We start from the raw sequence: 144,179 nt of genomic DNA, 5'->3' as shown, positions 1-144,179 counted from the left end.
CACAGGCAACCAGCCTTGCAACCTCAGAGGAGGGATGAGAGTGATGGTGAGGAAGAAGAGGGGGAAGATTTCAACTCCAGGACCCATTTAATCTGGCTCTACTTCCAGTGACTCTCAGGTACTGTTCAATGATGCTGATGTCTTCACTACATAGTTTCATTCTGACTCCTGTAATAAGTACTATGGTGTCCTTTGTCAGTGACAATGCTAAATCATGATTGAAGTGGCAGGTGCCAAGGAACACAATTTTATGTACAGTGTGACATAGTTCAGACACTTCAGTGTGTTGGGTCCCCCCCTGCAATAAAAGTAGGATTATGATGGTAACTGGCTAATGCATTCACATTCACAATTGATCTCTCATATTGATTAAGGAAATATCATTTGAGTGCACAGGTATATTTATTCAATGGCAATATATACACAAGTGTTGGGACAGTGAAAGTGAGTGTGCACATGTTGAACACCATACTCAGGTACATATGCTCAGCTGTTGGTTGCACTGGGGTATAGTCCATGGGGCCATTGGAAGATGGTGTGATGGCAGTGGCATGTCAACAAGGTAGCTCTGTGGCGCACAAGGGAGACAGTTCAGGGCAGAGTCACTTCCTGGCGCTGGGCTTGGTCTTGGCTGGTGTCTCAGTGGCATATCTGGGTCTGAGGGCATGTTTGCGAAGGTGCAGCTGGGATGCATGGGTAGGGGTGCTGATGTCCCGTGAATCTTCTGGCATTGCCACCAGTCCAGTGGATGCTGCAGATGTAGATGACAGGGAGGTGTCCTGGCTCGTGGTAGGGGCCTGCAGGTGGGTGGGGGACTCAGGCTAGCTTTGGTACTGGTGCTGCAGCACCACTGCAATAGAGGACATGGTGGCATTGGGCATCCTGGTGGTGTCCTATCTGCAGCCTCTGATTCTGCTCCAAGGTGGCCAGGATCTGGCCCATCCTGTCCTGGGAATGGTGTTTTGGTCCCAGGACCTCCGACATTACCTCCTGGGCTGCTGCATCCAGCCTTTGCCCAGCCCCCTGGACCACTGATGCCCTCCCGCTCGCCCTAGCCCCTGTGCCTGTGTCCCCTGCACAGGTCTGGCAATCCCACTTGTACTGGGCCATTCATCATCCTGCCTATTGGTGGGTGGAGACTCTGGCCTCTGTACATGTGGGCAGCCAGTCCGTGGCCTAGTGACACTGGTGTGGGGTCATTTGGCCAGAGCTGATGATGAGTGGTAGGGGTGTCAGTGGTGTCCTGGGTGGGGCTTCTGTAGGGTGACAGTCCAGGACTGTGGGATAGGCCAGGGATTTCCTCTGTGTCCAGACATCCCTCTGAACTCTCCTGAGTGGGACCTCCGTCTTCAGGTGAAAGACTGGCACTCCTTGATGTCTCTGACCGGGTGGCATGGGTGGTGGTGCCTGTGTGTGAGAGAATAGAGATGTGGGTGTCCTGTACTTTTTTCCCAATTGCAGCACTGGTCTGCACTAATTGATGGTTTGATTCCCCTGCAGTGGCATGCAAGGTCCCTTTGTGTACAGTTAGGTGTATTTTTTGTGGGGGTGGAGGTGCATTGTTGGTGCTGTAGTGCCACTGGTATTCCATGCAGGGGTAGGTGAGTGTGCACAGGGGACTAGATGGTGATTTGTTTGGGGGATTGTGGGCATACAGGGGACTTGGTTGTGGGTGTAAGGGTGTTGTAGACTGGGTAGGGGATGGGGTCCTGGTGGTAGTGAGAGGGATGGGGTGATACATGCATAACAGGTGTGGTGACTGTTAAGGGACTGTAGTTGACTTTCCCGAGTCCAGTCCTCCAGTGAGTCCGGTGAGGCACTCCGGGTGCAGGATAGCAAGGACCTTCTCCTCCCAGTCGATGTATTCAGGGGGAGGTGGTGGGGTATCACCACCAGTCTTCTGTACCGCAGTGTTGTGCCTGGATGCCGTGGACCAAACCTTTCTGCACAGGTCGTTCCATCTCTTCCTGATGTCCTCCCTTGTGCGTGAATGGTTTCACACTGTGTTGACCTTGTTGACTATTGGCTGCCATAGCACCATCTTTCTGGCCATGGGAGTCTGCTGCACCTGTGCCTGAATAGTTGTGGCTCAACCCTATGTATTTAGTCCACCATGGTCCTTAGCTCCCTGTCTGTGAAGTGGGGGTGCTTGGGGGTGCCATGGTATGTGCTGTGGGTGGTGTGTTGTAGGTGTATTGGTTAGGGTACTGTTGTGTGGTTGGGTGTGTGGCTTGTGATGGTGTTTGGGGAATGTTTGGTGGTGTTTTTGTGTGTGTGACTTGTGTGATGTTGAGTTCAGTATATGTGTGTTTTGTTGTCAATATCTGTTGTGCCTAATGGCATTGTAAAGGATTGTGGAGTGTGTATGTGTGTGTTTTATAGTGTTGTGGATGTGTGTCAGGTGTGTGGGTTTCAAACTTGCCAAAGAGCAGGTATAATCATTTTTTGGCTTGGCAGAATTTTGTTCAAAATGTATCCAAAATGTTGCTAGTGTTTTTCAACCATTGAGGTTGCTGCTAAAGAAGGGTGCCCAATTCAACTGGACTGAAAAATGTGATCAGTCTTTCGACGTTATTAAATGCAGCATTGGAAGATGACCACCTTTGGGACATTTTGATGCTCACAGGAAAACAATTTTACAGTCTGAAGGGTTAGGGTGCAGTTTTAGCCAAATGGTGAAATGAAAGTGATAGCTGTTGCTTCTCGCTCATTAAAAGGTGCTGAAGAGCGTTATTCGGTTATTGAACGAGAGGCCTTATTTGTATATTGGGCAACTATCCACTTTAATTTTTTTTATGAGGAATACCATTTGTGGTCAGATTGGATCCTCAACCACTTACTTGTATGTTCTTATGTAAGGAGATGAAGATGAGGATGTGGTCATATGGATTGACCAGTTATAATTTTACAGTTGAGTATATACCTGGAGCAGGAAATACAATGGCAGATTTTCTATCTAGACTGCCGATCAACCAGAGTGTAGATGCATGTGAAGAACTAGCTGTAGATTGGGTATGTGAGTCAGCCCTGGAGGAGAGTGAGTGTGATAATGCTATTTTAAACGACTAAATTAAAAGAACTCATTGTAAATGATTGGTCAAACAACCAAGATATACCAACTAATGTGGAGGGATTTCTTTGTGTAAAAGATAAACTTGGCATTAGTGATGGGAAAGTATTAAGGAGTGAATGGGTGGTATCTCCTGATGTTTTGAGACAGAAGTTAATTATCTTGGCTCATGAAGGACAGAGAGAAATGTGACCAAGGCTCATTTGCGTGAATGGTACTGGTTGTCAAGAATGGATCAAGCGGTTGAAGTGGTGGTAAAGGATTATTAGCATTTTGCAAATAATGACAAAACAAAGAAAACTCACACATTTCCTCTGTCACCTGTTGAGGTTCTAGGGGAGCCATGGACTACGCTATGTCTAATTATAGCAGGGCCATTTGATCTTCTAGACAATGATGAATAATATGTTATGCTGCTAGTAGACTATAGGTCTAAGTGGGTGGTCACAAAGTGTGTGGCTACGGTAAACACTAAAATAGTAATCAAATTTTTAAAAGAAGAATTTTCTAGCGAGGGTGTTCTGAAAACTCTTAGAACTGATCATGGGGTACAGTTTGTATCCCAAGAAATTAAACATTTTCTTAAAGAATTGTCAATAACTCATTTCAAGACAGCCCTCTATTCACCTCAAGCCAATGGTTTAGCAGAGAGTATGAACAAGTTAATAAAAAAATTGTGCACAGCATGCGCTTTTGAATAAGGCATCCCTGAAAGAAATGTTGAGAGAAACCTGGTGGGCATACCATGTTACCCCTAATAGTGTAACATCTATCTCCATTTGTTTTACTTAAAGGCAGGATACCACATTGCAAACTCAAACCTGTGTAGTTAAAAATAAGTGGGGAACAAAATGTGGACTTTCCAAATGATGAGCTTGTACTGCATAGGAGGGAACAGCAAAATAAACATAAAACTCACTGTGGTGCTCAGAATTGTGCACATGAATCAAAGTTTCATGGCAGTGACAGAGTTTTAGTGAAAAGCCATAATGTAATAAGATATGGGTGTTAAAAATTCCTAGGTCCTTTTGTGAAACTTGTCTTAAAAGGAATGTCTCAATTTTAGACTCGGGGGATGTCTGGAGTATATCTAGATTAACAAAACTAAATGAGATTGGTTCAGAAACTAGTCTAAAAGAGAGCCATGGGGAGTAGGATTTGAACGATGAAAAAGAGTTTTTGTTAAGAAGAGCGAGAAATAAACCTACGTGGCACAAGGACTACATAATGGTGAAAGTTACAAACTACGGACTTAATTAAGTAATAAAACCGAAGAATCTTAATAAATAGGGGAATCTTCTACTGTTATACATAAAGTGAGTGTATGTATATGTTTATAATATGTTTAATTTTCTGTACACATATGATTTCCATGATGTAATTTGTTTTATTAGAAGCTTATTATTTTAATATTGATTTTTAACTGTTGTATTCCGATATGATATTATAAAGGAGGGAGATGTGTTGTGGTTTGCAGTAGATTACTTGGCTGGAATGCAGTAACAATCACTTTGAGGTCGCAGCATTCCAGGCAGCGTCAAGCTTCTGGGGTAGATTTTAATGTGGTCTGTACAATCGAGTCACTGCCTGAGGAGGTTGGATAAACATGCTACGAACCAAATAAAGGTTTATGAAGAATCTTTGAAGTGAAAAGCATATTCTTAACAAATACTTATAGGTAGTTCACCCCAGCTGGAGGTAAGTACACACTAATTATATTCATAATAGTAATCAGTAGGTAGCATAGAAACAACAAGCATTGGCAATACTTGGTAAAAATAGCAAGGGCCCTAGGGGAGTGCCAAACCATATACTAAGAAAGTGGAATGCGAGATACAGTCCCCCACCCAAGGATGTGGAGTTATTAGAGGAGAGCTGGGGGAACTAAGAATCCTAAGAGCTGAGTACCAGAGCGACCCCCAACGACCAGGAGAGCAGAGTTCAGTACCTGTCTTCCCAAGAACTAACAAGAGGACTTGGGAAAAGGATTGTACGAGGACAGACCCAGACAAGAAAAAAACAAAGGTGGATTTCGGTAGAAGAGGACCATCAAAAGAAGGGGACAGAGTCCAGTCCACGATGGAGTGTCCATGGGGGCAGGAGCCACTGCCCACCCTTCTGTGGCTGCAGAACCAGGCCGACAAGGGAAGAAGGTCAGCTGTTGAGCCCAGGAGCTGAAGAGGGGTTCTTGGAGAAGTGCAGATGGTGTCCCACATCCGTTGTCGGGTTGCAGATGGTCAGTGGTGCAGGAGGACCACCAACAATCCTTGGCAAATGTAAGAAAACCAAAAGAAGTCTTGCAAGGCTGAAGAGGACCAGCAAGACCCAGGGAACTAGAGCCAGGGAGGGGGGTATGGGGTGACCCTCAGCAGTCGGGAGAGCCAACAGAAGCAATCAGCCCCCAGAGGCAACTCACTGGCTGGAGGCACAGTAAGTGGCAGTGAGGCCCACTCAGCACACCTGAAGAGGAGTCCCATGTCACTGGTGCAGCAGAGAGGAGACTGTGCTTTGCAGGCAAGAAGTGCTGGGGGCAGAGGCTACATGGAGCCTCCAGATTCCTTGAAGCAGGAGCAAATAAGCCTTGGTAGCTGCAAGAGTTGTGGTGCACAGGGGTACTGTCCTGCAAGGAGAGGCAAGATTGAACCGTCTCCCAAGTTGGACAGCTGGCAGAGAGGACCAAGGGGACCACTCCAGATTACTGCCTGTGATGCAGGATCCACACAGTTCCAGAGGAGAGCAGATCCACACAGCCGGTCGTCATTGCAGTTGGTGCCTGCAGATGCAGGGGAGTGACTCCTTCACTCCAAGAGTGCTTTCTTCTTGCTTCTTGGTGCTGGCTCAAGTCTTGCCGACCTCAGATGATGCACAGTCGGGAAAATCTTGCAATTGCTGGAAGGAGCTGGAGAAACAATGTTGCAAAGTGGAGTCATCCCTGAAGCTGCAGATTGTCGGTTCCTGAAGAGTCCAGTTGTGGTTGCAGTGGCCAGAAGATGAAGTAAACGATGCAGAGGAGTCCTGGTGGAATCTAGCACTCCAAATCTGCATGGAATCATACAACCAATACTAGCAACAGTATTGGGGTATGATTCCAGCATGTTTGATACCAAGCATGCCCAGGTTCGGAGTTATCATTATGTAGCTGGACACAGTACACGGATAAAATGGCTTCCCCGCACTTGTGAAGTTCATTACAATGGGACAGGAATACGTAGAGGCACTTCTGCTCATGTAGGGGTGCCCTCACATACAGGGACCTGCACCCTGCCCTCTGGGCTGGGAGGGCCTACCATAGAGGTGACTTACAGTGACCTGGTGCAGTGACCTGTGGTAAAAGGGTCTATGCACCTTTTCACGCAGGCTGCAATGGCAGGCCTGCAGACACATTTTGCATGGGATCCCATGGGTGTCATAATACATGCTGCATCCCATGGGGGAACCTCTGGTGCCCCATTGCCCTGGGTACCTAAGTACCATATACTAGGGTTTATAAAGGGGCACCAGTATGCCAATTGTGAGCTATACAAAGTCCTAGGCAACCAAATTTAGATGGAGAGAGCCCCATCACTGGGGTCCTGATTAGCAGGATCCCAGTGAAAACAGTCTAAGCATACTGATAGGAGGCAAAAAGCAAGGGTAACCATGCCAAACATAGGGTACTCTCCTATACAACTCCCTCAATGAAGGACAACAAGACTAATCAGCCTAGTTGAGTCTTCATTGTCTAAGAGGAAATATCTGGAGAGTCCATCTGCATTGGAGTGGTTACTTCCAGGTCTATGTTCCACTGTATAGTCCATTTCCTGTAGGGATTTGGACCACCTCAACAATTTGGGACTCTCACCTTTCATTTGCTTAAGCCATAAGAGGGGATTGTGGTCTGTCTGAACAAAGAAGTGAGTGCCAAACAAGGATGGCCTCAGGTTCTTCAAGGCCCAGACCACAGCAAAGGCCTCCCTCTCTGTGGCTGACCAAACCTTTTCCCAGGGGGTCAAACTTCTGATAATGAAAGCTGCAGGTTCATCCTGGCCCTCATCATTTAGTTGAGATAGTACTTCCCCTATCCCTACCTCAGGAGCATCTCCCTGCATAATAAATTGCTTGGAAAAATCAGGACTTCTTAGTATAGGAGCAGAGCACATGGTCTGTTTCAGGTCATCAAAAGCGTTTTGGCAGTTAACTGTCCATAAAACGTTCCTTTCTTGGGCATCATTTAGGATGTGAGGTCATTTAAAGGGGCTACAATGGAGCCATACTTCTTAATGAACCCCCCTGCAGTACCCTATCGGGCCTAGGAAGGCTCTGACTTGGGTTTTAGTTTTAGGGGAAGGCCAATCCAGAATTGTCTGGATTTTGCCCTGGAGTGGCTGGATCTGGCCCAGATAAACCACCTTTCCCTTCCCTATCTGGCACTTTGATGCCTTAATAGTGAGGCCTGTTTTTTGCAGAGCCTCCAGACCATTCCCAAGGTGGATCAGTTGATCCGACCAGGTGGAGCTAAAGGCAGCTATGTTGTCAAGATAAGCTGCAGTGAAGCTTTCCAGGCCTTGGAGAACTTTATTCACCAACTACTGGAATGTGTCAGTGGCATTCTTTACTACAAAGGGCATCACTGTAAAGTGAAAGTGCCCATTAGGCGCGGAGAATCTATCTTGGGTTTAGCATCCTCTGATAGCTTGATCTGCCAGTAGCCAGCAGTGAGATCAAAAGTGCTAAGATACTTGGCAGAAGCCAGGGAATCTATTAGCCCATCTGCCCTAGGGATAGGATGAGCATATGTTTTTGTAACTGTATTGAGGCCTCTATAGTCCACACAGAACGTCATCTCTCTTTTGCCATTTTGAGAGTGTGGTTTGTGGACAAGGTCTACAAGACTAGCTCAAGGGCTGTCTGAATGCTCAATAACTCCAAGGTCTAGTATCTTCTGCACCTCAACTTCGATGCATTCCCCAACATGGTCATGCTGCCTGTATATTTTACTTTTGACAGGCAGGCTGTCGCTTGTGTCAATGGTGTGTTTGGCCAGGAGTCAAGAAAACATTTCAGAGAACTGACCCAGGAGAGTTCTGAAATCTTCACTTTGTGGCTCAGAGAGGCAGTCTGCAAGTACAACCCTATCTACTGATCCATCCACAGTATTGTGAGAAAAGCGGTCAGGGAGAGGGGCACTCTCTTCTTCCTGATTTCCATCAGTTGCATGAGCAAAGTCATGTCAGCCCTATCATAATAGGGTTTCAGGTGGTTCACATGAAGCACCCTGTGGGGGCTTCTAGGAGTGCCTAGGTCAACCAGATAAGTGATCTCACCCTTTCTCTCTAGAATAGTATATGGACCACTCCAATTGTCTTGGAGCGTCCTCAGAGCCACAGGCTCCCGGACACACACCTTCTGTCCTGCTGGTAAACAGTAAGCACAGCCCTCTGGTCATGCCACTGCTTCTGCAGTTCTTGGCTGGGCTGAAGATGTTTGGATGCCCTCTATATGTACTCGGCCATTCTAGATCTGAGGCCCAATACATAATCCACAATGTCCTGCTTTGGAAGCTTGAGAGGTTGTTCCCAGCCTTCTTTCACAAGGGCAAGTGGACCCATCACAGGATGTCCAAACAAAAGTTCAAATGGGCTGTAGCCCACTGCCTTTTGAGGAACCTCCCTGTATGCAAAGAGAAGGCAAGGCAACAGGACATCCCACCTCCTTCTGAGTTTCTCTGAGAGTCCCATTATCATGCCAGTGAGGGTTTGTTGAACCTTTCAACTGGCTCATTTGTTTGTGGATGATAAGGAGTGGTGAATTTACAAGTGACACCATACTCCTTCTACATGACTTTTAGGTAAGCAGACATGAAGTTTGCATATCTGTCTGATACCATCTCTTTAGGAAAACCCGCCATGGAGAAGTACCCAGGAGGGCCTTGGCCACGTCAGGGGCTGTAGTGGTCCTAAAAGGAATGGCCTCTGGATTCCTGGTGGCATGGTCCACCACCACCAGTATGAATCTGTTTCCAGAGGCTGTTGGAGGGTCCACGGGGACAACAATATCCACCTCAACCCTCTCAAATGATACTCCAACCACCGGTAGTAGAATTAAGGGGGGCTTTAGGGTGCCACCTGTCTTGCCACTGGCTTGACAGGTGACACAGGAGCAACAAAACTCCTTGGTATCTTCAGACATGTGGGGCCAGTGAAAGTGAAGGACAAGCTTGTCCAAAGTCTTGCTTTGCCCCAAGTGGCCTGCAAGCGGTATGTGCTAAGGGTAACAGGCACTCTCTAAATTTCAGTGGGATGACCAGTCTCTTGATAGTACCAGGTTTAGGGTCTCCTGCTTCTGAATAAAGAAAGATACTATCCCAGTATGCCCTATGGATACCACTGCCATTCCTTGTCTCTTGTGCTGCAGCTTGCTGCCTTAATCTTACCAGTGTGGGACAAGTTTGCTGTTCCAAACTGAGTTCCTTCCTGGTGGCCTCCTGCACCCATGAGCTCAGCTATGTCACCTTTGAGCTCCTCTGATGTAAGTTCCACCCAAGGAGTAGATTCTACTCCCTCAGGCGAAGAATCTTCACTGGAAGCTTGAGCAGGGGTAACTTTCTACTCTGCCTGCCTTTCTTTTTAGGAGCCTTCTGGGCCATTGTCACAGGTTCCAGGGCATCCAGTTCTCTTTTCTTTTTGGCCTGTACTCTGGCCAGGGTGAAGATATGCCCACGGATGCCAGCATTGCTGAATGGGCCTCCAACTCCCTTTCAGCCCAAGCTGAAGTCTCCAAGTCATTACCTAGCAGACACTCTACATGTAGATCAGAGGACACTCAATCCTGTCTAGGGCCAGTTGCCTCCCCCGCCAGCTAAAGTCAATAACTGACATGAGGTGGAACACAGTATTATTTTGAGCATCAGTCACTTGGTACGTGTGGCCAAGTAGGTGTTGTTCAGGTAACAACGGTTTTTCAGTCACTATAGTGACACTGGCACCTGTGTCCCTGTAGGCCTCAGCCTCAACACCATTTATCAAGGGATTCTGCCTGTACTTACATATTAAGGGGACAGGTAGCTAGGGTGGCTAGGTCAGTGCCTAGGCCAGAGACCACTATAGGCCCCAAGGTGAACCCAGCTGTACTTTTGGACTGACTACTACCACCACTATTATTGCTACTGCTATGGGCACCAGGGGTAGATGTGATACTAGTAGTAGAAGGAGGCTTGGTGCTTTTCTTTGATACAGGTGCTGTCACCTGCCCTATGGCCTTGTTATCTACAGATATAGCACCAAGGCTTTTTGTGGGAAGGGGAAGAGGACGTAGACTCACCCCCAGAAGAGTTTTGTGGGTCTGATGAATACTCTTTTTCTTTAGGTTTGTCCCCACTCTTGTCCTGGTACTTGAATCCTTTTTATTGTCACCACAAGTGTGAGCTTTCCTACCCACCCTAGTGCTGACCGATTTGTCTGCCTTCTTTCACAATTCTTGGGGAGAGGTCAGATGAGAGTCTACCAGGTAATGATGCAGCTGATCAGAAATGCAATTATTAAGAATGTGCTCTCTTAGAATTAGGTTATACAAGCCCTGTTAGTCATCTTCTTTGCTCCCATGCAACCAGCCTTCTAGAGCTTTAACAGAGCAGTCCACAAAATCTATCCAATCCTGGGAGGACTCCTTTTTAGTCTCCCTGAATGTGATCCTATATTGTTCAGTGGTTAGCCCAAACCTATCTCAGAATGTATTCTTGAGTGCTGAGTAATCATCTGCATTGTTCTCTCTGACAGTGAGGAGTTTGTCTCTGCCTTTGTCAGAGGAGGTGAGCCACAAGATTGCTGCCCACTGTCTTTGAGGGACCCTTTGTACTTTACAGGCCCTCTCTGAGGCAGCAAACCACTTGTGGATGTCATCTTCCACCTTGAAAGGTGGGACTATCTTGCTCAGGTTCCTAGAGTCATAGGAGTCCTCCTTGACCTTGGTGTCCCTGGGGTTGATATTGCTACCACCATGGGAAGGTAGCCCCAGATTCTGTCTTTCCTTGTCCACTGCTAAGGCCCCCTATATAGGGCTAACTGCTGCTGCTGAAGTCTCAGCCTGGCCTCCTCCAATCTCAGCTTCCTAACTTCCCTATCTAGGGAACCTTCCCCTGAGTTTGAGCAGTGGGGCCCATCAGATACTGATGAGACATGGGTGTTGACAGAGGAGGACCTATCCCTCCTTCTTGGGACTCTCTGAACCAACCTCTGGGACTAAAAGTGGGCCTAACTGAGTGACACACTCTTTTCACTGCCTGTAGTGCTCCTAACACGGCAGTGGTGTACTCCAAATTCCTCCTGACCCTTCCCAGTGAAGCCTAAGTCTACCCTGTCTAAGATTGGAGGGTCATCTTCTACTTCCTTTTCCTCCTGGCTACCTGTTTTGTCTTGATCAGCCTGGAGTAGTAACCCCAGGAGTAGATTCTTATTTGTATTTCTCCCTGTCTTCAGCTTCCTGGAAGCACACATCTCCCTCAACTCTTGGAAAGTACAGCTCTCATATTGAGAGTCTGGGGACTGAGTTGTGTTTTTCACTGAAGACATCTTGCTAATGAAGTGTGGGTGTACCTGACTACTCTAACAACTAGGCTCCCTGAAAGTTTGGAGAAAGGGAAGGGCTATGCAAGAGCCACAAGGTACCAACACTAAGAGACTAGTGATCCTGACCACTGAGTGCAGTGTATTCCTAACAATTAGTCGTGAGCTTTCCTGTGGAAAGTCACAAAAGTGGTAAGGCAATTGCAAGTATCTTATTCCACCTCCGCACCACCATTGTAGGAAGCTGGCCTGGTGTGTGGTGAGCACCTATGGTGTTCTCACATCATACACACTAATTATACACACAATAGTTATCAGTAGATAGCATAGACACAACAAGCATTGGCAATACTTAGTAAAAACAGAACCGGTAGTGAATGGCAAACAATCGCACTTTCAAGTGGTGTCCGTATTAGTAAGAATGCAACGTAGTAAAGTCCGAATAGGTGCACGTGGTCAAGTGCCCTACTATCGGAAGGCACAGTATAGTGTATAAAAATATACACAGCATATAATGAACAAAAGTGACCACAGCAGCTGCGTATAAAATGTGTGCCTGTTTGACTGTACTTCTGCTTTTACGAAAATCATTTCCATTAAATGACTTTCTGGAACACCAAGAAGGATACCAAACACTTTTTTTCAATGCAGCTGCTACATATAAGCTTTTACCTGTACTTTCGTTAACCTATACAGTGTTTGTGAGTGCTGTGGTCACTTTTGTTCATTACTTAGTAAAAACAGCAAGGGCCCTATGGGAGGGCCAAACCATATACTAAGAAAGTGGAATGTGAGATGCAGTCCTCCTGCTAAGGATGTGGGGTTGCTAGAGGGGAGCTGGAGGAACTAGGAACCCCAAGAGGTGAGTACCAGAGTGACCGCAGCGACCAGGAGAGCAGAGGTAAATACCTGGTCTTCCCAAGGACTAAAAGGAGGACTTGGAAAAAAGATTGTATGAGAACAGAACCAGACAAGAAGAAACCAAAGGTGGATTCCAGTAGAAGAGGACCTGCAAAAGAAGGGAACAGAGTCCAGTCCACGATTGAGTGTCCAGTGGGGGCAGGAGCCACTACCCACCCTTCTGTGGATGCAGAATCAGGTCGAAGAGGGAAGAAAAAGACCAGCTGTGGAGCCCAGGAACTGAAGAGGAGTTCTTGGAACAATGCCCCATGTCTGTTGTCGGGTCACGGGTGGTCAGAGGTGTGGGAGGACCACCAACAATCCTTACCAAATACAAGAGAAGAAAAAGTAGAGTTGCAAGGCTGAAGAGGACTATCAAGGCCCAGGGGACTCGGCTCAGGGAGGGGAGTCTGAGGTGACCATCAGCCATCAGGAGAGCCAACAGAAGCAATTTCAGCGGCAACCCACAGGCAGCGGGCACAGTAAGTCACAGGTAGGCCCAGTCAGCACACATGAAGAAGAGTTCCACGTCGCTGGAGCAGCAGAAAGGAGACTGTGCTTTGCATGAAGAAGTGCTGGGGACCAGGGCTACATGGAGCCTGAAGATCCCTTGGAGCAGGAGCAAACAAGCCTTCGTAGCTGCAAGAGTCATGGTGCACAGGGATACTGTCCTGCAATAATAGGCAAGGGCTAACCATCACCCAAGTTGGAAAGTTGGCAGAGAGGACCAAGGGGACCACTCCAGACCACCACCTGTGATGCAAGAGCCATGTGGTTTGAAAGGAGAGAAGTTGGTGCCTGCGGATGCAGGGGAGTGACTCCTTCATTCCAAGGGAGATTCCTTCTTGCTTCTTGGTGCAGGCTGAAGTCTTGCCAACCTCAGGGGATGCACAGACGGGGAAATGTTGCAGTTGCTGGAAGGAGCCGGAAAAACAATGTTGCCAGACAGAGTCGTAATTGAAGTTGCAGATTGTCGGTTCCCAAAGAGTCCAATTGTCGTTCCAATGGCCAGAAGATAAAGTAAACAATTCAGGGAAGTCCTGGTGTAATTTTGCATGTTGAATCTGGAGACCCAGGAAAACTCCTAAATAACTCTAAAAGGGCGTTTGGTCACCTAGTAGGGTGACCACCTATCAGGAGGGGACTGTGATGTCACCTGCCTGACCTGGCCACTCAAATGCTCCCAGGGGCCTCTGCACATCTTGGTTTCAAGATGGCAGGATCAAGTAGCCACCTGAAGGAGCTCTTGGCACAACAATGGGGTTTGCCTTGTTGTGTCAGGGGATGCATGAGTATGTGCCTGAGTATGTCAGTGTTTGTATCATTGTGTGCTTGGGTGTTCAGAGGATGTATCGGTGTGTACCCTAGTGTATCACTGGCTATATCGCTATGTGGCTGAGTGGTTACTGGCTGTATCGGTACGTGCTTGGGTGTGTACTATAAGAGCGTAATGTTATGGAAAACTGAAAGATCTAATTACTTAAGTACATTACTCCAATAGATGGTGCCATTGATCTTTATAAAAAGAAGAAAACTAAGTTAGTATTACTGTTAGAAATTGGATTTTTGGTTTGCAGTCAGGTTACCCCCTGTCCAAGCGAGGACCCTCACTCTAGTCAGGGTAAGTCACACACAATCCAAATTATCCTGTGCCCACCCTCTGGTAGCTTGGCACTGAGCATGCAGACTTAGCTTAGAAGGCAACGTGTGAAGTATTTGTGTAATAAATCTTACAATACCACAATAGAACACCACAAAATAAAATCACACAGTGTTTAGAAAAATATAATATATATCTAAATAGATGCAGGTCAAAACGATTAAAGATGAAATAAGCAAATGTAGGGCTATCACTGAAAGTGATCTCAAGTGTCTTTAGGTTAAAAGATTACTGGAAAAGCAATAAAAAGTGCCTCAAGTTCTCCTAGAAACAACAAGTGTCTCTTGCAGGGCAAAGTACCTGGTTTGCATTGAAAAATCCTCGCAAGGGGCCGCAGAGAAGGAGATGCGTGGAAAACAGTGAGTGTGCGTCGGATTCGCCCCTTCGCACACAGACTTGCATTGTTATTTTCCACGCAGGGAAGACGTTGTTTCGTTTTCCGGCATGCAGACTTGGATACTCTTCGGGTTGTGGCATTTTCAGACGCCCCGGGGACTATGCAGGGAATCCTGGGTTTGCAGAGCGAAGTCACAGCGGCTGCGTCGATTCCGTTAGGCGATGTGAGGAATTTTCTTCCGCACGGCAGACGCTGCTCCGATTCCTCTCAGGAAGTCATGCGTCATCGTTTTGAGTCGGCTTGCGTTGATCCAGGGGGCTGTGCGTTGAAGTTCCGGTTGCGTCGCTGGTGCTGCGTTGATCATCTGTTGCGAAGTCAGGTTGTGTCGTTCCGTACTCGGCGTGCAGTGAAATTTTCACTGTGAGCAGGCTGTGCGTCGTTCTTGGCAGGCGGTGCATCGAATTTTCACCACGCAGGGATTTCAGCTGCAGGAGAGAAGTGTTCTTGGCCTGAGACTTCAGGGAACAGGTGGCAAGCTCTATCCAATCCCTTGGAGAGCACTTCTGCAGCAAAGCAAGAGAGCTGCAAGACAGCAGGGCAACAGCAAGGCTGAAGTCCTCTTCAGAAAGCATTCAGGTGAGTCCTTTGGGCAGCCAGCAGTTCTTCTTGTCAGGGTGCAGGTTCTGGTTTCTTCTCCAGGAAGTGTCTGAGGTGGTAGGGCAGAGGCCCTGTTTTTATACCCACATGTGCCTTTGAAGTGGGGGAGACTTCAAAGAGTGGCTTAGTAGTGCACCAGGTCCCCTTTCAGTTCAATCCTGTCTGCCAGGGTCCCAGTAGGGGGTGTGGCAGTCCTTTGTGTGAGAGCAGGCCCTCCACCCTCCCAGGAAGACCCATTCAAAATGCTGATGTATGCAAGTGAGGCTGAGTATCCTGTTTTTGGGGTGTGTCTAAGTGAATGCACAAGGAGCTGTCAACTAAACCCAGCCAGACGTGGATTGTAAGGCACAGAAAGTTTTAAGTGCAGAGAAATGCTCACTTTCTAAAAGTTTAATTTCTAATATAGTAATATTAAATCCAACTTCACCAGTCAGCAGGATTTTGTATTACCATTCTGGCCGTACTAAATATGACCTTCCTACTCCTTTCTGATCAGCAACTACCACTCAAACAATGTATGAGGGCAGCCCCAATGTTAGCCTATGAAGGGAGCAGGCCTCACAGTAGTGTAAAAACGAATTTAGGAGTTTTACACTACCAGGACATGTAAACTACACAAGGTACATGTCCTGCCTTTTACCTACACATCACCCTGCTCTAGGGGTTACCTAGGGCACACCTTAGGGGTGACTTATATGTAGAAAAAGGGGAGTTTTAGGCTTGGCAAGTACTTTTAAATGCCAAGTCGAATTGGCAGTGAACTGCACACACAGGCCTTGCAATGGCAGGCCTGAGACAAAATTAGGGGCTACTGAAGTGGGTGGCACAATCAGTGCTGCAGGCACACTAGTAGCTTTTTAATCTACAGGGCTTGGGCACATATAGTGCACTCTAATAGGGACTTATAAGTAAATTAAATAGCCCAATTGGGTGTGATCCAATGTTACCATGTTTAAAGGGAGAGAGCATTTGCACTTTAACACTGGTTAGCAGTGGTAAAGTGCACAGAGTCTAAAAACCAGCAAAAACAGTATCTCAAAAGTGGAGGGAGGCAGGCAGAAAGTTAGGGGTGACCGCCCCAAGGCTGTCAGGTCTAACAATTACATTTTAGAACATTACACAATAAAATAAAACACTATACATTTCTTATGCCGAAATGCTATATTATTACAATAAATGTAAGCATTTAATTTTCCATTTTTTACTGTTCTCAGGTTCTATACTTTTACACCATAAACAATGTACTGTATAAAGAATCATCCTCGAACAGTGAGGAAAAACAATCCAATACATTGTAGAAAAACCCATGGAGCTTTATAGTATGTCACTGTAAATAGGCAGCACTATGCACTGCACTCATTACACTTCTTCAAAGAAGTGATTTACCTATGCTTACTGAACTAATCTAAAGAAACGTGCTAAAAATAAATCCTTTATCATTAGAACTGCTACAGTGTTACTGATAAATATAAAATACATTAGGATATGGAAAGCCTTATATAGACATCACCCTGGTAGGCTGCATGATGTCATAAATGACAAAAAACAACATGACTACAATCCTTTAAAAGTTTTTGGTTTCGGACAGGTGGTATGTTTTTCAAATACTGGATACTGTCCTAAAGGAGGAGCATAAACACTTCTTAATCAGTTGTACTCTTTGACACAGCTTGGAAAGGCATTTACTTGGCTGTGATCAAATTCAGCAAGATACAATCCAGACAATGTCCTAACTCGAGATAGGGCTACATATGACATACTTTTCTAAAACAATGTACTATTAATATTAATAAATGAATTAATCTAAAGTTAATCCTTGAGAGTATGCTACAGAAACTGGAAACTGTTTCTGTCAAACATATGTCTTTCACATGCACAAAAATGTACAAAGGACCTTCCAATGTGTTTTACACCATCAATCTGATTACATTTTACCACTAGGTATTTGTTCTACTTTGCTTCAAACTAAGAGGAAAGCGATGCCAAAGAATGCAGTACTCCTAGTTTGAATGATGAATTTATTAAGGTACTTCCCAGATATCAAATAAAAGTGCCCAAAAATATGAACATGATTATTTAAGTTGAATGCAGTAAAACAGGTGTAAATGCCAAAATAATCACAGCAGTTAAACAATATCATACATAGAAATTGCAATATATCAACAATGAATATATGCAGTGAATATATATATATATATATATATATATATATATATATATATATATATATATATATATACACACAGCAAAGCTCTATAATCAAGAATAAAAATGCATTACCATGCGGGTTAGATCCATAATCATCCTTGCCAACATCAAGCCGGGGAACCTTGAACGACTGAGACAGAACTTTACCCGATGGGATCCGATTGGACAGTGTGTTCACTCCCAAAATGAGCTCCTCTCTGTCAGTGTTAAGTTTTCCCTGCTTTATATTCCTTAAAGTAACTTAAGAGGAAGATTCTAGCAATCGACCCCTCCCTTCCGTTATTGACTTCAAATGCTTGCTTTACTTGGTGTATGTCGATAACAAGCAAAAGAACTGGCCAGGCCCCAATGCACATTTCCGATACAGAGCTGTATTTTCTCTGCTGAAAACATTCTCACCCTGGTACACTCTGCATCCACCACAATATGTTCCCTTCTCTGGTGAGAAGAGTGAAAACACGTTCAGTGTAGAAAACCAGCTTTGTGGAAAAATACCAGCACCACCAATGTGACAGCACCTGAAGCTAAGCACAAAATGGAGTCAGTGGCCAAGATAGAATCAGTGATTAAACACAGATAGCATTACACTCCACCCTTTGATCAATGACTCTCTTAGCATACTGGTCTAAAAATAATCCTTTTTGGTCTAAACATTGCAGCCAGGTTAGTTATACATTGTATACAGCACCTTAGCATTATTATATTACAAATCACTATGAGTATTCCAGCTAAAGTAGTGTGCAAATGGCCAAAATCAGGCAACCAGCTAAATTGCCAGTCCCACCACCCTTTATCTACATCTTGTTTTACTCTCTTCACCAATTCTTGTAAAGCTTCAATATGGTACTGGATGGATTTGGAATGATCTGACATGTTAAAGCAGCACATGCCCTCAAATTCTGAGCAGCCATGATCGTGCTTTAACAGCAAGTTGTCAATGGTGTCCCTGTTTTGCAATGCAGCTTTTCTCGTACCTCTTATATCTAGCCATAACTCAGTTAAAGCGATAGATGTGTGATTGATGTTCTTGACTGTCAAACATGCTAATTTGTTAATAACTTGAGTATTATGAACACCTAACCCTGGAACTCCTACTATAGAATAGACGCTGGTACTTTAACATGTTTGATGTGACTGGCGGCAGTCACAATATGTTCAAAGGACATGCTGTTGGTGAACTTTTTACACATTTTATTGCTCCTCTGCTGACATAACAGCTGTTGTTCCCATGGGATCTCTTGCGGGGACTCCGTTGTCGCCTCAAGGCACATTTGAGCACACTTTCCAATTTTGTGTGTCACAAGTTACGTTATAGCAGACATCTCCGGCAATAATATTGTAAGTGATCACATGTGTGAGATTTTTCAATTTTTCGTTTGTTATCTCTTGGCAAAACCTAAAGTACTCATAGGACATGAAGTGTGTCAAGACGTCACTTTCTTGCATGACTCCATCTTTATTGGTGGCATTAAAGATTTGCAGCAAAACGCTGGCAGGAGTTGGTATGGCAACTAAACATGTTGAGATAACATCAACAGTACTTTTCATATTCATCATTCAGAAATCAGTTCTGTTGAGCACAGTGCGCGGCAATAAATCCAAACATTCTCATTTTGGTGCAGTAAAGGTGTCGATCGGTGCGGTCGGTAAATCACTTTGGAGCTAGGGCATTTGCTCCCTCGCGACCCCACATGGACACACCCAAACACCGACCAGATGGCGCAGTGAACACAAAGACAAAGGCCCATATTTATACTCTGGTTGCGTGGAATTTGCGTCAAAATTTTTGATGCAAGTTCGGCGCAAACCTAACACCAGATGTATACTTTGGCGCCCGACTCCGCGAACGTCAAAATTCAGCCGTGTGCATCATTTTCTGGATGCGGGAAACCGCCTTGCGTTAATAACATGCAAGGTAGGCGTTCCCGTTCAAAAAATGACTTTAAGGCATGTGTGCCTTATTTATACTCCCGCGTCATTTTGACGTACAGGAGGGGGTGGGCCTTAAAAAATGGTGCACAGCCTGATTTGCGCTGTTTTTTAACTCCTGGGTGAGGGCAGGCGTTAAGGGACTAGTGGACTCCTTTCCATGGTCTCTGACCATGGAAGCAGTCCACAGGTGCCGTTCCCTGCCCCCAGGGACACCCCCTGCCACCCTTGCCCACCCCTGGAGGACACCCATGGATGGGGTGACCCATCCCAGGTAAGTAGAGGTAAGTAGAGGTAAGTACATTTTTTTTTTTTAAAGTGGCATTGAGTGGCCTAACTTGAGCCCCCCTACATGCCACTGTGCCGAAGTACCCTGGGCATGGCCATTGGGCAGGGGGGCATGACTCCTGTTTTTCCCTAAGACAAGAGTAATTTCAATGGGGGTTGTGCGTCAAAAAAGGGCGCAAGTCTGGTTAGAGCCATGATTTTTTACTCTAACCTGACTTGTACTGTTTTTTGACTCACAACCCCCATTCTTCCCTACACCTGCGCTGGCCGGTTAGAGTCATTTTTTTTTTACTCTAACCAGCCCGCAGCACCGACTAATGTCAATCCACTGGTTTGCGTCAAAAAGTATAAAGATGGGCCAAAGTATGATCTGTAAAAGAGACAAGTATGATCATTCTCGCAAACAACATTTATCAGCTGGTAAGTGTTCCTACTTTTCCTGTCCTGGTTTCATGACTAATAACATATTGTTACTGCCTTTGTCTATAATTTCTGCTAGTTCAGGAGAACGAATTGGGGGTTCTACCCACAGCTTGGCACCAGGATGTTTGTCAGTTGAACTAAAACGTCCCTTCCCACGTACTGTAAGAAGGGCTGGGGAACTCCTCTTTTTAACTATTCCTCCATACACTGGAATAATAATGATCTGAGCAATTCTGTCTCCAGGTTGTATCAAATCAGCATCTCTACTGTTTAATAGGATGACATTAAGTTCTCCTTGGCAGTCTGCATCGATCACTCCCCCCAAAACCTGAATACTTTTGAGTGCCAACCCAGATGGAGGAACAATCAATTCAAAGTGCTCCGTGCGAAACTGTATTCCAACATCTGTTTCAAGAAGCGCCATGTTTCTTGGTTTCAATTTGTACGTGTTCAAAGCATGCAAATCAAGACCTGCAGATTCTGTTGTTACTCAGTATGGAGCTAAGGCTCCTGTTTTAGTCTCCCAATACATGATGGCATTTGTTGCTGTATGGGGTTGTATCTGTAACGCTGGGGTCAACATTCGCACTAGAGGGGTCCCTGCTCTTGTCCAAGGTCTGTTATTTAAAATTTCGAGGCCTCATTTAAATGCTCTGTCCAGTGCCTCAAAGTTCTATCAGATAATTTTCGTAATTGGGCTTTTTGTAAGCCGTTCATTCTCTCAATCAGTCCTGCAGCTTGTGGGTAATATGGAATATGATAAATGCAATCAATATTGTGTTGTGAACAATAATCTTGCACCAATTTACCTTTAAAATGTGCCTAGTGTCACTTTGGACTTGCAGTACAACATTAACAAGTCCAATGTTTTTATGGTGTTAAACTGGGTAGCATGTTTACATAAGAACGCGATGAAATATCCAGAATAAGTATCCACCACCGTGCAAGCGTATTGACATCCACCAGTATTCAGTAGTGACCCAGTGTAACCAATCCGTGATATCTGCCCCGGCAACTTCCCTCTCCCCAAATGACCTCTGACAGTTTGCAAGACAGATCTCTATTGTGTGTGTTGACAAATAGGACACTGCATGATCACTGTTATTATCAAGTCTAGGGGAATGTGCATCCCTCTAATCTCTGCCCACCTGTTAGTGGTCTTCTCTCCCAGATGTCCACATTTTTGGTGTGCCCATTTACCCATCCCAACCAAACCAGAATCCTGCATTGCCACTTCTGCCTCTGAGATTTTGGCTTTATCATCTGAAAGGAATTGAACCATCATTCTAGTGAATCAGTGGGACAGTGGACATCTACATGATACACAGTAATGGTAAATTTCCAGCCACTATTCTTTGCGCCCACTAAATACACCTCCTTGGAATATATTTGCCAGTTATGTGCAAGCCATATGAGAAGCCAGGTGGCTAATCCATTGGCGGTGGACCAAGAATCAGTATAGATGTGACATGTGTCGGAGGCTGGCCCTCTATGTAGTGTGCAAAGCTAGGCACACTGTGCAGGGGGTCCAAGCAACCACATGTTGTGTTACAAGGGTAAAAACTAGATCACTTAATGCTCTAATTTTGAAGGTAGCTTGGACGAGCAGTTAGGCTAATCTTGGAGAAGTGCAAAGCATTTGTTGTACTCACAGTATCAATCTTGCGACTCACATACTCAAAAGAATAACTCAAGACAAATTTTTAAAATAATACACGAGTATCAAAATTGTTTAAGTACTTTTCAAGATTGGAATTTTTGAAGTTTCAATAAAAATAGTCTTTTTGTGCTTAATTACACAGTGTAGGAATCAATGGATGGTTATCGGTGGGCAGACTGTGCCAGCTGGAGAAATTTGGGCAACTTCCGGTTCCAGCAGGAGCGCTGGTAGAAGGTCTCTGGAGCTGGTGCAGGGCCAGTGCGGGGGACCACTTAGAAAAGCACTCCACAGGTAAGTTTAAAGATGGTTCCTTGGGGTCCCCTTGGAGTGTCGAGGTCGCAAGAGATGGGAGACCCTCAGGGCACAGCAGGTTCTTCGATGCAGGGCACAGGGCCGCTGGGTGTAGAGCGAATCTGTGAGCCAGGAGCTGTGGGCAAGGATCCCCTAAGGAGTAGGAGGTAAGTTGGTTCAAGGGTCGATTGCAGGACAACGACGGCACTTTGGCGGGAGGTATAGTGTGTTTCTCAAGTCCCTTAACTTGGGCTTTGTTCTGATCCTTTTTCAGCCCCAGGTGGGCTGGTTGCCTGAGTTTTGGATGTTAGCTGACCAATGCCCAGGGTATTGGCATGATTTGACCACTGTAGGGCGCAGTGCCACCAAATCTGGCATACTAACAGGGTTTGTCCTCACAGTTTTCCCTGTATTGTTTGGTCCAGCTGCGTTGTCCGGTTTGGGAGTTAGCAGCTGGTCAGTTAAGTGACTCTCCCTGGCTTGTTGGTTTCTTGTTGTTTTAGAGAGGTACCTCCAATCTGGAGGGAGTTCTATGGCGATTTTTGAAGCCTCAAGGTCCTCTGGGGTTCTTTAGTTTCTCCAGTTGTCCAGCAGCTCCTCAGCGGCGATTGTGGGGTCCTGGGTGCAGCAGGCAAGGTTTGGTGCCTTTTCTTTGTTGTGGCAGGTCCACAGTTCTCGTGCCTTGGATCTTCTTGGTGCTGGTCTTCTTTTGTCCATTGAATCTGTATTTAGTGGGCGCTTTAGGGGGAACCTGGTAGTGACCAATTGGTCATCTACCTTAGGGTGGCTACACCCACTAAGTGACTACTTCTTGTGGGGAGGGGCCACTTCCGTGTACCAGGTTGGCTATTTTTTCTCCATCCAAGATGGAATAAAGTGAAATGGAATGCCCACCTCGCAGGCAACACCTTAGGGGTGGTGCATGCCAGGCGGGCCATTCCTCCTACCCTTTGTGTATTTTCCAGCTGCTGTTCCCACCAAAAATGGGGCTTTGCATTGGGGGGTGACCATCTGCTGCTACCAGCAGGCCTGGGGTTCAAGTTTCAAAGATGATAAGCCCCTTGAAGCTTGTGTCCAGAGCAGTGCTCATTCCTGGGGGAGGGGGTGTTAGCACCTCGACCCAGGAAGGGCATTGTTCTACAATCCAGAGAGACAGATCTCTCCCCCAAGGTTGTAGATTGGATGTCTGGCAGTGGCAGGGTAGTTAGCTTTTGCAGGGGGCACCTCTAAGGTGACCCCTGGGTACATTTAGGAATAAATCCAATACTGGTACCAGTTTGGATTTCTCATTCTGAGTTTGATACCAAACAACCCAATATTCAGAGTGGCCATCATATAGCTGGGAAACTAGTATTGACCAGTGTCCAGCACATGTATTAAAATGGCTGCTCCGTTCGCTCACTACGTCCCAGGTTTGGCAAGGACACACTGGGGGCATATTGCTCATGCAGCTATGTCCTCAAATATAATATGGTGCACCCTGCCTTATGGCTGGGAGGTCTGCCAGAGGGGCGTCTTATCCATAGTGTATGCACTGTATGGTGGATAGGGCACACAGGCAGTGTTCCATGTTGGGTTTGTGTTTTAGGTTTGCGCCGGAGTACACAGCCTACAATGGTAGGACTGGGTGTATCTGGGTGCATAGCCCTAGAGGGCAGAACAATTTGTGCTGCTGTTCTTAGGGACCTACCCTTAGTACCCCATGCCCTGGGTACCTAAATACCTTTTACTAGGGATTTATAGTGGTAGCTAAAGGTGTGTCCAATTGTGCCAATGCATCACAACAGTTTTAGGGAAAGTGCTCTGGCCCAGGGAACTTGGTTATCAGGTGCCCTGGGCACTAAAATGTCTAGGCTACGTCATACATCAGGCAAAAAGTGGGAGCTAACCATGTCAGAAAGACACAACATGTCCCAGGAAGTTCCAGTTTTAAAGCTTGATATACAGTGTACAACTCTGCGCATTGACTACTCTTCTCCTCTCTGGTAGTGGAAAGCAGCTTCTTGGTGACTCGGTTATTTGACACTGTCTTCCAATGACTTTTGGCCCCCACATACTTGGCTCAACCATCGGTGAATCATACATGCTTCCTATCCTCAGGGGACAAGGATTCAAATGACTCACCCCAACTAATGGGTGACTCTTTTATCTCTAGTACCTTCTGCACCCTCTCATCATCCATCCTGCACAGGGAGCCCTGCCACCTGTTCATGCAGGGACACTGTCCCTGCTGGTCCCACTCGGGCCCTGTCCTGTATATACCACTTCCATTTGATCACACTGGCTTCTTGGGCATGTCCTATCCGATATATTTTAGGTGAACTCATCATCTACTGCATGATTAGAATCTCGGGTCTCAGAATTACATTATGACCTAGGGTAATTTGCTCCATGTCCACTATAGCCCAGTAAAATGCTAGTAACTGTTTCTCATAGGGAGTATATCACTCTTTAGCATCTGGTAACTTTTTGATCCAAAAGCCCAGGGGCACCGTTTGTCTTCCCTGTTTTTGCCACATGCTTCAATTTGCATATTGCCCCTGAACAGTTGCATGTAACTCAATGTCTCCTTCCTGTACTGGCCTTACTTCTAACGCCTGTTGAATTGCCTCCTTTACCAATTAAAGCGCACACTGTTCTAGTTGTTCTTGGGCTCCCAATTTCATCTCGCCTTCTAATACCTCCTCCCATCAATTAGGTAAGCTATTACTGCTTAACTGCCGCTCCCTAGTGGCTCACTCCTTACATATTCACATGCTCCTTGAAGAGCTATCACCAGATGCCTTGTTTCTCACTGAAACCTGGCTGAATGGAGATTCTTCAGCAGATTTATGCAGTACCTTACCCCATAACTATTCTATAGTTCATTTAGACAGACTTCATATGAGAGGTGGCGGTATAGCTATTATTCACAAAATCTCCATTAAATGCTCAACATTCCCACTGGAAATTCCAGGATGTGAAAGTATGTTCTTCTCTCTGCGCTTGTCGTCTACTTATACTTTCTCAGGAATCCTTCTCTATCGCCCCCCCGGCCCGTGTGGAGTCTTTTTAGAAGCTATCCCGGAGGCAGTGGCCAGTTCTATTGGGAAGGCCTCTAACTTAACCGTCCTCGGCGATTTTAATATCCACCTAGACAATCCTAACTGTCCATCTGCTAAATCATTATTAGCCTCTTTTACCTCTATGGGTATGGACCAGCATATTACTGGTCCAACTCACACGAAAGGCCATACTTTAGACTTTTTTTTTTAGTAATATCCCTAATCTTACCTTCTCCTCCTCTCTACCTCTACCCTGGACCGATCACTATTTAGTGTCACTTACGTTTCCCTATGATGCTCCTAGAGAGACACAGCCCAGGTGCACCACAATGGGTCGTGCTTGGTCGAAGTTGGTACCTAGCACTTGGCATATGGCACTCTGTGCTTCTCCTTTAGCCAGTGACCATGCCTCCATTAATACGGTGGACCTGTTTAACAAATGGATTTCTACCTCTTTAAACTCAGTTTTGCCTTGCAAACTGAGGGTGAAAAAACCTGCTCATAAGTCTAGTCCCTGGTTTTCGTCTTCTCTATTGTACCTTAGAAAGAACTGTAAAAAATTGGAGAGAATTTGGAGAAAATATTATAATCCATCTGCTAAGGAAGCCTATAGATCAGCTATTAGATCTTACCATCATAATATTAGGACAACACAAGCTCTATATTACAGCAGTAGAATAGAGAACTCGTCCACTTCTCAGAAATAAATCTTTCAGATCTTCAAGGAGCTCACTTTACCCCCTATGCCGCCCTCCCCGGTGGAAGCTTCTATTATGCATAGTAATGTATTAGCGGCTCACTTTCAAGACAAGATTAACAAGATATACTCCGGTTTTCCTCCATCTCCCTCTCAGAATAATCTCATGGGGCAGGAGATGAATTCTCCTACGGGTATGACCCAGTTAACCAATTTTTCCCCCCTCACAGGTACTCTGATTGGGAATTTTCTTGCCAATATCAAATCGGGTTCTCCCTTGGATCCGGCCCCTCCTTCTATTCTTTTGAAGGCAGCAGATATTGTTGTTGGTCCTTTGACAGAAATACTTAATAATTCCTTGTCCGCTGGTATTCTTCCCAGTTCCCTCAAACATGCAATCATAAAGCCTCTCTTAAAAAACCCTAGGATGGATCCCTCTGTCTTGGACAATGATCGACCCATTGCCCTTCTTCCTATATTGGCAAAAATTCTGGAGAAGCATGTGAACCTGCAATTGACCGGGCATCTTGAGAGCCACGATCATTTACATCCTTCTCAAATGGGTTTCAGAACCCATCACAGTACAGAATCGGCACTCCTTACTGTAACTGAATCTGCTCGACAACTTCTAGATCAAGGTGGTCATGCTGCTATTATCCTCCTTGATCTTAGTGCAGCATTTGACACTGTCGATCATACTCTTCTCCTTGATAGACTTTCCAAGATAGGGTTAGGAGGTCCAGCCCTTGCCTGGCTCTCCTCCTTCCTCACGGGAAGATACTTTCAAGTTTTGGATCGCTCTTTTTTGTCTGACGTCAGGTCTCTATCTTGTGGAGTCCCGCAGGGTTCATCTTTAAGCCCCACCTTGTTTAACATCTATCTGTCATCCTTGGCCACAGTAGTCGCTCCTTATAACCTCTCTATGGTCACTTATGCTGATGACACGCAATTGGTGGTTTCCCTCTCTAGTAGTAGGGACTCCCCCTCTGCCAACCTGGCCGACTGCATGAAAGATATTGGGGACTGGATGACCCTGTCGAAACTGAAATTTAATGACAGCAAATCAGAGGTAATGATTATAGGTAATGGCGCCCCTACCGCCCCTCTGGCTATGTACTCTGAGGCTTTTAACAGCCTGCCTCCTCCAATAACACAAGTAAAAAGCCTCGGCTTTCTGCTTGACCCACGCTTAACTATGGAGCCACAAGCTAAAAGAATCTCCTCGATCTGCTTCGGCTTAATTAGAAGTGTCAGGAAGATTCTTGGACTTCTGCCATTCGCTGCCAGAAGAATTCTTGTACAAGCCCTAGTTCTCTCCCGCCTGGACTACGGGAACTCCCTATATCTTAGTTCTCCAGATTATGTAATAAAGAGGCTGCAGGTTACGCAGAACGCGGCAGCTAGACTTCTCATGAATACCCCAAGGCATCTTTCCGCTAAACCAGCACTTGCAGCTCTTCATTGGCTCCCGATTAAGCAGCGCATTCAGTTTAAAGCTCTGTGTCTTGTTCACAGAGCCTTACACAATAAGGGTCCCCTTTCCCTTAGAAAACGTATCTTTCTTTACTCGCCCCTTAGATCTCTTAGATCTCGTTCTTCTCGACAGGTTTACATCCCTTCGGTCAAGAGATCATGGGGAGGTAATTCGTTCTCCATCAGGGCTGCTCGACTCTGGAATGCCCTGCCCTTTGAATGCCATCAGGAATCCTCTGAACTTCTCTTTAGGAAGAAGTTGAAAACCATTCTCTTTCCCAGTTAATCTGCTTCCCCTGGCTCTTCCGACATTCATGGTGTACTTTAGCGCTGGGATGCCCCCGGGTAGCCATGCGCTCTACAAATCTATAAACTAAACTAAACTAAACTAAACACTGCTCTCCCCATTCAAACTCATGCTTCTTTCTTGTCACTTTGTACAAAGGAGCCAAAATCTGACTGAAGTGAGGGATATGCTGTCTCCAAAAACCAAACAATCAACGAATCGCTGAGTTTTCTGCTTATTACGGGGTGTGGCAAATTCTACAATCTTTTGTTTTTCCTGCGGCAACTCCTCCCTATGTCCCTCATTCCACTGAATTCCTAGAAACTTCACATTTTGAGAGGGTCCTTGCGTCTTTTCTGGATTGATCATCCACCCTTTACTCTGCAAACGTTCCACAACCCTGTCTAACTGAGTCTGCAACTGTTTTGGGTTTTTCCCTGATCATCACATTATCGATATAATGAGATATCTGCACCCATGGAATGACAGACACTTCATCTAGGTGTTCTGCCACCAGCCGGTGACAGATAGTGGGGCTGTGTACAAACCCCATAGGGAACCTTAATATCTTGAATTATCTTTCACCGTGTGAAAAGCTAAATTGCTCCTGATTGTCAGGCGCCAATGGTATGGAAAAGAAAGCATTGGCAATATCAATAGTTGCATACCAGGTCCCTTTATGTTTTTGTATCCTCTCAATCAAGGTGATGGTGTCAGGGACTGCAGCCGTCAACGGTGGTGTATGTTTATTCAATTAGTGATAATTCATCGTCATTCTATAGCGCACATCTGCTAGGCGCATGGGCCACAAAGGATTGTTCCACTCAGTGATGACTGGTGCCACAACACCTTTCTCTATCAAATCCTGTACTTCTCTCCTAATGCCCTCCTGGAAATCCATACTGTTTAAAACAAACCACCTTGGTTGCTGAGGGCACCTTTATTGGGGGTATTTTCAAATGACCCACCCTCATGCCTGTCACCAAAGTTTATTGCTTTGATCCAAATTGATAACAACCATCATCCAAGTATAGAGTCATCCCCTTTTAAAATGTCAATTTCTAATATATACTCTGAGAGGGACACAATCAAAACAGTGTATTCTCTTTTAGGTGTTCTCCCTATTTTCATTTGAACATTAGTCTGCACTGTGGGGGTTTGCTTTCCACTCAACCCTGTGATGGTATAGTGCTGACCTGTGATCTTATTCAAATTTCCATATATTAAAGAGGCCTCCACTCCAGTGTCCACCAAGGCGTGAACATTTTCATCATGTTTGTGTTTATATTGAATTTCAAAATCAGCATGGGGTCTGTTATCCTCATGAGCACATCCCTGTACCAGAGCTTGGCCTGTTTCCTAATCTGATTTAAACCTGTCAACTTTTGCCCAAGTCAAGTCTTTATATATGCTCTCATATCTGTGAGGAGATTCCTTTCCTTCCCTGGTCTCAGCAGTTAACCAATCCATGTCTAAATCTTCCTCCTCCTTTCCCTTTGGAGAAACATTTTTCTCTCCTTCTTTTCCTTCCTCCTGTGTCTGTGACTTGCCCTTGATTCACTTGTTTGTTCTCCTGCTTCTTCACCTTTCTGCTATGTTCCTTTCTGTCCAGCCCTTGCTTGCAATACATCTCCCACAGACTTTTGGTATCTATCCCATTAATCTGGTCTTTGTTGACACCATCCTTCAGCGATGCCATAAACATATCTCTCCTAGATACTCTGTTATTATCTGTGTGACCTTCAGACCTCAAGGGTCTCTCAGGTTTCATCCAGTCTCCAATCTCTCCTAACTCACAAACTGCCTCCAGCACATCCTTTAAAGGAATACCTGTCTTATGGATTAATAGGGTCATTATGACATGTTTGTAGGCTGAAGGAGCAAAGCAAATTACCTTGTTTTGCTCTGATAACGAGAGCGGTACGTCTAACAGACTGTCAGCATCAACCAGAAAAATTGCCCTTTTCATTCCCTCCTCCTTAATTTTCTGCATTGCATCTCTCAATGTATAGCAAGGCTTATCATTTTGCAGGCCAGTCTGGCTCTGTAGGATACTTATGAATCTGCTGGTTACCCTGCTAGCCCCTAAATCGCTCCTGTAAAGTGGGATCAAAGCTAAGTATGAAAAACTTATGAACATCTCCTACATTTAGCATTACTCCAGAGGCTCCTGTGCCAAATATTCACACCCTCCAGGGAAGTAAGGTTTCCCAAGATAAATCTGTCTATTATGTCATTGATTTCCTGTTGTGTATAATCCTCAAAAGAATCCATAGCGTACCACCCCACAGAATACTGCAGTCCATGCTGCAACGTTTGTCTGTGTATGGCTGCGCCTGGATTATTTCCTGTTCATCTGACTCGCTCTGAACAGCATTATTTTTACAAAGCTCCTCCCCAGAATTGGAAAAATCTGTGGAGTCCCAAATATTTGCATTCCAGGCATCAGGATTCTAGTCCAGCTGTGCTTTTGCAATGGCTAAATGAACCTTCCTTTGATTCACCCTCTCCCTGCGTTTCTTATATTTTTATTGTGCGACATGGACGGCTGCCTTCTCTGCCAAAGACTAAAGCCCTCATTACAACCCTAACGGTAAACGCCACCTACCGCTGTGCTGACGGCCGCCAACATACCGTGACCGCAGAGGTAATCCGCCACAGGTATTATGACCCACACTGAGAAATCCACCACAATACAGAAACCCACACAAGTCTGCCAGACCGAAGATCAGTGATAAACTGGCAATAGCAAAACCCACACCGTTACGCCAACAGGAATACACCCACAGTATCACGACCCACGAATCAACGCGGCGGTCTTTCAACCGCGGTAAACCATTGGCGGAACACACCGCTGCGCTCAAAATACACACACACTTACAAGACACCACCACATTGGACAATTCAAACTACACACACCTGACACACATACACACACCTCACCCACACATCCACACCAATATAAAACACACACCCACATTATCCACAACCCTTTGCGAGAAAAAAAAAGGTTGCAAACAATGAGAGAGAGAGAGACAAGGGAGGAGCACCCACTTAATCTGAGCCACACAGAACACCAGCACACAACACAGCACCTCACACATCACCCCACACATCCTCAAACACATCACTCACACCACATCCATGGCACCCCAAAGACACCCCGGGTTTTCTGAGGAGGAACTAAGGGTCATGGTGGAGGAAATCATCCGGGTAGAGCCACAGCTATTCCCCCCCTTTTTGTTTTGTCACCCTGCCCTTGTATGCATTAGCATCTCCAGCAGAGGGGCAGAGGCACCGGCGATGGAGGGAGCTGCATCCCACATGGCCCATGAGGCCGAATCCACTGAGGGTGAGGGGACCAGTGGGACGGAGGGTGAGGGGAACACCACGACGGGGACAGGAGGGGAGACCAGTGACAGCGACTCCTCCTCCGACGGAAGCACCCTGGCGGTGGCGGACACCTCTGTGCCCACCCCAACAACAGGTACAGCCGCCGCCACCCCCCCAGCATCACCGCCCTCCCAGCAGTCCCTCAGCGTGTTTCCCGTGCCCGCTCACCCAGGAGAATGGGCATCTCCTTCGCCCCAGGCACCTCAGGCCCTGCCCCAGTCAGCCCTGCTGCCCTCAGTGAGGAGGCTATTGACCTCCTGAGATCCCTCACTGTTGGGCAGTCAATCATTCTGAATGCCATCCAGGGTGTCAAGAGGCATTTGCAACAAACAAATGCATACCTGGAGGGCATTCGTTCTGGTGTGACGGCCCAACAGAGAGCATTTCAGGCTCTGGCTTCAGCACTGATGGCAGCCATTGTCCCTGTGTCTAGCCTCCCCCCTCCAACTTCCTCTACCCAGTCCCAATCCCCTCAACCCCAGCCTATCCCAAGCACACCTTCAGACCAACAATCACCCACATCAACACACAGAAGGGCCATATTTATACTTTTTGATGCAAAACTGCGCCAACGCAGTTTTGCGCCAAAAAAATTTGCGCCGTCTAACGCCATTTTGAAGCGCCGTGTGGGCGTCAAATTTATACTTTGACGTACGGCGGCGCAACCAACAGGTGGGAGTCATTATTTCGTGACGCACACAGCGTCGGTCTGTCGTAAAGGAAACCAACGTAAAGGCGACGCACATCACTGTGGGTCGATTTACGACAGCGCAATCCGGAAAGCGCTGCTTTTCTTCACGCAATTGCGTTAAATTTTTGCGCAAAAACTGCCCTGTCAGCAGAGGAGACCCAAAATGGATCCCAGATGCCACAACAGACCCCAGGAGGATGAGAGCAGACCAGGAACCAGCCAGGAGGATCCATACAGGAACCAGGACATTTAAAAAAAAAAAAGAAAGTGTCGCTTCAGTGAAGAGGAGCAGGAAATCCTGGTGAAAGAGGTGACGGAACACCAGCACCAACTTTTCATCTCCTCTAAATTGCCACTCAGTAGGAGAGAGGCCATATGGAAACAAATAGTGGACAAGATTAACAGTGTGGCTGAAGAACGCCGCACAGTAACTGAGTGTAAGAAACGCTGGCATGACTGCAAACGTAGGACAAAAGAGAAAATGGCCAGGAACAGGAAGGCAGCAATGCAGACTGGAGGGGGGAGTCCAGCACAACAGGAGGCCCTGGACCACATGGAGGAGATGGTCGCAGCCGTCATCCCGGAGGAGATCGTCACAGGGATTCAAGGACTGGACAGCGCAGACTACCACGACACAACGCACATGCAGGGTAAGTCGCATGGGGAATTCAAATGCAATAATGGGGACTGTAAGCAGGGGGGGGGATACCTACTACACAATGCATGTAAGTCAGCACATATATGAAGTGGCATGGGTAAAGGGGCACGGCAGGGGGCATGCTCAGCACAGACTGAAGCTGGGGCACGACAAAATACAGCAACAACAACAGTCCCATGGGGACATCCTGTAATGACAACAATAGAGCCAAGGGAAAGCAGCGACAGGTGGGAAGGCCACTACCTCAAATCCACAGCCAGGCACTTGTATTGCAAAATCTATCCTACATCAACTAGGTCCCTATCAGTAATGCAGTAGCCAAAACAACAACTGCAATGTAACTGCCACAACAGTTGACAATAACACCTCTCATCTCTGTGCAGCTATAGTACCAAATGGCAGGAACCTCCCCATGGAACATACATACCTAAATTAGGGGGTGAGGATGACATCCGCAACTATTCAGAGAAATAAGACAAAGGCACCAGTACACTCAAATGCCGAATGTCCATACCTGACACATACATAAGCCTAAGTAAACAGCAATAGGAGCCACACAGCACTAACAACACACACATGCTGCATACGTCACGGTCCCTCGCGTGCCTGGCTAACAAGGCTACATCACTAATGTCATACTGCTCAGACCACAACATTGAGGAGGGGACACAGGCAACTGGTCACTGAAACACACCTGCAAAGTCTGACAAACAAATAGGACATTCATACGATAAACAGGCCTATCCAGTAAGACACACATGACCCAACATCATCTGCAAACATCAACAATGTTTACATCCATACCACATCCTAACATTGACATGCATAGGTAAAGCCACGTAACATGTACAGTTCATGCAATGTGAATAAAAGGTGTATGGGGCAGGGCCTGAGAGGCAAGTGTGCTGGCAGGGTAGTCACAACACCCACAGTCAGTCAAAGTGTATTGTGGCAAGTGTAACGTATACTTTGCGCATTAGCCTCAGGCTGGAGGCCTTTGTGCATCTCACCCTGAATGTACTTATACTCATTTGCTCACATCTAAGAGCCTCAGAGCACTTTGCACTAAATGATTCTCATTGCCCTTCCTATCAGTTAATTTAGCAAATAGCCAGTCCTAAGGTGTTGTCAATTAGTCAAATCACACTGTTTTGCCTACTTCTGCACTGGAGTTTGCCAGAACATATTCACTCTGTGCCCCAGTCAAGGATACAGTCTGGTATGTTGCTGATAGATGTGGTAGGGGTTAAGGTTTGGCATTCCTGCGTAGGGAAACTTTGTCATCACGATGACATATGACTTATAAAATCACTTCCTTGTCCCAAGATATGCAAGAGGGAGTTTCCAAACAGAGAAACACAACTAGATGCTGCCTGCCTTGCTGCTGATGCACAACCAGATCACAGCCCATTCCTCTGATATGAGGAATGATGTCTCCCCTGTGATTCAGACAGGCAAGCTCCAAAATTAACATGCTGTGCTATACATAGAACAAGCAGAGGGAGAGTAGAAACTGTTAGGCACCATGATAGCTGTGTACTGATGTATTACTCTCCTGCTGACTATTTCAATTCTAACAGTGTGTATTGTTTGGGTTATTGTGGCTCACACCTAAATTTCTACAAGTCAGTTGTACAATGAAACCTCATATTAAACAAATACTGTCTTTGTCATTTGTGTATGGTAACATACCGGAAAAGACATAATAGTGTAGGATCTGAGTGACCACGACTTGCCTGAGAAGTTCCAAAGATGTCATGCGCTCGGATGTCTAAACATTCCTTTGATGTGGGAGACCAGAGGCACTGCTAGTTAGTCTGAGCAAAATGAAATATCAGGGTGACAGAGTTATTTACAAGTGGGTCAGACTTAGTCCCCCACACCATTAGCTATCCTGCTGCCTAGAAAGCCAGTAATCACATGTAGGATAATGAGAGCCCACCCAACAAAATGTCCCTCCATAACAATAGTTAAACACCGAGGGAGGAGTAGGACCAAAATACGCCTATTCCTAAATAATTACAAAGCAACACCTAGAGGCGATCTGGCAGACATGTCTGATAGCTCCATATCATACATGTGACACACAGGTGGGCCATAGGCCTACAACAATGCCCTATGACGGACAGCAGATACCAAGACAAACACAGAGCACAAAGTTAAGGCATACCAAGGCTTCTATCTTAGTGCAAAATGGTCACAACACAGACACACTAATTGTACCCTGTTTCATTGCAGAGGAACACGGATCTCCTGCCGATATGCCTGTCCAGGAGTTCCCTGATGACATGGATGACGAGCCCATAAACCTCACACAAGAGACCATTCAAATGGTCCTTGAAAGCCTCCAAACCCCACCTTCAGTCACAAGGAGGAGCACAGAAGAAGCAGCCACCACCGGAGAACCACCCGCCACCCCAATTGTAAGACCTGCCAGCTCCAACGCAGCTGAGGACTCTGACGACACTGGCACCAGCTTTGAAAGAACTGTCGTTGGGGTCCAGTGGGAGCTGGCCAAGGAGGTGCGGGTGGGGATGCAAACTATGGCAGCCAGCCTTGAGGGGGTGCGTTCGTGCATGTTGTCAACTGCTGATCAGGCAGCTGCAATGCAAGCCCGAACATCGCTCTTGGAGGAACTTTTAAAAACACAGAAGGAAATCTGCACAGCTGTCATCCAGTTGACACAACAACTCCAACTGCAAGCCAGTCAACGTGTGCACGAATGCAACATAGAACCCCTCAGGGCCGACCTGGCTGCCTACCATCGTGATGTGGCTGCCATTCTGAAAAAACAGCAGACCCTCCTTGCTGCAGTACTGCCCTTCATAACTCAACAGGGAGCAGCCCCCGGGATGTCTGCCTCCATGTTTTCTAACACTGAGGTGTGTGTTGCCCCTTCACAACCAACAACAACAAGGACACACCAGGCAACACACACATCAGAAGAAGAAGACATGGAACAGATAACATTCACACGCAAGAGTACCCGGAAGCCCTAGTCCCTGCACCATGGCCTACTCTGACCAAGGTCCTACGTTTTGACAAATGCCAGTCTCACTACAACTACACTCAATGACTGTTTGGCAATCCACTGTATGACTTGTCCCCATTGCCAGTGAACGTCTCTCTCCTACTATTTGGCAATTCCTGTTCCTCTGCACTGTCTGTGACATCACCCCAGCATGTCAGGAGCATCATCCACACCCCGTTCGTAGGATCACCATGTAAGAATGCACCTGCACGGACTCAGCTAACATAGTGAATGGACATTTTGCACTACAGCACCGATAAATAAATATCACTTGCACACCTATTGTGTCTCTGTGTTATTTCACACTCCAACTGTGCAGTACATAACTCCAAATTGGCTGTGTGGCAACCATGTCGATTCTCTATACTACTGTCCTGATTTCATGTATACAGAAACATCTGTGCAGTGGCCAGGAATGCATCATAGCCTTACTATACTGAGGAAAATAACTGATGAAGGGACTAAGCACACACAATCATGCTGTGTTGGACAGAATGATGCACCATCTATAGCTATTCTAGACAACCAATGGTGGCTGAGAAATGTAGGCACCATGCAATACTTAAATAAGAAATAATGCTGTAAAATGTAAGGAATCATTAACAAATTACACTGCATCAATCACCCTTACGGAGTATACTTCCATGAAGGAAAGTCATGCTGAATCAGTACACACATGATGTAGGTCAGCAATGACAGCAACAAGACAAGAGTGTGAACAATTTCTCATCTACAAAGATCTCCCTGAACTTCACACTGCTGTCCGACCTATCTATTTACCCACAATAACAAGTCTGGAAGCACTCTTTGTGAAGTAGGATACATGCCAACCCAAAACCTTGATGATCAATGCACACTACCAATGGTGGGTCTCCCACATGGTGGATACTTACCAAGTTAGCACAAGGGTAGCTGGCATGTTAAACCTCAATATCCTGGGGATAGCGAGCATAGGACACAAATGTCATACTAAAACATTCTGCTACACTGATGTCAAGGCCATGATTATGTAGCACCTAACGCATCATGTAAAGGGTTAACAAAATTTTTATTTCAAAGAAGTAATAAAAGAGGCAACTAAGGGAAAGGTAAACCTACACTAATCTAACCTGACTACTACTAACCCACAACTGTCCCTAACTAACCTAAGCTAAATTTACTCTACACATGTAACGAAACGATCGAAACATCAACCCCCCACCCACCATTATGAGACAAGACACATGCAGGACAACACTTACTAACCTACACACATGCTATACTATCCTAAACAAAACATATATTTTTTTGGTAATATTTTTTTAATAAGTTTTTTTTTTTTTATTTATTTTTTTTAAACAGGAATCACAACATTGCCCCCCACCCACCCACCCACACAAAAATATAAGATAGAAAGAATAAGGACCCCCCACCCTCTTCCCTAATACTAACTAAGCTAATTACCTATACTTATCCTATATCTAACCCCCAAAACCCAACTAACAGTATAAAATAGGAAAGAGGTGAGAGGGGAGGGGTAAAAGTTCAGGAGGGCAAAAGTACTACAGATTTGCCCTCCGTAGTGTGCGCCTGATGGAGTGGACCTTCTTTTTCACATAAGTCATGTCCTCCCTCAGGTTGTCCACCTTTTTAACCAACTTGTCCAATTTTCGGGACAATGCCAGGAAGGCAGCTGGGTCGACAGGAGGGTCTGTGCTGGCTTGCGGGCCGCCGGAGGTGGATGTTGTGGCAGGAGTTGTGTGGCCACGGGACAGTCCTGCTACCACCACACGGCTGGGTCCAGGTCTGGAGGAAGATGCTTGGTCCGTTGCTGGGTCCACTTGGGCAGACCTGGTGGATGTGGTGTCGGTGGTTGTTGGTGGCACTGTAGGGGGAGCCTGTGGTGTGGCCCACCACGCCCCGGAGGCCCGATCTGAATGGTACTTGCGGGCCATCCTCCGATACCCACACTGCACCTGCAGGATGTGCCTGTATCTCATCGCATGGCGCTCAAAATGGTTGCGATCTGCGGCACTCAGGTTTGCAGCTGTGAAGAGAAGAGGCAAATATTTAGCTTTGGATTTGCATTGGGTGGAATACCACAATGGGTCATTTGTCCATTACTAGAAATGTATTGGTTGCAGCAATTGTCACAACATAGTTCACGGAAAGGCTCAGAGGAAGTACATGTGAAACATGCATACATAAGGGCATATCACACCTAGCACATCCATGTCTCTACATGATGGATGGCATCACCCTAAACTACTCATCCAAATCATACCTAAGGCATTTGACATCATGGCAGCACCTCTTCTGCATACTGACTTCACTACATATGTCATTCTATGTGATAACAATCACACTCCTCACTCAATGGCATTTGGAATTAGTTGTGTGCTAAGATTGAACCCATGGGCCAGATTCAAATGTCCACACTAGGGGTCAGATGTCGGAATTTGGAAAATGCAACTAGCAATTTGCAATGCCTAACGGTGTCTCTGACACCGTCTGCGAGTTGCTATGGGGTCGCTAAGACCCACCTCATGAACATCAATGATGTGGGTTCCAAGTTGAGCCACCTTAGCGACTATGGGCACTCACGGGGATGGAGGCCTGCTGGGAACAGCCGACCTCCATGGACGTGACTGCTTTTAAATAAAGCAGGTTATTTATCCCCAAGTGTAGGCCGTTTACCTGAAAGGAAAATGAGCTGCAATGAGTAAAAAATCACAACAACTTAAATCTTGGAAAATTTCACGGTAATTAGTGGTCCCTTAGACCACTGCCTGTTTTGTACAGGATTATTTCGGTCCACTCACAAAGGTGAAGGGTTACAATGGGGACCCCTTCCAGTTAGCAAGTGGGTTACCATCCACTTCAAGTGGATGATAACTGCGACTCACTTTGCAACCACGTACTCGGTTGCAAATGGGATTGCCTACCACTGTGAGTTGCAAGTAGGTCTGGAAAACCCCTTTATATTTTGCATTTTGAAAAGCATTTAGCTAATATGTTCATGACCACCAAATACATTTCGGAATAGGAAACAGACGTTTGCAACTCACAAACAGAAATTTATGCCATTTGCAACGTGTACACACTTTGCTACATCTGGCCCTAGGTACTAACTCAAGTCACAAAAGGTGTCAAGTACGTGTAACATAATGGTTGCTACAGTCCTAGGTACCCTGTCTCACAGTAACATCCCAGTCTTTGTGGGTGGTGTGGGAAGAACAACCAACAATCCCATGTTCAATGCACACCCAGGAGTGTATAGAAAGTTCAACAAGTATGTGCCTTCACACACAACACCAATGAAGGGCTAGCAACACGTTGTAGTCAGCCAAACATTGTCACATCCCAGGTCCACACATGTCAAAATGATATGACTTAGGCCAACATGACATACTATCAGTGAGGCATGTTTTACAACACACACAGAGGAGGTAGAACACCCATTCTCATGATTCGACAGAACACCTAGGCCATTGCACTCAAGTCACACACACTTCTAGTTCACCTTGTGGAAGTACATGCCCCCAGAAGATCCGACCTACAGTGTACACAGTCCATCCTCAACTAGGAAGAAGCACTTGTCATCAGAGCCATGTGCCTAAGCTATCTGGGAGACTGTCAGTCTGATATGCAGACTCAGTTCATGGCAAGTCCCCGACCAAGTCTTACATTGACCAGTGTATTCCAAATGACTCATCCCATTCCCCATTGCGGCCCAACTGGAATGACCTACAGCCCCTAAATCTGAGAGATGGCTAGGTATTGCTTTACAGAAACATAAGTCCTATTTGATATCACACTAAAACAACAATGCCAATGAACGGCGAGCCCATCAAATCATGAATTCTCTTGAACACACAGTAATCCATCATGCTTCATTACCAAACAATGAAAATAGCACTCAGGCGACACTCACTGTAGGTATCGGGGTCGTCAAAATGTGCCACCTCTACCACGGTGTACGGGGCTGGTCCACCTGTAAAGCATGAAAGGAAGAATATACTCAGACTGGGTGAACTGACAATTAATTTCAGTTACAATGACACTGTGTGAATATGACATGGTGATGATAGACTTTCCCACATGCTCATACTGCATGGATGACTCTGTATTCAACATTATCATTGGATGAGTCTCCTGCTACAGTGACACACCCTACTACACACATGCAGTGGCCAGGACAGTCATGTGTCCTCCAAGTTAACCCTCCATTAGTATGCCCCAACAATAATGTTATCCATACATCTCAGCATGTGCATCCCGGAGAGACATTCCAAAACTGGTTCCATGAGGACTGCATGACCACTCACAATCAAACAGGCTAGGTGGACATGTTCAACACACAGCCACTACACACACATGTGACATATGTGTGGACAACATAACTAACTTCATGTGACGTGAAGGCAACACACATGTATAGCATCATCATGTGTTTATAATTTTCTGTCTAGCAATGGCGTCTACATATGTAGGTATGTTGTTTCTACATGACTTACTCACTGGCCATTATGACCACTAGAGTACAAATAGAGCCGTTCACGTGTTGCTTGTCTGACACAAATGCAACACTACATTACATACAGCTATAGCCATCTGGTATGTGTTGCAAAAATGAGCCATCGGACTGGTAGCATTGGTCTTCCTACACATTCTGCAACAAATACACATTAGGGCACATATGGATACCTTTGTAGCGCATCATTTACATCATTTTGTGACGCAGAGAGGGGGCTAATTAGCAAAATACAGATAGATGTTGCAATTTGCTGCTGTTATTGGGTGAAAATGTGTTGCAAAAATGGGGATATATGTGTATAAACATGGGCCTAGGTTTCCCTAGCATTACACACAGTCAGCTACTTATTTAGCAGATTGGCTAACAATCATCACATGTTCCCACACAGATTTCAATTATTCCCATGTAAATGATTTGTACTCACCAACATGGCCACCAATCCTGAGTCCCAGGTGGTCCAGCAGGTCCTGTTCTTGTCGCTGGCGATCAGATCTGCCCTGCGGTGCTTCAATTGATGGACATTTCGCATGCTCCCGTAGACCCGGACCAGGTGATGGCGCACCTTCTCCCACCGGATTTTCCTAGCCTCTGTGTGATACCCCTGTATCACACGGCCCCCAGCCTCCAGCATCAGTGGGAGGAAATGGCTAACTAGCCATATGAACCCCCCCAATTCATCTTCACCCATCCTGGACAGGCGAGGCCTACCTGACATATTGACAGCTAGAAAAATGGACAAATGAAATAAGAAAGTAAAAGTGGGAAATGGGGAAAGGTAGAGGTGTGAAAGAAAATGAAAAAGGAGAAAAATACCCCAACTAACCCCCCAAACTATGCTACCCACAACAGACTCCCACTGACAATACAAACAATCACAGGAATAGACAAAACAAGACTAAACAGACTGAGACAATGTTATACAACAAGAATAGATTGACAAAAAGACAAAATACAAGGGACACAGGACACTAAAGCAGTAAAACACAGGACAACACCTTTCACACAACCACACAGTCTAGATAAATCTGAGACTGCAAAGTGAAAGTGAAAGTTAACTCCCAGTACAGATTTTGTAAACAGGATATCCTATTACATCACTTCCTGCATAAAATGGCCGCCGTTTTTATTTTCCCGTTTTGCGTCATATTTTCACGCATACACAATTGTGCGTCTTTTTTTTTTGACGCATTACATTGCACATGATGCCGAGTCAAAAATTATGATATAAATATTAATAATTTTTAATGTACATGAGATGACCAACATATTGTCCATGTAGCGTCAATTTTACCACGCATACATCATGGGCGTCATTTTTTTCCACGTACAGTAGTGCACATGATGCTGAGTCAAAAACAATTATGATGTAAATTATACTTTGATGGCTAAATATGTGACACTTTTGGATACATTTCTATTTGACTCTGCATTCTGTGCACTCATGTACGTGAACAAATTATGACGCCCATGCTGTATGCGTAGGATTTGGAGAAAATGTATCCTTATGTCTTCATGTTTTAAACTGGAAAGGTGATTTGGCATGGTCAAACGGTGCTATGTGATACACATTTGTGTTTGTATATGACACATGTCCGTTGTTGTATGTATAGAAGGCATTCACACTGTCATGTTTTGGATACGTGAACTAATGTATTGACCATATTTGTCAACATATTTGGGGTAATTGCTGATGGCTATTTTGAAATGATGGATGGGATACCATGATGTGTTCCTTCTCCAAAATGTGTCCACAATTATGATGGTGATGCTTTTATCTGTAGTCCTAACAGGGAGTGCAATAGTCACTTACAGTTGTTATGGGGGTAACCATGTCCCATTATGATTTTGTGTTTCAGATTTGTGTTGGACTTTTGACATGTAGCCCACACATGTGCCTTATGCATATGTTTAGTTCACAAGTACAAGATTCTTGTATGTTTTCGGGGCCGTAGAGGTGGACTTACGCCCCCAGCACCCTAGGATTTGACCATCCAGAATAGCTACTGTATCCATGGAGTACATTGATTATATCATGGCAAACCTGCAGCAGCAGGCTACAGTAAGGCCATATGGTATGAATGACTGTTGACCATTCATTCATCTCATTAGCCCATTTGACGTTTGCTGGAATGATGAATTGGAGCAAACTTGCATACCATTTTCCAATGACTATGTTTGCAAGACTCTCAGCGTTCCCGATGTGATAATGAGAATAATTTTGTTGTTGTCTGTGTCCCTTTCTGCATAAACTGGTTTTGTGGTGTGTGAAAGTAGCCTCTTTCTAGCCTTGTTACCCCCACTTTGGGCCTGTTTGTGAGTGTATGTCAGGGTGTTTTCACTGTCTCACTGGTATCCTGCTTGCCAGGGCCCAGTGCTCATAGTGAAAACCCTATGTTTTCTGTATGTTTGTTATGTGTCACTGGGACCCTGCTAGTCAGGACCCCAGTGCTCATAAGTTTGTTACCTATAGGTATGTGTTCCCTGTGTGATGCCTAACTGTCTCACTGAGGCTCTGCTAATCAGAACCTCAGTGGTTATGCTCTCTCATTTCTTTCAAAGTGTCACTAACAGGCTAGTGACTAATTTTACCAATTTACATTGGCTTACTGGAACACCCTTATAATTCCATAGTATATGGTACTGAGGTACCCAGGGTATTGGGGTTCCAGGAGATCCCTATGGGCTGCAGCATTTATTTTGCCACCCATAGGGAGCTCTGACAATTCTTACACAGGCCTGCCACTGCAGCCTGAGTGAAATAACGTCCACGTTATTTCACAGCCATTTTACACTGCACTTAAGTGACTTATAAGTCACCTATATGTCTAACCTTTACCTGGTAAAGGTTGTGTGCTAAGTTACTTAGTGTGTGGGCACCCTGGCACTAGCCAAGGTGCCCCCACATTGTTCAGGGCCAATTCCCCGGACTTTGTGAGTGCGGGGACACCATTACACACGTGCACTACATATAGGTCACTACCTATATGTAGCTTCACAATGGTAACTCCGAATATGGCCATGTAACATGTCTATGATCATGGAATTGCCCCCTCTATACCATCCTGGCATAGTTGGCACAATCCCATAATCTCAGTGGTCTGTAGCACAGACCCTGGTACTGCCAAACTGCCTTTCCCGGGGTTTCACTGCAGCTGCTGCTGCTGCCAACCCCTCAGACAGGCATCTGCTCTCCTGGGGTCCAGCCAGGCCTGGCCCAGGATGGCAGAACAAAGGACTTCCTCTGAGAGAGGGTGTTACACCCTCTCCCTTTGGAAAATGGTGTGAAGGCAGGGGAGGAGTAGCCTCCCCCAGCCTCTGGAAATGCTTTCATGGGCACATTTGGTGCCCATTTCTGCATAAGCCAGTCTACACCGGTTCAGGGACCCCTTAGCCCTGCTCTGGCGCGAAACTGGACAAAGGAAAGGGGAGTGACCACTCCCCTGACCTGTACCTCCCCTGGGAGGTGCCCAGAGCTCCTCCAGTGTGCTCCAGACCTCTGCCATCTTGGAAACAGAGGTGCTGCTGGCACACTGGACTGCTCTGAGTGGCCAGTGCCACCAGGTGACGTCAGAGACTCCTCGTGATAGGCTCCTTCAGGTGTTGGTAGCCTATCCTCTCTCCTAGGTAGCCAAACCCTCTTTTCTGGCTATTTAGGGTCTCTGTCTCTTGGGATTCTTTAGATAACGAATGCAAGAGCTCATCCGAGTTCCTCTGCATCTCTCTCTTCACCTTCTGCCAAGGAATCGACTGCTGACCGCGCATGAAGCCAGCAAAAATGCAACATAGTAGCAAAGACGACTACTGCAACTCTGTAACGCTGATCCTGCCGCCTTCTCGACTGTTTTCCTGGTGGTGCATGCTGTGGGGGTAGTCTGCCTCCTCTCTGCACTAGAAGCTCCAAAGAAATCTCCCGTGGGTCGACGGAATCGTCCCCCTGCAACCGGAGGCACCAAAAAGCTGCATTACCGGTCCCTTGGGTCTCCTCTCAGCACGACGAGCGAGGTCCCTCGAATCCAGCAACTCTGTCCAAGTGACTCCCACAGTCCAGTGACTCTTCAGTCCAGGTTTGGTGGAGGTAAGTCCTTGCCTCACCTCGCTAGACTGCATTGGTGGGAACCACGACTTTTGCAGCTACTCCGGCCCCTGTGCACTTCCGGCGGAAATCCTTTGTGCACAGCCAAGCCTGGGTCCACGGCACTCTAACCTGCATTGCACGACTTTCTAAGTTGGTCTCCGGCGACGTGGGACTCCTTTGTGCGACTTCTGGTGAGCACCGTTTCACGCATCCTCGTAGTGCCTGTTTCTGGCACTTCTTCAGGGGCTACCTGTTGCTAAGAGGGCTCCTTGTCTTGCTCGACATCCCCTCTACCTCCTGGTCCAATTTGCGACCGCCTGGTCCCTCCTGGGCCACAGCAGCGTCCAAAAACGCTAACCGCACGATTTGCAGCTAGCAAGGCTTTTTGGCGTTCTTTCGGCAGGAAAACACTTCTGCACAACTCTACAAGGCAAGAGGGATACGTCCTCCAAAGGGGAAGTCTCTAACCCTTTGCGTTCCTGCAGAAACTGCAGCTTCTTCTGTCCAGTAGAAGCTTCTTTGCACCCGCAGCTGCCATTTCCTGGGCATCTGCCCATCTCCGACTTGCTTGTGACTATTGGACTTGGTCCCCTTGTTCCACAGGTACCCCAGATTGGAAATCCATCGTTGTTGCATTGTTGGTTTGTGTCTTTCCTGCCTTATTCCTCTATCACGACTTCTTTGTCCTTTGGGGAACTTTAGTTTACTTTGCACTCACTTTTCAGGGTCTTGGGGTGGGCTATTTTTCTAACCCTCACTATTTTCTAATAGTCCCAGCGACCCTCTACAAGGTCACATAGGTTTGGGGTCCATTCGTGGTTCGCATTCCACTTTTGGAGTATATGGTTTGTGTTGCCCCTATCCCTATGTTTCCCCATTGCATCCTATTGTAACTATACATTGTTTGCACTGTTTACTAAGACTATACTGCATATTTCGGGTATTGTGTATATATATCTTGTGTATATTTCCTATCCTCTCACTGAGGGTACACTCTGAGATACTTTGGCATATTGTCATAAAAATAAAGTACCTTTATTTTTAGTATAACTGTGTATTGTGTTTTCTTATGATATTGTGCATATGACACTAAGTGGTACTGTAGTAGCTTCACACCTCTCCTAGTTCAGCCTAAGCTGCTCTGCTAAGCTACCATTATCTATCAGCCTAAGCTGCTAGACACCCTATACACTAATAAGGGATAACTGGGCCTGGTGCAAGGTGCAAGTACCCCTTGGTACTCACTACAAGCCAGTCCAGCCTCCTACAAGTGGCATGTTACATTCTTCCTGCTAGGTTCAAACTGGGACACAACTGTGATGGTCTACTTTCAAATATTAGGTTGATTGTATGACATATGTGTACATGTGTGTTGGAATGTGGATCCACTACCACCTGTCTGGGTGTATGTTGTCACTGTGACTTCAAGGTCTCCTCCTGAGATAGTGGCAGCTGATGTTGTTCCAATTGTGTATTTCTCATATCACACACTTGAGAGAAGCCATTGATGACATGGTCACGTACACATGGATGGTCCCACCCTGTCTCTGAACACGTGTGATGTGACTTACAAATGATCTCCAATTTGGGCCTGGATGAGAGACTGTTTCAGGTGTTTGGATCCAGCATGTGTAATTGCCACATTTGTACTCCTGTTGGGCTCTGTGTATGGTAATGTATCATGTCACATCCTACCCTCTGTGCATACATTTGTGATGTTAATTTTTGGTGTGATGACTGTTATAGCATTCTTGCTCAATGAGACGACATTCTTCTTCAGCAATTTCAAACTAAAGGTGGTCAGAAATGCATAGGCAAAGGCATGATGTGGTGTTGGTTATCTGTGTTTATTTACAAGTGTGTAATACAAGTTATTATATTAAATTAAGAAAAAAAATTATTGACGAGCTGTTGGTGCCTACGCACTCCTGCTGCCGTGTTAGGTTGTTCCCCCTCCTGTTGCAGGCCAGCATCCTCCTCTTCGTCATCCTCAGGCATGTCTGGGTCCAGGTCAAGAAGGGGAATATTCCTTTTAACACAAATATTGTGTAATATGGCACAAGTGAGTATGATCTTACAGACCATCTCTGGGGAATAGAGTAGAGCACCGCCAGTTATGTCAAGGCAGCGGAACCTTGACTTTAGGATCCCAAAGTTCCGCTCCACAATGCTGCGTGTCCTCTTGTGGGCATCATTGTATGCCCGCTCAGCAGCAGTATTTGGGTTCCCATATGGTGTCATTATCCAAGGCTGGATGCCATACCCCTGATCAGCTGAAAGAGAAACACAGAATGGTATCAATTTGATGTAGGAGGCACTGTTGTACGTATCTTTGATGGCAGTAGTTGTGTTGTGTTGTCTGTGACTATATTGTGTACTAATGTGACAACCTATGGTTGTTGGTGAAAACTTTTGCATTGATTTTTTTTCCTTGGCTGAGCAAGTGTTTGTTGGCTAACTGTTTGTCAGCAGGATGTATTGGTTTCTCCAGTACAGTGTGCCCTCCCTTGCATTGTGACTTGTGATACAGGTGTCCGTGTGTCCTCACTGGGGGTGTGATGATAGTTCCATGTAGAGTTGAAACATGAAAGTGTATTAGAAACGTTCATATGAACATACCCAGGCCATCCCATACCTTTAAACTTATGCATTGTATTAGTGTACAGGTTATTGTGAGACTTCCAATTTGCAAGGTGACATTTAGGCAACCACAGTCATTAATGTGTTCACACTAAGCTGTAGAGTGAATTCCAAAGTGTGAGAGGTTCAATGGTGACTTGTGATACATGGCTAGTGATGTGAGTAGCTCAGTGTGTTCCTGGCTAGGTGTTGCTATTGTGGTGTATGTGTTGTTTATCCTAGAGGGTTTCTGAGCAGTGTGTATATGACTTTGTTTTTTGTCCTTACCAACAAGTAGTCCATTGCCATACCGTCCATCCTGGAAGTGTTGGTTGATGGTGGAGTGACGGAAGATGAAAGCGTCATGTACACTCCCAGGATATTTAGCCACAATGTTGCTGATCAGTCCTTGGTGATCGACTATGGCCTGCACGTTGATTGAATGTGTGTGCTTCCTGTTGCGGTAGAGGTGTTCACTCGCAGCAGGTGGCACAAGGCGTACGTGTGCAGTCGATTGCACCAAGGACGTGCGGGAAGCCACTGATGGCGTAGAACCCCTGTTTAGTTTCCTGCTGCATCTGTAGTGTGTTAGGGAAGCAGATGTGGCGGGGTGTCAGGCGAATGATGGCATCCAGGACTTTAGGCAGGAATGCGGAGAAAGATGGTTGTGATATTCCACCAACCAGGGCACCAGTTGTCTGAAACGAGCCACTTGCCAGCAGGTGAAGTACGGCAAGCAGCTTTGTTTCGGTTGGGATAGTGCGGGGAGTCACTAAAGTGGGGGCCAACTGCTGTTCAATATTTGTCAGCAGCTGCTGAATGGCCTGCCAGTTCAACCGGTACCACTGGATGATGTCTCGTTCCCTGAGGCCATGCAGGGTTGTTCTTGGGCGGAATATCCTCTCCTGCCTTCTGCGCTGTCTTTGGGGTCCCTGCTGTTGTTGTTGTGGCTGCTGTTGTTGCTGCTGGGCTCTGCGTCTACGTGCACGCTGAAGGAAAAGCACCTCCATGTCTCGCTGTTGCTGCTCTGCTGCTCTGCTGCTCTGTTGTTTGTTCTGTGTGTTCTGATTAAATACAGGTGTGTTTGCCCCATTTTAACGCCTGCCCTGACCCAGGCGTTAAAATTTCACGATATTCGTGCTTTGCGTCATTTTTTTGCACCGCCTGCCGCGCGGGAGACAGTTTTGCACGGAAGCATAAATACGACGCACCGCTGTGTGCGTCTGTTTTTGGACGGGAACGCCTACCCTGCATGTCATTAACGCAGGGCGGGGTGCCGCTTCCAGAAACTGACACAGATAGCGCCATTTCCCTTGTGCGCCGGCTCGGGCGTCAGGGTTTAAATATGGGGCAACGTTTGTGCTGAATGTGCGTCAAGATTTTTGACGCAAATTCGGCACAAACGGAGTATAAATATGCCCCAGAAGTATCTCAGGAAATAACAAGCACCACACTTCATCATACAGTCACTCACACAAGCCCCATCCCCATGCAGACACACCAACATCCACGGCCTCCACTGTGTCCCCCTCCTCCTCCTCGTCCACCCCCCTCCCAGTAGCGTCTCTGCTTATACCTGCATGCACTACATCCTCATCCACTACATCCATCACCAGCACACCCATCACAACACAGCCCTCACGAGCAGTCACCACCCCCACAACCATGCACATGTCCCCTATGTCCTCTCCCAGTGTGTCTGTGACCCCTCCTCCCAAAGTACACAAATGCAAGCACCCACCCACCCAACAGCCATCCACCTCACAACAGCATCCAGCCCATGCACCTTCACCCAAACTCAGCAGAAATACACTTCCTACAACCACTCCCACTTCCTCCACTCCCAAACCCTCTCCATCTTCCCATCCCAGTGTGCCTACAAAAATGTTTCCTTGCTAACTTTGACCTCTTCCCTACGCCTCCCCACCTCCCCCGTCCTTCCCCTCGGGCCAGGGTGTCAAGGTCCCAGGCCAGCACCTCCGCCACCTAGTCGGCGTCCGCTGTGGTACCTGCAAGTCCCAGGGGATCAAAAGGGGCACCCGTCAGGGCTACCAGTGTGCCACCGACCCCTGCAAAGGACCAACCCATTCCGCCACCTACCAAGGTGAAGAAGGTGCCAGCATTCAGCACGGCCAAGAAGCACGACCCACCCTGCAGGGCCTCCTCCAAAACTGCATCTGCCAGTGGCAAGGTTCCAGCACTGTCTGCCAAGGTGGGGAAGGGAAAGAAAACCCAAGGCAAGGCACTTCAGGCCTCGGAGCCTCCAGATGAGGTACTGGTACCCACCATCAGTACCGACAGCCCAGCAACCTGTACCACGGAAAGCACCGCCGCAGGCACTGCTACCTGCACCGCCATCTGCACCACCACCTGCACCGCCCCCTGCACCGCCACCTGCACCGCCGCTGCCATAACAACAGTCAGCAGCATCACCCCCAGTGGGCAGCCGTCCGAGGCTGCAGGAGACGGCCTGGTGTCTCCCTCCACTACTACCACCACCTGCACCACTGCCAGCACTGGCAGCATCTCCGCCGCAGACACCGCCGCAAGCACCGCCGCAAGCACCGCCACCCGCACCGCCATCTGCACCGCCATATGACCAGCCGGTGCCACTACATCTGTCATCAGCAGCATCCCCAGTAGCCAGCCGTCTGGGGATACAGGAGCCGGCCTAGACCCTCCACCCACCACTTGAAGCACCACCACCAGCACCGGCACTACCAGCAGTTTGAGCTTAAGTCGCCACAGGATGGAGTCTGGCTCTGCCTCCATGGAGTATCATGCTACCTATTCCCTGCACATCTCGTACCTCGGACAGCCAGGTGTGGGAATGGGAACTAATACACCCCAGGTGCAGCATCACTGGGCACACGGCCCCCTCCAGAACCAGTGGAGAAATGCATCCACTATCATTTTCCTTGGAAGGATGAAGCAGACTGGCCACAAGGTCCCCTCCAGAATCAGTGGAGATATGCATCCACTATCACTTTCCTTGGCAGGATGAAGTAGACTGGGCACAAGGCCCCCTCCAGAACCAGTGGAAGAAGGCATCCATTTGAGAGACTGTGGCTTTGCACTCCCCAGGACCAAGCAGCGGGCAAACCACCCACTTAAGAGACTGTGACCTTGCACTTCCTAGGACCAAGCAGTGGGCAAACCACCCACTTGAGAGACTGTGGCTTTGCACTCCCCAGCACCAAGCAGTGGGCGAACCACCCACTTGAGAGACTGTGGCCTTGCACTCCCAAGCACCAAGCTGTGGGCAAACCACCCACTTGAGAGACTGTGGCTTTGTACTCCCCAGGACCAAGCAGTGGGCAAACCACCCACTTGAGAGACTGTGGCTTTGCACTCCCCAGGACATCGCTGTGGGCATGTTGCCCCCCTCCAGGAGCAGTGGCATAGTACCATCTTCCGGCTGAGGTGCCCCCTCCCCTTCCTCCTGAGGTGCCTGTGTATTTTCGACCTGATGCCCCTGCAGTGTTCTCTCCGTTTTGAGGCAGGAGTCAAATGTGGGCTTTGCCCATGTTTTTTGCCCACTGGACCATAAACATTTGCAAAGGACAGTGTATACCCTTCTGTACGTTTTGTAAATATTTGTGTATACTGTCATTTACAATCGTTATCTTCATCTGCATATTTCAAAATATCACTAATTGCACTCAATTCCTTTTGTCCTTGCGTTCTTCCAGGGGTTACGTGGTGTAAATGTACTGTTGCTGCATGTGTTTGTGTGCATGGTGTTTTGGGTGAGGGTGGGGGTGTTGCTTGTTGCATGTGTGTGTCACTCATTTTTATCTCCCCCCCTCCCCTGTGTGCTAGGTGCAGTACTCATTGTGGTCGTCGCCACCACCATCTTTGGTGTTCCTGGTGTATTAGCAGATACACTAGCATCAGCAGGACCTGTAGTTCGGGCTCCATGGAGTCCTGGTTCTTCGTTGAGTGTCAAAAGGTGAGTGGTTCCCCTTCTATGTACTGTTTCTGCTGTGTTTTTGATGGCATTGGTACTGCCCCGGAAAAGCTGGTGGATTGTTGGGTTGTGATAGGGTGGGCGGTACATTGTCTTCCGCCTGTCTGTTGCCGGTGACTGCTGCGGTGTTTGTTGCTACTGCCGTGGCGGTCGGAGTGTTAAAGTGGCTGTCGGTGTTGGCGGTTTCCGCTGTGGTCAGGATCCCATTACCGCCGGCCTGTTGGCGGTATTACCACTGCTTTATCACCGACCGCCAGGGTTGTAATGAGGGCCTAAGTATCAACTTTATCTTGTGGTAATTTATTCTGACAGGACAGCAAAGTTACATTATTTTTGGCTTTAGCTAGCTGCCTCTTCACTTGCTGATTTTCCTGTTCTAACTGAACACATTTCTCATGCATTTTTCTATAAACAGATTACAGGATCCAGCCCCATCTGCCTAAAACAGATAAATCACTTCCCTTCTCTACTGGCACTTTTTGCAAACAAATGAATGCTTTTTTTGGTTCAGCATCAACAAGATATTCACTCCAATTTTCACATAACGCTGCTCCAAACGCCCATTCATTTGCAAGAGCATCATATGGTGCATTTTTCCACCCTGGTATGCCATTTGGCACCTGGGAAACTGCCTTTGACTTGTTGCCAAACATTTTCACTTTTAAATCCTTTACTTCGGATCCTGCCAATTTTGCCAGATTGTTCTGCTTTGCTTCAAATTAAGAGGAAAAGTATGCCAGGCAATGCTGCACTCCTAGTTTGAGTAATGAATTTATTAAGGCACTTCCCAGAGATGAAATAAAAGCATCCGAAAATACCTGAAAATACCTTGAATGCAGTAAAACATGTGTCAATGCAAAAATACTCACAGCAGTTAAACAATAACAGACATAGAAAGGGCAATATTTCAACAATTAATAAATGTAGGGGAATATATATATATAACAGTGTTACCGGAATTTGGCAGTTATTGATGGAATGGAAAGACAAAGGTCTATTGGTATGGGAGGAGTATTGCTTTCTGAAGAGAGATTTTCCCAAATTGCCTGTTTTGTATATCTTACCCAAAATCCACAAAAATGTGGTAGCGTACTTGAAAATGTTTCCAAATATGTGGATCATTTTCTGAGAGAAATTGTTGTGAATTTACCCTCATACGTTCGTGATACAAAGGATTTTCTAGGTAAATTGGAGGGTATCATATGGGAAGATGATTTCTTGTTGTTGACTATGGATGTTAACTCCCTCTATACCATTATAGATCACGATAAGGGCATTAATGCATGTAAACATTTTCTACACACAAGGTCATTGAAGTATTTGGCCCATACTGAGGTGGTAATTGATATGATAAGGTATTGTTTAACCAATAACTTTTTCTTGTTCAATGGGGTACTTTACCAACAGACCCTCGGGACTGCTATGGGCACATGTTTTGCTCCAAGTTTTGCCTGTCTTTTTCTTGGTTGGTGGGAAGAGACTGTTTTCAAAGATGATGAACTATATCCAGAAGCGAATCAGGCAATTCTCTGGTTAAGATATATCGATGACCTTTTCATTATTTGGAAAGGAACCAAAAAAGAGGCTATACAGTTTGTAGATAAGTTGAACAGGAATGATCTGAATATTGTTTTGACCTGTAATGTGAGCAGCTCCTCCATTGAATTTTTAGATACTATGGTAAAGATTAGGGAACAGAATATTACTACTGAACTGTTCCGGAAACACACGGCGGGCAACAGCTTATTACATGCCTCTAGTGGTCATCCGGATAGTTTAAAATGGAGTATCCCCTTTGGCGAATTACTAAGAGCTAAAAGAATAAGTAGTACTGACGAAGCTTTTCAGGTTGAACAAAGGGAGATAACTATGAGATTTAAACAGCGAGGATATCCAGAATGGGTAATTAAGAGAGCAATCGATAAGACTAAGGAGATAAAAAGATCGGATACCCTTTTTGATAATATAACCAAACAACAGGCAGATGATAATGATGGGACTAGACTCATCATGACATATAATGAGGATACAAGACAGATCAAGAACATCATTTCAAAGAATTGGAATATTTTGAAAAGTGATCCCGTTATTGGAAGTAATATACAAAAGAGACCTCAGATTACCTATAGAAGAGGACGTAGTTTACATGACATTTTGAGGTCTAATGATATCACTTCTATTCCACAACTGAGACAACACAATTTGCAAGGCTTTTTCCCATGTGGCCATTGTAAAGCATGTCGCTACAGCACTATGCGGAAGCAATATGCCACATGCAAACCTGGAAAAGTCAGACAGATTAATCAATTTATAACATGCAGTACTCCCTTTGTAATCTATGTATTGGAATGTCCTTGCTTACAATGGTATATTGGCAGCACCAAACATGGTGTTAAGAAACGGATTTTAGAACACTTGCGTGCAATTACATCTAATGACGAACATTATCCGGTAGCAAGGCATTTCAAAGAAAAACACAACTCTGACTGTACCAAATTATCCTATTTTGGTATTGAACATGTTCCTCCACATCATAGGGGAGGGAACAGAGAATTAGTGTTGAGGAAAAAAGAGTCAGTATATATCTTAGAATTAGAGACTAAGACTCCGATTGGTTTGAATATGGGGGAGGAATTAAATACTCACCTATATGATAACTATTAATCTATCTTGATGAGACTTTTTACCGATTGGAAAATTCTTTTTACCATAATATATATAATGAGTTGACTGTACAGAGATTTAATTTTATTATATATAAAATTGATTTATGGGTTTTAGATCAAGTACCTTGGTCAAATATTTGATATGTATTATGAGTGTCAAGTTTATATTCAAATATTAATTTGATGTTTACATTTTCAGTTACTGTTCTAATTTTGACTCTGATATCTCTTTTAGATAATATGGTCGGATGAAGAAGTATCAAACTTTACCCGCTTGTTTATATTCATTCTCCAGTGTTTTTCACGTTATTAATGGGTGGTTAACTTTGCAGATTTTCAGATTTGATTGTTAAAATTAGTACTGTTGATGACTTTTAGCCTTTAATAAGCTTATGATGATATATTTGCAGTGTATATATTTTACCATCTCTCTATTTTTTTTAAAATGATAAATATTTTTACAGACATTATGGTCTAGAACAAAGAAATATTAATTTTAATAGATAGAACACTGTTATGTAACTTGGTTATTTCCCCTTTTAAATTCAACAATGAATTTTCATTAAAAACTGATAATACTAATTTATTAATTTTATTAATAATATTGGGGGAAATGATTTGTAATTTAATAATTATATCTGAATTATATCTGGATTATATAGGGGCATGAACTGATCTAAATACTAAAAGTATTACTGAGATAACATCTGCAAAGTAGTGTGTGTTGTTATGGGTTGCACATTTTAGATGTCCTATTTCTATGTCTATGCTAACAGGGTATTTAAATGGTATTTTAGTGGTGATGTTTATCACGTGACCAAGGCTGCTGTGTCAGTCGAAACGCGTTGTGTAGATTAAACTGATCTTTTTTTGTTCCTGAAATCCGAGTGTGCGAGTATTATATTTTTCTTTTCTTTGCTTAACTAATTACCGGCTTGCTTGTGCCGGTTCTCGCACCACCCCTTTGGGCTGATTGAGATCATACTTCGAGTATTTTTGTAGTCATAGGATTTGGATCTCTGCAGCCGGCCATTTATAACATAATTGCTGCCCCTTACTATTGCTCTTAGGAGCATGGTATTTTTTTTTAGTTAACCTTTTGAACTACAGATTTTGATTATTAGCTTGGAAATACGACTTGTGGAAAAACTTTAACTTAACGAGCCTGTATTTTTTCTTCATGTGTATGCTAGAAGCCTATTTTGCACTTGGAACGGCTTTACTTTCGAGCTCCGTGAATTGCTGTGTTCATTGGATGAACTTTCACCTGTTTCCTCATCGTGCGTCAGCTGTTCTCTCAGAGCCACAATTCCGGATCGGCATTGCAAGCTACATGGTGGCAAAACAAACTTTTCATCTTAAACGGCTTTGTATTTGAGCTCTGATAATTTATTGCTTTCAACCGGGTGAATTTCTAGCTGCCTCTTCGCCGCGCTGTGTGTAAGCTGATATCTCAGAAGCACAACTTCGGACAAGACATTTAAACGTGTACGGGCGGTAAGCCGAATATAATTACATCGTTCAGATATATTTATTTAGTTCCTCATTGCGCCCCATACAAACTGTTGCTGTTTTCCTTTTTTCCTTTCAACTTGATTAATGTGCTATCCCTTTTGACAGATTTGAATCGACTAATATCGATTTTTCTACACAATTACAACTGGGGTACTTTATGAGGATACAGCAAATATTAAACAAACTGATTTTTCTCTGTCTGCTGTAACATCGAGTTAAGTGCAAATCTGATCGGCCTGTAGGCTTTCAAGACGGGCGATTCATACTCTGTGTTTGTTGCCAGTTTATTTACTGGCGAACTGGACATTACTTGTTGTTTTAAACAACGAGAACGGGACCCGTATTTTGAGAAAAATTTGGGCTGATACATATATATATTTTTCCTTATTTTTTCTTCCTCTTTCTGGATTGATCAAAGAAAATATAATAAGAGGAGAATTATATTTGCACAGTATTTCCTTATTAGTTATACTCTAATGAACCCAATATAGTTGGGGCAGCATTTATTGTATTATATATTTGGCAAGGGGAACTAGGAATTTTTTCCTGGGGGTTTCAGGTTACATGTGAATAATTACGTTTGTTTTTTTATACAATATATTTTTTTGCATAGTATTTATATATATTTTTTGGGAGAATGAATGATGAGATTGAAAACGAGAGACGACTGGCGGCGCTGGCGCTGTTTTCTACAGATGTCACTAAGAAGACTCCTTATTGTCCTGGCCAGGATAGTACCAATGATCTGAAATCTTTACTCTATAAATTAGAGAAAATGTGTAAAGCTGAATTAGCCAAATGGTGGGAAGCCACATCATTACAGAACTATATGGATCAACAAATGGTTCCCAGGGGCTTACGAATTTTCATTACCCCCTCTTATGAGACTCCCAATCCGGAAATGCTGAAGGAATGGGCAGCTAACTCTGCCCTCAGTTCCAGACACATGCTTGAAATTCTAATTAAATATGCCTGGCTTGATCGGAGAGTTTTATTAGAGGATATCAGAAGAATGAGGGATGAACTTGAGTTGAGACCTGAAAAGGATTTTATTTCCAAGTTTATGGAAGCTATGAATCTGAGATTAAAGAAATATGAGGATGATATCAAGTCTAAGAAACAACAAAAGCTACATAGAGATATAGGTGACTATGAGAGTGGAAGAATTCTAACTTTCAGTAGGAAATTTGATCATTTATATAAGTCATCCCCAACGAATTATCCATTACAGGAAAGACAGTCTGTTTCTGAGAGTGATGTGGAAAATACAAGGGAATCTGATACTCCTAGTTCCACGGAAAGTGAGAAATCTATTGAGGAAATTACAAACAAACCAGCTACTTTTTTAGACGAGTATCGCCTGCTGCGTCATGGCAGGCAAATTTCCAAGAACCAACAAGGACAGAACCTGAACCACAAAGGAAGGACACCGGGCCGAAGAGGAAGACGGGGCGGACCAAGAAGAGGCGAGAGAGACTTAGAAACCCTAACAAGAACAGACTATTCAATGGGACAAGTGGGAAAACTAACAAGAAGTTCCAATGTACAGATATAATGGATAGCAATATGGTAAATAAGACAATTGTGAATTTGTCTAATTTTGCTTTGTCCGAAAGTGATAAACTGACATTATGTTTAGGTCTTTCATTTTGCCCTACTGAACGCTTCAACTATGCTGAGACAAGGATTGATTTTCTTTTCTTTGCATATATATATATACAGCAAAGCTAGATAACACACAAAATAACTGGCCAGACTCCAATGCACATCCCTGAGACAGAGTTGTGACTTTCTCTGCTGAAAACATTTTCACCCTGGTACAGTCTTTTCACCTCCGCATCCCCACTATATGTTCCCTGCTCTGGTGAGAAGAGTGAAAACATGTTCAGTGTAGAAAAACCAGCTTAGTGGAAAAAAAAAATACCTGTGTCACCTATGTGACAGCATCTGTAGCTAAGCACAAAATTGAGTCAGTGTTCAAGATGGAGTCAGTGGTTAAATACAAATAGCTTTACAGTATTAAACCTTATTCCTATTAGGAAAGCATATGAAACTAGTACCTTTACCCATAGCACCATTAATTAATCCTTCCTAAATACTTAAATTTCAATGCAAAATTACTCTACTCTTCTTGCAAACACTTAAACATTTCCAATGAACCCAGTGTAGCTTGTAGCTTTTCATTTAGGAATACTGTCACACCCTGATGTTCCATTTTTATCTATTGCTGTAAGTTGCAGAATTTCTTCCTTCTCCAATTCAAGCAATTCTTTGTTGAAACAGGCACACTCCTTTAGTAAAGGTGTTAGGCACACCATGGATTTTCCTTCATTAATAAAGGCAAAATTAGCTCTGGTACTGTCTTGTTCTTAGGAAACAATTTTTTACACATGCCGACATTCTAGGAGTTCCTTCCTCTCTTTTGAGAGAACACCTACTCTAATATCCTTGAGAATATTTGCATATTTATCGTAAGATGTTTGTCGCATGTTGCTAAGTAGTTATTGGTATTGGAATGTTCACATTCCCAATGCTTCTGAAAAAAATCAGAGTTTCATTATGGAGCAGTGTTTTGAACACAGGCTGTCCTTTGACTGGTGTAAATTGTAGTAAATCGCTGAACACAAGCACATTTTCTCCTCCAAATAGCACATCGTAGTCTGTCCTTGGAATCTTTTGCATTCTCAAGTGTACAAAGGCAAGCATTAAGTGTGAGACCATGCTCACCTCATTGATGATTAAAAGTTTTACCTCTTTTAGCACTCTTGAGACTTCATGACAAGCTTCATTGGATAACTTTTGGTACTCCAGTTTGTTTTCATGTTCCACAGGAAGAATTAGAAGACAATATAAAGTAATTCCTTTAAAATTGTTTGCAGCTAAAGCAGTGAGTGCTGTTATTAAACGTGGCTTGGGAGTGTCTATGTGAGTTGGCGTGTCAGTGTCTGTGTGAGTCTGTGAGTGGGTGTGTGACTGATTCAGTCTGTGAGTGGGTGTGTGGGTCTGTGAGTGTTTGGGTCTGTGAGTGCGTCTGTGACTGGGCATGTGAGAGTCTGAGTAGATGTTTGTCTACGAATGTGTGTCTGATTGGGTCTGTGAGTGGTAGTGTATGTCTGAGTGGGTCTGTGAGTGGATGTTTAAGTATGTTTGGGTCTCTGAGCAGGTGTGTGAGTGTCTGAGTGGGTCTGTGAGTTGGCATGTAAGTGTCTGAGAGGGTCTGTGAGTGGGTGTGGAGTATCTGTGGGTCTGTGAGTGGGTGTGGGAATGTCTGTAGGTCTGTGCATGGTCATGTGAGTGTTTGTGTGTGTCTGTGAGCGGGTTTGGGAGTGTTTGTGGGTCCGTGAGTGGATGTGTGAGTGTCTAAGTGGGTCATTGAGTGGGCATGGGAGTGTCTGTGGGGGGGTTTGCCAGTGTGTGTGTGTCTGAGTGGGTCTGTGAGTGGTTGTGGGAGTGTTTGTGTGGGTCTGTGAGTATGTGTGTGTTTTTGTGTGAGTCTGTGAGTGGGTGTGGGAGTGTCTGTGAGTATCTGGGCCTGCGAGTGGGCATGGGAGTGTCTGTGGGGGTCTGCGTGTGGGTGTGGGACTGTCTGTGTCGGTCCATGAATGAGTCTGTGAGTGGCTGAGTGGGTCTGTGAATGAGTGTGTGAGTGTTTGTGTGGGGGTTCTGAGTGGATATGTGAGCATTTATGTGGGTCTGTGAGTGGGCATGGGAGTGTCTATGTGGGTCTAAGAGTTGGCATATGTGTATGAGTGGGTCTGTGAATGAATGTGTCAGTGTCTTTTTGGGTCTGTGAGTCGGGGTGGGAGTGGGTCTGCGAGTAGGTGCTTGAGTGTCTGTGTGGGTCTGTGAGTGGGTGTGTGTGTTTCTGTGGGTCTGTGAGTGGGTGTGTGAGTATCTGTAGGTCTGTGAGTAGGCATATAATTGTCTGACTGGATCGGTGAGTGGGCCTTGGAATGTCTGTGTGGTTCTGTGAATGGATGTATAAGTGCCTAAGTTGGTGTCTGAGCGGGCATGGTAATGTTTGCTTGGGTTCGCGAGTGGGTTTCTGAGTGCCTGTATCCTTCTGTAAAGGGTGCGTGAGAATATACCTTAGTGGTTCTGGAAGTACCTGTGGGTCTGTGAGTGGGTCTATGAATGTGTGTGTTTTTTTTAAATTTGCAGCGGGATCCGTGGACCTGTCGTGGATTCACGCTGCGCACTATGGTGGATCTAAAGATCTCAGATGTAGAAAAAAAATATTTTAAGCCAGTTTATAGTCCATCATACATACTTTTGACACCCTTCTGATACACCCAAGAGGTCAGGGTGCCTCTTCCTTGACACTTTCATTAAAGTCACAACTTTTCATGCACCGGAACCGTGTCCCAGTACTTAATATGATGGCTATAATCTTCCCTGCTAGGTTGTGGCCAGGAAATCACGACATTGCCGGAGGCACATGAATCTGCAGATCCACAGAGGTTGATCCACAGAGAATCTGCATCCCTAGACATACAAGTATATTTTTCTTTAATAGCTCTGCAAGCACTGAATGGATTTACACCAAATCATTAAGATCTATCCTGCTGTCAAATTTGGTGAACTCCATCCAGCAGTTCGGGCTGTGGTCGTGTCTAAAATCCTAATGGGAAATTGCACGGGGAAAATGTGTTTTGGGATCCCCCCTTCTTTCAGGCCCCGTTTGACAAAACAGCACCTGAAGTGAGTGGCAAACTAGTTTTGAAAAATTCGGTAAGATTCGTCAAGCAGTGGCAAAGTTATTGTCGAAACAAAAAACGCTTTTCCTATGGAAACTAGGTCCTAAATATAACTATAACTATCTACCGTTATATATCTTTGTAACATTAACAGATAGGGTTCTATTCACAATCTTCCTTTTATAGTACATTTAAAACTACTGCAATAGTACTACTAAAGTACTAGAACTATTCACAAACCTACAAGTGTAGCTCTCCACCTCCTCCTTTCCTGTCTTCCCTATGGTTAGATCCTCACACATGTAAGTTTACTATTTAGTAGTCTGTGTGAGAGGGAACCTGCAGGAATGGCTGGAAAATAGACACGCTTACTAGTAAATGGGAGGCGTTCAGTGAGGTGCACAGAGAGGTTTAGGGAAAGTAAGGAGGGGTGTATGGAGGTACATCACCCACCCACTATTTATTTATTTGAGTTCATTCGGTCTAGAGATCTAGGCCATTTTGAGTAACAAAAATAACAATCATACATGATAAAATAGTATTTGTTAAAAAAAACAAGATAACAATAAATAAAAAAAAAACAGTAACAATCAGGACAGTATAACAATAAGATCAACAAGACTAAGTGTTTGATTGTAGATAAAAAGTACAATAAATAAGACATGGCTAAAATATTAAGGATTAAAAAAGATAAAAACTAGAATATAAAATTCTGTCTAGCATACCAATGTGTGCAATTGCTTCCCTGTAAGACCTGGCCCTCGTCAATCCTCATGTAGAGGCCAAAAAAAAAAGAAAAAATAACAGTTGAAACTCCTTCTGACGACTAATGTCAGGATGGCTCACATGCCCTTTGAAACAATAAGCCTACGCCGGATGTACCAGGCCTCCGCTAAAAATTTGGTAACTGTAATAGCTACCACGGAGGATGAGTCGTATGTACAGAATCTGGTGGCGTTTGCTCTATCATGTAATGACATATTTTTACAGAGGGGAATGATCCACCTCCCTCTGGGACTTTTATACAGAGGGCAGAAAAATAGTATATGCTCTATTGTTTCTTTACATTTTTGGCAAGAGAAACATCTATCATTTGGAGCGATGTTAGATGACCAGTGAGCCGTAAAACCATTAATAGGCAGTGTACCATATCTTAGTTGGAGATATAAAGCACGGGCGTATGGAGGCATGGGAAGGTTCAAGAAGTTCTCAGGCCAGGGCTCGTGCTTGAATTGGAGAAATTCCATAGTTAGCCTGCCCGCCCCTTTTTGGTGCAAGGAGTCTTCGTTGACTTTCTCTCAATATCTTTTTGTGACAAGTTTCTTTGCATTATCGGGGATTTGATCCGGATAGTTCCAGTAGGAAGGAAAACCTATTTTGACCCAGGCAGATTTCATTTCCTTTAGCCATGGGATTTTCTCCAGCGCCTGGGGGGTGGCTATGAGCTCTCTTATAGCCAGCCTATATGGTTCGAGTTCAACAGATTTCCACAAGCGAATCCAATAGGAGAGAGGCCTTAGGGCTGCTGTGGTTTTGATACTGTTTAGGCCTAGGTCTAGCCTTAGAGGGGTCATTGGTGAGCCCATACCTAGCCGGGCAATCTGTCTAAGGAAATGGTTTTCCTTGGTTTGCAGAGTATCAAGGTTTTTGTGGGACCCCCAAAGTTCCGCTCCATAGAGGGCCGCTGCTCTGATTTGGACATTGTAAATCTCCGCAAGTATGTTCAAGGGGGGACTCTGAGCCTTTCTCGATCTACGGACAAGGGCCCCACCTCTCTGGCTTATAATGAGAGCCCCTTTGTCAATGGCTGCCATCCATTTGCCTGTGGTCGATAGTCTGAAACCCAAGTAGTCAAACTCTTCTACTTTCTCCAATGGAATCGAGTTAATTTCTATGCTAACGCGCGAGCGTTTCTTGGAGGTACTATGGCCCGTATTTATACTTTTTGACGCTAAACTGCGCTAACGCAGTTTAGCGTCAAAAAGTTTTGCGCCGGCTAACGCCATTCTGAAGCGCCATGCGGGCGCCGTATTTATTGAATGGCGTTAGCCGGCGCTAACAGACCGGCGCTGCCTGGTGTGCGTGGAAAAAAACCACGTACACCAGGCAGCGCCAGCGTTGGGGAAAATGGCGTTAGGGCGTCTTAAAATGGTGCAAGTCAGGTTGACGCCAAAAAATCGCCTCCACCCGATTTGCGCCATTTTTAACGACGCCCAGACGCCATTTACATGACTCCTGTCTTAGTAAAGACAGGAGTCATGCCCCCTTGCCCAATGGCCATGCCCAGGGGACTTATGTCCCCTGGGCATGGTCATTGGGCATTGAGGCATGTAGGGGGGCACAAATCAGGCCCCCCTATGCCAAAAAAAAATATTAAAAAAATTAAAAATTATACTTACCTGAACTTACCTGAATGTCCCTGGGATGGGTCCCTCCATCCTTGGGTGTCCTCCTGGGGTGGGCAAGGGTGGCAGGGGGGGTCCCTGGGGGCATGGGAGGGCAGCTGTGGGCTCATTTTGAGCCCACAGGTCCCTTAACGCCTGCCCTGACCCAGGCGCTAAAATCCGGCGCAAATGCGGGGTTTTTTGCCCCGCCCACTCCCGGGCGTTATTTTTGCCCGGGAGTATAAATACGACGCATTTGCGATGCAGTCATTTTTTTAGACGGAAACGCCTACCTTGCTTCTCATTAACGCAAGGAAGGCGTTCACGCAAAAAAATTACGCTCTTTCCTCATACTTCGGCGCTAGACGCGTCTAACGCCAAAGTATAAATATGGCGTTAGTTTTGCGCCGAATTTGCGTCGAAAAAACGACGCAAATTTGGCGCAAACGGAGTATAAATATGCCCCTATATATCATGAGTTTTGTTTTCTTAATGTTTACGTCCAGACCATAGTCACTGCAAAAAACACAAAATTGGTTGATCAGGTTTTGGATTCCCATTGGTGATTTAGATATCAAAATTGTGTCATCTGCATATAGCAGACACAGGATTTTTTTCCCAACCAATTTAGGTGAGTCATTTATACAGTTCTCTAAGTAGTGGATGCAATTATTGATATATAGCAGAAAAAGAGTGGGTGCCAGAACACATCCCTGTCTAACTCCTTTTTTAATAGCTACGGGGTCAGTCAACTCACCCCCCTGACCACATCTAATTTGAGCGAAAGTATTTTCATGCAGTTGAGCAATGAGTTTCAGGAGACCAGATGGCACTCCCATGTTTGATAATGTTGACCACAGCAGGTTCCTGGGGATCAAATCAAATGCGGCTCTGAGGTCTATGAAGACCACATAGAGATTACCCCTCCCCAGGTCAACATTCTTCCATTTTATTGACATGAATCTTAGGGCTTGGTCAACTGTACTCACTGCAGGTCTGAATCCTGCTTGTAGGTCAGAAAGAGCTTCGGACTCCATCATCCATTCCTCAAGATGGAGCAAAAGATGCTTAGCATAGATTTTTTGGGAGTTATCAAGGAGACTTATCGGACGATAATTGGCAGGGATGTTCGGATTTCCTTTTTTTAAAATGGGTACTATTTCGGCCCCTTTCCAAGTGGGAGGAGTGGGGGCCCCTGCTGCAATAGCATTGCAGATAAGGTTGAGATATGGTGCCCATATATCTGGTCTTGATTTGTATAGGTCGCCTGGGATCTTGTCTGGGCCAGGGGCCTTTCCCCATTTCAATGAGTCTATTGCTGCTCTTGTTTCGGTTAGAGAGAATGTGATCGGGGTAGTCTCATGGTTTATTGGGGCATCAGGGGCCCACAAAGATGCTTCAGAAGGCCCTTCATATAGTTGCCCAAAGTGCTCTACCCATGATGCTGAGAGAATTGAGGAGCCAGGTGCGGCAGGGGAGATGCTACAGTCATCAGTTATTAGTTTCCAGAACCTAGATGTGTCATTGGATTTAGCAGTCTCCAAAATAATAACCCATCTGGCCTCTTCCCAACTTCTGCGTGCCTTAGAACATTCCTTCTTATAAACTTTTCTGGCTGTTCTTAACAGCCCAACATGGCCATCTTTTATTGCTTCCAGGAGAGACAGTTGTGCTTCTCTGCAACAGTTGTCAAACCAAGGAGCGCAGTGCTTTTTGTTAGGATTAATGAGAAACTTTTTTGTGAAAAGATGCTTTAAAGATTGGAACAAGTCAGTCTGGGCTGCTAAGACTCTGTCACCCTCCCCGTTCTCGTTTAGGCCGATCATACACTCCATCTGGTTGGCAAGCAGGTTGTAAATAGATGCCAGGTGTTTAGGGGAAGAATTAACAGATTCCCATTTTAGGTTGCGTCTGTTATTAGTTAGAGCCAGCTGGGAGGCATGGCTCTTGGAGTAGGGCACAGTAAACGAAGGAAAAAGTCCTCTGGTCGATAAAATCAACGGGTCATGATCACTCTCAATTTGCTTTTGGACCCTCATATCAGACATGTGGCTCCACAGTCGGATGTCAAGAAGTATATAATCAATACGACTGCTGAGCCCTCCGCGCCTAAAGGTAGCTTGTAAATTTACATCCGAGCGTGAGCGACCGTTGCAGGCTCGGAGGCCATGGGCTAGTGTGATGTCGGCCAGTAAGCGCGCACATTTATTCAGCCTTGGTCTTTTGTTGGAGACTAGCTGAGGGATGCCCCAATGGGCATCCTCTTCTTTACATATTCCTTGGACTAGAGGATTAGGTTCAAAAGTGACATTAAAATCCCCTCCAATCAAAACAAAGAAGGAAGGATTGTTTTTAAGAAAACTGTCCAAAATGGACAGGACATCAGAATCGGTGTGGGAGCTCACATTCCTGTTATAGATATTAATTAAAAGTAACGGTCTCTCTTCAGAAATCATTATTAATAGGACTTGCAAGTCAGGGCAACCCGTGTCTATTTCTTCTATCTTGCACCTAAGAGAAGTGTTGATCCACACAAGCAGCCCTCCCGAAGGTCTCCCAGAAGAGGACTTGCGTGCTGGAACCCAATAGCTTTTAAAGCCTAGTCTATATTTGGGTTCTAATGCCCACGTTTCTTGGAAGAGGCAGATCAGGTGATCATCAATAAGACTGCCCCATCCTGGACTTTGTAATTTGCTTTCCAACCCTGCTATGTTCCAGCTGAGTACCTTATCGAGATCCTCTGTTTTTATGGACCCTGCTTTATTCTGAGGATATTTCCTACAGGGGGAGGAACTGCTAGGAACCATACTAGTTCCCTCAGGTAAATTAGGACCAGTGGCTTTCTCGCTATGTGCCATGTGAACCTCGCTGGATGTGGCCCCAGCTATATATGAATTAGGTAGGTTGGACATGCGGGTGGACACCAGAATGTATGGAACAATTGACAGGGACGGAATACATTCCTCGCTGACTTGGCTCGTGGTGCTTATGGGTGATCCCTGGTTAACAGGATCTACCAAGGTCGAAGGGGCAACAGGGTTAGAGATGCTGAGGGCAGTAGGGTGAATGTCCTCAGCCTCACCATTGCTCGGAGCCACTTCCGAAAGGACGTCTCGTAGTCAGTCTGTTTCAGAAAGAGATGACGAAGGGCATCTGGGGCCAAATAGAGGGATAGGCTGTGTGTGGATAGCCGGGGGAGCCCCGTATGACGTGGGCGGTTGTCTACTCCAAACTGGCGTGGGAGGTGGATAAAACACTTGTAACCTGCAGAGGGAGGCTTTTCCAGTTATAGGATAAGGTCTGTTAGCATTTATAAAGAGCCGTTGGACAAGGTCTGGAGAATTGAAGTTGATAACTATGCAGTCCCCTGAACCGATCTTTGCAAGGGAACCCACCCACCCTACCCTTCTCACCATCAATATTGAGGGTGTCATGGAAAAAGCAAACCCTGCATTCACGTGCAACCAATTAATAACCTTGTTTTTAAGTTTGGTAAAAGATTCAGTGGAATGAGGTTTGAGTTCAGGAACATTCGATATAATGAGTACGTAATGACATGATTCTGGTGGCAAATGGAGCACTTTTGGATCTGGCAGACCCCTGAACTTGTCGCTCTTCTTGTATTCTGTATGCAGGTGATCTCAAGTGGGGTTGCCATCTCCCGGATTAGTTACAGGGTTATTCCATGTGGCGGTTCCTTTTAAAAGGGGAACTGGAACCATATGGGGCTTATTCATTAAAATACTAGCTGTTTTGACGGAGCTGGACCAATCTTGGTTTAAAGAGGAAAAAGGGATTTTTGCTGTTTGGCCAGTGGGTCTGTTGGCAGTGATGGGATCATGGTTGACAAGGGGATGGGATTGAATTTCTACGGATGGAGCAATTTTTGGTGGCTGGCTATTGATAAGGCTTTCCAATTTGTCCTCAATCGATTGGAGGCGGGTTAAAATTGGAAGAAATAGTTTGGAAAGCTCGTCTCTTATGAAATCCCTGGTGTACTCATTTGTATGACACTCATTTGTGTTGTGTAAGGGGATTGATACCGTATCCTTGTTAGAAGGTTGGGCCGTGTTAGAGGGGCTCAAAGTCCTAGATCGTTTGTTTTTAAAAGCAGGTTCCCTTCGTTTCCTTTTTCCTTTAGTATTGGAATCTGCTAAGGTGAGGGGGCCTTCGTTTGGGGGACTCTGGGCCAGCGGAATAGGTGCAGCACTGGTGGTAATTACAATTGGGGTTTCGTCCTGATTCTCCTGGGAATTTTTTGAGGGGGAAGGGAAAGGGGTAGTCATTACAGACTGTAATTCTGGACGCGGGGAGGGCTGTGGGGCTGAGCTATCATGAACTAGGCTGTTGGTTGAAGAAGGGGGGGGCAGCTAAGCGTCGCTGCACTAACTCTATTTCTTTTTCAAGTTCCCCAACAGCCTTTTGCAGAAAACCATCTAAGGTTCTGTTAGAGTGCTGCTTACCTTCCAACCCACACCCACGTCGACGGCCCATCATTCTTTAAAACAGGGGCCTTTAGTGGGCCCCCGGCTTATAGGGGTGTGTAGGCCTTTGGGACCCAGCCTCTGACACTATGGTGTGATTAATAAGCTTCTCAGACCCTACTGTTAACAAATTCCAAAGACAAGACCACAGTAAGATGCCCAAACGTGTATATATAAAGCCTGGCCCAACCACTTATCGGGCACAGACAGGCGTAGAGCGGGTAATGAATTTTTGGCTCCTGCCCTTGGGGGAAGAAGAATGGTGCCGCCTCCTTCCACCCTCCAAGAAACGGAATTCAATAAGCAGTTATATGGTGAACTGAGATAAATTCAGCTGAGTACACGGATACACCTGCAAGTATCCGGTTTGGGTTAATAGTTTTCCACGTGCTTGATGGGGCCTGGGGCTCTATGGGAGAACTACCCACGCGCCGAGCAGGGGAACTTGAGATCTCCTTCAGGCAGCCATAGACAGGTTTGCTGTATGGACCACGTCTTTGGCTAGATGTCAGGGGGGTGGCCCTGCCCTGCCTCTTCCTGGCAAGGACGGGCCCGCCCTTGGCCCGGGCTTTGCCCGGGCGCCGCCCGCGACGGCGGGAGCGCGATTCAGTTTTTAAAGGGCTCCTGCCCCTTGACCTCCTCCCGGCACAAAACAGCGCTTCCCGCGACGGCGGGAGCGCGATTCAGTTTTTAAAGGGCTCCTGCCCCTTGACCTCCTCCCGGCACAAAACAGCGCTTCCCGCGACGGCGGGAGCGCGATTCAGTTTTTAAAGGGCTCCTGCCCCTTGACCTCCTCCCGGCACAAAACAGCGCTTCCCCACCCACCCACTAAAAAGTAAGCTCATTGCTGTTCACATACTGCACGTCTAAAGTAACTAAAGCCAAAAAGGGACCCAAATCAGCATGTTGGAGTATGTTCAGCACCACATATGGCCATCCACTCATACTGCAACACCCTTCCATAGAAAATAATGGCAATAGGCACGTAAAAAAAAAAACCTTAAGGAATAATGTTAACTTTAATTACATTAATTAAAATTGTTAAAAATTGTAATTTATTTAAAAAAAGAAACCATATTTATTATTTCATTATAAATTATTTTAATAAGGTTTTTGGGATTTATAAATTAATGTAACATTACTTTTAATTGAAATGTAATTACATTGTTTTTCATCCATTCTATATATCCCTTTTAGTAGTTATTAATTTAACTAAAATATTTTTTTTGACTTTAGGTGGATGATTTTTAATGTAAGCATCAGAAAAATAATTTGTATTTAATTCTATTTATTTAAGTTAATTAAAGATGCAATTTAAAATTAAGTTGCATTTAATATAAATATATATATTAACAAAAACATATAACTAAATATTTTTACTATTGGTTTTTAATTAAATAAACTATGTTTTTCTAAATTGTTTTACTGGCATTTCAGCATCAACAGAGCGTTATGAAATGATCATGAGCTATATTCGTAATCAACAGTAGAACCGAGAATTCATAGTTCCTCTGTCTCTGTTACAGACCCATTTTCTTCTGGCTCATTCCATATAATGAAAAAATATTCTAGTCCCAATAACATTTATACTTTTATAAGATTATACATAAACAAGAACTCTGTCAGTAGTGCAATACAATACCAAACCCTCATTACAAATACCCCTTTCCCTTCCTCCCACGCTTCTCAAAATGAACACTTCATGGGGACTGTGAAGGTTATGTTTGCTTCTTCCTATACCAGAGGGAGACTCCAGAGTTAGTCGGGAGATCTCGTTATGGTAAAGTATGGGGGAAAATGTATTTATCACAATTTATAATACATTAATAAAACATTACATTAACTGTGAATAATCAAAACAATAAAAACCTAGAACAATAAGAAACATAAATCATTCACAAATCTACAAGAAATAAAAAAATTGAATAATATATGTTTTAAATAATCCATTATGAAAAAACAAACACATTTATATCCCTTGAAATTCTAACAAAAGTAGTGTACCTTTCATTTTTAATAACCTTATATAAAAATGACAACAAACAATATATACACTTATTAATAATTATAAAAACAGAACAGAAATATTTTTAAATAAACATTAAAAATTAAATTCAAATTAAATCCAGAAAAAAAGATAATCAAGTAAAATGTATCGAAATCATCTAAAAATACAAAATATGTACTAAATTTGATCTGCAGTTATTTTTCCTCAAATTTGAAATACATTGCTAATAAAACCTGAAAAGAAATAATAACATTGTGAACAGAGTAAAATGTTTTTGTAAAAATAATTTTCTAAAAAAACTACCAAATTATAATTTTTCGGGATCATACATAATAATACTATTCCTTAACATTCAAATTAATTAAAGAGATCAAAACAATCCTCACCCTTTCCCTGTGAACCCTACATCCTGTGTTTAAAGCATTAAAATATAAAACAAAGAATATTACTTTTATGCATGAATAAAAAAAGTATTTAAGAAGGTATATAGCTATATATAAATACTTCTTTGAAAATTTAAAGCAAAACAAATAAAAAACAAAGGACCTCATTATGAGTTTGGTGGTTTGTCGCCCGCCATAGTGGCAGTGGTAGTCCGACTGCCATCGGGATGGTGGTCGGACTGCCGTATTATGAGTCATTCTGGCCTATGGAGCAAATACTGCTGTGGTTCCGCCGGCACCACTAGGCAGCACAGACCGCGTGGTCACAAGGCAGCATAAACAGGCCAGCGGAGCCTATGTTTCCGCTGGACACATTACGAGGTTGCACACCGCCAATGTGACAGTGGCGGATCAACCAACACGTCTCAGAAGATCGAACCAGACAGACACGTCCGATGCGGCCATGGAACCCATCACGCACGTCCTGACGCTGTTGTTGAGCTTCAAAGGAGAACAAAATAAACACCGCCGTGGCTGCAACCGACCGTAAGTACACACACCTACCTGTTTCATCAACCATTACAACAGATTGTTGCGCTGTCGTCCACATGATATGGGGGTCAGGGTACGGGCATCAAGTACACGTCTCATTGTTCACACAGTCCAAATCATACATGAAGACAGACACATTTATAGTCACAATACACCCCCCTTGGGCAGCTCCCTCACACTGCACAGCAACACTACACAAAAATACATGTCCACACATCTCAGGCACGCGGACAAAGATGGCTATACAACATTGTGTCACACATCACCAACAGCACACAAACACCAAATCTACCGATACAACTCACACACTCACATTCCTCACAGACCTGGGACTGTTGTCACATACAGCACACATATGTATCGATGTGGCATGGAACACAAACAACACTCCCAGTAAAAAGCCCGCCAATGGCACACATATCCCACACATCACAGCACAATGGAAGGACAATGGCATGCACAATAGACAGGGAGAAAAATGGACAAAGAGCACTATGCTAACAATATCTGCACAATAGGGATGGGGCATCAGGAACACCCCGGGAATGAGGCTATACTAAGACACATCACTTTTTGCACACACCCTTAAAATAACATGTGCATAGGAATTGGTCCTGTATGTGTCTCAGGGAGAAACAGTATTGGACCCAAATGTCATGTCTATCTGCACAACGTGGAAGTGCAAGTCAACAAAGCACATACAACTCCAACAGCAGGAGGTCATACCTCCACAGCATCAAGGTACACACACCTAAACGGACACATGTACATTCAATGCAAACAAGGCTAGCACAACTGAACACACTCCATGTCTGCAGAAACAAAACTCAAGCAAACACACATCGGATGAAAACATAAGCTATTTCAGGGGACAATCCTAACCCTATGCATGCTCACATTGGACAACACAAGATGAAATACTTACCATACCAAACAGTACACTATGCACATGGGGGACACATGCACTGCCCAGAAACTCAGCTACTGTAAACAACAACAAATGGATCGGTAAGCAGGCTGAAACGTACAACTGTAGGCACACAACACAAGTCACTCAAGAACAACATGAAGGTAGAAAAGGAATTGTGAGATAAATGTATACCCCAAAACAACTGTTTGGGTTTAATAAACATAAACATTTTGAAGTCCAAAGGCCATTGGCCAGTCTAAATGCAATCCAATACTAGCACAGTGTTGTGCCTAAACCTGACTCCCAACTGCCATGGAACCGCCACAGTAAGGGGCATCCAGGGGACTGGCAGGCACCTCAAGATTATCTGGGGGGGTTGTATTTTTCATGGAGGGGTGGTCTTTTTTGGGTGGGCTTTTTCTGGGGGGGTATGGGTGCGTGCAGGGGGACTGGAGAGGCCTGGGAAGTAGAAGGGAAGGGCTGGGAGCTGGGTGGGGTCCTCTTGGGTTTGGGACAGTGTTGGAGGGAATAGGGGAAAGGTCCAGGGTAACAAAAAAACTTTCTTAGGGACATGGGGACGGTCAGCAGAAGGGGATTTGGAGGTCGAGGAAGTGGTTGTATGCTGTGTTGTTGTGGATGTCGTGGGTGCATGCCTCTGGGAGGTATGCTTGTGTGTGTCTGTTGGGTGGGTGAGTGAGTACATTTGTGCGTCTTGGGGGACTGGAAGGTGAAGATGGTGGGGGATGGAGTGGTAGATGTTTGTGTGGCTTGTGGGGGTGAGTGCAAGTTGGCTGGATGTGGTGGATGTCTGTGTGTCTGTAGTTGTGGCTGTGGGTGTGGTGCATCAGTGACTGTTGGTGTGGTACCTGTGGGTATGCTTGATGTTGTGTGTGTGATGGTGGGAGTTGTGGGTGTGTTTAAGGAAGTTGTGACTTTTGTTTGCTTGTGGACTGGTGTGTTTTGTGGTGCTTGTCTTTGTGTGTGCTCCTCTTGTGTGTTGATGTGGATGCTTGCAGATCTGTCTGTGTGCTTTGGGAAGGTTGTGGAAGGGGGATTTGGATTGGGAAGAGGGAGGTGTAGGTGGGACAGAAGGTGAGGGGTGACTGACTGCCGTCAGTGTGAAGACCAGAGCCTGAAAAGATCTCTGTAAGCCAGCCATTGCACCATGAATGCCTTCCAGGAATGCATTGGTCTGTTGCAGTTGGGTAGCCAGTCCCTGGATGGCATTCACAATGCCTGACTGAACCACAGAGGCCATTCCCAGGAGGTCAAAGCCTCCTCACGGAGGGCAGCAGGGGTAACAGGGGTTGGGGTGGGTGAGCGGGCATGGCCAAATTGGTGGGGAGCAACAAGGATGGGAGTGATAGAATGGGGGTGGAGGACAAGGATGATACTATGGGATGCCCCGGTTGGTCCCCACCACTAGGGAGTGTCCACTGGAGGAGGAATCTGATGATAATGAGGATGACATTGCGGTCTCCCCCGTGGCACTCCCCTTGCACTCAGGGCCACTGGGTCCCTCTTTGTCAGACCCAAGGTCCCCTGGCGGCATGCTTCCCACTCGGCTCTGGTCCGTCTCCTTTGCTTGCCGTGCTGATGCTGCAAAGACAAAGAGAAATAGGGTCATCACATGTCCACGATCACACTTGAACAACAGCTCTGATTAGTAACCACTACTATGATGTCAAGTAGGCCCCAGCAATAAACTCTACCCAAGTGACCCATACATGTGGCATACCATATGCATGCAAGCCATCTGAACTGTCAGCAGTTGCCCACAGGAAAACCAGGATCTGACACAACTACAGTTGCATGCCTGACATTGTACAACCACAATGACCAACCATCAGAAGACACCATCACCCTCAAAGCTTTTGCTAATGGAGCAGACCACAGTCACCTGTTGGCCTACAATAGTAGGCCAATACAAAAAGCATTTCCACAGATCCCACACAAGGCCATGCACACGTCTAATTGTCACATACTTGGTGACCCAACAAAGAGAACTGATGATACAAAATCATGCCATGTTGATGTTGAACAGTACAATATCCTGGAGAAGGTGACATGGGAATACCCTTGTCACAATGGAAACATATCAACAATAGACACTTCACCAAGTGATATTTGTCCCATAGAGTCAAGGAGGTAGAATCAATGTTGCTCAGATAGGCCCTACAGAAGGCATGGAAATGAACACTGTAGACATCATGTGCAATATGTCAGGGAGAGATGTCCCCAAAATCCACAACACAATGAATCAGCATGCCCCAGGGTAATCACCAGGAATGCCTGGAACCCCTTACTATTTCGTACTCTGGGTGTATTAGCAGAAGCCATTAGTACCTTGAATGTTTGAGAGGCCTTGAGATGTGCAAGTACTTGTTGAAGGCCCTCAACATGTTGCCTAATTGGAAGCTACATCACTCTCCACATTTTAGTTATGCAAACCCAGATGTCTGTCTGTGAATGAATGCCTGTACCCAAATACACGTGATTTCTACATAACCGCAAGTTACTCCATGATGCATGCTAACAGTCAGGTTACAAACCTTCCCTATATCACATGTGCAGTGCACTTTCCCACAATGCTACATCAAGGGCATAGATATTCACATCTCTAGACCTAAATTCTAGACCTACCTATCATATCCCTCACTGCCACTGCAGTTTGGCATGCTAAATGACATGCTTTGATACATGTGGGTATGTGCCAGCCAATAAACAATGGTGACACAGTCCTGTTTGTGGCACAACATGAAATTTACCCCCATTGTAAATGTCTATTCCACACACAGTTTGCCCTGCACATATATGTGAGGGAATTCAGACATCATCCCATCAAGGCAGGTAGACCATGAATGAAACTGCAGCTCACAAAAGTCTCATATAGAGAAAGTGCCACATGCTGACATGTAGGCATAAGGAATGCTGGCAACAGTGATGGCACATAAATCATGTCAAGGGAAAGTAGTGATCCATAGCTGCATCCAAAAACCTATGTAGTCCCTGTCACATGTATGTTGGACATCTTCACAGCACAGACTGCAATCAGACACCAGCAGCCATCTCATGCTGAAGATAATAGCTTCTGAGTGGCAGATGCTTTTCTACACATTTGCCTAGACACATGGCAGAGGAAAGTGACCTATCAACTACTTACCTCTGGCCTGGGACATTTAGGAGTAGTAGTCTGTTGCACAGAAATTATACTCACAGCAACATTCATTGATTGCTTAAAGTACACAGCCATATGTGGTCCCTGCAGAGCAAGTGGTTTGTGGATTCCGCCCAGTTGTGTCCTAGGTCCCTTGGACAATAGGCAGGGTATATCAGTATGCACCACGTAACATGTCTACAGAAACAATCACTCATCTACTTTGTGACACATGGCTTATCCCTAATTTTCAGGGGGAGCTGCCAGAACCTCACTCAATCACTTGGCAATGGGGCTGACAGGAGTATGCCCTGTACTCACCACCTTGTGGCTGCTGTGCTGCCTGAAATGCCCATCAAGCTCTGGATAGGCCACAGCCAGGATGCAGACCTTTAGCGGACCTCTGTGATCTTCCGGGCCCAGCATCTCAGGTCTTCCCACTTTTGCAGTGGGCGCTCCGCCGGCTGTGAACCGCCAGGGTCTGCACCTTCTTGGCAGTAGCTCAACATATCCCCTTTTTCTGATGGGTGTTGACCTGCATGGATGCAAAAAGACACATCAAAAGAGCATGTTCACCAGTCTCATCCCCTTTCCTATTTGTCAGTACCCCCCCAACTGTGACACATACAAGCCAATACTTACAGAGACATTACCACAGACATAAATATCCCAATCTGCAGACCAACCCACCACCCTGCTCAGGCCCTACAATGACAAAGCAGGCTTACTGACATCATGTGGGACATGCTGTAGCAACCTGGCTGATATGTGAGCTACTATGAGATACTTCACACTTATGCAGCTTCTGAAGGGTAAACGCCTCAGGCATGAATGGACCAACACATTGAAACTCTGTGAGAATGACTCTCTGAATAGTCCCTACAGCCAACTGCCAGAGTACAAACTCAAGCAAAAAAACATGGTTAACAAGGAAGAGACTGTCATGGTGGAATATGTGATGGAACAACTAGGTCCTAAACAACTACTTGCCTAAACCACTACTGCTAAGCAACTAAAAAGTCTGTACAACAAAGTATTGAACAACTACTGTCTAAACAACGATTTTGCCTGAATAACGATTGCCTGAACAACAAATTTTAAGGTAAGTTTTTCTTTTTTATTAAAATGGTTTATCAGTTGTTTAGAATTGATATATATATATATATATATATAAACACTTAGGATCGGCGTTTCCTTATCTGCACCAAACCATCAAAGGTGCTTGTCACGATACGCGCGCCATCGCGTATTATGTCAACACATTTCTCCCGCATTCAGGAAGAAAGACAGCACTCCACGAACACAGTTCATTAATGTAGATTTAATCGTCTACAGGGACGCGTTTCGGCATTGCCGCCTTCTTCAACCTGTCAAACGCCATGTTGGCTCGATTTAAATACTCACATGGTGGTGTTATTAACCAACCAGCAAACATTTCAAATTAAACTCGCTTATTGTCAACATGAAATATACCACTGTTGTGGTCATACAAAATCAAGTAAGACATAATTAATTAATTAACCGATCTTGACAGAGAAACACTAAATGAATATTAGATAAATAATTGTGAATTCTTTTGGACTACTACATTAATGTATGTGCCATGCATTTCTATATTCACAATACATCACCAAAATTCTAAAAAATATTTTTATGTATATTATTTGATCCATCAAATATAGCTGCTTAGCTGATTATTTCTTTATCCATTTTATGCATTCTTTGTTAACCATCTTAACTCAATTTCTACCAGTAAATGACACTTCACACTTATAGCCAAATGGATTAATATAAGTGAATGTGCATCTCTTCGCTACTGTTTAACCCCTTCGGTTCTTTAGTATTGAATGCCAATATGTATTTGGATTCCAATTTTCTCAGCTTTTTTTCTCTGTCTCCTCCTCGTATGTCTTTCTTGATACCATCTATAACACTGTATGTGATATCCTCCATCCTGCCTCCGTGCACTTCATGTATGTGTCTGGCTACTGGGTACGAATCATCTTTGTTTTGTATGGCCCTAAAATGTTGTAAAATTCTTCTATGCACTTGCAATTTCGTACTGCCTACGTACAATTTTGGACAAGTGCATTTTAGGATATAGACTACAAAGTCACTTTTGCAATTGTATCTGCCTTTAATGCGGTGAACAATCTTCTCATCTATTTTAACATGTTTTAAATTTTCTCCATTCCTACAAGCTTTGCATTTAAAACATTTGTAAAAACCATCTAGTATATGAATCCAATTTTTATTTGCCACTTCCTGTCTTATGCCATTCTTAACCAAAATATTCCTCATTGAGGTTCCTTTCCTATATGTAATAAGAGGTTTACTGGATATTTGCTCGCCTATCACAGGATCACTTCTTAACATATGCCAGTGTTTCTTTAACAGTTTTCTCACCTCCAGATGTGCTCTGTTATATGTTGTAATAAATCTGGTAATACCTGGAACTTTGCTCCTTTTTAACCTACTTGTATTGTCCTCTCTACTTTGTTTAGAAAATAGAAGTGCATCTCTTGTACGTGATTCTACTTTTTGTCTTGCTCTGTCTAATGTGGCCTTTGAATATCCCCTAGATTTTAATCTGTCTATCATTTCATCTTGGACCTTTGCAAAACTTTGTTCTGTACTACAAATTCTCTTGCACCATCGCCGACGACCTGACCCTGCTAATCATGGCGCACCTAAACTTCCAGCTCCACACCGTCAATAACACCACCATCAAAGGCACCCTGTCTACAGACCACCAGGACCATGGACCAGAATCAGGAATGCCACTGCAGAATTTATCACTCCTCTCGCCATAGAATCCAAACACTACATCTTCCTGGGAGACCTCAACTTCCACCTAGACGACCCCACCAACATTAGCTCCACCAGGCTCTTGGAAAAGATTGGACAACATCAGCCTAAAGCAGCTAGTCACCAAACTCATGCACATAGCAGGTCACATGCTGGACACTATTTTCTCATCTAGCAATAGAATTAGGTACATCCACACCTTAGACCTCACCTGTCAGAGCAATACATTGTACACTTCACCATCACTGGACATACCTGCTCCATCCCCAACCTACACAGCACACTCTTCTGGAGCTGGACCAGGCCTCTCATCAACAATGAACCGATGCCCACGGCAGCACTCAGCCCAACTACACCCCCAACCTGCATCTCACAGTATAGAACTAACGACTGGCTCATCAGAGCTGCTGAAAAAGTTGCTCCCAAGAAACTATCCAAAGCGCACAGACCAGCCAAATAAGCCAACCGGTACACCTCAGAATTCAGCAAGATGAAAAGCAGATGCAAACAATTTGAGAGAAGATGGCTACCCAGCAGGAACAAAATCGTCAGAACTACTTTCAAATCAGCCCTCAACGACTACCAAAGACAGATGAGAGCAGCAATGAGGGAGGCCCTGACCTTCCAAATTGATACCAGCACCAACCGAAACAAGGAACCATTCACCATTGTCAGACAGTTCACCTGCCCCTCAGCCACCAAAAACACAATCCCCGCATCCCAGAAGGCCTACAACGTCTTTGCCGACCATTTCCACAGCAAAATAGCAACCATCTACAAGAACTTCGATCCTCAACCCTCCAACACACCCAGCCTCCAATCAACCATCACAACCGACCACACGCTCAATTCCTGGAAGCAACTCAGTAAAGTGGACACAACTGCCCTTAAGTATATATATTCTGAACAACTAATAAACCATAAAAAAAGAAAAACTTACCTTAAAATTAGTTGTTCAGACAATCATTATTCAGGCAAAATCGTTGTTTAGACAGTAGTTGTTCAGTACTTTGTTGTAGTGACTCTTTAGTTGTTTAGTAGTAGTGGTTTAGGTAAGTAGTTGTTTAGGACCTAGTTGTTCAGGATGTTTCCCGTCATGGTGGGTTCAGAAAGTTTCTACCCTGTCCATGTGTGGACATGTGCAACAACAAATGCAGACTCATTGCACTTAAGAGGGTGGGGTTATTTGCTATGTACCTGTACCACAGAACACTCCTGTGGACATATGTATCCAACCTACAGAGATGGCATCAAAATACAAAAGACACGCATTGTACAGTTCTAGCTATGCGAGCAAGCTACTGAGTTACATGTCATGGCCTGCCTGGAATTAAAACACTGTCTGCACTGTGGGAATGTCAGTTATGCAATAAGCCTGCACATGACAAATACGACCTATGTGAAAGTGATAACAGGGCTGTGGGAGTAAGGGATGTGTCATGAGTCCGAGACACATATTGACAATGATGCTAAGTGCGCATGTGTGATAGATAAGTAACTCACCTCTATTCCTATTCCTAATCAAATCAAAGGAATGAGACATTCTGGGCAGGGTATGACAACGGAGCCTCATATTGCCCACATGACAGGATCTGTTGGGGTACAGGGATTGTGCACAGCGCCACAGTTGCATAGTCATATTGACTCCACCACAGCCTACACAACAACCCATCCTGGGAGATACAAGTGACAGGCCCTGGTCTCTGTTGGCTTATCAGACAGAACCTACATGATCCTACATTTCCATCACTTCCATGCATGACAGTACATCATGTGGCCAACAGCTAATTGCCATGTGGTATGTGTGATAGCCTGAAGGGCAGAGAGAGTGATGATAGGCCTTCAAAACAACAGTCTAGCAAGGATAGATGTAAGAAGAAATCTCTGTGGCTCTCTCACATCCGACACTTATAATATGCATACTCAAATCATGCTGTCATGTACATACATGTTGTCTCACATATCCAGCAAACATGAAGAAAGAAATGTCAGTGGATGGCTGTACTGTCATCTCGCCTAGTTACATGCATACAACACAAGGAGGATCTAGGAATACAAAATTGAATGCAATGTGAATTAACTCAACATATGGCCCTGTCTACCAATTCCTGCACATTGACCCTCCCATTGATGCCACAGACACTGCACCTACAGGCACATGAGAAATCAGTCTGGCACACATGGTCTCATTGTAGCCTACGAGGAGAAAAAGGATAAGGAAAACTGTGCACAAGAGGTACTTACCTGCTCCTCTGGTGCACCATAGAGCTGTCCATACGTGTGTAGAACCTCAGTCACCAGCCTCTCCAGCTCTTCTGGTGAGAAGGCTGTGATCCCATCACGTGCTGGACATGGTATGATTGCTCCCAGAGGCAGTACATAGCAGCTTGTAGTGGCAGTCTTGCTGGCAGCAGTGTCAGGAGTCAAGTGAGTGAATCTGCAGAGCATGGCAGTCACATCTGCCACGTATGCATTTGTCACCACTGGCAGACACAACCAGTAGCCTGCAGGTGCCACAGGCAGCAACGTTAGCCTATGGATGTGTCCACCGCAGTTGGAAAAGCCTACCGCCATGACAACTTCCACCAGCGGTCGTGGGTGGTTCCTAATGTCCAGTGGAGTAGGTCAGGCACCTTTTCAGAGACCTGGAATGTTGTATGAGGCTTCATAAACTATGTCACACTTCAGAAAAATGTGTTTGGAGCTCAAAATCATGCTTATCCTGTTTTGTCATGTAGGTCTTACTACTCAAAAACCATTGTAGTATGTTGCAGGGCACAGATGGCATTTTACAGTGGGGCACAATCCACCCCCATCAAAGGTAATTTTGCGGTCATGATATCCAGTCACATTTTGACATATTTTAATTTGGTCCAGATACGATATGTGGAAATGTGTGGCAAACCATGGTGGTCACATGTGAACCTTGTGTTATTAGCAGTTGTGTAGAGTACTGTTTACCATGTGAATCCCTTCTAAAATGATTTGTTGCATATTATCATTGAGGTGCATCATGTATGTAGCTGAGGACACAATGACTAATGTCAGAACTCAGGGAGAGATAGGATGTGTCAACCACCTGTCTATCGTCCACTGCCAGACGTTCAGACCATGGAAGAATGCCACAACATACTCCTCCTATATCATCTGAACTGGCAAACAATAGTGGACTTATGTCATCAATTGGAACCAGATCTGATGCCAGCTATTAGTAATCTAAACAGCATACCACCCATTGTACAAGTCATGTCACTATTGCACTTCCTAGCCACAGGGTCCTTCCAACAAACAGTGGCCCTATCAGCTGACATGCCCCAACCTATGTTCAGTCTGATGTTGAAGGATGTCCTCTCAGCAATGTTGAAACACATTGACAGCTATATCCAGTTTCCCCGATGTGAGGATTTAGCCCATGTGAAGACTGACTTTTATGGTTTTGCACGCATCCAACATGTGGTGAGGGCTATTGATGGCACACATATTGGCTTGGTCCCACTGCATGCCAAATAACAAGTATACTGCAACAGAAAGAACTTTCATTGCATCAACGTCCAATTTGTATGTTTGGCAGACCTATACATTTCACAGGTCTGTGCCCATTATCCGGGTGTCAGTCCATGAATCATTCATTATGCAGAACAGCACTACCCCCCAGCTGATGTCACGTCTGTACCCAGGGAGTGCCTGGCTGGTTGGTAAGTCGGATCTGTCCTGTTTTTGTGTGTGCATTGTCTAGTGCCACAATCCTGATTAGAGGCGACTGCATATCCAAACCATCCTAGGTTGTTGACGCCACTAAGGAATCCAACTTCACTAGGGAAAGTCTACTTTAATGAGCCCATAGAAAGACCTCACTTCTAGTGTCTGGCATCAATGAATGACCAGGTGTTGCAGCGCCAAAGGAAGGGGTGGATTGTTGTTGACAATCCCTGATCAGGGTGTTCTTAATGTCCCTCAAGGTCCCTGTTAGGGAGGCCATGTCCGTATTGTGGGCCTCCCATTGTCCAAACATATCCCTATGGATGTCCCTCTGCAGCTGCTTGAGCTCCCAGAATTTTGCAAGTACCTGGCCCATCATGCCTTGGCACTCCTGATAGACCCCCAAGACGTGGCTGGTAGTGTGCTGGCCAGGAGCATCCCCAGTGGCCTCACTCAGCTGGCCCATATCATTCCTCCCATGCACCCTATCCCACAGCCCTGTGCCCTTGCCACAGGGTGCCCCCTCCCATTGGTTCCAGGACCATCATTGTCCAAGGTTTGGTGCTGCGCCTCAGGATCCTTGTCAGAGTCACCAGATCCTCGGTGTCTGCGCACGATCCCAACATGTCCACCACAAGACAGCTCCAATACTCTGATTAGAATGTCACAGAGTCTAAGAGAGTCCAAGTGGGGAAAAGGGGATTAGGTAGGGAACAGCTGGGAAGGAGATCTGTAGGAAGAAAAAGGTTAAACAACACAACATCAGAATGAAATCACATTTAGGTTCATAAAAACTCTCTGTTGAATCTACGGTTCTATGATACTCGGAACATGAAATAACACTATGTTGAATATAGAGTTCTATGACACTCGGAACATGAAATAACACTCTGTTGAGTCTAGAGTTCAATGATACTCGGAACATGAAATAACACTGTTGAATCTAGAGTTCAGTGAAACTCGGAACATGAAACAACACTCTGTTGAATCTAGAGTTTAGTGATACTCGGAACATGAAATAACTATCTGTTGAGTCTAGAGTTCTGTGATACTCGGAACATAAAACAACACACTGTTAAGTCTAGAGTTCAGTGATACTCGGAACATGAAATAACACTTAGACTGAGGAAACATGAATGGCCTAGAACTAGACTCTAATTAGGTCTCAAGAAATCTAGGTACCTGGAAAAGAATCAAGAATGGTTAGTACAATGTTTCATTTGGGATACAAGAACCTTCTAGAACAATGTCCCAGAACAAACACTGCCTTATTACATGAGGACAAAAAGGCAATCCAAACATTCCCTAGAAAACAATAGAAATTGTACTAAAGACTTAACATACACATAGAAATTAACATCTTGAATTTAAACACTTAGGGGGTGATTCTAAGTCCGGCGGGCGGCGGAGGCCGCCCGCCAGACTTCCCCCACCAAAATACCGCTCCGCGGTCGAAAGACCGCTGAGGGTATTTTGGGATTTGCCCTGGGCTGGCGGGCGACCGCCAAAAGGCCGCCCGCCAGCCCAGGGCAAATCAACCTTCCCACGAGGACGCCAGCTCAGAATTGAGCCGGCGTAGTGGGAAGATGCGACGGGTGCAGTGGCACCCGTCGCGTATTTCAGTGTCTGCAAAGCAGACACTGAAATACAAAGTGGGGCCCTCTTACGGGGGCCCCTGCAGTGCCCATGCCATTGGCATGGGCACTGCAGGGGCCCCCAGGGGCCCCGCAGCACCCCCTACCGCCATCCTGTTCCTGGCGGGAGACCCGCCAGGAACAGGATGGCGGTAGGGGGTGTCAGAATCCCCATGGCGGAGGAGCGCGCTCCGCCACCATGGAGGATTCTGTAGGGCAGCGGAAAACCGGCGGGAGACCGCCGGTTTTCCTAGTCTGACCGCGGCCGAACCGCCGCGGTCAGACTGCCCTGCGGGGCACCGCCGGTCTGTCGGCGGTGCTCCCGCCGACCCTGGCCCCGGCGGTCTGAGACCGCCGGGGTCAGAATGACCCCCTTAGTTTTAAATGCAGAAAACATGAATCGCGCACATTGCTGATTTCCACAAGAATATGCAAATGCCATGAAATGATTGCGCACACTGCAAGCGATCTGAAACATCAGGTTTTAATTGCAGGAGTGAAGCGCGTGTCTTGCCGATTCGAATGTCACTTTGTAAATGCCAAGAAATGGTTGCGCACAATGATTATCAAGAGTTAAACACAAGGAATGAATCGCGCGTCTTGCAGATTCAAAGGTCACCATGTAAATGCCAAGAAACGGTTGCGCACAATGAGTATCAAGCGTTAAATACAATGAATGAATCGCACGTCTTGCCGATTCAAATGTCACCATGTAAAAGCCAAGAAATGCTTGTGCACAATGCGTATCAAGAGTTAAATGCAAGGAAAATGAATTGCGCGTCTTGCCGATTCGAACGCCACCATGTAAATGCCAAGAAATGGTGGCGCACAATGAATATCAAGGGTTTAACACGAGGAATGAATTGCGCGTCTTGCCGATTCGAATGCCACCATATAACTGCCAAGAAATGGTACCGCACAATGAATATCAAAAGTTAAACATGAGGAATGAATCGCGCGTCTTGCCAATTCGAATGCCGCCATGTAACTGCCAAGTTATAGCGCAAAATGAATATCAAGGGTTAAACACAAGGAATGAATTGCGCGTCTTGACGATTCAAATGCCACCATGTAACTGTCAAGAAATGGTAGCACACAATGAATATCAAGGGTTAAACATGAGGAATGATTCGCGCGTCTTGCCGATTCGAATGCCACCATGTAACTGCCAAGAAATTGTAGCACACAATGAATATCAAGGGTTAAACATGAGGAATGAATCGCACGTCTTGCCGATTCGAATGCCCCTATGTAACTGCCAAGAAATGGTAGGGCACAATGAATATGAATCGCACGTCTTAAACCCAGATCTGTGACTGGGGGTGAGTGTTTGCATTGTTCAGCACTCCATCCATCATCCTTTTGTGTTGCTAAAGTTGCCCTAAGTGGGAAGGGTATGCCCAGATGTGGGTCCCTTGCTCACTGTGCCACTGGATTCAAGCTAGCCTGGCTGATGAAGGGTGAAACCCTGAAACCGGTCCCAGGATGCTTGTTCCGGTCCAGAGAGGACCTGGCTTGGCAGTTCTGGCTGGACGGTTCTCATGAGGGAACAGGGTCAAAACTGATTTGCATATGGCTGGGTCAAAACTGGGGTGGCATGGTGAGCAAAAGAACAATGGACTAAACCCAGATCTGTGATTGGGGGTGAGTGTTTGCATTGTTCAGCACTCCGTCCATCATCCTTTTGTGTTGCTAAAGTTGCCCTAAGTGGGAAGGGTATGCCCAGACATGGGTCCTTGCTCACTGTGCCACTGGATTCAAGCTAATTAGAGTTAAAAAAAATTACGCTAATTTGGTGGAAACAGAGTATAAATATGCCGCAGAGTATAAATATGCCCCTAAATATGGCATTAAGGCCATAGAGTCATTTTTTGCACAGAAACGCCTACCTTGCATCTCATTAAGGCAAGGTAGGTTTCCACTTCCAAAAAATGACTTTAACTCCATAAATTTGGCGCTAAACGGGTCTAGCACCAATGTATAAATATAGAGTTTGTTTTGCACTGAATTAGAGTTAAAAAAAAATGAGGCTACTTCAGTGCAAACAGAGTATAAATATACCCCTTAGCATCAAAAAATGATGCTAATCTGGTCAGAATCATTTATTTTGACTCAAACCTGCCTAACATCATTTTTATTTAAGCTAGCCTACCTTTTGCACCGGCTTGCACCATTCCATAAATATGATACCCAGCTGGTGCGAAAAAATTGAGCAAGCTGGTGCACAACTTTTTGGTGCAAAACTGCGTTAGTGCAGTTTTGCACCAAAAAGTATTAATAAGGCCCTGAGTGTCTATGAAATTCTCAGTAGCACCTGAGTCCACTAAAGCTTCTCTTAGGTAGGTGTGTCCGTCTACTTGAATTTCTAGATCCAATTTCAAATACCGTGATTTTCTTAACAGTGTTGTCTGTTCCTGAGAAGGGTCTGAGGTAACTCCCAAGACTAAACCTTCTTTGCACTCTGGGGATTTTAGTTTTGTCACAACCTTTTTGGCAACAGCCAATGTGCTCTTTGGTTTTACTGGACACTCTTTAACAAAATGACCTTCCTGGCCACAATACAAGCATTGTCTCTTTTTCCTGATGTAGGTCTTTCTCGGCAGTCGTTAAGGACCGTCTGATAGTTCCAATTTCCATTGGTTCCTCATGGTTCTCTTTCTGAACCTGTGATTCTCTGTTATCATGAACACGGCAGGAATATTTCTCAGTTTTTTTTAGTGTTCCCCTTCGTTCTGCAAGAGGATGATCCAGTCTCAAAACAAGGTTTATTAGATCTTGACAATCTGTAGGCTGCGGGTCTATTTGAGCTAGAATGTCTTTTAACTCCTCCTTGAGTTCCTTGTAGTACAAAGTCGCTTGCCTTTCTTCAGGCCAAGATGAAATATGACACTAGATCCTGGTCACCTTGTCGCAAGTCTAATAATTCACGATCTGCTGACAATATCACAGTTCTACGACCAAATACTCGTTCAAACTCACAAATAAAATTTCTCCAATTGTAAAGCAGGGGACTGTCTTTACGCACAAGAGGAATCGCCCAGGTGGCTGCGTCCCCAGTCAGGTATGATAACAAGAAGGCCACCCTGGATTGGCCATCAGGGAAAACACTTGGTCGACAGGTAAAGTGCAATTCTACTTGCATCAAAAAGGATTGCGCTTTCAAAGGATCACCTGAGAACCATTCTGGAGGAGCCAGAGGAATGGCTGAGGGAACGTTGAGAGAAATGTTAGTTGGAGGATGACCTCTTGTACCTTGCTATATCCTTTGATGACACTACCTCTGCTTGGAGCTGCGAGATAACCTTGATTTGCTCATCCATTGTAGCCATGCTGAGAACACATGCAAACCAGGAGGATAATAATTTGTGGGCTCACTATTCTGTCAGACTCACCAGATCCTCGGGGTCTGTGCACGTTCCCAACATGTCCACCACAAGACAGCTCCAGTACTCTGTTTAGAATGTCACAGAGTCTAAGAGAGTCCAAGTGGGGGAAAGGGGATTAGGTAGGGAACAGCTGGGAAGGAGACCTGTAGGAAGCAAAAGGTTAAACAACACAACATCAGAATAAAATCACATTTAGGTTCATAAAAACTCTCTGTTGAATCTACAGTTCTATGATACTCGGAACATGAAATAACACTCTGTTGAATCTAGAGTTCTATGACACTCAGGACATGAAATAACACTCTGTTGAGTCTAGAGTTCAATGATGCTCGGAACATGAAATAACACTCTGTTGAGTCTAGAGTTCAATGATACTCGGAACATGAAATAACACTCTGTCGAGCCTAGAGTTCAATGATAATAGGAACATGAAATAACACTCTGTTGAATCTAGAGTTCAATGATACTCAGAACATGAAACAACACTCTGTTGAGTCTAGAGTTCAGTGATACTCGGAACATGAAATAACACTCTGTTGAGTTCTAGAGTTCAGTGATACTGAGAACATAAAACAACACTCTGTTGAGTCTAGAGTTCTGTGATACTTGGAATTTAAAATAACACACTGTTAAGTCTAGAGTTCAGTGATACTCGGAACATGAAATAACACTTAGACTGAGGAAACATGAATGGCCTAGAACTAGACTCTGATTAGGTCTCAAGAAATCTACGTACCTGGAAAAGAATCAAGAATGGTTAGTACAATGTTTCATTAGGAATACAAGAACCTTCTAGAACAATGTCCCAGAACAAACACTGCCTCGTTACATGAGGACAAAAAGACAATCCAAACATTCCCTAGAAAACAATAGAAATTGTACTAAAGACTTAACATGCACATAGAAAGTAACATCTTGAATTTAAACACTTAGAGGGTCATTCTGACCCTGGCGGCCGGTGGCCGCCAGGGCCACCGACCATGGGAGCACCGGCAACAGGCTGGCGGTGCTCCAACGAGCATTCTGACCGCGGCGGTTCAGCCGCGGTCAGAAGCGGAAAGTCAGCGGTCTCCCGCTGACTTTCCGCTGCTCGTGTGAATCCTCCATGGCTGCGGAGCGCGCTCCGCAGCCATGAGGATTCTGACCCCCCCTACCGCCATCCTGTTCATGGCGGGAAAGCCGCCATGAACAGGATGGCGGTAGGGGGGGTCGCGGGGCCCCTGGGGGCCCCTGCCGTGCCCATGCCAATGGCATGGGCACGGCAGGGGCCCCCATAAGAGGGCCCCGCAAAGTATTTCAGTGTCTGCCTTGCAGACACTGAAATACGCGACGGGTGCCACTGCACCCGTCGCACCTTCCCACTCCACCGGCTCGATTACGAGCCGGCATCCTCGTGGGATGGTCGTTTTCCCCTGGGCTGGCGGGCGGTTTTTCAGCAACCGCCCGCCAGCCCAGGGGAAAACTTGTAATACCCGCCGCGGTCTTTTGACCGCGGCGCGGTATTTTGGACGGCGGCATCCTGGCGGGCGGCCTCCGCCGCCCGCCAGGGTCATAATGAGGCCCTTAGTTTTAAATGCAGAAAACATGTATCGCGCACATTGCTGATTTCCACAAGAAAATGCGAATGCGATGAAATGATCACACACACTGCAAGCAATCTGAAACATCAAGTTTTAATTGCAGGAGTGAATCTCCTTGCTGATTCGAATGTCACCATGTAAATGCCAAGAAATGGTTGCGCACAATGAGTATCAAGCGTTAAACACAAGGAATGAATCACGCGTCTTGCAGATTCAAAGGTCACCATGTAAATGCCAAGAAATGCTTGCGCACAATGCATATCAAGAGTTAAATGCAAGGAAAATGAATCGCGCATCTTGCCGAATCGAACGCCACCATGTAAATGCCAAGAAATGGTAGCGCACAATGAATATCAAGGGTTAAACACGAGGAATGAATATCGCGTCTTGCTGATTCGAATGTCAACATGTACATGCCAGAAACACCAAGAGCACATTCACACGCGCACAGTAAAATCTCTCAACATGAAAATTAGACCCAAGAATTCAAATGCCTTTGAAAACGGGATTGGGGGCCCAGCCCGACCTCCGTCTTACCGCCCTGATCAAGGATCACTAATGTAATGAAGGGCAAAGGCCTGGAAGATCAAAGTAGGCCTCCGGAACAGGAGCTCAGGAAGTTGCTGCTGCTCTGCACCAGGACCTCTGAATAGTGAGCACGTGGAGCTGGGCTGGCTCCCTTATATAGAGTCTGGCCCAGCCCACAAACTACACCCAGTCATGCTGCAGAGAAAGCTTCAGGAAGGCCCTGGAAAGGGACCACACCCTGACACACTCTGAAAGCCTGCAGCAACACATTGCAAATGAACAGTATTTATAAGCACCTCGAATATAAGTATTCAGGATTAAACTCTGCAATGCAAAAAGTTAAACAACAGCATATCAGCTTAATGCATGAAATAAGTTATCTCATAAGTGCTGGGTTTTTTGCATTCCAGTCGCCCGTATAGCGCGCACTGCCCTGATGTTGACAATCCTGGACTGGGGGGGCACAAGATGGTTGTCAATGTCCTAAGGACACAGGTTTGGGGATGAATGGCTCCAGTGATGTTGAGGCAACTGGGCTGGGAGACTCACAATAGGTATCTGACCTAGTTGTCCAGATGGGCCAGAACCGTCCTTCATGTCTAGGCATCCAGGAGTGTCTTCTTCACTGAGAGCTTCATCCATGGGGATAGTGGCAGTCTCTTCCGTGGGCTCAGTGTGGCCAGTGGCAGCCCAACCTGTTGAAGTGAAAGATACAATGTTACTGGTTATATTGTGAGATCTACCTCCAAAGGTATACAGTGACATTTTGCATAGCCCTTCTACATAATTGATTTGCAGGTTATCCTATTATGACAGGTACCCATGCTATTGGTTGTATTGACCTGACATTTGTGAAGCATGCAAATTCCACGAAAGTCAAGCATCTGCTGAATTGTGCAGGTCATTAGAACTTGGGAGGATGGGCTTAAAATTACATCTTGCCACCAGTGCAGGCAAAACAGTGGCTGGGCAGGAGGTGGATTTTACCACTTTGAGGCCTAGATGATTGTTATGTAGGCAGACCCAGGAGTTTGTTGTGTATGTGATTAGAGTCATCATGTGATCAGTGCATTGTGAATGTGTCTGCTGCCAATACAATTCTGGTGACGCATCTTAAGGCCTTGGGGATCATATTTGTTGCATACTGGGTGAGCTGTCCTTACTGTCCTCAATAGTTTCATCTTGGCTTAGCAGTTCAAGATGGAGATAGGTAGCAATACACCTCTCTGAGTTTAGCATTATCTATACCTTGTTCCCTCCCAGGTGAGTAAACTTCAACTGAGAGTTAGCAGGCAAGGGTTTTTGCAGAAGTGACCACAGTTTTACTTTGTGGAGTCACTTGAACACTGCCTTCTGGGAGTTGCAGTCAACTTACTCTCACTACTTCCAACACTTGACAATCAGTAACCTCCCAGGTGAGTAAACTTCATATGAGAATTCAGTAACAGATGCATTGTGACAAAAGAAGACTGGGCTGGTGATTGGAATTAGCAAAACATTGGGCTTTGCAGTCATGTAACTCCCTCTACTTCCCAACACTTGCCAATTGGTAACCTCCCAGGTCAGTAAACTTCATTTGAGAGTTCACTAACAGATGCATTGTGACAAGTGGACACCGGGCTGGTGATTGGACTTGACAAAACAGGGTCCATTGGGCTTTGCAGTCATGTCACTCCCTCTACTTCCAAACAGTTGGCAATTGTTAACCTCCCAGGTTAGTAAACTTCATTTGAGAGTTCACTAACATATGCATTGAGGCAAGTGTACACTAGGCAGGTGATTGGAATTACAGGGATAGGCCCTCCTGGGAGTTGCAGTCATGTTACTGCCTGTACTACACACAGTATACACTACACACAGTATACAAAAGTTATCCTCCCAGGTGAGTGCACTTCCACTTGTGAGTTAATGAACAAGGGTGTTTGGACAAGTAAACACTGGACTTGTGTTTAGAGTCTGAGAGACAGAGCCTCCTGGCCTTGGCAGTCATGTCACTCCCTCTGCTTCATACACCTGAGAAATGTCAACCCCCCCAGTGATTAGACTTCATGTGAGAGTTGCAAAACATGTTTTGTGGAGAAGGAAACTCTGGATTAGTGGTTGGAGTGACAGTAAGAGGGCTCCCTGTGAGTTGAACTAATGTAACTCCATGTACTACACACACTATACAAATGCTTTGCTCCCAGGTGAGTACATGTCAGTGGAGAGTTGAGACATGGGTCTTTGGAGAAGGAAACACTGGTCTGGTGTTTGGAGTTAGAGGAACAGTGCCTCATGTGAGTTGCAGTCAGGTCACTCTCACTACTCCCCAATACTTGACCAATGCTATCCCCCAGGTGAGTAAACTTCATTTTTGAATTGACATCCAGTGGTCTTTGGAGAAGAGGACATTGTGCTGGTATTTGAAGTTACAGAAACAGGGTCTGCTGTAAGTTGCAGTCATGTCACTCTCTCTAGCACACACACTTGACCAATGTTCTTCCTCCTAGTGAGTACATTTCAATTGAGAGTTCACTAACAGATGTATTTGGGCAAGTGACCAATGGTATGGTGGTTGGAGGTAGAGAAACATGGCCTGCTGGGGGTTGCAGCCATGTAACTCTCTCTACTACATACACTATACAAATGGTATCCTCCCTGGTGAGTAAACTTTATTTATGAGTTTAAAAACATGGGTATTGGGAGACGGAAACACTTTGCTGGTGTTTGGAGTTATAGAAACTGGACCTGCTGGGAGTTGCAGTCATGTTACTTACTCTAGTGCACACACTATACAAATGTTATCCTCCTAGGTGAATACACTTCAATTGGGAGTTGACAAACAAGGGTATTTGGAGAAGGTAACACTGGGCTGGCTGAGTGGAGTAACAGTAACAGTGGTTCCTGGCCATAGCAGTCATGTCAGTCCCTGTACTACATACACTATTCATATGTTAATCTCCCAGGTGAGTAGACTGCAATTGGGAGTTGACAAACAAGGGTATTTGGCGTAGGAAACACTGTGCTGGGGGTTTGAGTAACAGTAACAGTGCCTGCTCGGAGTTCCAGCCATGTCACACTCTCTAGTACACACAGTATCCAAATCTAATCCTCACAGGTGAGTACACTATAATTGGAAGCTAACACAAAAGAGTATTTGGTGAAGAGGACACAGTGCTGTGTGAGTGGAGTGATAGTAACAGTGCCTCATGGCCTTGGCAGTTATGTCAGTCCCTATACTACACACACTATTCATATGTAATCCTCCCAAGTAAGCGTACTTCAATTGGGAGTTGACAGACAAGAGTATTCGGACAAGGAGACACTGTGCTGGTGGTTTGAGTAACAGTAACAGTGCCTGCTGGGAGTTGTAGTCATGTCAGTCCCTGTACTACACTCACTTGACAAATGTTGTCCGCCCAGGTCGGTATAGTTCAATTGGGAGTTGACAAACTTGCCTATGTGGTCAAGGAAACACTAGTCTGGTGTTTGGAGTTGTAGAACAGTGCCTGCTGGGAGTTGTATTCATGTAACTACCTGTAATACATGCACTATACACAGACGTTGTTCCCCCAGTTGAGTCTACTTCAATTGTGAGATGTCAGACAGGGGTCTTTGGACAGGTGGATACTGGGCAGTTGAGTGGAGTGAAGGTGGCAAAAGGTGAGCAGCTAGTATGCATGACATGGCATTTTGGTGACATTTTTAGTTTTGTGACTTACCAGACTCCACTCCCCCAGGTATTTCTGTTAAGCGCTCGGGTTGAAAGATGGCCAATACCTTCACCTCCTAGGGATAGAGTTGCAAAGGAGGAGTGAGAGCGCCACTGCCATTCTTCTTGGCCTGCAGCTGATACCTTGAGACCACCTCTTCCTAATGTCCTCCTTTGTGTGCACAGTGGTGCCTACAGCACTGATTCTTTCAACTACCCTGTCCCACATTTACATTTTTCTACTAAGAGGAGTGTGCTGGCCTTGTGCTCCAAACAATTGTGGCTCTACTCTCATAATTTCTTCCACCGTGACTCTTAACATTTCATCTGTGAAACGGGGGTTTTAGGAACGTGACATGGCAGAAAAATAAAATAAAATGTGTGACAGTAACTTACTAAAGGGGGGTAGTGCAAAATGATGTGACTGGACAAACATGTGGGCTGGCTGTGAAAAGAGGTGGTGAGAAAAAAGTGGTGGCCAGTATCTGTGCTGTGTGGTAAATAATTCACTCTGGCTTCAGTGTGTTCCAGTGTAAATGCTAAGGATTGTGGTGTGTGAAGTGGTGTGTTTTATTGTGTCCTTTGCAGGTGTGTCCAGTGTGGCAATGTGTGTCAGCCTTTGTTGTTTTCAAATCTATCCAAAGTGCAGTTGTGTATTACTTTTGTGACTGCGGACCGCCGTGGTTCGGATCAGCATTGGTTGACCGCCATGAGTGCCCGTCACTGCAAATTTGGACTTGTAATACGGTCAGTGGTTGGTCGCTGTGCTGTTGGGGCTGGAGGTAGAACCACCTATTTCTGGGCCTCTACGCCACTGCCGGTCTGCCTTTGTTTGTTGGCGGACAGTGGTCCTGCTTGTATAACTTGTAATAGGGCAGTCTGTAAGACCACCAACATGGTGGTCTTTTTGGGACCCCCAACATGGAGGTCTGGCAGTTTGACCTCCAAGCTTGTAATGCGGCCCAAAATTGCAAAAAATTAAATTTTTCATCATGTTCAATTGTATCATTCATGCATAGTAAAACCTTTGTTCTCTTCTACATGGATTCAGAGATGATGTCAGCATCGTTGGGTAGAAGGCATATGCATTGTCTTCTAAGAATTGATATGCTATTGTGGAAAAATCCCTCTTTTTGAGTGTTTGCTGACTAGTACTGCTGGTTTCTGAACTGTGCACACTAGGGTACTGCTGTCAGGTCCTCAGGATATGTGATTTGACTTATAAAATATGGTGTAATTGTATAATCTCCAATAGGAATTTGTAAGTTTAAATTAAGGCCATACTATATGTTGCAGGAAATACACAAATGGCATGGACGGCTAAATGTCACTTGTCGACTGCAGCAAATGTTGTGCCATCCACAAGACTGACAAAAGAAACAATGCTTCATGCCTATCTGTCTAGCCTGACGGCTATAGCTTTTATCCCAGCAGCCAAATCTGACAAAGTCACCCTTTTCGACAGAACCCTATTTTTAGCTCACAAACTGTGATGCCTACTATTTCATAGCGGTACATGCATTCATTTAGTGTTGTATGTACTACAGTGACTAGCCCCAGGGCACACATTTCACTAAACAGGGCTGTAGCTGCTCCTATGAGGGAAAACAAAGTTCAAGTAAAATTATACTTTTGCTGTCTTTGGTTTAAGATATGCTAGAGAGGTGATCCAACCACTATTTTGTAAAGTTTACTGAAAATCCAGTACACTGGTGACATAATATTTTTAACAAATATTTAGGAAAAGTGACTTTTAAAAGATTATACTGGCAGAACCTGCAGTAGGCTAATTAAAGGTGTGAAAACGTCTATCATAGCAGTAACAGTTGCTTAGGCCTTTTGAGAGGAAGGCCTACGTTTGAGTTATGTGACTCCTCTCAATTCAGAAAGGGCAGGTGGAGAGGTTCATTAACATGAAAGGGACAGTGGTTAGGCCTGTCACTCATAGTTAAGATTAAAGGAAGACCTGAAGAAGAGTAGACTTGGTTATCTGGGCCATCTGTAGTCAGTTTTGCACCAGACAGTGGGAAGGGGAGATTGTGCCAGAACCATATTGGTGTAGTTGAGAAGCAGGGGACTGATCATTTCCCTAAACACACCACTAGTTGGCTCACCAGAAACCTTCAAGGGCAGAAGGGTGCAGCCATATTGAATTCACCTCAGAATAATCAGTGTGGAATTGCTCACAGTAAGGCAAAGAGGATGTGCTGCGAAAATGGCAAGGATTTCACCTGGGAACGTTTTTTTCTTTTTGGTTAGTGAGTGTCCAAGAGGCACTCCACCAGCTGACTAGTTATTCCTACCAAAATAGCACCTCAGCCACAACTTAGCAGAACACTTTCTGCCTCTGCAGAGGAATAGAAGAGGACTAATCCTGCTCACTGTCACCTGATTGGCGACCTGAAAGGCTTTATATGCTCCGTCTGATGTGCAGGACTGAGAACTGGCCTCCAATGTTAGCTGGCTGACCTCCTGTGGGGCTGCATGGGCAGAACAAGCCGCAAGAGGTTCTGTTCTTAGAGTGACGGCTAAACAGTAGCAACTTTTCTTGAGTAAGTCCAAGCCCCTAATTGCTGTCCCAGAGGTCCTGGGAGCCTTGGGCGTATCCAAGAGGAGCTGCTTGAGAAAGTCTGAAAAGCTGGGACTTAGAAAATGTGTGGACTTCTGTTGTAATGATGGGTCTGGACAGCAATGATGTCATTACGTGTTTATTAAGCACACTACATAAATGTGACCTCCACCTCGGCCAGCTTGAAGTAACCGTCCACAGGCGGAATCTCTAGTTACTAAGACACTGTTCCTATAACAACCTACCAACATTCTATTCTAACCAATAGCACATTATAACATATCCTCCCCCTTTACACAATAACACCCTTTTGATTTAAAGCAAAAGTACATTAACAAACATCACCTAACTGACATTACTTGAAATTCAACTTAAGGTATGTATCACTTTAAGTATAACTATCTTACATAATCTTGCAAATACATAGGAGAACGTCTTTGTCTCTGCTCCCTTACAGGCAAACTTTCCTCCACAGGATTTTGTACACAACTTGCAACCCTTTGGGAAGATCCGGAACCTTGTCCCACCTCTGGACAAATACCAGAAGATTCAATGCCTGATGTTTGAGAAGAAGACACTCTATTCTCTACCAAATCCTTAGAGGAGGATGTGGCACCCTTCTTCAAATCCTGTGTTGTTTCGCTACTGGGCCTACCAACATCAACATTAAATGTTAAAGAATTTGACCCAATCTCTTTAGTAGAACTCCGACATTCTGAAGTTACTCCTTCATTCTCACCCAACATTGACCCCTCACATTCACTTCTCTGTGCACCAAACTTTGAGTCTTGCGCACCAAACCTAGCTACCCTCCTAAAATTCCACTTCTCACCATTTTCTAACACAACATGCCATCTGCCAACATGCTTAACTTGAAACGGTCCACGAAATTTGTTCAATCCTCCAACACACCGTCCCGATTTTATTTTTACCCAATCACCAGGACTTATTTTTTTTATGTGTTTTCTTTCACCCTTCTGACATTCCTCCTCCAAACCATTTCCTTCCAGCAGAGATTTAATCCAAAACGGCGTTAATTTGGTACTGGGCTTCCTTCCCCGCCTCAACTCAAAAGGTGAAGATACTAGCGTGTTGTGCACAGTAGACCGATAAGCCCACACCAAATCACTCACAACTTTTCCTACACTTAGCCTATTTGCCAAAGCTAGTTGAATGGCGCCCTTAACTAACCTATTAGCTCTTTCTACAGTGCCATTTCCCTGAGGATTATAGAGAGAAGTGCGTGCATGTTTCACACCACATTCATTTAAGAATTGTTTCATACGATCTGAAGTAAGTTGAGTACCATTATCAGTGATGAGACAATCAGGATAACCTTCCTCGCTAAAAATCTCAGATAACACCCTTATAGTAGAGACTGTCGTCACCTCCGCCATAAACTTAACTACTAACCATTTGGTATTCAAATCAATCATTACAAACGCAAACCTCTGACTATAACTCACACCTGCAATTGGACCAATAAAATCACCACAAACAGTATGCCAAGCTATGCCTGGATCCCGAATGGTCCCACACACCGTTTGTTTGCCCACCTTCAATCTTTTCTCACTCTCCATGCATTCAGAACACCTTTCCACCCAGTTTACCACATCATCGTCCATTCCTGGCCACCAAAACTCAGCCCTGAGGCGTTTTTTTGACATAGTTTGTCCTAAGTGTCCTTCATGGGCTATATCAAATAACCTTTTCCTGACACCTACCGGAGGTATCAACCTTTCTCCCCGTACTAAAACTCCTTTGTCCAAGATAGATAATTCGTCCAAGACTTTACCATAAGGTCTAAGAGCTGGGGGTAACGTACTCTCTCTCCTTCCCCCTTCCACTATCATTTTAACTACTCCCATAAGCACCTCATCATGTGTAAAAGCTTGTTCCCACTCTTCTTTACTCACCGCCCCCAAGGTCCAATGAATTACATCACAAACACTTGCAACTGCACCTTCACTTTCGTATTTCAATACACCTTCACCATCAACTACCTCCCAACCTAAAGGTAAGCGTGATAAACAGTCTGCCTGCACATTCCTCCACCCTGGTATATATTCTAGTTCGTACATATATTCCTGCAACCTTGCAGCTAGTCGAGCCAATCTTGCAGAACACTTGCCAGCACCACCAGAAGACAAAATATTCAACAAAGGTTTGTGGTCGAAACGTAGAGTCACTCTTGTTCCCCATACGTAGACTCTGAAATACTCCATGCCCTAAGCTGCGGCCAAAGCTTCTCTCTCGATAATGGAGTAATTGCGCTCTGAATCCGTTAAGGAACGCAAAGCAAATGCAACAGTCTTCTCCCCTGTTGGATGTATTTGTGCTAGCACTGCCCCTATACCACATGCACTTGCATCTACCGTAATTGTGGATTTTTTTCCAATGTCAAATGGAGTCAATATACCAGCGCAGCACACCTCCTCTTTAATACTCTCAAAACACTCTTGATGCATGTTGGTCCATGAAAATCTTGCCCCTTTCCTTAACAACCCTCTCAAACTCTCAGTCTTCGAGGCAAAGTTCTTCATAAATTTAGAGTAATATTCTAACATTCCTAAAAAATACCTTAATTGATCTTTGTCTTGCCGTGATGGAGCCAATCTAATGGAATCAAGTAGGTTTTTTTTAGGCTTGATACCTTCCCCTGAAAGAGTATGCCCGAGATATTCTATTTCCCTGACTAAGAACACACATTTCTCCTTCCTCAAAGTTAACCCAGCATTAGAAATTCTGTCCAAGACCTGCTTCAAGGTGAAATTATGATTCTCCACTGTGTCTCCAAAAATTAAGATATCATCCTGGAAAAATAGAACATTTTCCAATTCACGGAATACATCAGTCATTACTCTCTGAAACACACTAGCCGCCGCACATAACCCAAACGGCATACGTGTAAATTGAAACGTGCCTTCCATAGTTATGAAGAATGTTAAAGATTTAGAGTCTTTGTGCAATTTGATCTGATGATATGCATGCTTCAGATCTAGTTTCGTGAAGAATTTTCCACCCTTCAGAAGAGTCAAAAGTTCGTTGATATTTGGGAGTGGAAAATTGTCTGCAACAACACATTGATTTAGGCTCCTCAAGTCAACACAAAATCTCAATTTGCCATCAGCTTTACGTGTGATGACCACTGGAGAAATCCACTCTGCCGTCTCCACTGGCTCAATTATTCCCCTTTTTAACATGTCACAAATTAATTTGTTGACCTCTTCTCTTACTAGAACAGGTACTCTTCTAACTTTATGTTGAATAGGAATCGCACCACGTTTCAATTTAATCTTATGCACGTACCCTTTGAGTTCACCCATTTCCTCACGAAACACATTATCAGCACCCCTAATAATGTCTTCCAATGTCACCTCCTGAACAACCATGACAGGATTCTCCGCACGTGGATTTATAACGATGTGTAAATCGTATTGATGAACCCACCCAAGAATCGGCGGACCTGCTTCTGCAACATATACTTTCCCTTGAATAATCCTTTCACTAAAGGCGATGTCAGCTACCACATAACCTATAATATCAATCTTTTCACCCTGATACCCACCAGGGTTGATGTCTTTCGGCAATAACTTAATGCCTGGCCACTTGGACCTGAATAAACTCTTAGGTATGATGGTATAAAGAGACCCAGAGTCAACCATTAAGTGAATTGCCTGTCCCATAATGCGAAATTCAGCTGTGGGTCTTTGCTTCCTATAATATTCATCCTCAACTAATAATACTCTGTCTGGGCATTCATTCAAATTATCATCAGATCCCTCTGATAACACTGCTACTCTCATCTTTGCAGTACTTTGACACATCCTGGCAAAATGTCCTTTTTGATTACACTTCCTACAATCCTTTCCCTTCGCAAAAAATTTCTTGCTCCAGTTACGTGGTTATAGCTACCACAATTATTGCATGCTTTCCCTGTTGTTTTTACCCTTTGACCACCTGTACCACCTTTGTATGCACTAGTACCACTTTTGCTGCTAAAAACTTGACTTTCTGTATGTTGACCGATGACTGACACACCGGTTTTTTCCTCTCTGTTATCCATTACTCTCATGCAATATTCAGACTCCTCTATTACTTTAGCTATCTCAATGGCATCTTTTAGAGTAGGATTCTTAGCACCCACAATCTTTCTTGTATTTTGCGACTGTTGCACTGTACTATCAATTGATCACGTATCATCTCCTCAGTCATTGGACCAAACTGACATTTTAACGATAATTCTCTTAATCTAGTAACAAAGTCATCAATCGACTCCCCAGAACGTTATGGCTGTGTGTAAAATTTGTGTCGTCTAATTACAATATTTCGACCCTTTGCAAATCTAATTTCTAAACGTTTACGAGCATCAGAATAAACATCTACATCAGGTTGGTCTTCTTGAATGGGTAAAGCCGGTAGATACTTAAAGATGTGTTGCCTAAAGCATTCAATAAAATACCCTTTTTCCTCCCAAGAGAAAAGTTGCGCCCATCTATTGCTTCTAAATAATTATCAAAAACATCTATCCACTCTTCCCATTCAAGCGAAGGCTCACCAGGTTGAGGTAAAAACAATGGTGGTGGCGCAATGGCATGCAAATCCATGTTGATGTTAACACCTAAAATACAAATATCAAAGTAATCTTCCCCGTAAACAACAACAATGCGATCAGTACATGAACATATGCACAAGTCAAATTTAAAATCTAAAGTTTTCCAGCTTGTGACCAGCTTAAGTTCATGTCAAGTTGACAGTAAGGTCCTTTCATCTAAAGTATATGTGCTGGAACGAGGACCTTTCCTCTAATGCCGTAACACCGGAACCACTTGCCGTGAAGACCTCATGACATAAAACATGAACAACAGATGAGACTACACACCACTCCGCGGCCGCCATGAAAACTGAGATGAGCTCAAGTCTCACGATCTGTAGGATGAGTCCGCACACCACTCCGCGGTCGCCGTGAAGAACTGAGGTGAGTTACACACTGCAGATTGTGCTGTCCCACGCAGCCAGTCTCGCGCTCTGCGCTGAAAGAATAACAGGCACCACCGCGCCGCGCTCCACACAGCGCGCGCGACCTATAATCACCGTTGACTGTGTTTACTTTACACACAGTACATTCGCTATAATGTATGCGCTAAATTGAAACAAAACACTGTATTGTAACGAGGCAAAAGTTAAAGTTCAACCGAGTCCTTTCTTTTCCCTTTTTCCGGACTCTCGCGCTCTGCGCTGAACGAATAACAGATACAGTCGCACTCCACACAGCGCCCACGACCTGTAATTACCGTTGGCTGTGTTTCCTTTACACACAGTACATGCGCTATACTGTATGCGCTAAATTGTAGCAAGACGTAGGTCCAACGAAATCCTTTCTCATCCCTTTTTGTCTCCAGATGACCACAGCCTTCGTTGATTCCTTCCGACAAGCCTAAGCTTTAATCACCATCAACAATACAGCTGTATGGTAACAAGGCATAGATTCAACAAAGTCCTCTCTTTGCCACTGCACGCTAGTCCGTTTACTCCTTGAGGATAGAGGTCACACCACTCTTGGTCGTAGCAGCTGGCTCCAACTCGTCGCCAAATTTATGTTGTAATGATGGGTCTGGACAGCAATGATGTCTTCATTACGTGTTTATTAAGCACACTACATAAATGTGACCTCCACCTCGGCCAGCTTGAAGTAACCGTCCACAGGTGGAATCTCTCGTTACTAAGACACTGTTCCTATAACAACCTACCAACATTCTATTCTAACCAATAGCACATTATAACAACTTCCAAAACCTCAAGGGCATCAGAGAGGCCTTGTAGCAAAGGTGTCAGTTTTGGAGAGGACTTCATTAGATACAGCTTGAGGCTTACCCTGCTGGAGGATTTCGAGCTCTGTGAGGAGGTAGAAATCTTGACCAGGCAAAGGGACATTAAGGGCCTGATTCTAACTTTGGAGGACGGTGTTAAACCGTCCCAAAAGTGGCGGATATACCACCTACCGTATTACGAGTCCATTATATCCTATGGAACTCGTAATACGGTAGGTGGTATATCCGCCACTTTTGGGACGGTTTAACACCGTCCTCCAAAGTTAGAATCAGGCCCTAAGTATCGACCACTAGATTTTAGTGGCTGTGAAATTAGAATTTTCCCACTCAAAGCGTTTTTTGCCAAAACCAACAGCTTCAATGGGATCTATTCCAGATGGCTTTCTGACTTCAAGATGACTTCAACAGATACGCCCTGCAGCCTTGCTCCATTGAAGGGTTTTTACTTACATTTTAGGCAGATGTTAAGAGCTTTGACTGGAACAATCTGCTTGGTACATCCAACCTCCATCCCAATGCTTTTAGCGTACAATTATACATAGATCCTGGTTAACCATGAACAGTGATTTAGGATTGGTGCCTTACATTTTATTGCTGCATTTTGCCCTACAACTTTTGTTCCAGTTATTGGATATAACGTTCTGGTGTCATTTTCCTTTTAAGTCCTTCTATTCTTAGAATTTGGTTGAAGGTTTTTATTGTGATTTGGTTTGATTTTTTAATTTTTTTGGGACTCCTAAGTACATTCCACACTTTTCCTTAAGTTAAGCCTGCCTGCTTTGTGCCATAGCTACCAGGGTTTGGACCTGAAAATATTTTAAATGTATTACTTTGGAAGGACTTACATCACACTCAACTAATAGCCCATTTTCTTACAATTATTTTAAAAAGTTCACTGTACAAGGTTTACTCAATTCAGTTTGTCATATGTTGCATTACTTGTTGGCTGGTCAAATTGTGCACAGTGCTGGAACATTTAAGAGTAAGATGTGCTTCCTTCGAAACATGCTCCAAAATCTGTAAGAATGCAGGTGGCATTGCACAACACCTCAGGCCTGATTAGAACTTGGGCAGAATCTAATGTCCATGTGAAATTCCATTCTGACCAATCACATATGGCCCAGTATTTCTGTATATGGTTTTACCACGTGTGGAACACTGGACTCTATATAATAATTTGGCTGGAAATTCTAGTTAGTAAAATCACCTAAGTAATCACTTAAGCAAAAGCAGCCACGTCTCTTTCCCTATTCTTGGCCATCCATGTTTTTTAGCAAGCAATTGCTTGCCTGAAATTGTCTAGCTTTGCAAATAAATATTCCTCCCTCAATAGTTTGAAGACTATTTTTGCATGACCTCTGTGTTGTTCTTCTGTATCTGAACAAATCAGAATGTGGCATATATAAATAATACAGAACAGATGGAACTACCCTAGTAACACATCATCCATGAAGTAGTGACACCCTGCTGGAGTATAGCAGAATCCAAAGGGCATGATCTAATATTCAAAAAGACCAAACTTGGTCCTGAATGCGGTCTTCCTTTAATTTCCCTGTTGGACTCTGATAAAATGGTACACACTCTGGAAACTTTGTAAACTTAATGGCTCCTTGAACTTGCTATAACTGTATGGGGTTTAATGGTAGTAGGGATGTATTAGCCAATTGATTGGTCTATACTCTATACATAAGCACAGGTCTCCACCCTATTTTGGCAGACAAAAAAGGAGAGCAGTGCATGTGGCAGAAAATGAAAGCCTTATAAATCTGGACGTCAGATTTTCCTCAAATATTCCTTCATAAAGTTGGATTTCAGGTTCACTTAGATACATTCTTCTTCATGAAATAGGATAGGTTGCAGCAATCATACTCCTCGAATGGTGAGAGCAACCTCACCCTTTGTTTTTCAAAAATGTCTTGACATTTTTGGTAGCACTCTGGCAAGTTTTTGATACAACAGACATGTATCTCTTTGCCCTCAAAAAATAGAATTTTAGCCTGGCTTTCCAAGGCTATCATAGATTGATGATGGGAAGGATTCAAGCAGAACTCAGACTACAAATGGATGAAACAAGCATTCCATAAATTGTTTGTGTCGTAGTGGCACCCATGCCATTCCTCGTATCAATTTATATTGATGGGAATCATAAAATCAAATGTTATTTTTCCATTATGTTATTTTCCTGTCTAGATGATTAAAAAAATGGTAGAGATCAAACAGTCCTTGATGTTAGTGCAGTACCGTTAACTGCAGTAAATGGTTCTGGGTTTTCTGTCTTGATAAAGGGTATTTTTAATCTTCTAGCATTGTCTCGATCTACGAGTGTCTAGTAGCCCCTGAGTCTAGTAGCATTGCTACTTATGTCTTATCTCCTAAGACATTTAAATGAGCCACTGAACACTGCTGAATATTACTACGGTTATTGAGCCCTCTTGCAGATTATTTTCCAAGAATTTAGAATGACTCTTTCTGATTATGCTCTATAGTCAGAGCCAGTTGTCACCATAGCTTGAGTTTTCCCAGGTGTTTTAATGATGGAATTCCTGACCTTGGCCTTGTAGTCCATTATAAAATGTCCAGTCTGACTACAGTACATACACCACATTAATTGTTTTCTGTTTTCATGTTCCTCTGGTATCTGTGACCCTCTAGCTTGCTTGGTTCCACTCTATTATTGTTTTTACTTCTGTCTTCTGTAGCTGATTTGGTTGATAGGACTACCATTACTTTATATTATCGCTCTTTCTCTCAAGGAGCATATAATCCCACTGAAAAGTCAATTCTATTAAATATTTGCAGTTGTAATGAAGATTAACTACATAGGCTAACACATCTTGTATTTACTTCTCTGTCCTTGGTTAAATAGAGGTGCCCTCAAGCTATTCTGTTTCACTAACTAACCAATTAAGAATGGTTATCTATGGTAGTAAGCTCTGTGACCCTTGTTTTAGATTCAACAACTCTTACTGTAATGATAATACAAATTTTAAACAATATCTTCATTTGCAGCTCTATTGAATGGTTTTTTAAAGCTGATGTTAGATTGTATGACTATTTGCGCTTTTAGCTGAGATGTATTTTATGTATTATTCCTATTTATTGTTTTATAGTTTATCTGTAAGGTTGACGTTTATGATAATGTTTAATACTCTAATAAAGATAACCTTGATTTCAGTCTTTCTATCAAAAAGTATTATGAAATTATATAGTATGAGATCATCTCTTTCCATTATTGGAATTAACCAGTTAGGGATGTTTGCTCCCAATTAGGACAACACAAAAGCGATCTTGGATGGTTCATCTGGAAAAGCAGATTATTTACATAGAAAATGTGATTTATATTGATTTAAAAACACTGCAAACTTGTTTGGGTCACAGGAGAACCGTGGGGAAATGTAAAGGTATGTGTGGTAGTTGAGTACCTGAATTTGAGAGTTTAGATTAACAGATTGAGGAAAGGGGGACTGAACTTTAACACCAAATGGTTCTGAAGCTGTGAATGAGGTATAGGCCTGTGTTTCCGACACCCCGGGCCCTACCACAAAGCTTAAGCCCTGTCCAACTTTTACCAGCCCCAGAAATAGTAGCTTGTGAGGGTTCTGTCTGCATCATTCCCAACTCTTTTCTTAAACTCTAATTTTCTGATCATATGGCTTGAACCTCCTGCTGTAAACATGTGATGATTTCTAGCATGATTGTAAAAACCTTGTTGGTATACATCGTTCAGGCCAGGTAATATTATGTGGGCTAGGCAACCTGTCAAACCTATCTGTCAATATGTAGCATCTTGCCACCTGATTTTAACTTAATATTTAAATATCTTAAAGCAGGAGTTCAGAATGACTGACCTGATAGTAGCTGACCTTCCAGGAGTGAAGTAATGGCAGAGTTGTAGACTCAGGTTTCATGAACTGCGATGTATCATATAGAAAGATGTAGAACCAATGTAAAAAAAAATACCGTCAAGCTTCATATATGAAGGGAGATTGGTGAGAAACAGCTTTTGATAGAGTGTTTCAAATGCTGCTGACTTTTTTAGAAGCACCAGTCAGTGAGCATCACCATCTTCTTGAACATGCAAGATGGCATATGAAACTGCTAAAGGTGTGGTTGCATGCTGCAGTTAAGCTCTGAATTTATATTGTTATGGTCTCAATGGGTTTTGCTTCAAGATGTCTGTCTTTAGTTGAGTTAATTCATGATTAGCTGAAAAGAAAACATATTTTGGAAACAGGGTGATGCTGTTCAAATTAAATTGGGATAAGGTTATGTTTCTTGAACGTTTCTTGATAAGGGAGTTTATTTATTTTTGCAGCTTCATCAGAATATATTTTGAACTTGAGAGGTTATAGGGAAAATGAAGGCCATTATTGTCTGTGGCACATTACAAGCTCAGAGGACGTGTTTGTGCCCAGTGATCATATGTTGACTAGCATCATATTTGAACTACACATTATGCCAAAAAGGTGCCCAAACTTCATTTCACCACTCTACTTTGTCTGACAATATTTCAATTGAATTTTTACTTTACCTGCACTTACTGAGCTTTAGGATCACTTTGCCGAAAGCATCAAGAACAGAACTTGTATGGTAAGATTAATTGAACAATAGGATTAAATCATTTAGTTTTATGTTACTGTACATGTGTTTACTTTCAGACTAGAGTTGGATTTAGTAAAGTGCAATTATTTGAAAAGTTCTATAAATAAATCTAATTTGGGACTAGATTTAGTGTTAGGGGGTTATTACAACTTTGGAGGAGGTGTTGATCTGTCCGAAATGTGACGGATATACCACCAGCCGTATTACGAGTTCCATAGGATATAATGGACTCGTAATACGGCTGGTGGTATATCCGTCACTTTACCGTCACTTTTGGGACGGATTAACACCTCCTCCAAAGTTGTAATAAGCCCCCTACTGTTAGAACATCTTTCCACATTAGTTTAAATATATTTACATTCAGAAATGCAGCACAGGTTGTCCTTTCCCCTCATCTTCCATCGTTTCTCAACTCCACCAGGTACATAGATTTTGAAAGATTTTTAGTCATTCTCATGTTTTTGTTCATAGTATTTGGCCATTGCATAATGTAATCCTAGTTTTAATTGTCCTTTTCTATTTCAAATCAATACCTTGACCAAGGAGGTGGTACTTCTGATGTATTGTAGTCCACTTGGACATTCTGGAACATGAACCATGTATTTACTGTCAAAGGTGAAGATTTTTCTAATTTCCTGTTTCTTACCATTTTTTCATGTGAATTGTTTTGTGACCATGGCATTCTTGCAAGCTCTCCAATAGTCAGTGTCCAAATACAGTGCACTTTAGCTATGTTGTTCAAATTTTAATATATATTTCAGGCATCTGGCATTATTGTATGTGGTGGAAGGATTTTGTCTTCATTTTTGCATGTGGTCATGATAATATTTGATAAGGGTCCAATGTTTCCTAAGATTTATTTAATTGTTCTTGATTTTTAACTTTAGTAGAAGTCGGGCTCGTTCTGATTTTGTTTGCCAATTTTCATTTCAATCAAATTCCATTTACTAGTAAGTAGTTTTTCTGTCTTTTTGTTTTCTTTGGAAGGCTCCTTTCAATAACATTTTTAGGATACTCTCATATTGGATTCTGTATTTCATGTTCAGACTGTTAGTCACATTCTGAATCCACAAGCAGTTCTCCTTTAATCTCAGGAATTCCCTATTTTCGATGCTGCACCTGGCATGTAGTGTGCTGTTGGTCTCAGTCATTTTTCAGTGTAGCCTAGAGTGAAAAGGGTGGTTAATTACATTTTAAGTTCTTGTTTGCGAATACCCTGATTTTGCTGCCACACGAAGTGTTTAGCACTCTGAGAATTCTTTTGGTTCATCTTGCCTGGGCTGGGAAGCAGCCACAGGTGAGTTGGGATACGCTAAAACTACTGTATTGTTAGAAATGGGGTCTCTAGTTGGCAGAGGTATACACCCTAGTCCAAATAGGATCCGCAATCCTATTCAGGGTAAGTCACACACAATCCAAATTATCCTGTGCCCACCCTCTGGTAGCTTGGCACTGAGCAGTGAGGTTTAACTTAGAAGGCAATGTGTAAAGTATTTATGCAATAAATCATACAGGCCTGCTGAAGCAGGGAAGTGACTCCGTCACTCCACTGGAGATTCCTTTGGTCCTTCTGGTGCAGAATGAAGACAGGCATTCCTCAGAGTGTGCACAACCTGGAAACTGTTGCAGTTGCTAGCTGGAGCTGAAGTTGCAGGGTCACAGTAACCTTCCTGGATACTTTGGGGGTTATTCCGACCCTGGCGGTAAAAACCGCCAGGGCCGTGACCGACGGAAAGCACTGCCAACAGGTGCTTTCCTGCCCATTCTGACCGCGGCGGTAAAGCCGCGGTCAGAAAAGGGGATCTGGCGTTTTCCCGCCGGATTACCCCTGGTTTTTACCGCCAGGAACAGGATGGCAGGAACGGGTGTCGTGGGGCCCCTGGGGGCCCCTGCAATGCCCATGCCACTGGCATGGGCAGTGCAGGGGCCCCCTACCAGGGCCCCAGCATGATTTTCACTGTCTGCTTAGCAGACAGTGAAAATCGCGACGGGTGCAACTGCACCCGTCGCACCCCTGCAACACCGCCGGCTCCATTCGGAGCCGGCTCCTGTTTTGCAGGGCCTTTCCCACTGGGCCGGCGGGCGCCCGGCCCAGCGGGAAAGTCGAAATGGCCCCCTGGGTCTTCTGACCGTGGAGCGGTCTTTTGACGGGGGAAGTTTGGCGGGCGGCAACCGCCGCCTGCCAAACTTGGAATGACCCCCTTTGTTGCAGTTACAGTGTTCCTGGAGCAGTCTGCGGTTGATCTGATGGTCAGAAGCTGAAGCAGAGGATTCAGTGGAGTCCTTGTGGAGTCTTGCAAACTGACTCTGAGGAAACACTCAGAGGAGAGACCCTAATAGCCCTGAGAGGGGGATTGGCTACCTAACCAGGTATGCACCTATCTGGAGGGTCTCTGATGTCACCTACTGGCATTGGCCACTCAGATGCTCCCAGGGGGTCCTCAAACCTTGGACTCCAAGATGGCTAATGTCAGGGACACTCTGGAGGAGCTCTAGGCACCACCCCTATGGTGGTAATGGACAGGGGAGTGGTCACTCCCCTTTCCTTTGTCCAGTTTCGTGCCAGAGCAGGGACTGGGGGTCCCTGAACCGGTGTAGACTGGATTATGCAAGGAGGGCACCGTTTGTGCCCTTCAAAGCATTTCCAGAGGCTCTGGCAGGATACCCTCCCATGCCTGTAACACCTATTTCTAATGGCAGAGGGTGTAATAACCCACTCCAAAAGGAAATGCATTGTTCTGCCTTCCTGGGATTGAGCAGCTGAATCTCCAGGAGGGCAGGAACCTGTCTGTGAGGTAACAGCAGCTGGGGCTGCAGTGGAAACCTCAGAGAGCTGGTTTGGCAGTACTGTGGGTCCATGGTGGAGCTCCTGGGGTGCATAGAATTGCCCCCCCAATACTAGAATTGGATTGGGTGTACAATTTCTCAATGCTAGACATATCACATGGCCATGCTCGGAGTTACCATTGGGAAGCTACATATATGTATTGAAATATATGTAGTGCATGCTTATATGCTGTCCCTGAACTCACAACTTCTGGGAAATAGGTCCTGGACAGCGCTGGAGCACCTTTGCTAGTGCAAGGGTGCCATTACACACAGTAACTTAGCACCTAGCCTTCAGTAACTGAAGGTTAGCCATATAGGTGACTTATAAATTACCTTGTGCAGTGAAAATGGCTGTGAAATAGTTTGTTCACTATTTCACTCAGGCTGCAGTTTGTAGGATCTGTTTATGGGTGGCAAAAGAAATGCTGCAGCCCAAAAGGATCTCCTGGAACCCCAATGCCCTGGTTACCTAGCTACCATATATTAAGGACTTACAATGGGGGTCCAGTGTGCCAATCTGGATTGGAATATTGAGGTACTAGACTATAGTGACATATTTGGAAAGAGAGAGAGCATAAGCATTGGAGTTCTGGTTAGCAGAACTCCAGTGACACAGTCAAGCATACTGAAACACAGTAAAACACACTGACATATAGGCCACAAACTATGAGCACTGGGGTCCTGACTAGCAGGATCCCAGTGAGACAGTAAAAACACACTAACAGACACTGACAAACAGGCTAAAAATGGGGGTAACCATGCTAGAAGAAAGCCACCTTCCCACACAGTAACACAGTGAAAAAAAAAATACACCACACAGGATTAGAAAAATAGTTGATATTTATCTGAATAAAATAAGGTCAAAATGACAAAGGTTCAACAAGTACAAGATGAAATATCACTTTTGCAAGTTTAAAAAGAGTCTTTAAATCTTAGAAATCAACAGGTGTCTCTTGATTGCACAAAGTACTTGGTTTGCGTCAAAAATAACACGCACTGAGACCACAGAGGAGGAGATGCGTGGAAAAATAAGGTGTGCGTCAGATTTTCCAACGCGGCACAGACATTGCGTTGTTTTTTTCCACACTGCAAGAGGCTTGCATTGTTTTTCGGCAGGCAGTCTTGGTTCCTCATTGCGATGTGGGGATCTTTTTGATGCCCAGGGACGAAAAGGGGACATCCTTGACACACTAGAATCAGGCATGGGCATTGCGCTGATCTGGTAGGCGATGCGTTTAATTTTCCATTGCAAGGCAGGCACTGCATCGAATTCCCACTCGGGAAGTCGGGCTGTGTCATTCTGGTTGGGCTGTGCAGTGATTTCTCGATTGCAAGGCAGGCTGTGCGTTGTTTCCGGCAGGCCGTGCGTCGATTATCGGCGCACAAGGAGTTTCCTGAAGGTATGAATTTTTTTTGGCCCTGAGACTTCAGAAAACAGGCGGGCAAGCTCAATCCAAGCCCTTGGAGAGCACTTTTCAGCAAAGTCAGAAGCCAGCAGTGCAGCAGGGCAACAGCAGGGCAGCAGTCGTTCTCAGCAAAGCAGGCCAGATGAGTCCTTTGGGCAGCCAGGCAGTTCCTCTTGACAGGTTGCAGATTCATACCCAGAAGTGTTTGTTTTGGTTGGGTCAGAGTCCAAGTTAATATACCCAAAAATGCCTTTGAAGTGGGGGAGACTTCAATGAGTGGTTTTGAAGTACACAAGTTCCCCTTTCAGTACAGGCCTCTCTGCCAGGGTCCCAGTAGAGGGTTTGGAAGTCCATTGTGTGAGGGCAGGCAGCTAGCCTTTGAAATGTAAGGGTCAGACCCTCCACCCTTCCAGCCCAGGAAGACCCATTCAGAGGTTGAGATGAGTGCAGGTGTGACTGGGTGTCCTGTGTTTGTCTGGGTGAAATGCACAAGGAAGCTGTCAACCAGCCCAGCACAGATGTTGATTAGATAGAAGCTGTAAGGTCAGATGGTTTTTAAGGTGCAGAGAAATTCTCACTTTCTAAAAGTGGCATTTCTGAAATAGTAATAAAAAATCCAACCTCACCAATAAGCAGGATTTTCTATTATCATTCTGGCCATACTAAATATGACCTGATCACCCCTTTCTGATCAGAATCTACCACTCAAAAAGTTTATGAGGGCAGTCCCAGTGCTAGTCTATGAAAGGATCAGGCCTCATAGTAGTGGAAAACGAATGTAGGTGTTTTTCATTACCAGGACATATAAAACCCATATGTACATTTCCTGTCTTTTACCTACATAGCGCCCTGCCCTATGGGTTACCTAGGGCCTACCTCAGGGGAGACATATATAGAAAAAGGGGAGGTAAGGCTTGGCAAGTACTTTTATATGCCAAGTCGAAGTGGCAGTGAACTGCACACACAGGCCTTGCAATTGCAGGCCTAAAACATGATTAAGGGGCTACTTCTGTGGGTGGCACAATTCGTGCTGCAGGCCCACTAGTAGCATTTAATTTTCAGGCCTTGTGCACATGCAGTGCACCTTACCAGGGACTTACAAATAAATTAAATATGTTAATTGGGTATGAGCCAATGTTACTATGTTTAAGGGAGAGAGCATATGTAATTTAGCACTGGTTAGCAGTGGTAAAGTGTGCAGTCCTAAAACCAGCAAAAACAGTGTCAGAAAAGAAGAGGAAGGCAGGCACAAAGTTGGGGGATGACCACCCTAAGGCTGGCAGGTCTAACACGTATGATATGGGTGGTTTAAACGTTCCTGATCTTTAACCCTATTAGAGGTTTGCACAGTGCCCGTTCACTCACTACTGGATACCTGGTCTAAGGGACTTACCGCATTGAGCACGAGGCCACCTTCCTGTTATTGCTGCCTTGGACTTTGTTTGCAAAGTCAGTGCAACACTACAATGTCGTGGGGCCACTGATACACAACTGTTTCCTTCTGGCAGCAGCTTCTAGAACAGTAGGCTGAATCCTTCTTTTACTCGCTGTGCGTTTGGTTGGATTGGTGTACCTGGCTTCCTCTGGAGAGAGGGGCGGTGAGAGGATTGCGGGGGCTGGGTCTAACTACTATGGCTGATCTCTTCCAAGATGCCACAAAGAGCAGTTGGAAACAGGTTAGTGCACAAAGCGTAGAATCCTTTGTTACGACCCAGTTTAATTACTACAGGTCCCGCCACACAATGTGTGATCTTCTCAGGGAGGACTTGCTTGAACCCCCTGAGCTACCGGCATTGACACACTTGCTACAAGTGTCTGCACCACATCACATCATAGCAAATCTTTACGCACTCACACAAGAATTGCTGTACCCGGGAGTCACGAAGCTCAGGTTAGATTGGCAGTGGGAACTTGGCATTACCATCAGTGACAAGCAGTGGACTTTCTCTTGCTTCATTGTGAAGTCTGTTTCGCTGAATAGTCGTCGCATGTTACTACATTTCAAGTACCTTAACAGAGTGGATTATACGCCGGTTCGCCTGTTCCGGTATGGTTTACGTGACACCTCAAGCTCCCCAGATGTAATGCGGAGGAGGCAGAGCTCGCCCATATGACTTGGTTCTGCCCAAGTGTGCAGCACTTTTGGCTGATAGTTCTGGCGGAACTTGGCAAGATTACCGGGGAGCACATAGCAGGGTCCGCTTTACCGGTGCTGTTGGACTATGACAGGGTTATCCCTACAACCTCTAGGTGATTGTTGGCTATTGTTTTGTTTCTTGCTAGATGCAGAATAGCGATGCGCAGGGCTAGAGGACCACTCCATACACTCAAAAACTGGCATATAGACACACAATCAGATCTATACCACGAAATTGCAGCCGGTGTACAGCTGCCCACAAGGTATCTTGGACCATATCAGGCCTACTTGGCTCATCTAATGTGGTTTCGGTAGCCGGAGAGGAGGTGGAGGGGCCGCACATCTATAGATGCCCTGTGGGCGGTGAACGATACTGTGGCCCGTATTTATACTTTTTTAGCGCCGCAATTGCGCCGCTTTTTGACGCAAAAACAGCGCACAGTTATAAAATACAATGGTATTTTGTAAGTTTGCGCCGTTTTTGCGTCAAAAAGCGGCGCAATTGCGGCGCTTTTTGACGCAAAAACAGCGCACAGTTACAAAATACAATGGGGCCATATTTATACTTTTTGACGCTAAACTGCGCTAACGCAGTTTAGCGTCAAAAAAATTAGCGCCGTCTAACGCCATTCTGAAGCGCCATGCGGGCGCCGTATTTATAGAATGGCGTTAGCCGGCGTTAGCCGACCGGCGCTGCCTGGTGTGCGTGAAAAAAAACCACGTACACCAGGCAGCGCCGGCGTAGGGGAAAATGGCGTATGGGCGTCTCAAAATGGGGCAAGTCAGGTTGAGTCCCAAAAATCGCCTTCACCTGATTTGCGCCATTTTTTTACGACGCCCATCCCCCATTAACATGACTCCTGTCTTAGCAAAGACAGGAGTCATGCCCCCTTGCCCAATGGCCATGCCCAGGGGACTTCTGTCCCCTGGGCATGGTCATTGGGCATAGTGGCATGTAGGGGGGCACAAATCAGGCCCCCCTATGCCACAAAAAAAAAAAAAAAAAATACTTACCTGAACTTACCTTAATGTCCCTGGGGTGGGTCCCTCCATCCTTGGGTGTCCTCCTGGGGTGGGCAAGGGTGGCAGGGGGTGTCCCTGGGGGCAGGGGAGGGCACCTCTGGGCTCATTCTGAGCCCACAGGTCCCTTAACGCCTGCCCTGACCCAGGCGTTAAATTCAGGCGCAAATGCGGGGTTTTTTGCCCCGCCCACTCCCGGGCGTCATTTTTGCCCGGGAGTATAAATACCACGCACATGCCTGGGAGTCATTTTTTTAGACGGGAACGCCTACCTTGCATCTCATTAACGTAAGGAAGGTGTTCACGCCAAAAAATGACGCTAACTCCATGTACTTTGTCGCTAGACGCGTCTAACGCCAACGTATAAATATGGAGTTAGTTTTGCGTCTAATTTGCGTCGAAAAAAACGACGCAATTTCGGCGCAAACGGAGTATAAATATGCCCCAATGGTATTTTGTAAGTTTGCGCCGTTTTTGCGTCAAAAAGCGGCGCAATTGCGGCGCTAAAAAAGTATAAAGATGGGCCTGTGTTTGTTCGAAGCGTACTGTGTGCTGTGAGCTCTGGGGCCAAAAGTCCTGGTTAATGTTTGGTATGAGTAGAAGTGGCTGTCGTCTGTTCTGGCTGCGGATGTACCAGTGCGTATGCTCTACCTAGGTAGGGGAAAGACATTTACAAGTGATGCACCCATATCACGCCTGCAACGATTGTAATGTATGGCCATAAATCTGTATCGCCACAGCCCTGAGTGTTCCACTTGTAAGTCATTTCTTTGTACTCAACACCTGGAGATGGTCTGTGCCATGCCAAATAATTCTGTATCATTGATTTTGTGTAAGGTTGCTTAAACTCAAAAATAAAGTAAAAAAAAATACATTTTAATTTGTTATGTCGATTGTTTTAATCGCCTCAGTCGAAGTTTTGACGGAACATAATAGTCCTGTGAAAGAAAGTTTAAAGAATGCTCAGACTGTGTGAAATGTTGCCAATGCAATGTTTTTTTTGTTAAACTGTGTACTAAGAATTGAAAAGCCTAAAACCTGCAAACCACAAATTACTTTAATTGTAGTATAATTAGATCCTGTATGTTTAATATAATATGCCTTTCTGTAGTTGTGGAGTTTATCGCATGTGCACCTTTAAAGTAAATCTCTTGCCTACACGCATTTTCTAGAATGCTGGAAATATACATGATCATGCAATTTAATCTGATGGAGTGATATTTCCGACATTTTAATGTATTAGGCCAAGAGTTTTTAACATGTGGTCCGAGGACTCCTGAGGGTCCACGAGACCTTCCAAAAATAAGTAAAGTTAAAATTAATACATTAAAATTAATACAGTATATACAATTAAAGAAGGAAAACTGAAAATTGTAAAGCATTTTCTACATTTGAGTGTGAATTAAACCAAACATTTCAATGTTTGAGCATATTGTTGTTGTATACTTCTTTATGTATTTGTATGTGTTGTCTTGATGTTCCAGTCATAGGAATTTCTGAGGCCGGGGTCCCCGGCTTCCAATAATGACTTAGTGGGGTGCCCCGTATTCCAGTAATGATACAGAGGGAGTCTACAGAAGTGGAAAGTTAAGAACCGATGTATTAGGCAACAAATTAATTGATTGATAGAATACTCACCAATGGTCTTTGTGTATGCATAATGGACACTTGCATTTGCGGTTTTCGAAGGGATATTTAGTGAAAAAAACAATAGGCCCCAGATAAATTGGTGGGTCCTCCTGGGTCTAACTGTGCAGAGTGTATACATATGTGTTTACAAAGTCGTATCTAAACATATTTCGAATCATATATTGCCTCAATTCTAGATTTGCAATGAAAGTTACTTCGACATTTTTAAATGTGTGGTAAGATGTGGTATCTCTTCTGTGTTAGCGTCCAGCATGTGGCATTCAGTAGCTGTGGTGGTGGGACCCAGATTCGTCTTTGGGTCTAGCTTATAAACTGATGTGCATGATATTTCAAGAAGGTTTGTCTTGTCTAATAATTAAACCATGTTAATCAACTATGATTGTATGTCAACTACTTTCAATTAAAACCAAATACATGCACATTTTATTTACGTTTCGACCATATTATGAAAAAATGCAGCGTCATATGGTGTCACTGCTCATGTGTTTTGCCCCATTGCGTGGCTTCTAGTATAATATAAGCATGTTTTCATGCTTGGAAACATTTAAGCATAATTTATTTCGTTGTATATGTTGCAAGAAGTAGGCCTATCCTGGAAGAAAATGGCTTTTATTACTTCCTGAAAGATTTAGGCCCTGATTTGTATTTTATGATGCTAAACTGCACTAATGCAGTTTAGCGTCAAAAAGTATATCGCCAGCTAGTGCCATCCCATGACACCGGCTAGGTGTCATATTTATGGTATCACGGTAGCCGGCGGTAAGGCCCGGCTAGCATCATAAAAAAGGACGCTTGCCGGGTGGGGGAGGCGTAGGGGGAAGAAGGGGTTTAGCTCAAAGGATGATGCTAGTACGGGAAGATGCATACAAATGCTCTAACCAGACCAGCATCATTTTATGACGTTAAAATCCCATGGACATGACTCCTGTCTTAGCTAAGACAGGAGTCATGCCCTCCACCTCAATGGCCATGCCCAGGGGACACATGTCCCCTGGGCAAGGCCATTAGGGCCAGTGCCATGTAGGGGAGCCCAAATTAGGCACCCCCTATGGCACTACAGGAGATAACAAAAATAATACTTACCTATACTTACCTGGGATGGGGTCCCCCTATTCTCCGCTGTCCCTCTGGTGTGGTAAGTGGTGTCCCTGGGGCTAGAGAAGGGCACCTGTGGGCTCTTTCCATGGTCTATGACCATGGAAAAAGGCCCACAGGTCCCCTAAAGCTTGCCCTGACCCAGGCATTAAATAATGGTGCTAAGCAACCTTAACACCATTATTTAAGGCCACCATTCTCAGTGCTTGATTTTAGCACGGGGGATAAATATGGCACTAAGGCCATATCGTCATTTTTTTGTCCAGAAACTCCTACCTTGCATCTCATTGACGCAAGGTAGTTTTCTGCAGGCAAAAAATTACTTTAACTCCAATATTTTGGCGCTAGACATTTCTGGCGCCAAAGTATAAATATGGAGCTAAGTTTGCGCTGAATTAGCTTTAAAAAAAATGACGCTATTTCAGCGCAAAACAGAGTGTAAATATGCCCCTGAGAGTCCTATTTAGGTTTAGTCTTTAATGCCTTTTAGGGCAGATTGGTATGCCTTATGATCATTTTACACATTCTCGTTATTTTTCAGCCTATTAAAATGTTTATGATTGTTGTAAAATGTCCACATTTAGTAGCAAATTGAAGAGCTGCAGTTGTAAGTCGTGTTACCATGGCAATATAGGCCTTTCATTTGGTTATGACCTTTACAACAAAGTAGCTGTAAATCATAGGCACCATTCACAATGTGTGCAGCAGTGCTACGTTACAGCCATAGTTGCAGCTTTATCAGACAGAAGAAAGATAAAAACAACAGTTTCTTATAGTGTCACATCAAGTTGATCAACGAACAATGAACAGTTTTTTCATGCTTATCCATGAACAGTTTTTTCATGTATCCGCAAACCATGTACTTTTTAAATTCCAGTGGGTGGAAACCACATCACCAGGTTTATAATGCCTGCACTTCTTAAAATAATACATAATTCCTCAGAAATTTTAAGTCTACCAACTTCCAGCTTTCTGCCTGGCGTGCTTAGCTCTATTCCACCTCATTCTTAGGGCTTAATTCATAAATGGCAGTGAACTCCACCACAAATGCTGCAAAGTACCCTGTCTGCCAAATCGATGATCCACCACCATTTTCAGAGTTGAATGGACCATCATGGTTTCGACAGCAGTGCTCCCACTATCTCTACTGTGAGAAACTCTACACCAATGGCTCCCCGGAGTTAGGACCATCAGTTTAGGCACATCAGGCCATCTGCCCTACATAGAGTAGGTGGTGTGATGTACTTTTTTTCTGTTTCGGACCATCGGTAAAACGTTGGCCGTCCCTTAGAGAAAATTAGAAATATGACCTCCACATTCTTGGAGAAAACTCCCAAGGTGTCAAGGGGCACTTATTTTTATGTTTCAGAAACAAAATCCCAGGTTGAGACTTTTTTTTTGGGTGGGGAAGACTAAGATATGGGGCACATGTACATACCATTTTTCCTGTCGCAAACGGCCCGATCCGCAGAATCGGACCATTTGCGACAGGAAAAAAACATTTTGGTATGTATAGACCCTATTTTGCGATTCGGTAATCTATTTACTGAATCGCAAAATAGGTTTGTGAGTCGCAATTAGGAAGGGGTGTTCCCTTCCTAATTGCAAGTCGCGGCGCGATGTAGCATTGTTTTGTGACCGTGAATGGGGTCACAAAACAATTGCAGTTAGCACTAGTTTCAAACTGGTGCTACCCCACTCACAAACGGGAAGGGGACCCCTTCCCTTTTGTGAATGACAGCAAAACAATTTTTTCAGAGCAGGCAGTGGACCCAGGGACCATTGCCTGCTGTGAAAAAATGAAAAGAAAACTTTTTTTTTTTTTTTAAATGCATCTAGTTAGTTTTCCTTTAAAGAAAACGGGCTGCATTTAAAAAAAAAAAAACTAAAAAAAAACTGCTTCATTTAAAAGAAGTCACAGGCATGGTGGTCTGCTGTCTCCAGCAGGCCACCATCCCTGTGAGGGCGGCCATTCCCAATGGGGTCGCAAATTGCGAGTCGCAAAACTCAGGGTCGTACATCTGGACCTTAGAGGAGCCGCCATGACAGCAAGCATGTTTTCACATCAGGAATATATATATACAGGACTCGTTGCGGATCCCTGAGTAGTCCCTACTCGTGTTTACTGCACACTCCATTAGAAGGACATGGGGATAGTCACTTTCTTGCCTTCTCATCATAGATACGTTTACCTGATGGGTCTTAATTGAATAAAGGGGTAAATGATAGGGCAAACCTGCTGCATACTCCTATTTTAGGTCGAGCATTTGAGACCTCTTGTATATACTTTAGTATATACTTCTATACTTCTTTGTGGGGTCTCTGCTTTTTCACTGGTTTGTTTAAGTGTCCTTAAAAAATCCCTGCTCGCTAGTGGTCAATCCTTGCTCTTTGTCCCACCTTTTCCACAGTTGTACACTCCCCTGGAGCATGGACCTCGTTCTTGTACCCTTCCACTTGTGCCTATGTAGCCTGTGCTTAGGGATTACTTTTTTCTTAGGCTAATAACATTTGACCAGAGCGCTGGATGTTTCAGTGGCTCCAGTCTGTTTCTGTTAACAGGGCTCTAGTCTATTGCTTATTTTCATCTGCAGTCATGTGTGACTTTGGTTATTCCATTCCTTACTCTCCCTCGCGCATTTTTTAAACATAGATGTTGCATTATAAAGCCGGCCCTGCGTAGATGAATTATTCATTTATAAATGCGATGTTGATTTTTTTATTGCTTTTTAAACATTGTCGTTTTTTTGTGTGCTTCAGTAACTTGCTTTTTGGGTAAATATTAACATTTATCGATTTTGTAGCAGGATGAAAGATACATTGTAATTTATAGGTATGTTTACATGGTTTTCAGTGTGAGTTATTGGCATTAGGTAGGCTGCGTGGTGGTTTAACTTTATTTATTCATTGCAAAACTGGTTACAAACCTCAGCAAAACAACACATGCCATAAAATAAAGTTCATTTTTTATCACACAACAAAGCATATAAATTATTTAATGTTGAATGCAACTTGGAAGTTTATAAAGCAAATGCTTTCTTTTGAATTTTATCTCTTTATTATGTAGCGCACTGGAATACGTTTTCTTCTTAACAATTTGAAAGCTTGGGAAGTAGCGTTGTGTCTTTGTGTGAAGCATCAGTGCATTCAGCCATGTCACTCACTGCCTTTCTGAAATAAACATTCACAGATGCTGGTGGTAACAAAGATATAAATCTTTATGGCTGGCTGTTTAAATTCTCTCTTTCTTTGTGAATAGCTGTCTGCTACTTTAACATCTTGACAGACTATTTAACTGTTTCATACCACTCCACATGTAGATGCAGGGCTGCTTTAGCACTGGTGTTGCCTTGTGCAACAGTGTTTTTTGGTGTACTCCCACCCCATAACTAACTCCTTAGAATTCCTTACTACCAAATGAGCCCCTTATTTCTGTATAGCCCCAATTTCACATACATTTATTTGTTTTAAAGCACTTGTAAAATATGGCTTTATTAATCCACTCAATTATTTACATAAAATATCGTTCTGTTCTTTATGGCAGGCATGATAACTCTCTATGCTACTGTATGGCGAGTTATAGCTACTTTGTACAAAACTCCCATTTTTCCTTGGCAGGAACATTATTCACAATAAGTATCTTGATATTTTAATTGTTTCCTGAAGGCTGAAACTGAGCTTTTCAACAGGTGCTTTAAAATTGCACGCTTTGTAGTTATTGCCAAATCCAGCGCCTCCTTTAGTTTAGCACCCCCAAATCGAGGTTCACCACCCGGTGCAGCTGTACCACTTGCAACGCTATAAAGCCTGCCCGGGGTAGATGAATTATTCACTTTTAAATGCTATGTTGATTTTTTTTATTGCTTTTTAAACATGTATATTATATATAGATAGATAGATATACATATAGTAATAAAAAACAATAATACAAATATTAGCAACATTTTCAATTTCAACTGCAGATAAAGGACGAAGGTAAATAGAAATGCTTTAGTTTTATACAGGGCCACTGGATTGTTATGGCAAAAAGGACCTCAGTGTGCAGCAGAGTTAACCAATTTATATGTAAAAAAAAGTCCACTTATGCATTAACAACACCAGTATCTCTAAATCAAAAAAATGCGAGACCTATTGCATTGCAAATGCTTGTTTCTATTTGCGTTTGGGCCTTGTGAGCAGATAGGGACATCAGGGTTTAAAGGAGCTGGGGGGGGGGGGGCTCTTTTAAGATTTTAAGGGAAAAAGCTTGGCTCTTATTCATGCTAGACCAGCCTGCTCGAAGAATTCTTCACTCTGGGCCGCACCCATGTCGGCTGATAGTGAGACCCAAGTGGTCTAATCCCACAACAAAGTAGGAGCGCATTAGTGACATGCTGAAGGCAAAGGGCGAAGCCTTCAGTTTCTGTTACTTTAGCAAACTTCCGAAAACGTGAGATTGACCTGGTTATTCACTGATAGAAAGTTCCGGTCTGCATTAACACGCGAAGAGCGCCAGGAAACCCAAACACGTGAACGGCCACTTTAAAAAGACACTGTAAATTACAGGTTTTTATCGAGAAAAGAAATTATAATAAATGTACACTGTCAGATATTTCTCGGATGAGGAATCTGTGCATCTGACTAAAAAAGTATATGAACACACCGTCAATTGGGCGCTATACATTATGTCGCTTCTGGATGCAACCGCGCCATAGACTTACCTTGTATATAATTACTCAAGCCTGGTAAATGGACATGTATTTTCTTCGGTGGAGGCTTAAATTAGATTCACGCTTTTCTGTCGGATTCCATGGGTCGGTTGCTGTGGAGGAAACTCGTAAAGACTAACTTGACAGCCTCAATGGGGTCATAGTCTTAATGAGGTGTTGTGTCTTATAAATTCCACCCTTTGCTAAGTGTTCTGTTATCTTAACCTCCTAAAGCGACCCATAGTTCCCTAAACATTAATGTGTGCTTGCAAGCGTGCTTACAAGCTGGGCTCACGTTTGAGAAATGTATAACAGTTTTAAATGCCTGGTTAAAAGTTCAAAAACATCAATAAGTCTGATGTTTGATTGGTATTATTGTTTCCGATAATTATAGCTTAGGTGCCCGGAAGGTACATTCCCTTTTTATGCGAAGACAGGATCCGAGAGACCTAGGTCAGAGTGGGACATACACCTGGTAATTTAGGCATTAGAGAATGATTTAAACACAATAAGTTCCTTTTTATAAAAAAATCTTTTATAGTATCGCTAGTAAAATGTACTTTACTACCAATGGCAAATTATAGCAAACCCATTTTGAGCTTGTAAATAGAATTCTGTTCTCTTTCATTCATTGTTTTGCCTGCTTCCTGTTGCCAAGTTCTTAGCATTGACTTGCAAATGTTTAATCGCTTGATCCTATCTACTTGCAATAAGCACGTTATGACTGATTTTAGTACGACCCCTCCTTACACATGCAGGAAAGCAGGTATATTTATTGAAAAAAAAGCTGTAGGCGAGTTCGTTCACAATGACTGGCGACGTAGCTATCAAATGTGCAACAGGATCAGTGGTACCGTGTCATGAAGCCTGAAGGGCCCACTCAGCCTTGATTAGTGCTCTATTTTCCTACCCGAATAGCAGTCAGGGAGGCTGTCGTCCTTGCTTGAACTAGGGCTATTGCCACGCTTGCAATTCACTGTGGACTACCTCATAATAAGGAGACAGTCAGTCATTTGAGATGTCATCAGTGATGCATCAAGTATGTCATTTAACATGTGATGAGTTGAGTGGTGTAACGAAGCTTGAAGGGGTCCCCTGCATAGTACATGGAGGGAGCCTCCTCTCCCTGGGCAACCGCCTACCATTTTTGGTGAGGCCCTTGGAGCTCGGGGGCCTCCCACACAGCGGGGGCTGCAGGGTCTTATGTTACTCCACTTGATGAGTGATGTACTAAGTGAGGCCATAAGCAGTGCAAGGTGGCTAAAAGTAGTTGGTAGCTCAGTACACTATAAGTGGTGAATTCAGTGTTTTTTATTTTTAAACATTTAGGGGCATATTTATCAGAGGTTTGCGCTGCGGTTGCGTCACTTTTAGTGATGCAATGGCAGCGGAAACCTTTGAATCATATCTATGAGGCTACCCAAAGCCACTGTGCATTGCTTTGAATGGCCTCATAGATGTAGAGTAAGGCAATGCAGCGAAAATTGCTGCATTTACTTACTCTTCATTAGGGAGGTTTTTAATGGCGTTGTGGTGGGTGTTCGTTTCCACGCAACAGCTATGGATTTTGATGCATCCCCAGAATTTCAAGGCCATGTAAACCTGGGGATGCGTCACAACCTCACACCTCCCCAGGAGAGGCACAATGATGAGAAATACCTTTATTTTTTCTCGTTTTTCCCTCTTTCAATGCATTTTTTTTAATTAAGCACCCAGGTGAGTGAGGTCACCGGGACAGGCAGTGCTTCAAAAAAAATAAAATGGAGGTGGGTGCACAGGGCCACCTCCAAGGGCTTACTTATGCAGCGGGGACTGCCACCTCCCTGGGGCTTAAGTAAATATTATGCAGGGGTGGGGCGTGTGGCCTCCCGGGTCCCAGGGACCGCCACCTGCCCAGGGCTACTAAAAATAAAGTAGGTGTCTGTATTAAACCCTCGGCCCTGGGGACCACCATCTTCCTTCGGCTGACTCCTGCTATGTCCTGCGGTTCTGACCCCCAATGCACAGCTGTCTGCTCTTACTTGATGGGAGCTTTGACAGCTCCCGCCAAGTCAGAGCAAACACTGCTTCCAGTGGGCAAGAGCTGTCAAAGTGCTCCCACCTGCTGGAAGTGGATGATTCAGTGCCCCCCCTTCCTGGTGCCAATACTGACCCTGGGGCTGCCACTTCCCAGGGCTGACTCCTGCTATGTCCTGGGGTTCTGACCCCCAGGACACAGCTGTTTGCTCTGACTTGACGGGAGCTTTGACAGCTACCACCAAGTCAGAGCAAACACTCTGCTTCCAGTGGGTGAGAGCTGTCAAAGTGCTCTCACCTGCTGGAAGTGGAGGTTTTATCTCTTTCTCTGCCTGCAGGAATGCAGGCAGAGAAAGAGATGAAACAATTGCTCTTGCACACAGGGAGCTGCATGTTTAGCAGAAGACATGGCCAGGCCCCGGGGTTAGAGTCCCCAGGACCAAAATCAGTCAGGGAGGGGGACCGCACAGCCCCTCTCCCCCACTGAATTGTGGGAGGCCCTGGGGGATGGGGTCCCCGGGGCCAAAATCGACTCGAGAAGGGGGTCCATGTGGCCCCTATTGAACTGCGGTGGCCCATGTGGGGTGTGGTCCCTGGGGCCGAAATCGGCCCAGGGAAGTGGGGCCACACCCTCCCCCCCTACTGAAAAGTGGTGGGCCCCAGGGGATGGGGTCTCCAGGTCCGAAATCAGCCTGTGGGAGCTCCATGCCCCCTCTCCCCATCGAATTGGCCCGCACCGTCAATCTTATTAGTATGCAATGGTCTTTCCGCCCTGTGACAGGATGATGGAGAGCTTACCAACGGGCATTTCCCACCGATTTTGGTGGCACGTTCTTGATGTCGAGGAATATGAGGGCATCCCCATCAAATAAAGAAGCACTTACTTCATATAGCTAAGAGGGAGGACCCTGGTTTGGTGGAGATTTATGTCTTTGTAGTTTCTTTGTCCGCTCTATAGAAGGATTCATTTCATCACAGAATTCTGGAGAAAGACGAACAGTCAACAATCACATTGCTAAATGCTCACAGTGTCGCTGGAGACTTTCCCTTGTGGTCCATTACACAGCTGTAATGTAGAATACATACTGGACATTTGCCCAAGGAGGCCTTTGAGTAGATATTTTGTGCATAGCTGTGGACTCTTGTTGGATAAAAGGGCAGGTGAGTTTCCTTTGTGGCTGAGTCACTCACACAGCTACTGACACACCCACTTAGACACTCATGCACCCACTCACAGATCCACTCAGACATTCACACACCCACTCACAGACCCACTCCGTAGCTCATGCACTCACTCACAGACCACTCAGAAACTCATGCAAACACCCACTGACAGACCCACTTAGACACTCACGCACCCACTCATAGACCCACTCAGAGACTCACGCACTCACTCATGGACCCACTCAAAGACTCACAGACACAGTCACAGCCCCACTCAGAGATTCACACACTCACTTACAGACCCACTCAGAGACTCACGCACCCTCTCACATACTCACTCAAACACTTATGCACCCACTTACAGACCCACTCAGAGACTCACGCACTCACTCACAAACCCACTTAGACACTCTTGCACCCACTCGCAGACTCACTCAGAAATTCACGCACCCACTCAAAGAAGCACTCAGACTCTCTCACATCCACTCACAGACACTCACACATCCACTCACAGAGGCACTCTCACACCCTCTGCAACTCCCAGAGACACCCTCTCACACCTACTCTCACACCCAGACACTCACACCCACATAGAACCACTCACACCCAGGCAGACACTCTCACTCTCACTCCCTCCTACACACCCAGAGACACCCTTTCATACTTATTCTCACACCCAGAGAGACAGGTCCTGTGCCAACTCCCGCCACACACGGTGAAAGGCCATATGCAGCACAGAGTTCAGTGGTTATGGAGGGTGGCTGCAGAGCCTGGCCGCAGATCAGGCCCGGCAGCCTACCCTCCACTGGGCATGGCTGAAGGACGTGCGCAGTCGTGGGTGGACTAATGTGTAGTACTGAAAATTACTTTATGCTTAAAAAAAATAGAAATTCTCATAAAAAAACAAAAATTACAGGAACGTTATAGTTAGGGTCTGTATTTACTTGCACTAAATCAGAGAAATTCAGCAGTTATAGTTAGAATTATTTCAAGTAAATATAACTATCGGCCTAAGGTAACCATAACTTGCACCGTCGCCATGCACTGCTAATTACCCCAGATATTACATCACTCTTGACACCTGTGACATCATTAATAATATCACTGTTATATTTGCAGTAAAATTATTGATGAGAAAACTGTGCATGGCGAGGGCGCGAGTTATAGTTACCTTAGGCCACGAGTCAGAGCCCCATTTGTTATACCTGAATATGCCTTTGAAGTGGGGTTGACTTCAAAGATTGGCTCCAGGCAACCAGTAGCAGGTAATCAGCCATTTGTGTGAGGACATGCACTTCTCTATTCCAGTGTAAGTGTAAGCTCCACTCTGCTCATCAGAATGCAGATGAGTGCTCAGACACACATAACCTTACTGTGCTTGTGTCTGTCTAGAAGGAATGCACAAAGTGTAGCTGTCACGTACCCCGGACGTGTATTGGTGTCACAATTTGTTTCCTGCACTATCGTGTCCATCAGCAGTAGGCCTAATTGTGGGACTTTCCAATGCTGTAATAAGCTTCCAGACCTTCCCCTGCATGCATATCCCGATTTGGGCACAATTTGCAAATTACCATCGATTCCCAATCCATGCTGGGTTTTGTGGAAGTTTTGTGCTCATACTTGGAACTCCATTACCTAGAATTCCCTGTTCACTGCTTCATCTCCACCCCTGCAAGCCAAGGATGGGTGGAGTAATTAAGAACACCTTTGGCTGGCTGCTGCTAGCCTGCTCACACCTGATGCATGTGATTACTGTGAGTCCTTTAAGCCTCACCTCCCTTCAGCCCACTGTTGGTCATTGTAGCTGTTTTCTGATGAGACAGACACTTGTTTCCTAAAGTTTCTGAGCCACAGCTATTCCTTGTTCTAGTGCCTTAGTTATTGCTCCCTTGTTTCCTGAGCTTTTGTTATTCTTATATGCTGAGTTCCTGATCTGTAGTTATTACTTGTTCCGGAGCTGTAGCAATTCCTTGTTTCTGAACTAGCACTCCCTGCAGTGCTACTTGACTCCTGAGCCTCAGCTATTCCTTGTTCCTTGTACTGTTTCTGCCTGCAGTGTTTAATGGTTTCCTTGATTACTGCACCAGCACTCCTTGTGCACCCTTTAAGCCTTTCCTTCTGTATTTTCCTTTTCCCGTCCCTTGCCTTTCTTTCCATTTCTTTTTTCCAGTTCCTAGTTTGCTGTTTTCCTGCTGTCTTGCTTCTAGTTTCCTTGTATGTTTGTTACTTGATTTCTGCTAAGTGTGCTCTTTGCTTTCTGTTCTTTCCTGTTAAGTACTCCTCCTTGCTAGCTCCTTGTCTATCGCTGCTGTATTTAATTTTAATTGTTTACACCCTGGCTATTACTGCCTTGCGTGTTCCTGGTTTAGAGCCCGGAGCCGTGGGCTCAGCTGACTTCCTAGGTGGTGTTTCTTGTCCACTGTGAGTATTGTCTTTCAGTTACTTTTATAACATCGCCGTAGGGGTCAGCTCCACAGATCTTAAATGATGCCTTAGAACATGTCATGAGTGATGTCATTTACAAGGTCATAAGCAGTGCATGGCAGAGGGCAAAGTTATAATTAGCTCTGCTGATTATAAGTGGTGAATTTCTGTGTTTCTTTTTGTTCAAAACTTTAATGTTGCTGACAAATTCATCTAACTATAACATTACTTTAACCTTTGGTTGTTTCAGTGAATACCACAGCTTTTGTGTTTGTTGAGAACCATGGGGGGGCATACCCAGGTCCCACACAGCCCCTGTCTGCTCCCTCCCAGCAACAATTGTGGTTTTGTTGGCGCTCCTGTGCCCACCCAGGGGACCCACATCTTCAAAAATAAGTTTTGGGCTGCCGGTGGAGCCCCTGGTCCCCAATTTATTTTGCCCACGGTAGAAGATTTGTCAGTCTGTAAATGGATCAGGAGCAAACATTTTTCTAGGCCAATTCTTGTGGGCATGGCAAAAAATAGATGTTTGCTCCCACCTGGCGAGAGCATCACTGCTTCCGCCTGAAGTGGGAGCCATACTTGAACTCGGGGGAATGGGGTCCCCGGCACCTTAGAATGGTTGGGCAAGGGGGCTGCTTGTCCCCTTTCCTCAAAAAATACTCAGGGCCCAGGGATTAAGTCCCCTGGGCTTTAGAACAGCTGATGGAGAGGGAGCTGCATGCCCCCCCCTGAAGAATAAAATAAATCTACCGCAGAGTATGGGGTTCCCATGGCCTTTTGCAGGCTTGGGGAGAAAGGCCACATGCCCCCCTCAACAAAGAAATGAAAATGGCCAAGGTGGAGGGGGTCCACAGGGTCCATTGAAGGCTCAGTGAGGGCAGGGGAGTGCACACCCTTCCCCAATACAATACGTAAAACATTGGCAGAACTGTAAATCTATTCTTAGATCCATGGTCCTGTCAAAAAAAAATGCCTCCTGGGATGATCCCTTCCAGCACTGCCCTGAGTAGGCCTATGGGTTCATGGATCCATACCCTTAACCTTTACATGTTTTTTCTTCTTTTTTCAGAACACCGGGATTGAGTCCCCAAGCTCTAAAATTTCTGCTGCAACGTCTTTGTTCCTGTGGTGGCAGCCAATAAAACTTTCTTTCAATCTTTTGGGTCCACGGATCCTCCGCTGAGTGAGTTTAACATAAATATTAAACCTTAATTTCTCCTTTTCTCACACAGTTTCACTCAGAGATCTTTGTTTCTTTCAGCACCCAGAGTCCCGGGATGAAACACAATGGACCTGCGGTGTTTCACAGGGATTCAGAATTCCGAGGCGCTGGAATCTCTTTTACCAACCGATCCAAACTGAAATTGGCTACTAATCGAGCCCAAAGATATCAACGGGCTCCAGGAAGCAGTTATGTGATTCAACGAAAGTATGAGTTAGGCATAAGGCTCCTGCTGATCACAAGTATGAGGAAAATGGAAAAAAGTTTAAGGTCTAGTGAAATGTGTCGGGCTCTTTAAAAGCCCATGCATTTCTGTCCTTTGCTCAGTCTAAATCTTGAGTAACTAATATTTCCCCGTTCTTGGAGAAGTGAGCTTTCTATCATCATAACATTTGCTGTATACATGCTGCTCTGCCAAAAGCTGATCCTCTAAACATGATTATTGATATAAACTCTACTGTCAGCATAAAGTTGCCTTTTTGAGTCATGGAGGCCTTATAGAAAAATCAACATGTTGTTCCTCACTTTCTAATAATGCTTGCCTCGGTGGTGTGTCTTGTGACTGGGAATACTGTGCTTCCCTTTGACAATAATCACCATTACCTTTTTTTTGTGAAATATTTCTAGGCAAATTGTAGTTTTTGAACATTTTCAAATTTTGTAGAATGCATTCTTGCTCATTATTATGTCAGTTCTAGATTCATTTTACATTATTAATGTGCTGCAAGGAGGAAAGTGCCGTAATCCATCAACGCATAAACTAGATTTATCAGATTTGCATATGGATCTCAGAACAGACAGGAATCTTAGTGACTATCCGTCCAAACTGTATATTAGTCGGACCATATGTTGCCCTATTTCCAGTTCTTGAAACATGAGGCCAAATGATGCTCTACTTTTCAAAAAATATTTCCTTATCACTGGTGATTGTGAACTCTCCCACCAACACTTGGAGAGACCAGTCAGTGTAAAGCGTGATATTTGCATCGGTTAGTCAAAGGTTGGATGGTGCAAATGCCAACTCCCACAACCGATCTCTTCTATGTTTAGGGTGTCCAGCATAGCTCCAGGAGTTCTGGATCCATATAAGATTTTTTTAATCAATATCTAAATGGGGTTATATGGTATTTGAGACACGACGTTGCCAATCCATCTGCTGCAAGGGCAAAACATAGGCTGAACATTGCAGTCCTACCAGCATTGAGATTCTGCCAAATTCTGCTCCATTTTTTTATGGTAACAATCCGCAGCACGCATAGCTTGCTCATACACATATATACAGTGATGTGCAAGTTCTACATGTAATATTAATTTTTTTCAGTATTGAATGCAATTAGGCCCCCTTGTTTTTTGGCTAATATTCTTTAAAAAAGTTTTGTTGAAGGTTTTTTCTTAACCTAAGGCCAGTCTCTGGCCTATGAGGTCCAGATGTATCAAGGACCCGTTTTGCATTTCTCAAATAGCGAATTTTAAGAAATTGCTATTTGAGAAATGCAAAATGGGATGTCGGAAAATAGCAAATCACTAAAAGTGATTTCTTAACATTCACAATTGCTATTAGGGAATGGGACTCTATAATTCAGCGTTCTAGTCGGCGCAGGTCATTAGACCTCGCGTCTTTAAATGCAAATGTGAGAGCGGCCGCGCAGTAATAGGTAAATGCGCGCTCTCAGAAGGAGACTGCTGTTTCTTAGAAATATTATTACATTATTAAAAGGTCTAGAAAGTACTTACATTTTAAATTCCTGCAGAGGCTTTTAGGTGGCACTGGGTTGGGGCTCGTTTTTTATTGTTTTTTTAATTTTGCTCGTAACATGTTGTTTTTTGTTAGACTACGAGGCGGAAGTGAGGGTCTGTCAGAGCCCTTCTTCCAGTCCTCGCATACAGATGCTGCAAAGTCACCGTTCTAGTCGACGCAGGTCATTCGACCTCGCGTCTTTAAATGCAAACGGGAGAGCGGGCACGCAGCGGGCATGCCACTGGCGCACCAAAGGCGTGCATAAGGCAAGCCCGTCTGCGCCCGTCCGCACCCGAACGGACCCAGGGGCCAGAAATTCTGGTCTTTTTTTTTAATAGTACTCATCGTGATTCATTTGAAGGTAGGGGGATGGCCAAATTTTGCAATCATAAGGCACCCTTAGATTGCAGGTCAGACTGGATATGTGAGGTATGTAACTGGAAATTATGCGCTCCCCTGACTCTGAGGGAAGTCAGAGTGGAACGCAATAGCAAAGCCAAGCTGGGGAATTCAAAGAAGGGGTCTAAAATGAGTCATGCCAAGCCGCTTTGTCAGGCACTGGTCAATGCTCGGTCACTTCCTAAACATAAGCTAGAAATTAGGGAGTTGCTTGAAGCTTGGCATAGTGACTGTCTCTTTATAACAGAAACTTGGGGTAAGTTAGAATCGGATCCTGACTTTATTGAAGCAACTCCCCCGGGGTACATGTACTATAGATTGGATAGACCTCTGGGTCGGGGAGGCGTACTGGCTATTATTTGCCGAACTACGTTTTCCTGCACCTGGACGAACATTCCTTCCGAAACTTGTGAAGCAATGGCTTTTAAGGTTTCACAGAATGGCCAGGCGTTTCTTGAGGGGTAACTGATCTATAGACCTCCTGGTTCCTTTGTAAATTTTCTTCAATCTTGGGTGTCCCTCTTGGAACCTAGGGTTATATCTCCTAAGGCAATCATATTAGGAGATTTTAATGTTCATTTTGATGAATCCTTTAATCCAATGGTCCAGGAATTCCTTGATCTTATGATAGCTTTAGGTTGGAAATTGAATCCTGGCCCTGAGGAAAGGGACTTACTTAAGTCTTACTTTTAAAATCTATAAAGCGGCTGGATTCAAAGCCAAGTCTACCTTCTATACGGTTAAGGTTCAGGAGGCCTTAAATGCCCCGAGGGAGCTTTTTAAGGTAATCAAGGAATTATCTACTCCCTCCAAGCCACCTGAACCAGTAAATACACAAGAGCACTGTGACAAGGTAGCAAAGCATTTTGAGAATAAGATTCTCTGTTCATATGCTAACTTTGTCCCTCCTGAGGAAAGTAGGGAGCTAATCCCTTGGACCTCTCCCGATCCGGTAGCAAGTGAATTAATTTTGTCAGATTTTCATTGTCCGACTCAAGGCGACCTTAGCAAATTGATCCTTAATGTCAAGTCCGGCTCCCCTCTAGATCCCTGTCCTCCCTCAGTGTTTCATATGGCCCCCGATTAATAGCTCGGACGTTAGTCCCTATTTTTCAAGAAATCCTTAGATCTGGATGCTATCCTGCTAGATGGAAGGAGACCATAGTAGTTCCCGTTAAAAAAAAAACAGACGGAGACTTGCAGTACCTTGATAACCTACGGCCAATTGGGCTCCTTCCTTTCTTTGCTAAGATTCTGGAGAAAATTATGAATAGGGAACTAGCAGATTTTCTTGGGGAAGTGGAAGCCTTAGATACTTCTCAGCATGGCTTCAGGAAAGCGCATAGTACGGAAACTGCTCTTATCTCTTCCACCGACTCTATTCGAAGACTCGTGGATGAGGGACAAGGTGCCATTCTAGTCCTATTAGATTTATTGGCAGCCTTTGATACTATTTCTTCTCAGATTTTGATGACCCGTCTTTATCAAGTAGGTGTCAGCGGTAGGGCCTTGAAACTGTTGGAATCCTTTTTAACTAATAGATGGACCACTGTAAGATGTGGTCATTTTGATGCCACACCTTATCTACTTCCTTGTGGGACTCCACAGGGTTCCTCACTGAGCCCTACCTTGTTTAATATCTATGTTGCCCCGCTGGCCAACTTGGTCTGATCTTTTGGTTTTATCCCCACCTCATATGCAGATGACACACAGCTTATTATCCCAGTTAATAAAAACTGGGAGGAGGTGGCGGACCGTTTTAACCATTGTATGAAAGAGGACAGTAACTGGATGAGGTCTAACTAGCTGAAATTGAATGCTTCTAAGACTGAAATTCTCTGCTTTGGATCTGGTGTTAAACATTGGAATCCACGCTGGTGGCCATCAGATTGTGGTTCCCTTCCAATCCCCACCAATGTTAGCAAAAACCTGGGTATTATGTTTGATAATCAACTGTCCTTCAAATATCAGGTAAATCACACGGTTAAAACCTGTTTGTGGTTGATTAAAATGTTGAGGAAAGTTTTTCCTTTTCTTCAGTATAAATGGAGAGTTGCTGCCATTTTAGCTCTGTTAGTGTCTAAAGTGGACTATTGTAATGCCTTGTTTCTTAATCTAGATAAAGACCTTCTTAGTAGGCTGCAGTTGATTCAGAATTCAGCCGCCAGAGCGGTTTTTAATCTCTCTCGTTGGACCTCTGTCAGAAGTAGTCTCAGACAATTGCACTGGCTTTCGGTGGATCAACGGATTATTTTTAAATCTCTGCTTGTCTTTCAAAGCAGTGCATGGCCAAGGTTCAAAATACCTGTCCGCTAAATTAGATTGGTACAAACCAAAGAGACATCTTAGAACATCGTCAGCCCACTATATTCAGGTTCCCCGGACTAATAGAGTGAAGTGGGGCGATAAAGCCTTCACTGTAGCTGCAGCCAAGCACTGGAACTCCCTCCCTCTAAACATTAGGGCTGAAACAAGTTATTTACGGTTTAGGAAATTGATTAAAACATGGCCCTTTCCTAACTAATCTTTGTTTCTTTTGTTTCTGTGTTCTTCTGTGTTCTTCCGGTCTTCTGTTCCCTGTTCTTCCGGTCTTCTGTTCTTCTGTTCTTCTGTTCTTCTGATCTTCTGTTCTTCTGTTCTTCTGTTCTTCTGTTCTTCCGGTCTTCTGCCTTCGGCTGTTCTGCCTCCTCCGTCTTCTTCTCCCCGCGCCTGCCCTCCTGCTCCTACCTCATCCCTCTCCCTCACTCGCATCCCCCTCTCTATCTCCCCTATCTAACCCGTTCACTATCTACCTCCCTCACTCCTCCTATCTACCTATCTCTCTATCTCTCTATCCCACTATCTAATCTCCCTCACTCTCCACCTCCTCCTATCTTCCTATCTCTCTATTTCCCTATCTATCGATTTCTCTATCTACTTCTCTAACTTTCCCCCCCTTCCCGCCACCCCCTCTATTACCTATCTTCCTATCCTCTCACTCTACCTCTCACCCTCACCCACCTCTACAACCCCCCTCCCCTATCTTCACAACCCTACCCCTATCTTTCTCCCTAATCTCCTAAACCTCCTAACACTCACCCCCCTCCACCCTTAAACCCCCCTCCCCCAGCTCTTCTCACTCTACCTGTCCCCCCCCTCCCTCGCGCTTTCCCGCCGCGACCTCCACGTCCCCGCACCCCAGCTCCCATTCGCCCCCAGCTGACCCCTCCCCCCCCTCCTACCTCATATGGCGGCCGCTGCGCGACAGTGGTAGCGACCCTTGACCCAAGGGTAGGTCGCTCCCCCTGCCGCTGCAGCTCCTCCAGCTCCTCCAGGTTCCTGAGACCCACCTAACAGTAAGTACCCCCCACCTCCCAGCCCCTCGCTCTGCCCCGCGCTACTCACCCTCTCTCCTGCTCCTGCTTCTTTTCTTCTTTTCTTTTTTTCTTCTTCTCTGCTCTTCCTCCTCGCTCCTCGTCTGTAATCTTCTGCTGTACTCTTCTTTTCCCCGTCTTCTCTCTTCTTCTCTTCTTCCTCATCTTCTTCTGTGGTCTTCTGGCTTCTGTTCTTCGTTTTCTGTATCTTCTTCTGTGTTCTTCTGTGTTCTTCTGTGTTCATCTGTGTTCTTCTGTGTTCTTCTGTGTTCTTCTGTGTTCTTCCGGTCTTCTGTTCCCTGTCCTTCTGTTCTTCTGTTCTTCCGGTCTTCTGCCTTCGGCTCTTCTGCCTCCTCCGTCTTCTTCTCCCCGCACCTGCCCTCCTGCTCCTACCTCATCCCCCTCCCTCACTCGCATCCCCCTCTCTATCTCCCCTATCTAACCCGTTCACTATCTACCTCCCTCACTCCTCCTATCTACCTATCTCTCTATCTCTCTATCCCACTATCTAATCTCCCTCACTCTCCACCTCCTCCTATCTTCCTATCTCTCTATTTATTTCCCTATCTATTGATTTCTCTATCTACTTCTCTATCTTTCCCCCCCTTCCCGCCACCCCCTCTATTACCTATCTTCCTATCCTCTCACTCTACCTCTCACCCTCACCCACCTCTACAACCCCCCTCCCCTATCTTCACAACCCTACTCCTATCTTTCTCCCTAATCTCCTAAACCTCCTAACACTCACCCCCCTCCACCCTTAAACCCCCCTCTCCCAGCTCTTCTCACTCTACCTGTCCCCCCCTCCCTCGCGCTTTCCCGCCGCGACCTCCTGCACGCACCCGCCCCCCAGCTCCCATTCGCCCCCAGCTGACCCCTCCCCCCCCTCCCCCCCCTCCTACCTCATATGGCGGCCGCTGGCTCGCCAGAGGCGCGCCAGAGGCAAGCCCGTCTGCGCCCGTCCGCGCCTGGCCCGCGCCCAGCGCCACGACCCCTGGTCCCAAGCTCTCCCAAGCCCCGCTGATCCGCTACGACCCCACCACCCTCCACGCCCTCAACCCAGGACGCTCCAACACCTGCTTCCAAACTCACCCCAAACGCACCCATGGACCCTTCGCCTGCAACTCCTGCAAACAAATCTTCCACCACGCTAGTACCACGTCCAAAAGCCCACGTGCCATCAACCACCTCAAGTGCATCCTAGTCAACGCTCGCTCCGTCCACAAACACGCTGTCGAACTCTGGGACCTCCTGGATTCCACAGCACCGGACGTCGCCTTCATCACGGAGACCTGGATGAACGCCTCCTCTGCGCCAGACATCGCCACCGCCATCCCCGAAGGCTACAAGATCTCCAGGAAAGACTGCACCAACCAAGCAGGAGGAGGTATCGCCATCGTCTTCAAAGATTCCATCAGCGTCACCACCTCCACCGAAGACACCCCTCTCGCCGCTGAACACCTGCATTTTCAGATTCGCACCAACCCGAGGACCACCCTCAGAGGATCCCTCGTCTACTGTCCTCCCGGACCACGCGCCCCTTTCAGCGACGCCATCGCCGACTTCATCTCCCTGCACGCCCTCGCCTCACCGGACTACATCCTCCTAGGCGACCTAAACTTCCATCTGGAACAAAACAACGACCCCAACACCACCACACTGCTCGACAACCTCGACAACCTCGGCCTCAAACAACTGGTGAACACCGCCACCCACATCGCCGGACACACGCTCGACCCTATCTTCTCCGCCAGCAAACACCTCCGCCCTACACTGGACCGACCACAGCTGCGTCCACTTCACATTCCGACGCGAGACCAGCCACCTCCACACTCAACCCATCCTTCATCGACAGTGGAACAAGATCCCTGAAGAGCAACTCTTCTCCGAACTGGCCGCCAACCAACCCACCCTCACCACCAACCCCAACGACGCAGCCCTCAAACTCACAAACTGGATCTCCAACTGCGCAGACAACCTTGCTCCCCTCAAACGCACGGATCGACAGACCAACACCAAAAAACCTCTCTGGTTCTCTGACACCCTCAAAGAATCAAAGAAAACTTGTCGTGCCCTTGAGAAAGCCTGGCGCAAGGACCACACCGCTGACAACATGAACGCCCTCAAGAACGCTACCCGCGAACACCACCACCTGATCCGCGCTGGCAAAAGGAACTTCAGACTGGACAAAAAGAGCCACAACAGCAGAGAACTCTTCAGCATCGTCAAGGAGTTCTCCAACCCCAGCGCCAACGCCAACGCCATCACGCCCTCACAGGATCTGTGCGAATCCCTCGCCACTTTCTTCCATCGCGAGATCAGCGACCTCCACGACAGCTTCGGACACCAGACCCAACCAAACACCACCGAACCCGCACCCCCGGCCATCACCCTCAACAACTGGACCCACATCAACACGGAAGAAACCAAATCCATCATGAACTCTATCCACTCCGGCGCCCCTTCGGACCCTTGCCCGCACTTCATCTTTAACAAAGCCGATGACATCATCGCCCCGCACCTCCAGACCGTCATCAACTCTTCTTTTTCTTCTGCTACCTTCCCCGAATGCTGGAAACACGCCGAAGTCAACGCCCTACTAAAGAAACCTACGGCTGACCCGAGCGACCTGAAAAACTTCCGCCCCATCTCTCTTCTGCCTTTCCCAGCCAAAGTAATAGAGAAGACCGTCAACAAACAGCTGACCACCTTCCTGGAAGACAACAACCTGCTCGACCCCTCACAAACCGGATTCCGAACCAACCACAGCACTGAAACCGCCCTCATCTCAGTCACAGACGACATCAGAACCCTGATGGACAACGGTGAAACAGTCGCCCTCATTCTCCTCGACCTCTCGGCTGCCTTTGACACAGTCTGTCACCGCACCCTAATCACCCGCGTCCGCTCCACCGGGATCCAAGGCCAGGCCCTGGACTGGATCGCCTTCTTCCTCGCAAACCGTTCACAAAGAGTTTACCTCCCTCCGTTTCGCTCAGAACCCACCGAGATCATCTGCGGCGTACCTCAAGGCTCATCACTCAGCCCGACACTCTTCAATGTCTACATGAGCCCCCTCGCCAACATCGTACGCAAGCACGACATCATCATCACCTCCTACACCGAGGACACCCAACTTATACTCTCCCTCACCAAGGACCCCGCCAGCGCCAAGACCAACCTACAAGAGGGTATGAAGGACGTCGCAGATTGGATGAGGCTCAGCCGCCTAAAGCTGAACACTGAAAAAACGGAAGTCCTCATCCTCTGCAACACCCCGTCCGCCTGGGACGACTCCTGGTGGCGCACGGCCCTCGGCACCTCACCGACCCCCACAGACCACGCCCGCAACCTCGGCTTCATCTTGGACCCTCTTCTCACCATGACTAAGCAAGTCAATGCCGTGTCCTCCGCCTGCTTCCTCACCCTCCACATGCTCCGTAAGATCTTCTGCTGGATCCCCGCCGACACCAGAAAAACCGTGACCCACGCCCTCGTCACGAGCCGCCTGGACTACGACAACACCCTCTACGCCGGGACCACAGCCAAACTCCAAAATCGCCTGCAATGCATTCAAAACGCCTCGACCCGCCTCATCCTAGACGTACCCCGCAACAGCCACATCTCCGCACACCTGAGACACCTGCATTGGCTCCCAGTCAGCAAAAGGATCACCTTCCGACTTCTCACCCACGCACACAAAGCCCTCCACGACAAGGGACCGGAATACCTCAACAGACGCCTCAGCTTCTACGTCCCCACCCGCCACCTGCGCTCCTCTGGCCTCGCACTTGCTGCTGTCCCTCGCATCCGCCGCTCCACGGCGGGTGGGAGATCTTTCTCCTTCCTGGTGGCCAAGACCTGGAACTCCCTCCCCACCAGCCTCAGGACCACCCAGGACCACTCCGCTTTCCGGAGACTCCTAAAGACCTGGCTGTTCGAGCAGCGTTAACCCCCCCTTTTTTTCCCCTAGCGCCTTGAGACCCGCACGGGTGAGTAGCGCGCTTTATAAATGTTAATGATTTGATTTGATTTGATTTTTCATTCTGTGGGTTGGGGGTTTCCTGATGAGTTCAGTGTCGTTTTTACCTATGTTAGTGCTTCGATGCACTTTGTGAGCCGGAATGCGCTTTATAAATATACACAGATACATACATACATATTCATCCCTATGGGCCTGAAGGGCCATAGGTGCAAATGGTTTTGCATTTCCTAATTTGCTAATTCCTGTTAGGAATTTGCAACTTAGGTAATGCAAATCCAAAGGTACTGGGGGCCTAAGGCCCCCTTTGATGCACCCCCCAAAACATTGTGTACATGTAAAGTGCACACAAGCCATAGGGGCGTGTGTGCGCTACATGGCACTTTAAAAAATGAATTTTTAATGCATTTTTAAAAATTGCACATGGTTACCACCAAATTTTTATTTGTAGTAACTGCATTTCCAAAAATCTCCAGTTCACATTTAGAAAATGCATGATGCATGTGCATAGGTAACTGCAAATAGGTGTTCCCCATATGTGATTACCTATTAGGGAATCACAATTTGCGATTCGCTAAATGGAGTCGCAATTTTAGTGAGTCTCTATTTTAGCAATTCCTTAAAATTGCACTGCAAATGCTTTTCATAAATCCTGAAACGCTATTTTGCATTTGCAAACGGTGGAATTTTGCTATTCACACCGTGTGCAAATGCAAAATTGTTTGATACATCTTGCACCATTCCTGTGAACTTGATACATCAATCAATCAGGTGAACAGTTTTTCCTTTTGATCTCACATTTAAGTTTCACCCATTCATCTCTTTTTATATATTTTTATGTGTCACTCTAAATGAAGTCGGATATGCCTCAGCATGGGTTCCATGCACACCAGGCCACTGAAACCAAGCTATGCCTGCCTGAGGAGCCCTAGTTATGGCGAAAAGGGCACGGGTTGCTTGTGAACTGGTTCACGGAAGACCTGACCTCGCAGTTCAGGCTGGACTGTTCCATTTGCAACAGGGTCAAAACTTATTTGCATATGGCTGTTTCAAAACTGAGGTGGCATGATATGCAAAATAACAATAGACTGGAATACCACCCAAGTAATTGTCATTGGCTGAGATAATATCAAAGATTCCACCCATCACATTTTTGTACATGTCTTCGTATATTTCAGCTTGAACAGATCTCAGCAGAATCTATGCCATACGGCAAAACAGCTAGAAGGATTTTATAAGAATCTAACATTGCTCTTGGTAGTTTCAACCTATTAAACATATACAGAGCTAATCTGGTTTTGAAGTCCCTTCCTATGAAACATCACACACACAGACACATTCAGACACGCGCACACACAAACACACACATCCAAGCTGGTAACTGACTAATATGGGCTTATATTGTCACTGTGGGGTTCTGGTGACATCATAAACCACACAGATAATGGGCACATGGTTTATACATGTCACCTTAACCCTGAGATGGCAATATAGGACCATATTACATTGTGTTATCCAGTATGTATTTATTATATTTCATGCTTTAATAATTGATTTTAGTACTCTTTGGAAAGATTTAATCTGCTTACTATTCCCTAAGAAGCGATGGGGAAGTGTGTCATAAAGATCAGCTAGATTGTTGCAATATATAAAGCATTTTAAACCGTCTTAAAATATGTGGTTGGTGCCATGTCACCAACTGAGTGCAAAACATCTGTAGGCTAGAACAAGGATGTCGGAAGTGGCGCTTTTTACAGGGTCATCACCAGACTTTTTGACTTTGTCCTCCTACTTTTCCTGAATTTATTTTTGTTGGCCTGATGACTCTGTGCACTTTACCACTGATAACCATTGCTAAAGTACTTGTTCTCTCTGCTTAAAACCTGGTAATATTGGCTTATCCCAAATTGGCATAATTACTTTACTTATAAGTCCCTAGTACAGTGGTACTACACGTACCAACGGCCTGTAAATTAAATCTACTAGTGGGCATGCAGCACTGATTGTGTCAACCACTTAAATAGCCATTTAAACATGCATCAGGTCTGCCATTGCTGAGTCTGTGTGCGCAGCTGTAAACTGCCATTTTGACCTGGTAAAATTGCCAGAGCCAAACCTTCCTTTTCATAAATATAAGTCACCCCTACGGAAGGCCCTGGGCAGCCCAAGGGCAGGGTGCATTGTATTTAAAAAGTTAAACATGCACCTTAAAGTTGTACATGTCCTGGTAGAGAAAGACTCTTAAACTAATTCTTTACTACTGCAAGGCTTATCTCTCCCATAGGATAAGGCAGAGTTGCCTTAGTACTTCTTATAAGTGTAATTTCCAAATGGGAAGAGATAATTGACTCATGTTTGGCAACTCTGGAATCCTAATTTAAAATCCTAACTTATGGTGAAGTCAAATTTTAAATTACAATTCTGAAAATATCACTTTTAGAAAGTTATATTTTTTGCCTGAAGCATGTGGTACTTGCAGCCTGTCTGTACTCACATGACTTGGTGTAGACAGCCACACACTATGGAAGCTTAGGTGTGACTGGATGAGCCATCACTGGCAGGATGGGAGGGAGGAGCTGTGCTCAACCTCACTTACACCTGAATAGGCTGTGTCCTATCTCCACATAAAGGGCTTAATGACACTGCATTGTCACTTTACCCAGCTTGGAGCCAGGGCCAGGGCGGTAGGGAATTCCATGCACTTCAGAAGCACTGTTGAAGCTTCTCCCATCTTCCAGAACTAGGGCATCATTGTATAAAAGAAGGACCTCAGACACCACCCCTTCACTATACTTCTGGACCTGTAAATACTCTGCCAGGAAAAAGGACTGCAGTGCTGTTGAAAGGATTGCCACTCAGCTGGACTCCTACTCGGAAGGAGCTGTGTCTTGCTGTGCCGATCTGCAGGCTGCTACCTTCTAGCCTGGAGAGGAAGAACTGGACCTCAAACTCACCTTGAAACCAGCACCCCAGAGTCACTCAAAGGTCAAGTCTGCTGAGCTCCTGATCTGAGCCTCAGGGACACAAAAGGCTCCTAAACAGCTTCTGGACCCTTCTTCAGTGAGTTTCTGACACCCAGATGGTGCCCTCAGGTCCTGGACCCTTGGTGTGGCTCAGTGTGCTCTTAATTAAAGCTTTTGGGCTCTTTGCACGGCTATCGGGCCCGTTCATACCAGAACTGCTCCGTTCACACCGAAATTCATATCAAGATGCCGGCAGCCAGTTTCTTCACACAGCAAGCATCGATCACACCACTAATGCAAATCTGTAGTCCCCCCAGCACACCCGGCTGCAAGACCCAGCCTACTCTTCATGCCACGCCGACTACCACGAGCAATGCTCTCCTTGCTCCTGGAGACTTTCTTTCACGCGAATAGGGATCTTGGCACAAAATCTGAGAAAGTGACCTCCAGCGGGACTAATTTTGGACTTTATCCAGCCCAACCTCCATCACAGTTGGCTTGAACTTTTGACTTTGACACAATCCAGCGTGACCCAATATCTGCAGTTGGCACTTTATGCTTTTAAGCGCTATTTTGCAGTTAATTCTTTAAAAATTCATAACTCCAGTTCTAATGTTTGGAGTTTTGTCTATTTGGTGGTGTTTTCTTTATTAAATTCTACTCTATGTTTCTAACCAGGTGTGGGATACTGTTTTTGTGGTGTTTTCACTGTTTACTGTTTAAAGTGTTGTACAAATACTGTACACATTGCCTCTAAGATAAGCCTGACTGCTTTGTGCCAAGCAACAAGGGGGTGAGTAAAGGGATTAATTTGCGGCCTGTTTGTGCCTTACCCTGGCTAGGATTGTGTTTACTGCTTGACCAGGGGTCACACCCCAGTCAGCCAGTAGCCCAGTTTTTAACTGAGGGACACTGCAGTAAGCTTTTTTTATGGTATGTCGCACATAAAGCCCAGAAGTGCTACCAGTGGAAATGGTTCTAATACTATCCCAGTCATGTCTGCATGAGACAGAAACACTGAAGCCCATTTGAATGCAACATTGGGATGCTTTTACACTAGGGGAAAAAAAGCATCATTCTCAGTGAGGCATTGGCAAACACATGCATCCACCCTCAAGAACTTAAAGTGGATTACTCTGTGGCTGTTAATAGAGATTTCCTTCACTAGAGTACAACAGTAAAACCATTGGACATTTGTGAGGGAAAACACAACATGTACACTTCTTTGATGTCTAAAATTCTAAACATTATCAGTGCTCTGTACTCGCATGGAACTTAGGGCCAGATGTATGTAGCATTTTGCATGGTTCAAACTGCGAAAATCGCAGTTTGCGCAATGCAAAATGCGCATCGCAATGCTCATTCACATTTTGCGAGTCGGTACCGACTCGCAAAATGTGAATGCGACTCCCAAATAGGAAGGGGTGTCCCCTTCCTATTTGTGACTCGCACCGAATAGGTTAAATTGCTTTGTGACCGCGAACGCGGTCGCAAAGCAATTCGCAGTTACCACCAGTGTCACACTGGTGGTAACCCATTCGCAAAAGGGAAGGGGTCCCCATGGGACCCCTTCCCCTTTGTGAATGTTGCCCAAAATGTTTTTTCAGAGCAGGCAGTGGTCCAATGGACCACTGCCTGCTCTGAAAAAAATGAAACCAAATGGTTTCGTTATTTTTTTTGTATTGCAACTCGTTTTCCTTTAAGGAAAACGGTCTGCAATACAAAAAAAAACCTGCTTTATTTAAAAAGCAGTCACAGACATGGAGGTCTGCTGTCTCCAGCAGGCCACCATCCCTGTGAGTGCAGGGAATCGCTCTGGGGTCGCAAAATGCGACCCACCTCATTAATATTAATCAGGTGGGTCTTTACGACCCCATAGCGATTCGCAGACGGTGTCTGAGACACCGTTCTGCATCCGAATTTGCCATTCGGAAATTGCGAGTCGCACCGACTTGCAATTTCCGAATCGCAAATTCTGAAATTGCTACATCTGGCCCTTAGTCAGCAGACCCGGGGACGGATCACAAAATATTTAAGAATGGTGCTGTTTGTTGTTCTTGGTGGTAAGACAGGGCAGTTTTTGCTCTTAACACTTTTTTCTACTGTATTATGAAAACTGGAATCTGGACATGGTAATGTGTTACAAGAACATGTTCTGTAGGCACCCCAGGACACAGCTGGAGCCTGTCCCTGGGTGATGGGGGCCCCAGGGACATTAATGACTCTGGAATGGGGGCCACTTGGCCCATCTCCTTTTTGTATGGATGGCAGAAGGGGTTCCCAGGGCTTAACGCGTCCCAGGGATGAGGGGTTGGGCACCCCCTCCCTGTTTTAGAATTCAGCTAATCCCTGGGGGATGGTGTCCAGAGGCCAAAATTGCTACTTTATGCTTCTAATCACACTATAGTTTGTGTAATGAAAAACTAAGCCCTGCCAACACAATACAGCAAAGATTTACTATGATGCAAGACAGTGCTGTTGCTGTTCTGCATTGCATCAAAAGGAGAGAGTAAATAATGTGACACATCAACTAAGATATGGTGCATATTTTCTGTCCTCTAGAGCTGGTGCACTGTTGGTAGCCATACATGCACCCTTGCCCCATATTGCAAAGGAGCGTGCATGCTCTGAAGCATAGCTTTTTGTATTGGAAGGGGTCCCACCCAGTACAAAATCTATGCTTTAAGGCTTTCCCCACTTTTGCAAGTGTGCTGTTAGCTGGAAAAGTAAATTTCCTCCTCCAACAGACTGGTCAAATAATTTTTTTAGTGCAAGAAGCCCCTATTCTTGTTTACTTTCTTACCAACAGAAAGGAAGTGCCCCAGAGACTCCAACATTCTGTTCCTGTTCAGAAGGCTTCTCCCAGTGCTTTGTCAATCTCCTGATCACTTTTCATGTGGATTTCAAGGTGGAAGGAACACTTTTTTGTCTGCTGGATATAATGGATTTAAGGACTTTGTTTTTATTATATCACACAAGTAAGTTAAAAAATTGTTGTATAAGGGTGTTGTTTGTTTGACAGGGCATGCACCAGTATTTCTTTGTACTTTTATTTGATTTTTTAACTTTATTGTGGTGGGTGGCCTGGAGTTTCAGTAAGGGTCTAGCTATTTTTTTGCAGTTAATTTTTACCCTTTTATAAAGTAAAAATGTTGCACAGTTCAGTACCTTTTGTCCATGTTTGTTACATTTGCAGTATTCATTTGTTTTACTACGTGACTTGGTCTGCCAACAGGGCATCCAGCCAGTTGGCCCAGTGCTAGTCCTCAGTGCATGAAGATATCTTTACGCAAAGCAGCCCTGTCCCCAGCAGTGCACCAGCATCACCCACCTTGGTGACATCAAAATGGCACAAGACTCATAGTCAGATGGAAACCCCACGTCATACAGTGACTGCCCCAAGATACACATTGAGTGTACCACCTCATACTTCTCGGGAGTTGCCTGCATCAGTGGCCCCAGAAAAGAAGAAAATCCAGGCTACTATTACAAGATTGTTTAGGGAAGAGGGGCCCTATGTCTGCAAACACCCATCAGTCCAATTGTACAATGGGAAGTTGGATAAAATGTTTGCATTGGACCTCCTCCCTTTTTCTTTTGTGGAGGGAGTGGGATTTTTAGAATTTGTGTTGGCCATGTACCCGAAATGGAAGGTTCCAAGTTGTTCCTGATTTGCCAGAGTTGCTCTTTCAGCACACCATCATGATGTGCTGCATTTGGTTGGACAAGCTTTGCAGCAAAGTGCTGTTGACACTATCTACCTGCTGACAGAGGTGCAGACTAGTTTTCAAACAACTGATTATATGTTTAGCACTGCACACTGAGTCTCTTTTGGGGGTGAGGCAACAGCTATCTACAGGTTTTAGCTCTGAATATACTTGTAAGGTGTTCAGCAACATACAACAGTAGCCATGAGCCCCATAGAAAAATCCCATAGAGCTGCAAACATCTTGGACAGATTTAACAGCAAGGTGTTTGAACGACTGTGACCCAGAGGTCTCAGAATTGGTTTTGTTGCCACAAACAAAAGCAGTAATATAGTCAAGGCCATGGCAGATGGTAGCTTTTTAAGGGTCCTGCATTGCATCAACCTGGTTGTACAAGGCTTTCTCTAAAAAGTCATAGGTCCTGATTTAGAGTTTGGCAGAGGAGTTACTCCTTCACAAACGTGATGAATATCCTGTACGCCACATTACAAGTTCCATAGGCTATAATGGAATTGTAATATAGCAGACAGGCTATCTATCACATTAGTGATGGAGTAACACCCTCTCCCAAACTCTAAACCAGGCCCTTAGTCATCAACATACTGACCACCTGCAGAAGAATCTGCACTCATTTCAGCAATTATTTTAATGTCTGGGAACAGTTGAAGATTATTCAGCATGCTAATGCCAAAGTACCAGTTAAAGCCCTCATACTGAAGGTGCCAACATGTTGGAAGTCAACCTAATACATGTTGCAATGTCTGCTTTAGAACAACAAACAGATCAATGACTATGTAATTAAAGGAGGAGGGGATTGAATTGGGAAAAAGTATGACCATGGATGCAGACAAATGGGGCATAATCTAATGCTTGCCACAGGTGCTACTCCCTTTTGAGTTTTTCACACACGAAGTCGGCAAGGAGGCCAGTATGATGTGTCTGCTACATGACCAGCTAAAGAAGGTGTTTGAAAGGTCCACACTCACATGTGTGAACGAAAACACAGATGCGCATGCTTAGGAAAGCTTCATCCTTTGCTTGGCTTTTAATACAAGGCTGCAAAATTACATCACATTGTGCCACTCTACTTGACCCACAGTACAAAATATTGCTGCTCTCTTGCAGGCCTTTTTCTAAAGGGGTATTCCAAAATACAAGAGGTAGATTGTTGAGTAAGCCAGAGATTTGGAAGAAGAATGGCTGGAAATTACTAGAGTCCAGCTTTGGGCAGAAGTTCTGGGTTTGCTGGCTTCAACTTCGAGAGAGGACAGTCTTGCCTCACAGTGGCCAACAACAGCAACACGAACATCAGCAACAACTACAACTACAGGAACAGACAAATTGGCCCCAATGTCTGCATTGACTATGTTTCAAGTGGCAGGTCTTGGGTCCAGTGCAGAGACGAAGGCAAAAGAGGTTGAGCAAGTGGCAGCACCAATGACCATTGAGAGGATGTTCCAGGAGTATTTGGATGGCCCTAAAGAGGTCTATATAGATTAAACCCCAATAGTGTATTGATATGTGAAGATGGGCCAATGACCAGTGCTCAGCAGGCTGGCAATAAAGTATCTACTTGTCCTTTAGCAAGTGTGTCTGCTGAGTGTGTATCCAGGGCAGCTGGCACAGTTGTCACAGTGAGAAGGACAAGTCTCTAGCCTGAAAATGTAGAGAGATTGACCATGATAAAAAAAAAAAAACATTTAATAAAACACAATTACACTGTTCCTGAAACAGCACAGGAGGAAGAGAAAGATAATTGGTCGGAATCAAGTGTGTTAGCTGACCAACATCTGGGCAAACTCTACTTCCCTCACTGAATATGCTACCATAGTACTTTTAATTATTTTTTGTCAAACATCTTGCTATCTTACTTTACCAAAAACATATATAGAGCTAGTAAAACATTATGTTTGTGTCTGATTTCTGCTGCCCCACCATTTTAGTCACATGTATGGCTGGATTAGAGCTGGACCAGTGTGCAGTGAAGAAGCTTCCCCATTCCTTGCAGGACATTGAAGACAATGCCTGCCTCCCTATCCTTTTTTGTATCACCTAGAAGGGCAGCCCCACAAGATCATTGACTGCTAAATTCCAATGGTTTGCTTGCATCAAGGAGGAGATACAATTGTGTACCTACCACCATGCTTGGATTAGAAGAGGTAACTACTAACTATTGCACCAATGTGCAATGATATATTATTGAGTACTTTTGAGTGATGATTGATGATTTATGTGGTGGCAGACAGTGAGGGAGTGTGTTCAACTAATTAGTAAATTGAATTTGCAATGTATGGGGCCTGATGGGTGATCATTTTTCCTGAAGGTCATTGGCCCTTTTAAACTTAGCAAAATTTGCCTGCAGTGTCCACTCCTTACTGCTGGTTGTTAAGAGATCAGACCAGACACTTTAGTTAACAAACAAAAATCTACGCAAAATACTCAAATTCTGTTTCTCCACTTCTTCTTCAACAGCAGTGCACTACAGGTCTATTTCGTTTGGGTCAGGAGTAGGATGAAGTTACTCGGAGTCAGTTGGATGGTAGGAAGGACTCAGGGTGGGACAACCTCAACAGCCAGAAGAAGGAAGTTATTTACTTCAAAGGGAAAACATGGTAGTGAGGACTCTTAGACCTAGTACTCAGCTCTGTAGAGTGGAGAGATGTGCGTTGATTTGGGAAATGCTGCTGAGTGTGTGTGCTGCACTGCTTGCAAACATGAAACTCCTTGTTTTTGGTCTGCCTTTGAGTCTTCCTGGTACCCTTCTCATGAAGCTTACCTTCCTTTACTCTGCAATACAGTTTCTGTTTCACAATCCACAGGTATTCTTCTATCCTGCATGAATGAAAGGTGAAAGCTGAGCTCAACACTCCTGCTTACCTACCA

At 44.9% G+C, this 144,179-nt stretch overlaps 1 long non-coding RNA gene across 1 annotated transcript; it reads left to right on the top strand.

The window, feature by feature from the left end:
* Positions 1 to 54,269: 54,269 nt before the first annotated feature.
* On the top strand, positions 54,270 to 125,614 carry LOC138258592 (uncharacterized). The gene is made up of 3 exons (XR_011198437.1): positions 54,270 to 54,579; positions 125,002 to 125,115; positions 125,194 to 125,614. It is a non-coding gene; the product is annotated as an uncharacterized lncRNA (long non-coding RNA).
* The last annotated feature ends 18,565 nt before the right edge of the window (positions 125,615 to 144,179 follow it).

The sequence above is a fragment of the Pleurodeles waltl genome, chromosome 9 (assembly GCF_031143425.1).
Source record: "Pleurodeles waltl isolate 20211129_DDA chromosome 9, aPleWal1.hap1.20221129, whole genome shotgun sequence".
NCBI classification, from domain to species: Eukaryota; Metazoa; Chordata; class Amphibia; order Caudata; family Salamandridae; genus Pleurodeles; species Pleurodeles waltl.
This window is presented reverse-complemented; position numbering and strand designations above follow the sequence as displayed.